Raw genomic sequence first — 144,179 nt, forward strand, 5'->3', positions numbered from 1 at the left:
AAACCACAGCTCTTCTGGTATATTACATTCAACAGTGGTGCCCCCAAGAACAGAAAAAAAGGTTTATTTACAGTGTCCCAGAATTTTGCACTGTTCCTAATAACATCTACAGACAGCAGTTCATTCCAGGCTTCATGTTTGATCTCTGATTTGCGGATACGCAACGCTTGCTTATACTCTTTCCTCAGAGCAGCTATTAGGGTTCTATCTTGAGGTTTTTGTTTTAAAACCGTATAGTAATTTCTGATGGGAAGCTGAACAATTATGATCAAACCACCTCTCGCCGTTATTGATTCATTCCTTATTAGGGTAGGAGAGGGCACTAGCTACCTGCTTACAGATCCTGTCAAACGCTGTAATAATCTCAATTCCCCCTTGGCTAGCCTCTTGGCATATAACTATCTTGTTCCCTACACTATTTAGTAAATAATTTAGAAAAAGCTCTGGTACAAGCATGGCCCATTTAAGTCTACGACCTTGATCCCTGGTTTTTATGGAAGGTGCTGGGGCGATATTCTCCACTTTAGCCGTGTCCTTAAGGCACCCTCATCAAGAGAGGTGGATGGGATTATGGTCACTAAAACGTGACCATTGAGCAGCATAATTCAATACCAGGGGAAGTAAGGTTGTATTAACAAATATGTAATTGATTGTTGAAAACATACCCCTGCCCTTAAAGGAGGGAATACCAGCCCTGTCCTCTGTCAGGTTTGGATGTGTCAATCCAATTTCACCTAAAAAGTCCTCTAAATACCCCCCTTGTTGAGTGTGTTCAAAGTGTGTCTCTAAGTGAAAACCTGGGCCAAGGTCGTCAGAGACCTGACAATTCTTTTATGCACAAATGAATATTAAAATCTCCCAGCAAAACGACCGAGAACTGGGTGACTTGTTTCTCCCTATATAAATCTAAAAAATGTATTTAAACTGCATAGATGTTCATTTATACACAATTTTTCTAAAGAATTATACAAATTAAGGACAAGTACTTTGGGTGCATTCACAGGGATAATCTCGATTGCTAGACAATCAATGGACACAGAATCAAGTTTACTAAGCCTACCCCTGATATTTAAGGATGTTGTGGGTGATAATTTCACCAAACAGGACACTTGTCTTCACTGTGTCAGGAGTGATGCTCCCTCACTACTGTGTCTCATGTGACAGTGGTCCTCTTACATGTGACATAGCTTACATTGCCCTTTGGATGCAGTGACTGAGCAAGATTTCCGTACAGTAACATGAGAATGCAAACATCACTGGTGCCCTCAGTATTAGTGCCTACATGTTGGCATGTGTACCTTTCCCTGTTGTAGTATCATCTGCACTACTGTTTCATATATGATCTATGTGCTGTCATAGGTTGATATCTGATTCCATCACAAATGTGTGTGTAGGCCAACCTGCATTTGACAATGTTTATTTGTCATGGATATACAGTTCATGTGTTACCACAGACAGGACTGTGTAGACATTGGTGGGTGGGTGGTAGATACCATGTGCCACTACTCAATGTCATTGGTCAGGTCCTATAAATGAATCAATGAAGGACATCCTGGGCCCCTCTAGACATGAACTCCATCAAACGGATTTTAGATAGCATTAAATCTGGTTCACCTCGAGATCCTCTTCCAATCTCGGTGCTTCAACAGCTTGAGTTGCCTTCACTCCTGATAATTATGGAACTTCTGAATGCCTCCCTGGAGAAAGCAACAGTTCCTTCAGATTGGAAGCACGCAATGGTACTTCCTCTCCTAAAGAAGGTCAACAGTGATCCGGACCAGCCGTCCAACTACTGGCCTATTTCACTGCTTCCGTCCTTTTAAAAAATTCTAGAAAAGCACATAGCCCTATTTGTTGAATCACAAACATTTTTACAGCCATCTCAGTCAGGCTTTAGAGCCAGCTTTTCGACTGAAATGACACTCCTTGGAGTCACGGAAAGGCTGCGATACCATCTAGATGCAGGAGCTATGGTAGCCCTCATACTGCTGGACTTAAGCACAGCGTTTGACACGGTCTCTCATACCGTGTTAGTGGAGGCTTTACGATCCTTGGGTATAACTGGAACAGCACTAAATTGGCTCATTTCTTTTCTCACGGACCGTACATTCCAGGTCTTCTCTCCTGCCACCTGTTCCAATAAGCATGTCTCCCCCTATGCGGGTACCTCAGGGCTCTATTTGAAGCCCTTTATTGTTCAACGTGTATGTCAGACCTTTAGCCAACATTGCAGAAGAGGCTGGGTTGTCCTTGTTCTCCTATGCAGGTGACACCCAGATTATCTTTTCCCTCTCTGCTGAGAAAGCATCTGTAACATCTGCTTTGCAGCTAGGTCTGCGCAATATTGCATCTGGGACGCAAGCTAATTTTCTTAAACTTAATGGGGAGAAAACTGAGGTCTTGATCCTGGGGAAGCATAAAGATCTTTGGGGCCCCCAACATTGGCCCATTGAAATGGATGCTGTCTTTGAACCCTCTGGCCATATTCACAATCTAGGCTTCATCATAGACGATTCATTATCTATGAAAAACCAAGCAGTAAAGGTGGCTGCAACTTGTTTTACCATACTGAAATGGCTCAAATAGATTGTCTGGATGCTGCCCAGCTCAACCCAGAGAACTGTGGTCCAAGCTCTTGTCACCTCAAGACTGGACTATGGTAACATCTTCTATTTGGGGGCAAAGAAGGTGGTAACCCGCAAGCTGCAGGTAGTCCAGAACTCTGCCGCCAGACTGATTTGTCAGGTTCCCAGAACTGCCTCTATCTCAGGCCCTCTGCGTGACCTTCATTGGCTCAAGGTGGAGAGCAGAATTAAGTTCAAAGCCCTGAGCTACATGTTCAAAATCAAATCTGGAGTGGCCCCACAATACCTGCAGGCTCTGGTTCACCCCTACTTGCCCTCACGCGTGCTCCGCTCTGCCACTCAGGCGAAGTTCTCTGTACCCAGAATTAGACTGTCACGTATGGGCGATCGATCATTTGCCTATTTAGGCCCCACTTTATGGAACTCTCTCCCTGCGCCACTTCGCAATGAAACTGTATATGTGAATTTTCTTAAAAGCCTAAAAACTTGGCTGTTTAATCAATAATTGTCCCCTTCTTCTTGGTCCATCCTAGCTGGCACCGGGAAACCCTTTTTGGGTAGCTGTTGCGCCTTACAAATTAAAAATACAATACAATACAAGGACATGACAGGCAGACTTACAGTAATTTCTCACAATGTGAATTTACATTCAATTGATGTGGGAGTATTCAGTTATGTGAATCTCACAAGTTGATTTGTCAAGGTTCATTTACTGACTGGTGACATGCATCAGTGAGAAATGTTGGGATCATATGTAAGTGTCTCCACTCACTAATACAAAGGCATTTGTATTTGTGGATCAAAAGGTACAGTGATGTGCCTTCCCATTAGGACACAGGTTAAACCTCCTCTTCATATAATGTAGATTCCCTGAGTCTCAACAAACGTCAAAGGTCTATTGGCTTTTAGGTATGCAAGGTAAGAATGGTGTTCCCACCAGTCCCAGTCGGGACTGGGAATGTGCCAAGGCCTTACTGAATCATTATGCTCTGGATATTTGTAGACACATCTCCCAGATATTAGGGCCAGATTGTCTCCAGTCTACTTTTGTGTCCTACATGTGCAACATAGCAAAGCTATTTAAGTACAGCTTTCATGAGACTATCCTGACAGTAGGCATATGAGGAAGTTTCTATTAGGAATTGTCAACAGTGTGAAATGAGCATTTCCATGGCACCTTCTTCCTGCTACTGCACATAGTGCTGCAAAATAGTTGTATTTGTTGAAAATCATTTAATCATGATATGGTATTAGGTACATGACCATTTGCTGATTGCAAGGCCTTGTGTGGAATATGTAGGAATTAATTTGACATTGCCATCCTAATTGGTGACATCAGGTTACTAAAGTATACTACAAGAGCCAAACTATACAAGTTGGTCAGGTATCCTACTGGATACATGAGGATGGAGATCAGACAACTTCACTCCTGCAATTGGAGCGGTCTGTGGTTATGATATCACTGTGAGCAACTGTTTACAGGTCCTGTAGCATGTATACGCTCGTGCTGATGTTAAAGCCACTATAGTGGGACATGTAGCTGGATTCTTCTGTACACTTTATTAATGTTCTGCGATCAAAGCTGTTGGTAAAGTGTTTTCTGGCACATGCAATTGACCAATTTTATATTTCATTTCAGCATCATCCCAGGCAAGTGTTGAAGAAGGGGCCAACGTAGTTGGTGACACACCTGGTCACAGTAGTTCTGGACGTGAGACTACGGACACGTAGGGACCCAGTGACCAGGAAGGCGTGGGCATTGCCTCGGAGGACACAAGCTCAAGTTCTTCATCTACAGAGTCATCCCCCGGTAGACACTCCAGAGTGGTGGCAGACCTCACGGATTGGTTCCTCCTTCATCCTTGTCTGCCACCCCAAGTTCCATGGCCACCCTCCCTGTTGTTCCCCATACAGTTGACCGGGCCCACTTCCCTAACAGGGGAACAGTACCCGTTGCCCCAAGCATCTCAGCCCCTGCCCCTGTCGCCACCACTGCCCTGAGTGAGGAGGCGATTGATATCCTGAGAAACAACTCCGTGGGCCAGACTGCACTCCTGAATGCCATCCAGGCTTTTTTTTAACCAAATGGGACAAATGGTAGCCTACCTGCAAGGCATCCACAGTGCTATATCTGGTCTGCAGAGGTCTTTTCAGGCTCTGGCCTCCTCCCTCCCAGCAGCCTTCCACCCATCCCAAACCTCCACCCCACCTCCTGCCTCTTCCCCATCCAAAATTCCCTATTACCATGCCTGTCCCAAGCACACTCACACCTATGCACACACACACTTCAACAGCCTCAAGCAGCACACGCAAAGAGAAACACCAAAAAAGACATAATCTTATTAACCACTCACCTGACACTCATGCCCCCTCACCACCACCACCCCCCCCAGCATTCTCTCAGACACAACACCAAGCATTCCCCCAGACACAACACCAAGCATTCCCCCAGACACAACACCAAGCATTCCTCCAGACACAACACCGGCACCCGCAGACCCACCCCAGCATACCCCATACACCACACTCGCACCCACAGACCCATCCACCACTCCCAGCATTTCCCCAGACACCACACCACAGACCCATCCACCACACCCAGCATTCCCCCAGAGACCACCCCCACCACCAGAACTATCCAAAACACCCATCATACCCAGCACCTCAACATCACACATTCCCAAAAAACACAAACGTTCACCGTCACCCACACAGCAAACATCTACAAAACACAAACAAGTTACATCAGACACACAAACACCTGAACCAACAAAAGTCACTCACAACAGGCACTTCCACTGCCTCGACCTCCCAACCCCTACTCCCTCCCGAACATTTTGCCCATTTTCCCCGTGAAGGCGTCTGCCCTTGCTCTTACCCCTTTCAAACCCAATCCCCCTCCCAAAGCCAAAATAAGCCCTTCCAAACTCCAACCCATACCTTCCACAACCCAATCTACCCCTGAAAAAACTGTTCCCCACACCTAAACCCAGCCGTACCTCTGTGAAAAAACAACTCCTCCAAAAAGCGAACCCACGTCTCCCAAAAGCAAATCCTCCCCTCCCAAATCTGAGCCCACCCCTCCCAAGTAAATACAATGAGGTGCCTGAACTGTCCACTAGATACCCCTTCCTGAGGAGATTCACGTTGGCAGTAAATTAGGAGGCAAGTTTTGTGCCACCACACAATAGTGCACAGGACTTTTAATAAATATTATGATCTGCCATATGCTTTTGAAGAATATTGAGAGACTTATCTCATTGTTTGGAATAAATCCATAATTTTGATTTTCGCCAAGTTATTTCTGGCATCATTTTTGCTTTACAAACATTTGAATTCTAGAAATGTTTCATTTAAAGATGTGTAGCACATATGTTTATTTAGCATGTTGGCAGGAACTACTGCTTACTTTTTACATGTCTACTATGTTAAGTGCATACACTAGTTAACATGGTATGTAATTGTCATTTGAATGTAGGTGCAGCCATTAATCATAGCAGTGGAGAGTTGATCAAAAAATAGTGGTTGACAATTGCTTGAAGGATTGTTTACTACAGGTTTGATTCAGCTTCTTTACTAATAGGTATGTACATATATGCATTGCACCTTGTTATATGATGTGACCATTGAGATAGAAAACAATACAGGACTTGCTGTAGACAAGGGGAATATGTACATGGATGATGTAGTAGAGTGCGACTAATAATTGGGACAGCTAATCTTTTGAAGGTAATGTATCACTGACTGTCACCCCTTATGCAGAGTAATTTTTACATGATCTTACATTGCACTTAGCCCAATAATGTGTGATGCAAATCTTTGTATTGAGAACATGTTCTGAATTATCTTAAACACACCTATATGGTGAGTCTTTCTTTTTAGATTTGCTGTCCCTCTTTGTGCAAGTTTGCAATGTTTGTTGCCTGATAGCACCAAAGTAATGTTGGGGGTTACAGGTGTATTAGTTTAAATTTGATAAACATCAACATTAGTGACATGTGCATGGTACTGGGTGATGCTATTGGTTACCCTTGATATACCTGAAGCCAGGGAGCCTGTGCACAGAGATGTTTAGAGGCATGTGCAAAGTGGTCTGTGGCCCGGGAGCCAGCTTTTCAGGGTGCCCTCCGATTGAGCCAACCCTGTTCTTCAGACATGCTTGCCATGATGACCTTGAAATACTTCTTCAACAGATTGTTTTTATTTACATTTCCACAAACTACTTTTTCATGTGGGTGATATGTGAGATTCTATTACAGAACATATGCAGAGATGGTGTGTTTCTGTTTCATGAAACATCCATACTTAAGTGTATTTCATATCAGAACAGGACCTCCCATGTGGGCAATGTGAGGGTGACACAAAGCTTATTTAAAAAAAAAAATGTTTTATTGGTTTCATAGTATATAGCATGTCACATTCACTATTCAACAACAAAAGACAAAAAAAGGTCTCATAAGGGAATTAGACCATTGACATTTCTTATATTTTGCTTACCATTAATATGTACCATTGTAATTCTACTTTACACAATTTATCTCCGGCGTTTACTTATCTGCTGATTATATGATCCTGCATACCATCCCATCCTGTGCACATTGCGCTGCGAGGTGGCATGAGTTCAGGCCCATCACCTGAGTATGTGAAGTGTAGATGACCAGTATTTGTGTTGTCTCCACTGTGTGTACCAGAATTGTGTAATCTCATTGAAATGTGGGTGTTTATCTCACATCGTTAGAAGCTGCTGACCCAGTGGAGAGGGGGCCGCTGTCAATTGGGAACATTTGTAAATATTTTCTCAGGGGTTGCCAGATATTTTTTGGCCTGGAGGCAGGGGCTTGGAGTAAGGCATATATGTCCCTGGTAGTATCAGAGTTAACCAGATCCGCATCCATAGCTTGGTTGTGGGGTGAGAGGGTGCCCCCAAGTAGAGAGATAAGTGGCGTTTGGCATATAGTAGCGCAATAGCCGTGTACCGTCGGACTCCCTTCGGCAATGGGAAGACATAGCCCAGTGGGGCTACTAATGAGAAAGGGTCGACATTTGTTTCTCTAATAAATGATAAACTATGGCAGACCTCTTCCCCATAGCGCAGTATGGGTGCACAATTCCAGGCTAAATGTACGAAAACTGCAAGTTCTGCGGTGCATCTGGGACAGATGTGAGGTTCGGTAGGGTCAAGTTTAAATCGAAGCTGTGGAGTGTCCTATGATTGATGTACATATTTGAAGTGTAGTAATTTAGGTCGATGGTTATTTGAGACTAGTTTAGTTTGCTCACAACAGAAGGACCACGATTTATCAGGCAAAGGGAAACCTAAGTCACTTGTCAGGCCGCCCTCGACCCCCGGTCAGAGATGGGTTTCCTGCTAATTGCTGCGTGGTGAAGCCTGGATACCAAGTGAGTGCTAGCGGGAGTTGTCATTGCCTGTGTTAGCAGTGGAAAGTCAGGTGGTTCAAGGGGGGGCAGTGGGGATCGCTGACCGAAGTGCGCTATGTAACCTGTATAGAATAAATGTATCCATCTGTGTGACGTTGCCTCCCTCATGAAGTGATGTGACCGAACGCAAGCCCGCCTCATGGAACATTTCTTCTTGAATTGTTTGCATATGACAGGTGTGAAGCGTTTGTGGTTCAGTGCCTGCGTTGTGACAGATAGCCATGGGCAGTTTAACACTGGGATGTGCAGGGGGGAATAGAGACGCTCGAAACCAGGGTACCGTTGTAGTTTTTTCGACGCCCAGCTTGTTGTTGCAATCGTCTGAATTCCTGAGACATTTCTGGGGAACCCCCGCGGCAGGAGTGTTTCCTGTGGGTAGGGGTGAATTTGCGAGCTCTCTGGCTTAAGGGATTGGAGTTGTGCGTCGGGATGACACCAATGATAAGAGAAGTGCACTTGCGTGACTGAATAGTAAAGACAAAAATCTGGGATTCCGCAACCACCGCGTGCATCTGACAGTGTTAAGGTGCGCCAGCCAATCCTGGGGTGCTTTCCTGCCCATATCAGCTGGATCGGTGTGCTGCGAAGGCTATCAAAGAAGGCATTAGTGAGCATGATGGGGATGATTAGAAACAGTTATAAAAACCGGGGGAGTACCACCATCTTTATTATTGCAATTCTGCTGGATATGGATAAGGGGAGTTTTATCCATCTTTCAACCAAGGTGTTTAGCTTATCTATGGCAGGGCCACAATTTAGCCTCATGATGTCAGAACTTTGCCGGTGTAAGTAGATACCAAGGTATCGAGGGGGTTCTACGCACCACCGTAGAGGGAATTACGAAGGTGTCTGAAATGTAGCATCTGTCAATAGAACTATCTCCGATTTAGACAAAATGATCTTGAGTCCAGAGAGCGCCCCAAAACAGACCACCTCTCAACACCGGTGAGAGGTTGGACACTGGATTTCTGAGGAATAGCATAATATCATCAGCTTATAGCGACATCTGTAACGGGCCACGCTGGAGCCGTAGCCCTCTAGCCAGGTATTCCTATAGATGCCGAACAAGAGGATTGATCGCTACTATTAATAAAGGCGAGAGGGGGCACCCCTGGTGCGTTCCTTGGAACAGGGGAAACTGCTCTGTGATGGTGCCATTTACTCTCAGGCGCTTTGCTGGAGGAGAGTATAATAGGTGGACAAGGTTTCAAAAGCCCTTGGGGCAGCCAAGTTTACTCAGTGTAGCAAATAGGAATGGCCATTCTAGGGAATCAAAAGCTTTTTTAGCATCCAATAGGATTGCTGCTGCTGGTAGGTCAGGATCAATTTGATGAAGGACTGCAAATATAGTACACAAATTTACTGATGTGGAACGATTAGCAACAAACCCGGTTTGCAGTGGGGAAATTATTGTCCGGATTAGGAGAGACAGTCGAGTAGCAAAGACTTTAGCCAGAAATGTATTGTTGTGGTTCAGTAGAGATAATGAGCGGTAGAATGAGCAGTGTTCTGGTGGTCTTCCTGGCTTCAATAAAAGGGTTATGATGGCCTCTCACATTGTCAGTGGGAGAACTCAGCATGACAAGACTTCCGCATACACCTCGAGTAAGTACGGGTTAATTTGTCATTGTTTGATTTGTGAAACGCACCAGTAAAGCCATCCAGTCCCGGAGCGTGATTACCATTTAGGTCGCCGTTGGCTTGTGCAATCTCCTCACAAGTGATCAGTGCAGCTAGGAACTACTACTGTCCTTTCTCCAGGCAAACCATTTGGATTTCAGCAAGATAGAATGTGATGATGTCTATATTGGCATTGGTTTGGAAGAATATAATGTGGTGTAATATTGCAGGAATGTATGTGTTATATCCTTCAGTGATGTTGCTATGGTGCCATGGTCGAGTTGGAGGGAGGGGATCATTGTCACTTGGTACGGGGGTGCAGAGTATTGGCTAACATGCGTCCAGGTCTCTCACCCTCGCCATACATTCTTGCTCTGGCATATTTACTTAGGTACTTGGCCTCACAGTGGGCCAATTCTTGAAATTCCTGAGTAAGTGATGCCCGCCTCCGTAAATACGCAGCATGGTCTGCCGTAGGCACCTCAGAGTCAAATGTTTTTAGGGCTTGTTCCACCTGCGTCAGGTCTCAGCAAATGGAGAGGAGAACTCTAAATTTTTTTGATATACAGACCCCTCTAATAAACGCTTTGAAAGCGTCCCATAGCGTCATAAAATGCTGTACTGAGTCTGCATTGTTTTGAAAGAATTACATTTTTGCCTCTCTGATTTCAGTGCAGAAGACTTCATCAAGTAAAGCATTTGCGGGGAAGCGCCAGGGTGCATGTGGTGGCAAATTGTCTGACAACTCTATAGTAGTAAAATGTAAATGTAAATTGATACTTGTATAGCGCACTACTCACCCGCAAGGGTCTCAAGGGGCTTGTACGAATACCGCTGTGGAACCCATCCTGGCTTTCCCTGTGAGGCGTCCACTCCTGGGCACCCCCAAGGTGGAGGCCAGGCATCCTTAGCGTTGTGGGGGCCGTTGTGGAGATTAAGCAAGCTATTGCCCAGAGTTGCAGAGTGGGACTCCATGACTGGAATGGCACCGAGGCGAGAATTATAAGGTTCGTGGAATTTTTTGAGCCCAAGACCCGCCGAGGCGGGAAATTGAACCCTGGTCCCGGGCTAGACCTCTGCATCAGGGTCTGCCGCTCTAATCATTGAGCCACACTTCTCCACCTAGTACAGGTGAATGGTCGGATAATGTTCTAGGCAAGTGTGAAATCTTAGTGAGTGTATGTGCTAGATCAGGTGTGATGAACCAATAGTCTATTCGGGACCAAGTTCCATGCAGAGCCAAATAGAATGTGTATTCCCTAGTATTTAGATATTTGTGTCGCCATGCATCTACTAAGAGATAGGATTATGTAAGTTCAGTGAGTGTGCTTCATAGGGTAACCTGGGCCAGTGGTATCAACCACTGGATTCATGGAGAGATTAAAGTCTCCACCCATGAGTATAGTGATTTGATTTGATTGATTTGATTTAATTTATCAATTTATAGAGCGCGCGAATGCCCGAAGGTAAGTATGTAAGCGAGTAAGGTGTGCTGATATATCTTCATGGGTCTTGAGGACATCTATATTCAGTGCATGAATATTAACTGATAAATGGGGATGGTGCCCAGTGACCCTGCTACAATCAAATAGCGACCACCAGGATTGACAACCACTTCACTTGTGGCAAATGGTATTGCTTTGTGTGTGAGAATAATTCGCAAAGAAACGGTTCACGCCCCGAGCTGAGGTGTAATGGGGCATTGTACGCAGTGTGTCTCCTGGAGGAAGGCCAGCTGTAAACTGTGTCTGGACAAAAAAGACAGAACCTGTCTGCCCTTTCAAGGGTTGGAAAGACCTTGCACATTCCAGGATAGGACATACATTTTAAAGAAAAATTCTAGCAGTCATGATGGATGAGGGCATGGGCTGCAGGAGTCAGACAAGGCGGGAGACAAGCTAGTGTTGCATTGTTGATTACGAAAAAATGCAGCATTTAGAGAGAGTACAGTGTGTAGCATTCTTATGCCGCGAGATCAATAAAGTAAATTGAACAGTAACCATACCATGAAAGAAACAAGCAATATAGCATCAAACGTCCCATTATCCCCCTCCCACTTCCGGCAGTGTAACAACTACTACCAGAGAAACCCAACATTCATATCCCTTTTAGAGAACAAAAAACATTAAAGGAGTCATCCTAGGGGAGAGACAACGCCCAAGTAGTGCACCTAACTGACCATGGTTATGTATATATTTTATTTACGACCTATTTAGCAATGATAGTCTGGTGTCTGCTACATCAACATTACTATCTGCACGTAGGTGTCAGTGCTATATCCTGGTGAGAAAAAGGAGAAAACAGATAAAGACTAAACTTATTTCATACGATAGTTATCAGCAGGGGGAGGAGACCGCTGTCACCATCAAGGTTGATGGGGCAAAAATCTGGAGCATAGTTCGTTTTAGGTATTCACTAGGAGCACTGCGGCATCACTTAGAGGATCGGTATGCGGGAGACGCTGCGCCAGACGCCGCTGCTGCAGCATTGAGCTCTGTACGGTGGCGCTTACAGAATTGAGCGGCTTCCTCCATTGTTTAAAAAATATGTGTCTTGCCATTAAAGAATGATGAGGACGAATGTGTAACAGCAGGTGAGCGAGAACGCATAATAAGATAGGCTGTTTGGTAACGGGAGAGGGATAATTTTGGAAAATTCCGTTAAGGGAGAGGAAACACAGACAACAAGGTATTTTTCGCGGAGGGTAGTAACTGATTACCTGATTAGGAAGGTTGACTGCTAGAAGAAACACAGCAAGAAAGGGGTGAAGAGATGTGAACGAAGGTTACAAAGGAGGGGGTAGTACGAGACAAGCGAAATACAGACCAGAAGGGTCCTGCACTGAAAAACTGAAAAATTGGAAGTACGTAACGGGGGTTGATTATGATAATGAAGTCATCGGAGGGGTAACATCGATTTAGCGGCTAGGAGAAACACTCTCATGGGAATAACGAAGGAATGCTGATTGATGTTAAGAGTCAGTTGGTTCAGATTAGAGTTGATAACATTATGGAGGTTTTAAGGAGTCGTATTTAGACGAATGTAATTCGTACAACTAGCATAGCATAATGAACTTATAAGCATACATGTTGTAGATTTTTAATATATGTCCTATTGTTATTTTCAGTTTCCCCTGACGAAGGGCCCCCAGAGGCCCGAAATGCATTGGGTTTAATAAACTGCTTTTGATGAACTTCGCTTTTGTACGTGTTTGTGGAGAAGAGGTTCGGATGGCCCACCTAAACATGAGAAACATAGAAAATTTGCATTTCCTTGCATGTGGATTTATAACGGTTTACAGCGTAGAAGAGAAGAAAACATGGAATTAAATGAAGCACAATTGATAAAGATAAGAGAAACATTTGCAAACGCAATATTGGCAGTGCCACTGGTTGGGGCTAAAAGATAGCCCCAAGTCGATGTTGCCATTAAAGTAAACACAAAGCCTTGCTGGGTAGAGCACTGAATACTTAACATTCGGGTCATGCAGGATACGTTTTGCTTCTGTGAATTTCCGGCGCGCGTCTTGTACTGTTGGGGTAAAGTCAGGGTAGAATGTTGAAGCCATGCCCTGGTATTTCAGTGAGCCTTTCTCGCTGGCAGGTCAAAGCACTGTATCCCGGTCTTGGTAGTTTATAAGCTTAGCGATAATCAGTCTGAGTGGTGCTCCCGGGACAGGCCGGGGTCCAAGAGATCTATGGGCCCTCTCAATTGCAAATGAGGCAGTGAAGGCTTCACTGCCAAACAGGTCAGTAAGAAGGCTCTCGATATAGCTGCACATACGATCAGTGTTGGTAGATTCGGGATTCCCTCAATATGTATATTGTTTCTGCGAGACCTCGCTTCCAAGTCATCCATCTTGGCTGCTGTCTGTTGAAGTAGCTTTTCAACCTTGTCAATACGCTGAGTATTGGTAGAACGTGTATCCTTGAAGTCCGAGATATGTTGTTCTGCGGTGGAGATACGCGCCTCCTGATCAAGGCGTTCATGCCTGGCTTTTAATTTGGAGGCTATACCATCAAGGCGAGCCACTACTACATCAAATCCAGATTTTAATTCAGCAAGAACGGTGCCAGACCCTCTGGTGATGCCCGTCTCCCCGGTGTCCCGGGCCCCGTCGTCCCGCAGATCATCTTCGCCACGTCTGGGGATTTTAGTAGGGTCATAGGACAGTGGACGCTGTAGAGGGTTGGTGCGTCCCATCCTGCAAGGCAGGGGGCTGGGGAGGGGAGCAATCACAGTCGCAGACAGTGGCAGAGGTGTAGAGCAGCATGTGATTTTGGGAAGTCTCTTACTATGTCAGCCGCAGTTCCCAATCCACTGGTAATCGTGAGTGCTCTGATGCACAGTATTAGCGCATGTAAGTGGCACCACAGTGCCTCAGTATCTTTCTCAAAGGGCACAGAGCCTTGTCCCCCTCACCAATGGGATTTAAAAAATGTCATGTGAATGCGACGGCGAGATTAGCCATGGCACCAGCAGTGTCTTTCACTATTGCCTCAATGCGGGTCGGTGGGTTGGTGTGAAGTCGCTCGTCCCCAGCAGCTACCTTTCACCGCGCTGTGCGCCTAATATTGTTTCATTCACATGGGGAAGAATTATGTGTTGTTCGCTGCAGGTAGTCTCTCAGAGCTGCTGTATAATGTGCCATAAGTATGCTCAAAAGGAACCTCCTACCGTTAAACCCAGGATCGTGGGAGATTCATCTAGTGACGTGGATGCAGTCCCACCCGCAATGTATCATCTCCACACCGTGAGCCGTGCACGCACAGCGGGGTCCCCGACCATAGGGAGCAGTTTGATGGCACAGGAACACTCAATTTATAGCACAGCTGCTGGCCGCCTTATCTGCACTCTGTACAGCGTCTCAAGGCCCGCTCTCGAGTCTAGAGGATCGCCAGTGGGCCAGGATCAATACCCTCAGCTCTGCCACTTGGATCATGTGGATAGGCAGGGTTTAGGCAGTACGCTGACGTGCATGTCCCGGAGCTTCAGGTCTGAGCGGCCATCTTTGTCCTAGGCCCGGTCACACCCCTTCACAAAGCTTATTTAATGTGATGTTAGTGAGGAGCTGCTGCTGTGTTACAATTTTACAAACACACATCAGTATCCATGATTATTAGATGTAAAAACATTTGGAATTTGGAAGGGTATGCCTGTGCAGTGTCAGTGATCTGGCCACAGAGGGCATCATACAGCTGTAATTGGATCATACATTGAGAACAATTCCAAAAAGGGGCTGTGACGTGGGTGAATGAACAGGACGGAAACCAAGTCGTGGTAAAGAAGGCTTTATTGCACTTAGTACACGTCTCCTCCTAGACTCCAGTCTTCCGGGGTAATACGGGGTCAGGATGGTTTCATGGGCTGGCGTCCGTTCGTTCCCAGGCTTACTCCATTCCTTCTCCCAGAGAGTCTTGCGACAGGTACCTGTGTGCTCCGTGATGCAGGTCGCAGGGAGACAAAGAAAAGAGACTGTCGTGAGGGTTTGGTTGCGTTCCAACCCGAAGGGAGGGGAAGTGAGGGGACACCGTAACATCCGTGACACACTGCAAACGCGGGAGGGAATCGGTGAGGGTGCTCCAGGTGAGGTGAAGAGGGGAGAAGTAATGGAGGGGGAGTTCTCAGTATCTACTCTGTGCACCTGTCCCTCCTCCCAACCCAGCCCGCAAACTTCTCTCGCACCTGTAACAGCCACGCTCCTCCTGGAGCGTGGCTGGGTGAGTAGCGGGGTCGTTGGCCTCCTTGCTCTCCCGGGGCTCCAGATGGTACTGTTGCATGGTCTGCTCTCTCTCCTGATGCTCCGCTTCCTCCGTGACACTCAACGCTCTGCTCACACGCCTCTTCCTCCGCTCCGGTTAAAACACACACCTCCTTCTCGTCCTCCTTCCTCCTTATCGTGCCGAACGTGGTGACGTGGGGTCAGAGTCTCGCGGGGTGCGAATTGCCACTCACAGACATCTCCCTCTTCCTGGAAGTCGACACTGCCGGAGGGGATGCTAGGCCATGCGTTCTGCTGGTGAAAAATGGGGGGGGGAGAGCGGTGTGGCAGTCCACCAGTCCGCATTGTCATAGTCCTTCCCCTTGGCCGATCCCACCTTGCCGCACTGGCCCACAAAATATGTTTATCCCAGGGACCCCAAACCCCTTGACATATCCATGGCGGGGCAACAATTTGCTCAGAAGTTGATAGAAATGCAAATGAATATAGTCTACCATAATGGGTGGGTTTTGCAGGAGAGGCAGGACATGTACGATCGGCTCCATGGCAGCACAGGACGTGTCGACGTGAGTACAGGTGAGTTTCAGCCTAATATCCCTCCCTTTCCACCAGCTCAGATGTGGTGGTTGGACTGCCACAGTCAAGTCGTGGGAATGCATATTGTGATTAGGGGTGGGCGGAGCTCGCAGAGTTCTACTTCGTGGGATCTAAAAACTCTGAAATTCCGCAGAGTTCCGCATGCAGCGGAATGCCGCCTTTCCTAATTAGGAACTGTACCTAGAAAATAACACTTGATGCCTGTCCCAAAGAACGATATGTATTATATGAGAAATAGAACTGAAAGCTTCTGGCAGTCATTGCGGAACAAGTGCGTGGACTCTGTCCAATTCCATTTGGGCACTGGTTGATGCCATTAAAAATCATGATTACAGCTGACCTTATTGTTGCAAATCTCAGGAGCGGGCAGGACAACTAAACTGACCTCCCTGCGGGTAAGTGTATTGTGCTGTTTTGAGAAGGCTGCACTGCATTGAACATCACTTTGGAAATGTTTTAGGTCTCTCTTGCAAAATAGCCGGTTGCTTCCACCTGCGGCGTCGGTGCCAGTTATACGGGTGCAAATCCCATATTAGATATGCAAAAGAGTGTTTCTCCCATGGTGAAGAAGGACTGAACTAAATATGCTTGTTTATTGTGGATGGCAACATTTTACATAACTGCCTTGGTCAAAACCATTACATTTTTCGCCCCTAATCACATTTAAGAACATGGCTAACAGACACTTTATTTAGTGCAGATAACACGGAAAAGAAATATCCAAGTATACAATGTATTACATGGCTCACATGTAAATTAATTGAAGGCAATGACGTAATGCATAGCCATGTGTACAACTATATTGATATCATACAGGTAAAAAAAATTGCTGCTATACGGGAAAGACTAGCATCAAGGAAACTAATATTTTAAGAGGTAGAGAATGGTGTGCCGGAATAATAATGCCTTTGCAATTCTCTTATTATCCTCTAATATATGTAGGCCGTGTAATCCGTTGTAAGGCTCCTGTGAACACACTCGACTCGCAGACAGCGAGGTACAAGATTAACATTTGAGGTACACTCTCAGATCCGGCATTATCGAATCGAATGTGGCTTAATTCAAAAACACTCACCGAAATCTCCACCTGCACCACCCTGGAGATATTCGGGTCTTCACAGCTGGGCTATCTGCACAAGGCTCAGAGTGCCGAGGCCGCCTACATGCAACACGTATTCTCTGCGAGGTGGTCTGTTGCCATGCTGCAGAGGCAGATGCGAGTGGACTGGATTTCTCACAGCAGTGAATGCAGGTGAGGCCTGAATCCGCTTCTGGGAGCTCGCCGCAGTGTACGCCTTCCACACATGCAAGAGTTTTTCCAGGACTTCACTGCACACTCCGATTTACCCCAGCCAGACCCCAATCCTCCAGCACTGAACCAGAGCAGAACGGTGTGCTTCGCTTACACGTCATTAGGAAGCAGCCTGCCGAACTGTTGTCACCGCCTCCCTCCTGGGCTGGGAGTATTAATCCTTCAGCTGACAGCCTCCAGTGTGTCACCGCCCACACCCACACTGGGCATCCATTTTATACACGTCCTGAGTGCTAAAGCAATGAGGATTCCTGCTGGGCAGAGTAGAAGCTTGGGGGTGGGCACCAGTAAACTCTGCTACAGGCGATGGGCAGAGTTTTGCTGAACTCCACGTTCCAAGTGGAGTGCGTAGTGGGCAAAACTCCGCAAAATCTACCGGCGGAGCCGAGTATACCACCCATCCCTAATCATGATTGGGCTAGCAGTAAAACTGGTGGTACACCCTCCAACAGATGCATTAGCCTATCCCGCTGTTGTAGAAATTTCCTGGCAGCAGCGGTCTTTTGTCTATGAAACCGCATGCATCGTAATATGGCGGTCGGACTGCCAACTGTGCGGCGGTGAATCCAATGCCGTTTCGACGACAGGGTCTCTTACCGCCAAAGTTGTTATCAGGCCCTAAGTGTAATGTAGGTGTCCCTTTGGGATAGTACTGCTTTTTCGGGTGAGTTTTCTGTTTTACTTTGTAGATTTTTCTCTAGGAACGTATCCTGTTGGCATTTGGATTTACCTTTTTAAAAAAAATGTTTTTAAAGGAACTCTCTTTTGGTTTCTAATAAACATATATTTATAACTGGGATTTCCTCTGTTTTCGGGTTTCCAGGACCCTTTTCCGGTTTTTAAACACTTTTTCTGGGTTTTTTTTGGATTTCTTAGAGGGATCTCTTTTCGATTGGTTTTATCATTGCATTTTTTGGGGCTTTTAGGCAAATATTTTCCCATTTTTGGTGAATTATACTTTTTGATTACATGGATACAGAAGATGATCTGAAACTACAGAACAGTAAGTCATATTTAAATGATTTGTTTTGGGTGGGTATTGTTATATTTTATTATTTGCATAACTATTATGTGATTGTTATTTGCAAATGTATATTTTAACTTTATGTGTTGTAATTATATTTCATAACTCATTGGATCTGTTTTTCTGAGCTTTTTGGTTAGTGAGGGTTAGATTTCTATTATAAATAATTTATATATTATTTGATTATATCAGTCTTATTTAACTGACAGATGGAATAAAATATTATATTTATTCTTTATATAAAAAATGATGTGTCATATTGGTTAAGATTATATTATAGTTTTTTGGGAGTTTGTTGGTTAGCATTTCTTTAATAATATGCTTTTGGCTATTATTGCTAAGTAATCTACTCCTTTGATGTTTATGAAGAGTTTGACTTTAAATTGTAGCATCTCGTACATTCTTTTAGTTGGTTTGCTAGATTTAAGTGCAAATTGGGTTACAGATTGCTCCATTCATAGTTGTTGGTAGCTTTTCTCTTTTTGTAATGCTTCTTTAAATTTAAACAGTGTAGGTTGGCTTATGCCTGGTGTGGATTGGAAGTCATTGTGTTATTCTTCCACTGCATTGTTTGCTTTGGCTTCCTGTGCCATGGTGCTGTCATACTGTCAACAAAAAAGTACCCCAGGCCATAAATTTGCATACATTTCTTAAATAATAATCTACAAAAGTATTCCTATTATTGTCCATAAATGGAGGATCAAATGCAAAGTTCAGAACGCTCCCATGGTCCAGCACTGCGAAGAAAAGGGACATGGGCCACAAGACATAAAATGGACAGTCTTGAAACATGTAAGAGGACGCTACACAGACACGGTTTGAAGCCAAAATGAATTTAGGATTGGGCACAACCAATAATGGTCCGAAAGAGATGAGTGAAATAATGCACTGTATATGAAAAGCTCAAAACACAATTCACAGCATACCACATACCAACAGGTAATAGGATACGTTCATGTACAATCACCACCATCCAGCTTAGTTTTCTTTCACGAGATATGTCAATATTGATTTCATATAAGTTGTTGCCATATGATTCATCAGCATCCAACAACCTGGTTGTAAATAAAACGGGTATCTAAGGTCCCATATAATAGTTGCAATGCGCATCATATAGGCTTTTAACACACACAATAGGCACTCGATACCAACAGGAAATCGCCAATGAAGAAAACATAATTCTGTTAATACACATCAGTAAGGGCCACCTCCGTATGAACACACTAGAGGAGACAAAAACAAAAGTGTTATCTCCATCCGCATTGGCATCCTATGACTCCACCACAGGTTTGACGAGGTCATCATAAAAACAAATGTAAATAAGGAAGCCAGGCAAATCACATCAACAGGAAGTCAGGCGCAGGCTAGCCAAAGCTCGCTTACGCCCACCGGCCTCCCATATCCGGTTCCACCCAAATCGAAGAAGAAACACCGGGCGGAGCGTAAGAGACTAAACAGCTTAAAGCAGCAGAACGACAGGAGCACTGCCACACAACAAGTGCAAGAGGACAGAGGAAGCACGACTCAATGAAAAAGGAGGAAGCAAAGTAAGTAGGAAACTATGGGGGAACTAGCCACCATATGCACATCATAGGCAGCATGTCACATGCATGATGTATGCTCAGTTTAAGAACGATGCTTCACTAAACATGTAACAGGAGTATAACCTTTTCACTACACGGCGCGCAATGCCACCCGACGGCAGCTCTTGCTCAGATTAAGAACAATGCTAAACTAAATATACAACGTGAGCACGACCTTCTCACTATACAGCGAGCACTGCCATTAGATGGTAGCATAATTTATAACACACAACATCGCAATTAAAACCAAGGTATACCCAGGCACTTATTATGCAATAAGACCAATGACCTTTTCGTCACACGGTGCGCACTGTCACCAGACGGCAGCATAATTTATAGCTCATATCATCGTAATCAAAACCAAGGTCCATTCAGGGACCCGTAAAGAAAACACCTGCCACTGGGGTAGAAATGCATGACATAAATGATAACTAATGGGCACATCAAACTGGCACAAGAACTAATCTGGACTCCCCCAGTTAACCCAATATGAGATAACATTACAAGTCAGCAATGATCACCCTCCCCTTGTACCCCAACACAGGTTAAAGAAGCCGCCTGACAAGGCTCACAGCCCTTTGAACATAGATAGACAGAATCCCATGTAAGGACCAGTCCACAACAAAAGGCTCCAATCCATTTATCAACCTGGAAAACGGTACGTCTTTAGAACAAAATTTCAATATACGTATCAGATCACACCATACATCAAATGCAAATGAATGGAAAAGTAATTTGTACATCCTTTAATAGACCCAAAGTGTCCTACAAGAACATTTGCCCTGAAGAAGACCTTCCCTTTACCAGCAGCCCAGGTCCACCCCAGAAGGTCGAAACGCATTGGTGTAACCATCATTGAGGTCAAGAGTTAGTAATTACTGCTATAGTCAGTGCACAAACAGCACTGCATCACGGGAAGCGTAATTTTGTACGATACCCTGGCACAATACCAAATGGTCTGACCTACATAGGGCCATAGAATAGCATTGACACATAAATAACACAGAAGACCAAAGGGAATTAGGTCCCTACAATAATTACTCTAAGGACACCAGTTATAACACTTGATATTTTGCTACACACAAGATTCATCCTCAAAGGATTTGAGGTGTGAGGAGGTTGTAAATATATGTTGTATATAAGTAATGAAGTATTGTATTGTTGGTCATTTTTATGTTTTTTATGCAACTCAAAGTTTTGGAGTTGCCCAAAATAATGTTGAATATCTATTGTCTTTTGTTGTTACGGTGTAATTTGTAAATAGTCTATGTATGTGTAAAAATGTTTATATAAAAAATATAAACACATAATTGGCGAACAATCGGCAAAAAAAAATCTTTTTTTAAATTAAAATCAAGTACAGGGTATCACTTTTTATTTGGAAACAAATAACGAAAGATTAAAAGTCCATTTATGGACAATAAAAGGAAGACTTTTGTAGATTCTTATTTAATGAAATTTACGCAAATTTATGGTCTGGGAGGTACTTTTTTGTTGATTCCAGTCTCCACAGTCCTTAACCGAATCACTCCCCCAATAGGAGATATACATGGTGCTGTCATAGACATTCCCCCATGCTGTTTGGAATTTGAAATTCCGTCTGTGTCCAGAGCGATGTAGTCTGCCAAACCACATATCTTCCAATGAATAAATTAGGGGGTAAGTTTGTGTTAATTTTGGGCCAGATGACGAAGCATTTTACTGCTCGGAAATGGCCCATCAGGCCAATTGCAACCGGTAAAATGCTTTTTGGCATGTAACAACCCTATATTGCGAGTCAGTGACCTATTACCGGCTAACAAGATATGGTTTGCGATTCACTATTAGGGCATCCCTTCCTAATAGCGAGTCCCACTGGTATGTAGGAATGTTTTGTGACTGGGAATGTGGTCGCAAAACATCAGTTACCACCAACTTCAAGTTGGTGGTAACCCATACCCAAGCAGGGGGACCCCTTCCTCTTTGTGAATGTGGTCACAAACATTTTTTAAGAGCAGGCAGTGGTCCGTGGGACCACTGCCTGCTCTTACAAAATGAAAAGGTAGCTTTTCGTTTTTATTTTTGAAATGCATCCTGTTTTCCTTTTAGGAAAAAGGGCTGTATTACAAAAAGAAATTGAGTTATTTAAAAAGCAATCACAGACATGGCGGTCTGCTGACCCTAGAAGGCTATTATCCCTGTGATTGTAGCCATTCACAATGGGACACAAATTGTGACCTACCTCATGAATATTGATGAGGGAGGTCCATTAGTGACCCACTGCGAATCGTTAACAGTGTCAAACACACTGTTGGACATCACAGTATAAGTTTTTTTAGAGTAAGTTTTGAATTTATGTATGATTGTTGATTTCTATGTTTAACAGCCCGAAGAAGCACTAGTAAGTGCAAAATACGTGTTGGCAATAGTTTTTGGCAGTAATGCTGTATTAACTGACTCATTGAAAGAATAAAAAAGAAAGAAAGATGTGGTGTCCCATGCATTGCTATGTATTGCTGCATATTGTATTTCATGTGTCCTCCTCTTGCATTACTTATGGTATAGAATGTTGGGATTGTTCTGCTCCTCTACTTAGTGTTATGCTGTACTAGAATATATGGGAACAGTGGATGAGAACATCAGCTTCAGTTGGTGCTGATCCTCTGGGCCCGTTAGACTTGTATACCTGTTGTTGGAATAAAGCTTCCTGATCAACTCTCCTTGTGGTGGACTACATCTTTACAAAAGACACAAGGAATCAGGACAATAATCTTTATTGTTTGTTGTTGTTAAACTTCTCAGTAAAGGGGTGTTCATATATATCTATATATATATATATCTCAATATATATAAATTCACTGAAAAAACCATAGGTTTCACACACGTTATAGTTAGGAATTAGCATTTAAAAAACCTTGCAAATTCACTGAAAAAACTATAGGTTGCACACATGTTATAGTTAGCGGAAATTTTACTGATAAAAAACCAATGAAATTCCCCCGTTATAGTTAGTGCAGGCAACTATAACTCACGCGACCGCAATCCTCTGCTGATGCTAATACTGTATTTAGACACTTATTTGCCCATGTCTTCTTCCATAAATTTTTAGCTATACATATATTACAAATATTTTTTTTTCATAAAGACACATATGTCATCAGCAGAAGATTGCGGTCGCGTGAGTTATAGTTGCCTGCACTAACTATAACGGGGGAATTTCATTGGTTTTTTATCAGTAAAATTTCCGCTAACTATAACATGTGTGAAACCTATGGTTTTTTCAGTGAATTTGCAAGGTTTTTTAAATGCTAATTCCTAACTATAACGTGTGTGAAACCTATGGTTTTTTCAGTGAATTTGTACGGTTTTTTAAATGCTAAGTTACTTTACGCCATTCGTGGCGTGCGCGCCCACTTAACGCAGTTCGTTCCGTGCGCGCACGGTGCGCTTCGCGCACCGCGCGCCAACTTTACGCAGTTAGTGCCGTGCACGCACGGTGGGCACGCGGTGCGCTACGCGCACCGCGTGCCCACGTTACGCTAGATGGGCCATGTACGCACGATGCGCTTCGCGCACCGTGCGCACATGGAGGACATATGATGCGCTTCATTGTGAAAGGTAATATTTTAATTTTTCACATCTTTGATATGCCATGCACAAATGGTGCCCTGCACATGGGGTGGGGAGAGTATGGATACTTTTTTAAGCGTAATCGGCAAAATTATCGAAAAAATTAAAATTCCGTTTTTGGCCTTGGGGGATCTTTGGGGACTCCCCCAACATGGCTAGGTGCTTAGGAGCTGTCTCAACAGCCCCTTTACATGTTTTTGTCCTTTGTTTTTTAATCCCCACTCAGAGTGCGAGAGAGAAAATGGCGGCCGCCGCTTCCTGGTTTCGACCGATTCGAATGTTTACTAAGATCTAACAGCCAATCAGAATCGCGCCCGCGCATGTCACCGTACGCGTACGGTAAGCGCACCGTAAGCGCACCGTAAGCTGGCTCAGATATATATATTGATTTAAAGGCTATTTTCTCAGAATCTACTGAACAGATTTACACCAAACCTACAAAAGGCACTTCCTTGACCTGAGGACTACCTCTCTGCCAAATTTCATTTAACTCTGTTCAGCCGTTTGGGCTGTGGCTGTGTCTAAAGGTCCTATGGAAAAATGCATGGGAAAAACGCGTTTTGGGACCCCCCTTTTATCTCAGCCCCCGCTTGACGAATCCCCCCGAGACTTTCAGGGTAGGAGCGGAGCGCAGCGCCCCACCTATTTTGAAAATTTGGCGAGGATTAGTCGACCGGCGCCAAAGTTATTCAAAATAGAATGTTGCGGTTTTCCTATGGTAAGAGGGTCCTAACTATAACTACCTACTGGCGACCGCCAGTAGGTAATGGATATATATATTGAGATAGATAGATAGATAGATAGATAGATAGATAGATAGATAGATAGATAGATAGATAGATAGATAGATAGATAGATAGATAGATAGATAGATAGATAGATAGATAGATAGATAGATAGATAGATAGATAGATAGATAGATAGATAGATAGATAGATAGATAGATAGATAGATAGATAGATAGATAGATAGATAGATAGATAGATAGATAGATAGATAGATAGATAGATAGATAGATAGATAGATAGATAGATATAGATATAAATATATTATTATTTAGATTGTTGTATACATGTTTGTGGTGTATATACTTTTTTTGCCTCTATATTGGTATGTATATAGGTATATATTTTATCAGGCTAAATTATAATTATTTTGGTGATGTAATTTTTTTCTATTCAAGCGTTTGGATATATTGTTTAATATTTATTGCAATTATTTATTTAACATAAAAAGTTGTTTTTTTGTTTATTAATGATGATGTAATTATTTTGACAATATTTTTGTAGTCGCTATTTTGTGAGGTGATATTTTTGAAATATCATATGTTTAAGTAAAGTAACCATATTTTGTTTCCGATATTTGTGTTTTCGATATAAGTAAAAATCTATATTTTTTAAAACAATATTTGTGTTCCTATATGTGTTTTTTTTAGGTATAAGATTGTGATATTTTTGTTAATGATATATATTGTCCAATATTTTTGGGTTCAGCATTGTATGCATCGATATTATGTCAGTGATCCACATTAAGTACATCAAGGTACAACTAATGGGTTCAGTATTCTCAAGTCGATGTGTCTTGTAAATAGGAAATGGATCACGATCCAGACGATTGATCACGTAGATGAAACTCAAAATAAAAACAGAAATTGAATCAATAACTTTAAGAATAGCCATCGAGTTTGTGACGCACATAGATGTTAAGGACATGGCTCCAATTGGATATGTGCTTGATGATGTTGGCCTACGCCAGGGCCCAGTAAGTTCTAATGAAATATTCAGTTTGAGCTGCTGACTAAGTATGGTTATGAGGGGGTGAGTGGATGTCCCATTCCACTCTTTTGAGACTCCAAGCTTATTTTGCCCCGCTTATCGAGTTTAACTCTCGAGTAATTTTATCTTTCCTTGCCTGATTGAATCTTCCTTTTTTTCTGCCTACAGAGGATTTACTGGCTGACAGCGTTAAACTGCTGTTTTATTTTTCCTGTACTCATCTGAATCCCCAGCTTAGGTTTCAGGAAATTCTCTTCAGTGGTAGCAAATTTTATAAAATTAGCATATTACTCTCTTTAAATACCTTCGGGCAAATTTATCATTATTTCATGCAATGCAGTAAGACAAGGCTTTTTCCTCTGTCTATAGTACACTTAGGAAGAGAAAGTACTGAGGAGAAATAAGAATATCTCTCCTTATTGCGCCTCCCCTCGGAAGGCGTACTATGTTTATGCATTTCCAGGTTTACTAGTGTTGGAAAATCTGGGAATGCACCAAAATCCATGGTTGGATGCGTGGGCACACCAACTCTCCACCAATGAAACACCTTCCCAGTGTAGAGTATGCAAGGCAGCTTCTTGCACAGCCTTGTGTTACTTCAGATTTACCAAGAATGGCAAGGTGGCCTTGCGTTGCTTGGTATACATTCATGGTTTGCAGATCTACTCCTCTCTGTCATTCATGTGAAGCCTAATGTTCTTCACTGTTATTAATGTATTGTTAAATAACTGATGCTATGCCTCAATTCAAGATAAAGGTCCATCCACTAGAGTACAGCTTGTACTTAAATTTGCTCCAAGGATTGGCACGATGCAAACCCCATCTCCACTGCTTCAGTTGGTAGCAGAGGTTGACTCTCATTGAGGCTTAGGAAGTTAGAATTTGCCCCAGAGACAGTAAAAATCTGCCCTAGCCCAGCCGTGTCCCTGACGTTGCATGTTCCTATTTAGAGACTGGTAATCTTTCAGTGCTCCTGAAGAGGTTGAAGTGCACTAGTACTGTGAGCATAACAGGTTTAAGCTTCTTTGGTTGTGTATTGTCAAGCATTGTGGTGTTTGCAGGTTTAATGAATTAGTGTATTTCGCAGTGTGGTGTCCATTTGTGTCCAGAAGGACTCTGTATCAAGGTTATGATCTGAAATGCTGCATTGTGTATATTCCTTGTGCTTACGAAGAGAAGCACGCTTGCTGCAAAGGTTGAAGTTTAGTTATCGGACTCATAGAAACCTAAGATCTCAGGATAAACATTGAATTTATTATATTGTAACTTGTGTGTTAAGTTTTGTGGTGTTGCACTGTGAAGTGCTATCGGCCACACAAATATAGGGTCTGAAGATGAGAACAGCAAAAATGACACAGAAGTAAGAGACTACCCACTGATAGAAGTACATTGGGGTGGATATGTTCCTATACCTTGGAATTGTGGTGATCTGTTCACATTCACTAATCAATTTAGGAAACAGAGAGAAAATCCCGACCTCTAGTATACTCAGGTTGACAGGTTTGTGAAAACTTTGACGGTGCTTTGAGAGCATTTGAATACCTTCTTTGGCATTATCATTCTTAGTGATTTGTGGCCTAAATGTAAGGTGGCAGCACAGTGGCTGACTGATGAGCCATAGAGGGTTACTCAAACAAATGTTCCTTCTCCTATCATGAATACATATAATCAGGCAATTACCTTTTGAAAACGAAGGTGCCACATAAAAAAATTGATTGGTTGAAGAGAGCAAGAACTACCCAAGAGTCTAAAGAGTCTATTCATGCTAATTATGATAGACTTATGAAGGCTTTCCGCCAGCATAGTGGCATAGAAATCTCAGCCATTTTGCTTGTTAGTTTGTTCTTGGGTTGTGCCCACAGATTAACTAACATATTCAGCAGAATGTGATTTATTGGCAGTTGAAGCTACTGGATGAGATCCTGTGATACACAAAGTATTGCAGTGATGATTGGGAAGCAAGAGAGAAGATAAACAAGGAGAAATTCAAGTTGGCTCAGACAAAGTTAGCACAAAATGGCCCGTATGTGGTAAATCCAGGTTCTGTTTCTGGTATTGGTCCTGAAATGCAGGGAGTTGGATGCCAAGGTGTTGGTCAGATGATGCAGAATGGGAATGGTGATTTGGGTAAGTTGTAAGTCTTTTATGTCCCTGAGACTTCAATCAGTAGGTAAGCTAGCAAGCCCTAGGAGTCACTCTAGGTTCATATGATGCAGGTCCCGTCTTTCTCACCCAGACAAGGGAACAAGAGTCAGGAGGTTCAGCACAGCAGGGCAGGAGTTCAGCAAAACAGCCACCCAACAGAGTGGCAGTTCTTCAGAAGCACAGCAGTTCTTCTTCCTGGCATAGTCTTCACAAGACAAGAGGTGTACTGAAGTGGTGGTGTCTGAGGTCCAGTACTTATACCAAGTTGGGCCTCTGAAGTTGGGGAGAATTCACAGAGATGCATTTGAAGTGCACAGAGTCCCTGCCCTTCCTGCCCTGCTCCCGACTCACTACAGGGGGGTATGCAGCCCTTTGTGTGGGGCACAACACAGCCTATTCAGATGTAAGTGTGAGGCTGTGTCCAGCTTCTTCCCCCATCCTGCCCAGGATGGCCCATCAGGATGTGGGTGGCCCATCAGGTCACACCTAAGCACCCTTTGTGTGTGGCTGTCTAGAGAGAATGCACAAAGCCCAGCTGTCAGCCAGCCTAGATGTGTAGTCAGAGACAGGCAGCAGGCTCCAAATGACTAAAGTAAGAAAATGCCAACTTTCTAAAAGTGGCATTTTCAAAATTGCAATTTAATATCCAACTTCACCATTAGTTGTGATTTTACATTGTGGTTCCAGAGACGCCAAACTTGGGAGTCCAATCTCTCCCTAATTGGAAATTACACTTATAAAATGCAATAAGGTAATCCCAATGTTATCCTATGGGAGAGATAGGCCTCGCAGTAGTGAAAAACAAATTTGAGTTTTTCACTACCAGGAAATGTAAAACTTGAAAGTACATGTCCAAATTTTGAAATACACTGCACCCTGCCCTTGGGCTGTCCAGTGCCTCCCTTAGTGGTGACTTATATGTATTAAGAAGCAAGGTTTGGGCCTAGCAAGAGGTTTAACTTGCCAGGTCGACATGGCAGTTTAAAACTCCCCACACAGGCTCTGCAGTGGCAAACCTCAGACATGGTTAAGGGGCTACTTAAGTGGGTGGCACAATCCGGGATGCAGGCCCACTAATAGCATTTAATTTACAAGCCCTGGGTACCTGTATTGCACTTTGCTAAGGACTTAAATATGCAAATTGGGAATGTGCCAATTTTGCCATGTTTAGAGGAGAAAGCATAAGCACTTTAGCACTGGTTAGCAGTGGTAAAGTGCTCAGAGTCCTAAAGCCAACACAAACGGGGACAGGAAAAGAAGAGGAGGAAGGCAAAAAGTTTGAAGTGACCCCTCAGATAGGGCCATTTTCCAACATTTATTACATACATCTGTTCTGATCTAGCTACTTTGTTTCACGGTCATGTTACCCCAATCTACCCAGCCTCCTTTCAACTATACAATAGTACCACTTTCATCTTTTGTCTACAAACCTTATAAGATCCCTATTTCATAACTGTTACTTGTAAAGCGCACTAACAACTTTTAGGTATAGCAGCAATCGAGAAACATAAAAATACATCAAAATAAGTAAGAGTAGCGCCAAATTCAGTACTGGGTCATTTGTGTTTATACATGGGAGGTGAACTGTTGGGTGAGCTTGTTTGTTGTAATGGTCCCACATCTATTGTCTCCATGACAGCGGTTATGCCTAATTTTGTTTTCATACAAAAACAACGTGGACAAGTCATTAACAGGTTAAGGTCATGGTTGTCGACCTGCACCTTGGTAGAGGAACGCAGACAACAAGTGGTTGTCTTAGGAATCCCCTCACCCACCTACCTAGTAGCTGGCATGCTTCATCATCGGGGTCCAGCTGGATTGTTGAGTGCAATCCAGCTGTGCTTCAACGCCTGATTTACAGCAGAGCAGGATATTTTGTGGAAAGTGAAGTGCTATGTGAAGTGAAAGTAAATGATATAAATGTCTCTAGCAAATGCCCTTATAAAAGTTATAATTGAAGGGTCCTAGGACATCAGTAAAAACATAGTCGGGATATGTATGAGGTAGGATTGTGCCTCAATATCCCTTGAAAAGTGTAGGTCTACTAGTTTCAGCCTTCTGCGATATTCGTGAGGCTTTCTTCAGGACCAGTGGAGTGAGTGTGGCCAAAAAGGTTTTAGAGGCCACTTTGGTGTGTATATCAGTGCATACCCTAAAGTGCGCTGTGAGTATGGTGGGATCTTGTTACTTACAGATCCTGCGCGATGAGTATCTGAAAAGGAAATGTATATTACGACATGTATATATATAAACAGCCATACGGTAACATGCATGTCTTGTATATCTGCGCTCCTCCATGCGAAGGGTAGTGGAGACATGGCTAAAAGATTGGAATGAAGGCACCATGCATGTGACATCGTGACTGCATGCATGATGGCTATCTGAAAAATAACCATGCGTGGCTACAATGTGCTGTGGGAGCACATAATTATATGCATGCCGTTGTTTTGCACAAACTACTTCTTGTATATTTATGCGTGTGTATGGATTCATGGATCCTGTCACACAGTGGAACTTCCTGTTATGGAGACCCTGCGGGGATGGAAATAACTAAGATAAAGGATGCGGTAAAGAATATTACATGCACCGCGACTCGGACGCTGTGGCAAAGGGCGCATGTACTCACGTTTGGCTCAGGATAGTAACCGCTGTAACAGGAAGTTCCACTGTGTGACAGGATCCATGAATCCATACACACGCTGAGTTAATGTGAGCCTGCATATATGTTGTTTGTCAGTCTGTCCCGTCTGTGCACTCATCCATGTTTAATGTGTTCTCTTTTTAAAGCACGCACAACCAAAATCCCTGGATAACATTTTTTAAACATCACTTAATGTGCCATAACGCGATAAGTTTGACGTAAAATAGTCAACATATATTGATAAACACGCATAAATATACAAGAATTAGTTTGTGAAAAACCACGACACGCATATAATTATGTTCTCCCACGGCACATTGTAGCCACGCATGGTTATTTTTCAGATCGCAATCATGCATGCAGTCACAATGTCACATGCATGGTGCCTTCATTCCAATCTTTTAGCCATGTCTCCACTACCCTATGCATGGAGGAGCGCAGATATGTAAGACATGCATGTTACCAAATGGCTGTTTATATATATACATGTCGTAATGTACTTTTCCTTTTCAGATACTCATCACGCAGCATCTGTAAGTAACAAGATCCCACCACACTCACAGCGCGCTTTAGGGTGTGCGCTGATATAAACACCACAGTGGCCTCTAAAACCTTTTTGGCCACACTCACTCAACTGGTCCTGAAGAAAGCCTCACGAATATTGCAGAAGGCTGAAACTAGTAGACCTACACTTTTCAAGGGATATTGAGGCACAATCCTACCTCATACATATCCAGACTGTTTTTACTCATGTCCTAGGACCCTTCAATTAAAACTTTTATAAAGGCATTTCCTAGAGACATTTTTATCATTTACTTTCACTTCACATAGCACTTTACTTTCCACAAAATATCCTGCTCCGCTGTAAATCAGGCGTTGAAGCACAGCTGGACTGCACTCGTCAATCCAGCTGGACCCCGATGATGAAGCATGCCACCTACTAGGTAGGTGGGTGAGGGGTTTCCAAAGACAACCACTTGTTGTCTGCGTTCCTCTACCAAGGTGCAGGTCGACAACCATGACCTTAACCTGTTAAGGACTTGTCCACGTTGTTTTTGTATATTACTCAGGGAAAGGGGCAAGTACCAGTTCCATTTCCTTACTCTCTTGCTCTTTTGTAATTTTGTTTTTGTTCATTGAAGTTAAAAATGGGGAGGCAATGATAGCACTAAAACACTTTCTGTTCAGTAATAATTAGTTATTTTAGCATTTTTAGACCAATAGAAGGAAAATACAAATAAACACAAATTGATAATCTCTAAGTAAAGACCGAAAAGTAATCCTAAGAAATCACCACAACACTGTCTTGTCCAAACAAACAACCCACAGTTATTTAAAACGATGGCCTCCTGCAAAAAAGTATAAATGTGACCAACAGTGAAAAACACATGTCCACCACTGCACACCACTTTTAGAAACTTAAGCTAACACAAAAACACCAAGATACCAACATACCCCTAAACACTGCAGAAACATGTGACCACCCAACAACATATATGCCCAGCCTACATAAACATATATGGTATACATTCTTGGAAACACACCCAGACAAGCAGCACCTGCACAAAAATATTCACTCAGATGCTGACACTGTGGTGCGCATAACCACATGCACACAATTAAACTTTTTATGTGAGGGGGGCCTGCCTCCACCCATTTATCTCATATTTCCCAGTATTTTGTTTTTTTAGTGTATTTACCAGATTGTTCTAAAGAGGATACTCTCTGAATGGAATGAATCCATTCTTCTTCCGTAGGGGGACAGGGCAAAATCCATTTAATGCAAAGCTCCCTACGAGCTAGTAGTATCAAAGTGAAAAATAGAGCATTGTGGCTTTTTGTTAGTAAACGGCCGTCTACCTCCCTTGGTAATACCCCAAAAATTATAGACAGAGTTGTTCATTTTATATCCAGCCCCATAATATCTGAATTGGTCTTACCCACTTTTTTCCAATAAGAATGTATTACCGGGCAGCTCCAGAACATATGGACATCGTTTGCTCTGTCTTTTCCGCTTTTAGGACACTTCTTTATCTCCCGGTTCCCCATTTTTGATATTTTCTGGGGTGTCCAATAGGCCTTGTGTACTGTAAAAAGGTGGTTCTTTTTTGAAGGTGCAGCATTTACACAAGACCATAGAGAAGACATAGATACTTGCCCAATATTTTCAAGGTCTTCGTCAGGCAGGACCTTCTTCCATATCTCAGTGAACGAGGCCTGCTTCTCTTACCCGTTCTGGACAAGTAGCCAATACCACTCTGCCACTTCTTTTGTTTTTGTTTGGCGGGAGCATATTTTTAGTGCCAAATTCGAGTCCCCTTTTAGCTCTTTTTCTATAGATTTTGTCCAGCTTAGCAATCGACAATACTTGAACTTTGAGACCAAATTCCCACAAATCGCCGACAGGTGGGACCAAGAAATAGGTTCCGCATCAAAGAGCAGTTGCCCCCATGTGGTGATCCCACAGCTCCGCAGGGAAACCGCAAGAGCATCTTCCATACACAGCTGCGTCCCTGGGGAATCCCAGACTGGGGCGATGTCGTTATAGTAAGGGATTTTTAGGAGGCGTCTCACCTGAGACCAAAGCTTTATAGCTGATAACAAAATCTTCAATTGTACCTTTAAAAAAAAATTTGGGTGGCAAAATTTTAAACGAAAGCACCCTGCTTGTTGAGTAAAGTCAGTTGTTAAAGCTTTATAAACAGGAGAAAAGGTTGAACTTTCCATCATTAATTGCCGAAAGTTTTTTAACTGGAAGGCACAAAAATACAAAAATAATTCAGGAGTTACTATTCCTCCATATTCTTTTCTCTTTCTAAGTTTTTTTAAAGCTATTCTTGGGCTTTTGTTTCCCCACATAAAACTTGAAAAGAGCCCTTGCACCTTCTTAAACCAAATTTTTGGGAAATCTAGGGGGATGGTATTAAACAAAAACGTATATTTTGGCAGGATTGACATTTTCAATAGATTAGATTTACCCAAAAAGGAAAGGGAGAGTGCCCCCCATGATTGTAATTGAGAGCTGACTTTCTTTGTTACTTTATCAAAGTTAACTTGGGCTATTTTGTCGATGTTTTGGACTATCTGGATTCCCAGGTATCTTATTTCCTTTTTTGTGTAAATACTTCTAAAATTAGTATTCCATTTCATAAGTTATGTTTTTTGTTGGTTAAGAAGGTATCCAGAGACCTTTCCAAAGTTCTCTAACTCTGACCAAATTTCTGGGTATGATCTTTCCAAATTGCCGGTGTAAATGACGAGGTCGTCCGCATACAAACCGATTTTTTTCTCCCAGCCATTACATCTGAAGGGGATGATATTCTGAAAGGCTCTTAATTTGCAAGCAAGGGGTTCAATATAGATATTAAAAAGTAAAGGGGAAAGGGGACATCCTTGTCTAGTTCCTCTTCCAATTTGCATAGATCTAGTTAATTTCCCATTAATGAGAATTTTTGCTGAGGGGTTTTTGTATATGGCTTTAATTGCTGTCAGACATATTTCACCTAAATTAAAACGCTGTATTACTTTGAACAGGAAGGACCAATTGACTCAATCGAAAGCTTTGGCAGCATCGAATGTCATTACTGCCAAAGGGGTCTTGTAAGTCTGAGCCATATCTATAGCCCCTATGAGATCTTGTGTTAATTCACTAAGCTGCCTCCCTTTCATGAACCATTTTTGGTCTGGGTGTATTAGAGGGCCTATTACTTTATCTAAACGTTTAGTGATAATCTGTGTGTAGATTTTATGATCACAGTTTAAAAGAGAAATAGGCCCTCTGTTACTCACAGAGTCTTGGATTTTATTTTTGGTTTCAAGAGTATTGTGATGATTGCCTCTTCCCATGAAACGGGGGGACTATGACCTTCTATAAAGGATACATTAAATAATTGGAGAAGAATAGGTGCCAATTCTTCTTTTAGTATAATATAGATCTCATTAGGAGTGGAGTCGGGACCGGACGCTTTTCCTTTTTTTAAAGAGCTAATAGTTTGAATAATTTCTTCGATAGATATGGGGCAATTTATTTGCTCTTTTTCGTTTTGTTGGAGCAAGGGAAGAGCTAGCTCTGATAAGAATTCATCCATGTAGTTTTCATCAAGTGTCGTCTCCTCCGTGTATGAGTTTTTTAAAAATTGAACAAAGGCCTCCTCGATTTCGGCATAATCCGTGATTATATTGCCAGTATCTGAACACCGGAGGTCCATTATCCAATTTCTTGTTTGATCAATTTATGTTTTCCATGCGAGGAGCTTACTACACCCCTCCCCGTATTCATGATGAGCTAGTTTGCTAGCATCCCACTTTTTTTAAATTATGACTTCTAGAAAATCGGCGAGATTATGTTTTGCAGTTGTTAGCCTGTTTAAGATATTTGGATTCCCATGCTCCCTTTCAAGGCTTTCTTGGAGTCTGTTTATCTCAGCCTCTAACTTTTTGGTCTCTTCTTGTACTTTCTTAGACTGTGAAATGGAAATAGCTATTAAAGAGCCTCTCAAAAAAGCCTTATAAGTATCCCATACTATTTGGGCTGGAGCTGAGTTAAGATTAACATCAAAGAACTCTTTAGTTTCTACTCTTAGTTTTTCCATTATAGTGCTTTCTAATAGTAATGCTCGATTGATAGTCCACCTCCGAGGTGGGCGGGCACCATTCATAGCTATTTTTTAAATGACTGCGGAGTGATCTGACATATGCTCTGGGACGTGGCTGACTGACATAGTGTTTCTACTTGCCGCTGCGTCCACTAAAAAGAAGTCAATTCTGGACCGGTGTCCACATTTTTTATTGTGAAACGTAAATTTCCCACCATTTGTTTTAGACTTATTGGCCATCTCTCTCCATATATCTACTAGCCCTATATCTGACATTAGTTGTCTTAAGGCCACTCTCACTTTTTGTGTATTAGATGCTACCCTAGGTGAGGTAGAATCTTGACTCGGGTCTAAGACCAGATTAAAATCACCCCTTAATATTATATAATCATTAACTTTAGTTAGATGAAGAAGTAAAGTATATAACGTGGCCGGATCATCCAATTTCGGCCCATAGTAGCTTACAAAAGTCAACCAGGCCCCATTGATTTTTATCCTAGCAATTGCCCACCTCCCCAACTGGTCAACCATGCATTCGCCTAACATCGCTAGAGCAGCTTTTTTGATTAAAATAGCTACTCCTTTCGCACATAATTATATGCGTGTCGTGGTTTTGAACAAACTACTCCTTGTATATTTATGCGTGTTTATCAATATATGTTGACTATTTTACGTCAAACTTATCGCGTTATGGCACATTAAGTGATGTTTAAAACGTTTTATCCAGTGATTTTGGTTGCGCGTGGTTTAAAAAGAGAACACATTAAACATGGATGAGTGCACAGACGGGACAGACTGACAAACAACATATATGCAGGCTCACATTAACTCAGCGTGTGTATGGATTAATGGATCCTGTCACACAGTGGAACTTCCTGTTACAGCGGTTACTATCCTGAGACAAACGTGAGTACATGCGCCCTTTGCCACAGCGCCCGAGTTGCGGTGCGTGTAATATTCTTTACCGCATCCTTTATCATAGTTGTTTTCATCCCCGCAGGGTCCCCATAAAAGGAAGTTCCACTGTGTGACAGGATCCATGAATCCATACACACGCATAAATATACAAGAAGAAGTTTGTGCAAACCAACGACACGCATATAATTATGTGCTCCCACAGCACATTATAGCCACGCACGGTTATTTTTCAGATAGCAATCATCATGCAGTCACGATGTCACATGCATGGTGCCTTCATTCCAATCTTTTAGCCATGTCTCCACTACCCTATGCATGGAGGAGCGCAGATATGTCAGACATGCATGTTACCGAATGGCTGTTTATTATATATACATGTCGTAATGTACTTTTCCTTTTCAGATACTCATCACGCAGGATCTGTAAGTAACAAGATCCCACCACACTCACAGCGCGCTTTAGGGTGTGCGCTGATATACACACCACAGTGACCTCTAAAACCTTTTTGGCCACACTCACTCCACTGGTCCTGAAGAAAGCCTCACGAATATCGCAGAAGGCTGAAACTAGTAGACCTACACTTTTCAAGGGATATTGAGGCACAATCCTACCTCATACATATCCCGACTATGTTTTTACTCATGTCCTAGGACCCTTCAATTAAAACTTTTATAAGGGCATTTGCTAGAGACATTTATATCATTTACTTTCACTTCACATAGCACTTCACTTTCCACAAAATATCCTGCTCCGCTGTAAATCAGGCGTTGAAGCACAGCTGGATTGCACTCAACAATCCAGCTGGACCCCGATGATGAAGCATGCCACCTACTAGGTAGGTGGGTGAGGGGATTCCTAAGACAACCACTTGTTGTCTGCGTTCCTCTACCAAGGTGCAGGTCGACAACCATGACCTTAACCTGTTAAGGACTTGTCCACGTTGTTTTTGTATATTACTCAGGGAAAGGGGCAAGTACTAGTTCCATTTCCTTACTCTCTTGTTCTTTTGTAATTTTGTTTTTGTTCATTGAAGTTAAAAATGGGGAGGCAATGATAGCACTAAAACACTTTCTGTTCAGTAATAATTAGTTATTTTAGCATTTTGTAGACCAATAGAAGGAAAATACAAATAAACATAAAATGATAATCTCGAAGTAAAGACCGAAAAGTAATCCTAAGAAATCACCACAACACTGTCTTGTCCAAACAAATAACCCACAGTTATTTAAAACAATGGCCTCCTGCAAAAAGTATAAATGTGACCAACAGTGAAAAACACAAGCCCACCAATGCACACCACTTTTAGAAACTTAAGCTAACACATAAACACCAAAATCCCAACATACCCCTAACACTGCAGAAACATGTGACCACCCAACAACATATTTGCCCAGCCTACACAAACATATATGGTAAACATTCTTGGAAATACACCCAGACAAGCAGCACCTGCACCAAAATATTCACTCAGATGCTGACACTGTGGTGCGCACAATTACATGCACACGATTACACATTCCTCTAAATATCCTCAATATGAATGCATAATTACCTATAGAAAACATTCTGGTCTTTCTGCGCACAAAAACACACACTCATAAATCTGCATTATATTCTTGTCCCTTATCTATTTCCGTCACCCGGAAAAACTCAAAGCTGTCCACACCTACCTCATTTCCAGTTGGTTTCCCCCAAGGTGCACTCACAGGTCATCTCTTTTTGTCTTTATGTGACTCCCTTGATGACAGTGTCTCTTCGTTTTGTTTCTCATTCCACATAGGTGACAACCAAATCTTTTGGTTTCCAACCTTCTCATTCTTCGTCCTGGCACATGTATGAAATTGCCTCATTGCCCCTACTCACTGCAGGCCTCTGAAGTCCCTCATAGTGAACTCATCCAATGTGCAAGACCTGTACTGTCTTTCTTTACGTGCACCTGCATGAATAACTACTCAATCTACTTCCCGCGGACCCCTGACCTTTGCTTCCTCTGGTAGAAGCTTTGATGTTCTAGTTAGCCCCTGTCTTCAACACACATAAGATATATCCCTGTATCCCTTTCCATAAACCCAAAGCCGAGATCCAATCACTAGAACTCAGTAAACTGAAATACTGAAAACGTTTACTGCTACTAGGCCTCCCTTAGTATTCCTTCTTCCCATTGAACAAGGTCTTATTCTTCATCATTGGAGCCTTGCTTCATCTTCCAGGGCACTCACATCTCATCCTTATTGCCACCAAGCAGGCTGACTCTCTGCTTTATGCAGGCTACTGAAGCTAGTCTCTATTAGGGTCACCGACTCACCCCAGGTGACTAGGACACTGTCTGCAGTCCTGAACTTTTCACCTACGAGTCATTGTAATTAGTTCAATGGAAGCAATGCAAGGCTACAACACCCGGAATGCATTAAGTGATCACACAAAAGTTCAGGACTGGAAACAGTGTCTGTAATGATTTGGAAGGAATTGGTCACCTTGGGTTATATACTGACAATAGCTTGACAAGGGCCCAGTTACCTATGTTTCTCTCAATGATTCCATAGCTCACTATAACATAACGTGTATTTGTAAAAGCGCACATTCACCCATGGGTATCTTGCCGCTGAACAGCAGATGGTCATTGTTACCAAACTCAATGGTACTCATTTTATCAACCTCAGAAGGATGAAGGGCTGAGTGGACCTGTTGGGATTTGAACATGTGACCATAAAGTCGAACACATGCCCCTACAGTGGGCGCATTAGTCCACTAAGCCACCAGAACCAGCACTATACCCGTATACTCCTAATAACCTAAGATGTGCTCGTCAGAACCTTCTACTCTCACCCAACCTGATCTGTGCTGCATCCAGGTTTTCTTCCTTTTACCTTTGGGGGCTCCCCAACGCAGGCCGTCTGTGTGAGCTCCCTACAAATGGAGTTTGAAAGACCCCTGAAATATCATCTGCTACTAGAAGACTAAGAGCCTGTACTGCCTCACCAAGCGCTCAAATATGCATGTATTTATTTATAAATATATACATTAGCTATTGACATGTACTAAAATTGTGGTCTGTCTTTTACCATTAACATTCACAATGATAGTCCATGGCACAAATGCTAACTTTGGTGTATGTAAACCATCCTGTCCCCCTTACTAGCTCTTCTGTTAAACATTGTTTTCCTATTATTAAGGCTGCTAAATAAAATGAAATAAGCAAACATAAAGAAATACAACACACACTAGTGTGATCTGCTCATATACAAGCACACGCGCAGTCTCGCACATGTGCACACACAGCTATCCCATCTATTAATCAATTACCTCTGCATGCACATATGCCTGCCCTTACACTCTTGACACACCCATTTAACAAAACATGCATTTCTAACACACGTTCACCCAGGAGGGTATCTTGGTGCTGAATAACCGATATTTATTGTTACCCAAGTCATTGGTACTCATCTTATCAACCTCAGAAGGATGAAAGGCTGAGTGGACCCGCTGGTCTTCGAACCTGTGATCATCAGGTCAAATACTGGCCCCTACAGTGGGCACATTAGCCCACTAAGCCACCAGGCCACTTGCTTTCGACATTCACTATAGATAATTGCACATTACATACATACTGCTGTATTTTAGAGCAAATTTCCCCCGTGTAAGTTCTGTAATATTTGCTGCTGCACAGAGCCTTGCACATACCCTCCTAAGGTCGGATGTTGAAGAGACTTCAAAAACCAGGGCACAGCCCAGGGGAACACATTGCGCCAAACTGTGATAGATGGGCTGGCAGGGCTGCATAACGAGATGCAGAATGAGCTCAGACAACCTGAAAGCAAATACCACCGAGCTGGGATCGGCTCTTGTATCAATATTCAGCGATATTAAAGCCGCGGGATCCCATGCGAGCAAAATATTAATTTCGCCGCTGGCTCTGCTTTGTGTCTCCACAATTGCTCCTTGCGAGGCACCGCGTGCTGCCGGCAGATGAGGCCTTTACACCGTTTCCCCAGCTGGGAAGTCATCAGCTAGCAGCATTTGCCATGCAGGAGCCCTGAAATTAGTTTTGTAATTACAAGACACAGCGGTCTCCTAAGACACATCCGTCATCTGTATTCACCAGTTATTCCTCTATGCAGGGACTGTCACGCCCTCCCATTCAGCCCCCAGTATCAGCAGTCCCCTGCTCAGATAGGGTCCCAGGGCCTTTTCATCAGAGCTGGGGAACAGTTTTCACAGTCGCAGTGGGAATGGCATTTGCTTGAGGTGGTCTCCTAGGTTACAGAAACTGTATGCAATGGGGTGCTGTAACCAGGTGAGGATGTGCTGTTCTGTAACCTGCACATTAGCACTAGAATGTAGGAGAGGAAACAGCCATTGCAAAGCGGTCATAACCACGCGTGACCGTTACCACAAAGCCATTACCATGCATATGCCTTTATCACGCATGTCTTTAGCACGCATGCCTATCCCACGAATCTCGTGGTAAAGTCAGGAATGATGAAGGCATATGCAAGGTAAATATGAAGTGTTTTAAGGGGTTATTATTTAGGGTTGGTCTTTAGGGTTTAGGGTTGAGTTTTAGGGTTGGTGTTTAGGGTTACAGGTTAGCTTTTAGGGTTTTGGGCTAGTTTTTAGGGGGTTAGGATTGGAGTGCGTTAAGGGTTGGTTTTTAAGGTTCAGGGTTGAGTTTTAGGGTTAGTTTTTAGGGTTACCGGCTAGCTTTTAGGGTTTTGGGCTAAGTTTTAGGGGTTAGGGTTGGTGTGGATTAGGGTTCAAAATGTGGCGACAAGCTTAATCATCCCAGAAATATAAATGGACTCACTTGTGCCGCTGTCGGAGACACATTACGGCACCTCTGAGAAGTCTGTGATCCAGGCGGGGGATCTGTCATTGCGGTTTCCAGGTAATAACATATTAACACTAGGTAAAGGAAGCTGAGGAGTCGCTCGGTTCCTCTTGTATTGGTCGTACAACACCACGTAATTTACTTCACACTGCAATCTCTCAACATGGTTTTCTGTGCTGTCAGTCATTTTGAACAGAGTGAGTGCTTAAAAAAACAAAACACAGGGTCCAACAGGGGCAGACATTCATTGTGAGTACTTTACGGCTGGTTACTTTGCGCAGCGCTGTTGCGCTTTACCCAACCACGATTGCACGGGCAATGCACATTATCTGGAAGACAGTTGTGCAGTTTTGTTACTGTTTGACCCACATAAGGATTTGCCAATGCAATTATTTGTAACTGGAATTCAAACGAACGCGATGACGTACACACCACAAAATAGCAGTTGGTGTCACATTGTTTTACCGTGTGTTGATGTGCAAAACATAAGTCACTATTAAAGTTATTGACGACTTGTTTTATACAAGCGCAGTTTTGTGCACACCACACTTTGATAGAAAAGCAATTAAGTAATTTAATAAGTGCAGTGACACGCACACCAGAAATTGACAGTTGGTTTCACATGCGCAGTGTTGCACACAACAGATTCTACCAGCATAGTCATTCGTTGGCCGACAGAAGCAGGGAACAGGATAAGGCCCAAAAAGGAAGAAAAAAAGGAATTTAAAGGCACTAACAACACCAAAGAGTGAAAATAAATAAATAAAAGGAGATACAAAAGAAATGATTAAAAAAAGGGAAAAAAAGGGAATTAAGCACCGCATAAGGAAGAAGACCTGCACGCCAACAAAATGACCGTTCCCGCAAGTGACAAGAATAGCGCACAGGCTATATTTCGCAGGCCCCTACCATTCAGCTTATCGGAACCACAGATAGGTATTAGGTGGGAAAAATGGATTCAACAGTTCTTACGATATATGCGCGCCACAGATATCGCAGAAGCCAAACACACAGATCTGTTTTTAAATTTTGTAGGGGATGAAGTGGAAAACCTGCTAATAACATTTCCCCAAGATCAAACAGCAACATACAAGGGACTGATAAAGAGCCTCACAGGTAAATTTGACCCGCAAAGAAACATTGATTTCGAAAGGTACATATTCAAAAACGCGTGTCAACGAGCAGAGGAGTCCCTCGACGACTTCGCAACAAGATTCACAACAAGACTGCGGAAACTGGTCACATATTGCGAATTCGACAAGTTTGATCATGAAAAGGCAATACGACTGCGCATCATTGAAGACTGTCAGTCTGTGGAGTTCCGCGCAAGGATTCTAAAAGAGCCAACCTCGCTAGAGAAGATACTGACCATGGCCCGAGCGGAAGCGAAAGCAACTACACATGCAAGACAGATGGAACTGGGAAAAGAAAGAAGAGTGGAGCAAGCGAACCGCATGACTGGAAACAACAGGAAGAAAGAAAATACCGCGCCACTGCCAAGAAAAACTCAAGAAAGAACATGCTATCGATGCAGACTAGAGTTTCCACATGTCGGCCCGTGTCCGGCAATGGGCCAGAAATGCAGGAAATGCAACAGAGACAATCTTTTTGCAAGCGCCTGCATGGGTGCACAGTTTAAAAGTGAGCGAGGCAGACCAGCAAGACCATGGACGATGACAAGCAGGTACGCCAGGCACATGGAAAGGCAAATCGCAGCTCCTCAAATGAATCAGAAGGAACAGCTGCGCAGGAGAACGTGGAACGACTATATCTGATGTCTGATGCCCCTACGGAAGAACAAGGGCCAGAGCACATTCATCTTATGGAGAAACATCAGAGCAAGAAAACAGCAACAGTGGACATCGAAGTAGGAAGACACAACACACGCTTCATGCTAGATAGTGGGGCCACATGCAACATAATGTGCATGTCTGAGTATGAGAAGATGAAAATAAGACCGCCACTATCACCGACCACTGTTGATGTATTCACCTGGGGCTCAAAGAAACCAGTGGTCAACATGGGGAAGTTTACAGAGACACTGACGTACAAAGACAGATCAAGCACAGAAGAAATACATGTGCTACGGGGAGACATTCCAGCACCGTGTCTGCTAAGCAACGTCACAGCGCAGGTGATGGGTCTTCTAGCAATGACATACCACATGTCAGAGAAACGGAACATTTTGCGAGACTATCCGGCCATACTACAAGTCCTAGGCAAACTAAAAGGAAAACAAATAACAATGCATATCAACAAAGCGATCAAACCAGTGGCTCAGCATCACCGACAAGTGCCCATACACCTGCAACCACGGGTAGAAGAGGAAATAAAAAGCCTGCTGGGCCAGAACATAATCGAGCCCGCAGACAGGCTGACCCCATGGGTATATCTTGAATAGTGGCAGTTCCGAAAAAGAACACCTCCAAGATTCGCATATGTGTGGACATGAGGGTACCAAACACAGCGATTGAAAGGGAAAGACACCCTGGGCCACACCTCAATGACATGATCAGCTGTCTCACTGTAGCGTGCTGATTTTCAAAACTGGACCTGTGCAAAGGGTACCATCAACTAGAACTTGACCCACAGTCAAGGTACATTACCACTTTCTCCACACACATGGGCCTGTTTAGCTACAAACAACTGAGTTTTGGCATTTCATCGGCAGCAGAGATATTTTAGGAGACCATAAGGCAGGTAATAAGGCCAGAAAAGAACAGTTTGAACTACAGTGACGACATCCTGGTGTTTGGTCAGTCAGATGAAGAACATGACAGAGCTTTGCGTGAAGTATGCTTGCATCTGGCACAAGCAGGACTAACACTAAATGAAGACAAGTGCGAACTAGGGAGAAATTAACTAGTCTTCTTCGGACACATCTTCTCCAACAAAGGAATGAGGTGGAGACACTGGAAAAGGCGAGTCCTCCAACGGATGTCGCAGAAGTGAGGTCATTCCTTGGGCTTGCCAGCTACTGTGCTTGCTACATAAAATACTTCGCCACAGTGAGCACACCGCTTCGGGACCTAACGAAGCAGGGTCCGAAATTCATTTGACACAAGAATGCAATTGAGAATTTGAGGCCATCAGACATGCTGTCATAGCTGTGGAGCATCTTGCCTATTTCGATCCATTGCTATGCACGGAGCTGATGGTGGACGCCAGCCCGGTCGGACTAGGAGCAATTTAAGCACAACATCTGCCAGGTAGAGACTCTCCAAGAAATAATGTCACATACGCAAGCAAAAGTCTATCTGACATCGAAAGGGCATACTCCCAGCCAGAAAAGGAAAGCCTAGCAGTGGTATGGGCGTGTGAACACTATCACATGTTCATCTACGGGAAGCCGTTCACCATCGTAACTGACCATCAGGCTCTGGTGACAATATATGGCAATCAAAATGCAAAGATACCTCCTAGCATTGAGCGATGGGGCATAAGATTAATGGACTATGATTTCAAGATTGTGCACAAGCTGGGCAAAGAACACAATCTGACTGACTACATGTCACGGCACCCCTTACCGCAGGCACCGGAGAATGCATCAATAGCAGAAGAGTACCTACATTTTGTGCTAAGACAGAAAACTCCAGCGCCAATAACAATAGTGGAACTAGAGCAAGAAACAGCGAGGGATGCCGCAATGCAAGCGGTTAAAGTGGTGACAAGACAGCAGAGATGGAGACACTACAACAACAACAGCACCATGGGAGAAGGAGTCAACAAGGAGGAAATGTTAGCATTCAAAAGGATACATGAAGAACTATCAGAGACTGCAACAGGAATAATAATGAGAGGAACACGGATAGTAGTGCCAAGTGTGCTACGTCGACAGACTGTAAACTTGGCACATGAATCACACAGAGGCATGGTCGCAACAATGAAATTGCTACGGGAGAAAGTATGGTTCCCTGGCCTGGACAGAATGGTAGAGGACACTATCATAAATTGCCACATCTGCCAAACAACAGGACAGCCAGCAAAGCCTGAACCGTTGCAAATGTCGGAACTTCCAGGAGCAGTGTGGACAACGTTGGCCGCAGACTTCTATGGGCCGTTGGACACAGGCAACTACTTGCTCGTGATTATTGATGAATATTCAAGATTTCCCGTAGTGCGACAACTATCATCGACATCAGTGAACGCAACTCTGCCAATATTGAATGACATATTCGCAGAATGGGGCTCCCCACAGACATTAAAAATGGACAACGATCCTCCATTCTCAGGGGAGGAGTTTCGAAAATTCATGGACTACCTAGACATTTATCACAGGAAGATAACGCCTCTGTGGCCACAAGCGAATGGCATGGTGGAGAGGTTCATGGGGAACATAACGAAGGCTGTCCAAAGAGCAAAACTGGTGCAAATTTCAATAGGACAAGCACTCTGTCAAGTACTACGAGACTATCGGAACACCCCCCACAGCTCCACGGGATGATGCCCCGCTTCATTAGTGCTTGGAAGGACAAGCAGGTTGAGGCTACCACAACTAGAAGCAACAACAGCACCAGAGCACAGCAGCATTGCTGTCAGAGACCAGGAGGCCAATGAGAAGATGAAAGCTTACGCCAACGCCAGGCGACATGCCACTCTGTCGCACCTTAAGCAAGGGGACTCAGTGGTGGTGCGTCAGCGGCAACTGAGAAAATCAGACAGTCCATTCTCAAAGGAACCGCTAACAGTGACAAATGTCAAGGGGCCAATGATAACAGCGGCGGCGGGCCCCTACTGAATTACAAGGAACAGTTCTCACTTCAAGGGACTGAAGACTGTGGATGAAGACGGGGAGGACACTGTAAAAGTGAGCAGTGACACACATAAAAGCTATGAAGCCACGGACAACAAAGGAAGAAGACCAGACCACGGTAAGGGACACGAAGAGTGATCATAGAAGGAGAAGGAACCACTTCCGGTCAGGGAGTCGGGAGGAATTCTGGACACGAGGGCACAGGGGACAGATGTGCATGTGGGCACAGCTGCAGCAAAGGAAATAAAGAAACATATATCCACTTACCTGTCTCTGCGTATAGTATTTGGAAGACACGACAGTGACTACATATTACACAAGTGTAGTTACGCACACACCAGATTTTAGCAGTAAGCACATGTGGATTCTTCTCCGATGCGTGTTGTGTGACATGCGTAGTAATGGGGTGACTGGTAGTGTACGCGTTGTAAAGGCATACATGGTGAATGCATTCATTGTTCCATCTTACAACCATGGAGGAGGTGGAATTCGGAGAGGGCAGTTGGTGGAAGCCTCCAACTCTCCCTGGCTGTGGATGGGGTCTCTGTTCCTTTATACTTAAATAAAGGGGTTCAATCTCTATACTTGAAGGTGTCATAGATAATTTACCCAGCTTCACATTGGCGATAAGGGTGGGGTTTTAAAACTTCCCTCTCTTGAAATCTAGACCACCTAGCTGCTTGGACTGGCAAGCCAACCCTGCCTTAGTATTGTCGCACATTAAAAATGGCTACTGCAATGTCCTGCTGAAGCCCTCCATAATGGAGCTTCGCTAGTCCTAGTCCTATGCTAAACATTCTAAAGGATCTGCAGTGCTAAATGACACCCTCCACTATTACGGATTTCTAGAAGGTGGCTATTTTTGCAGACGTTCCTTTGGCTCAATACAAGGCCTCTCATCCATCAAAACAAGGCCTTCCTGCCAGAAAAAGGCCTAGCACTACTCAAGACAAATCTCACAGGCTCAAACAAGGCCTATTGACTAAAACAACAAGGCCTTCTGCCAGAGCTAAACCCACCACCTGTTGGGACAAGACCTGCCTGCTAGAATAAGGACTATTCACTGACTTAATACGAGTTTCCTGCCAGCCCAGAGCAAGGCCCTCTCCACTCTAGAGACAGAGCTGCAACTTAATAGAGGTAGGATAAGAAAGACCCACTACCTAGTCAATCACAACCTTCAGTACCTCGTCGGGATTCATTTTGTTCAAGACTTCCTGATTTCCTTCTCTGGCCCATCCAGATAACCCTCCGCTGGAGAAGAAATACATTTTACTATAAAACCCTCACCCACCAGGGTTTCCCCTTGGTGGCATACTTTATCATTGGTCAATCCCGTCCCACTGCGTCTCTGATTTCTTGGCACTGTACAAGGGACTGGTTAGTCCTGATTATAAAGACAGCTGCCAGATTATCACAAGAACTCAAAACAGAAATCCACGGTATAGAAGTTTGCTTGAAATCATACCTATCGACATCCAGCCTCAAGAAAAGGTTAGATGAGCTGAACCAACCTATGAATGATTTTGAGGCAGAACTAAAACTGACTAAATTCCAGAAATAAAAAAAAGATGCGAACAGCTTTACACACGAATGGGTATACCCATACACAAGAGATGATTATGTCTGGAAGGAACCCGGGATACAACACGGAAACTGATGGCTCAGTCACAGGATCCAACAGTTCAGATGCCAGTACAGGTACAATTGGGAACTGCAGAAGCAGAAAGAACTACAGAAGAACAGGGAAACCAGGATATGGAGATGGGAGGGGATGGGCCCCGTACAACAGCCCCCAGGCATTCCCCATGCCATATTACTATTGCCCCCACACCCTTAAATGCTCCAACAACCACCAGACTGCTGGGGCCCTCCACAAGGCCACTACCTGAATCACATGCACAACCAGCAGAGGTCTTTTTTGGGAGAAGGCCAGGGACGCGCAAGGGGCAGAATGAAGAAGGGATCACAAATCCAGTGGGCTTTGACACCATAACAGGCCAGAATGACCAACAGGAGTATGACCACAGATGGTGGTCAACCAGGCGGGACCAAGCCACCGACCAGCCTAGTGGTGAACCTAACCGATATAACTCTCTCGACTCCACAAATGAGGATACCAGAGAAGGGTTTACGTTTCGTACCCACAGCCAGTCTGGACAAGTTTAATTCAGTTGTGAGGTAAACAAGTTTATAATGAGTATTAAATTGATTACCTTTTTCAAAGATAAAGCACAACAGGATGAGCAAACAGGGTATACAGGGCTATGAGTAAAGGCCACTTTCACTCCACCAGCCTCTACTATCCCAATGGAGGTCCTCACTTTTGAAAAGGCAGTTCTGAAAGACATCGGGGAGATGGACCCCAGAACCATTTGAGTTTTTCTTAACACCACAAAAGAAGAACAATTAGCAATACAAGAACTAACAAAGGACAACACCATAGTGATAAAACCAGCTGATAAAGGTGGAGCTACAGTCATCCAGTCCACCAAGACCTAAAGAAAGGAGTCCCTGTCAATTCTTGGGGATAGGAGAAACTATGCACTATTGACCATGACCCTACAGAATGTTTGAGAATACAGATTACGTGTATGATGGAACAAGCTCTGGCGCATGACTGGATCACACAGAAAGAAGAGGAGTTCCTTAACAATAAGAACCCAACCACCCCTTACTCCTACACTATACCCAAAATCCACAAAAGATTGGACAATCCACCCGGACAACCATTTGTGTCAGGGATAGGCTCCATCCTGGAACCTGTATCCAGGTTTGGGGGCGCTTTCCTTAGACCCATTGTCCAAAAGACGAATAACTTACTTAGAGGAAACCATGGCAGTACTGAATCTGCTATGGTACATAGAGTACAACGGCAGATTCCCATATACTTATGGGTTTGGATATTGAAAGCTTATGTACAAGCCTCCCTCATGCAGAAACTCTGAACATAATTGAGGAAGTACTCTTCGAAGAAGAATGGGCTTTTCAGACACCCAGAAATCTGGTGATGGAATGTTGCACACGGGCTTTAGATTTGAAGACACCTTTTACTTACAACAGCACTGGACCAGCATGGGGAGCTCCTTTGCCCCAAGCATTGCTGACTTGTATGTACATCACTTAGAAACACACAGAATTCTTGAACCCATTTCTGAACCACATCAAAATATGGAAAAGGTACATCGATGGTGTCGTAGTAATTTGGGAGGGTGACGAGTCCACGGCAAGGAACTTTCTGGTTTGGCTAAATACACAGAACACATTTCTGAAGTTTACCAACACCATGAGTAAAAAGGAACTGGTATTCCTTGAGTTAAACATAATAGTGGACCAAGGATGCCTGAAAACCCAGATGCATGTAAAACCCATTGCAAAAAATTGCCTCCTATTGTACGACGGCTTCCCTCTCTGGCATCTGAGAGAAAACTTACCCTTTGGACACTTTCTGTATATAAGGAGGAACTGTTCTGAGCTGAGGGACTACAAAGTACAAGCAGACAATCGTGCTTGTAAACTGGAGGCTAGAAAATATCTAAAGAAAATGTTGTCCTGGGCCAGAAAAAGGGCACAAAATAACAACAGGAAAGCCCTTTTTGGAACACCCGGTACAAAAAGATAAAGAAGAGAGACCCAGATATATCACCACCTTTAATATAGCATCAAATCTAGTGATGAAAATCAATAATAAACACTGGCGGATACTGAATAGTGGGTCTTTATCAATACCACGCCCATGTTCTTGCATAGGAGCGGGTAGAGTCTGAAGGACATGCTTGTCTACACACACCCCCATAACAATCGAAATAGCACATTAGGCTCACAGGGGACATTGACACCAATCGTGGGACACTACCCATTTAGTAATTGTAGTGTCTGCCACTTGACGAAACCAACAAAAATGGGTGTCTTTAACAATCAGATGACTTTTCAGTTAAGGCACTTTACGAACTGCAACACTAACGGTGTGGTATGCCTGTTAACATGTCTCTGTAATCTGAACTACTTAGGGATAACGACCAGAAAGATTAAAAGCAGAATCTGCGAACATTGCAGTAATCTGAGATGTGGCCACGCAACAACAATGATGACTACACACTATATTGAAAAAATGCACACTGCACTTAACTATCAATGGGTTGTGCTAGAAAATATATGACTTGGTGAATTCAGAATCAAGATTATTTGAAATGGAACAAAAATGGGTTTGAAACTCAAAACACATACGGAGTGCCTGAATGATAATATCGCCAATTCGTCAGATAAAACTGAGTAGACAATGTACATGGAAGCTACTGATCCAGAAGAAATACTGAGGGCCCAAAAAAAGGGTATCATATCTCCCATTTATGGACTCACTTACACTGTACACTGAACAATACCTGTATATGTCAACCTCACTTCTCGAATCACCATAAACAGAGAGTAGTTATACACTCCAAAATCACATGATGTATATTAGCTTTTTCAGTACATTTCTACAGGCATATAGACAATTAGACGTGGGAATATTTACCTATTTTTAAGATTGTTCAATCTTCCACCCGTCCAGAACTACCGCAAAATAGAGGTTTGGAAAACTAAGTGATATACCCAATTCCTATTAATGCATGGACATAAACGTGGAGACATATGGAGATGCGACAATATTACACTAATAGAACCCGATCGGTGTTCCTTTCACAACCGCCATTTTTATTCAACAGGCAGTCTAGTCTTACCAAGCACGAATGCGAGGATGCAGCGTCCCCACATTTCTCACTGGGATTTTGTATACCAGTCGGTACCACTTTGACAATATGCGGTCCCCGGCAGCAGACCAAATAGGTGACTGAGTGGAGGAGAAGCCTTGGAGTGGTTAGTGCACCACATGCCACACTCGCTTCTTCTTCTACTTCATCCTTGAACTAGACTATCTATAAGCATTCATTGAGCAGGTATGGCCGCAGACTAAAATTACACAAGGTACTGACCGCGCCTCACACCATTTTTCTTACTGTGTGTATCGGCAAGCTCGGCACTTGCCATACGCGTTTCTCAGGTCGGACTACTTCATAACCACCATTTAGCGATTACTATCAACCATATATTTATATACATAGCTTTAAAACCCGTGTATGATACCGCTGCAATCGCAACTCTTTTGAAATAGACATATGGCCAACTCAGCCTTTACCATAAAACCACAGACGATTTTATAAACCTGACAGGGCAATATACGGAGCCAGCGGAGAAAGCACCGCACAACTAAAATAATGTTTTTTCTTTCTTTTTTTTAATTTCAAATATTTTTTATTAAGGAAACAGAGAGAATACAATAACTCTTCCATGTACCAAGATCAAAATAGTCATGTCATATGTACAAATACGAAAAAATAAATGAGTGACAAGACAATAAATGAAGAATAAAACCCCAATCCAGCTCGCATCAACAAATACAGGTACAATCCCATTACATTGCTTCATGTGTGGCGCGCAGCGCCCCGGGACTCGATGGGTCAGTCACACCTCACCCAACCACAACCCCACGCAGCGGGACAGACAAGGTATACTTCTCAGGGTGGTTCGTAATGAAAGGAGGATGCATCCAATGATCTCCAAAGCTTTTTGTTTGAAGGGCTCCAGGTAGAAGCCTGAAGCGCCGGATTACTAGACCCCCTCAGGAAAGATAACCACTCCCGCCAGATTTTAAAGCTCACTTCAGACGCATTTTTCCATTTGCAAAGAATCACTTTACATGCCATTGTTAGCATTAAGTCCATCAATTGGCGATCCTGGTCAGTTGTTATTTGTGGGTCCAGTGCCCCCAGAATGACGTAAACAAATTCCTGTACAGGTGTTATCTTAAAAACATGGGAAATGCAATCGAATATTCTCCCCCAATAATCCCTTAATGAAGAACAGGAGAAAAGCATATGCGCAAGATCCCCAGTACCTGACTGACAATTCCAGCACACAGGGGAATCTCTTAATTTACATCTGAAAAGCCTGTCGGGTGTCCAATAGGCCCTGTTGAGAAGCATATATTTCGTCTGGAATAGAATGGGTGAGACTTTATGTGTGAGAGCTAACTTATGAATCACCTCCCAGTCAAAGGATATGCCTGATGTATTTGGCTCCGCTTCCCATACGCTTTCCACTCTTTTGTGTTTTTTCATGGGTAGGGGCGACAACAATTTATATACCTTCGACACAAAGTGACCATCATGTATTAATCGTGGAATATGCTGTATTAGCCAAGGGACATAAGGAGAGAAGCTGTTCGCTGTCAGAATCGATTTAAGTTTTAGGAAATCATAAAAATCCATCGGGATAAGATCATGCCTACGCTGTAAGGTCGAGAATGGCAGAGGAACCCCATCCTCATACAAGTCCTTCACCAAGTTAATGCCCTTCTTGGACCATGACTCCCAGAATATACTACTACCCTTAAGTTTAAGATGAGCATTCCTCCACAGGGACATATACAAAGATCTGGCGACTGTCAAGTTTGTTTTATGTGTTTGATCGAGTCTAAGTAAGGCCCTTCTAGTATTAAGCATGATGTACTTAGAGTGAGGAAGGTGTGACAGGTCCATCGTAAGGAGGGCCTCCAAAGGCGCGTGATCCACCAGTGCCTCCTCAATATTTATCCATAGTGGTGTGTATGTAGGGGATTTTAACAGCCACTGAGCGCCCTGTTTGCACAGAAACGCTGTCTGATAGCACCTGAGGGAGGGGAGACCGATACCACCTTTATCTTTTGCTAATTGTAACTTCTTCAGAGAGACTCTGGCCTTCTTGCCCTGCCACAGAAAATTCCCAAACACCTGATCCACCTTAGTAAGAAAAGCATTAGAGAACGTCATAGGGAGCATACTGGCCAGATAATTGACCAACGGAGTCGACATCATCTTAAGCGTCTCTGCTCTACCCCACCAGGAGAGAAACTTTGGTGACCAACCGTCTAGTAATGTAGAAATCTTTTTCAAGGTCAAGTCTTCATTTACCTTCAGCGTGGAGATCAGGTCCTTGTCGAAATCCAGCCCAAGATATTTAAAGCACCGCGGTTGCCATGTAAGCCCAGAGTCTCCAATAATCCCCTTATCCCCAACACTGTTCAAAAGTTTGACCTCCGTTTTATCTTTGTTGAGTTTGTATCCAGATACTCTGGAAAAATCTTCAATGTCAGCCATGAGGGCCGGAATCGCTTCATCCGCTCTCTCCGACATTATCAGCACATCGTCCGCATAAGCCGTTATTTTATAGTGCAATCACCAAACGGTATACCGGCTATATTTGGGTCATGCCTTATATGATATAAGAACGGTTCAATCGCCAACAGAAAGAGTGACGGAGACAGGGGGCAACCCTGTCTCGTGCCTTGTTGTAAGCGGAAAGAAGAGGAAAAGGATCCACCAGCCCTAACACGCGCCGAAGGGCAGCAGTAGAGGGACATTACCAGTTTAGTGAATGACTCTCCTAGATTGAATTTACAGAGAACAGCCCGGAGGAAGGACCAATCCACCTTATCGAATGCTTTTTCAGCATCCAGTGTTATTGCTGCAGTCGGTGTGTCTAAGAGTTTCGCCTTTTCTAGTACATGTGCCAGAATTCTTGTGTTGTCACTGGACAAACGATTCTTAAGGAAACCAGCTTGGGATGGGTGGATCAACTTCGGGAGAACCCCCTGCAGACGGGCGGAAAGTATCATGGCCAGGAGTTTGCAATCAATATTAATCAATGAGATCGGTCTATAATTTTTCGGTAGCGAGGGGTCTTTCCCATCTTTAGGAAGTACAGCAATTATGGCCTCAGCCAAAGTACCTCTAACTTCACCAGATTTATTAATACCTTGGAATAACTGTAGGAGGGGGTCGACCAAAAGGGAGGGGAAAGTTTTATAAAATTTTGCCGTGAATCCGTCAGGGCCAGGGGCTTTCCCAACCTTTAAGCGTTTAATCGCAGCCTCTATTTCTACAGAGCTAATTGGACCATTAAGATTGACCCGTTCCTCTTCCGAAAGCTGTGGGAGATCACACGCATCTAAGTATTCCTTAATTCTAGGTTCCTCCACCGCTTCATTTTTTGCATAGAGGTCCTCATAGAAAACTCTAAACACCTCCGTTATTTTGTCAGGGTCTGAGTGCGAGTGCCCAGAAGCATCCATAATAACACTAATAGAGTTCTTCTGAACCTTGAACTTTAAGTATGAGGCGAGGGACTTACCTGCCTTATTAGACTCACAAAGCTTAAATCGCCTGCCCTTGTCAAGCCAGACTCCCGCCCTCTCACTAACTATTTTATTATAGTCATATTTTTTATTCGCCAACGCAGCAAGAGACATCTCATCCCTATCTTTTAGATGTTTAATCTCTAGATTTCTAATGTCCATCTCCAAAGCCTCCAACTTCTCATTATAAGATTTATTCATCTCTGACCTAATTTTGATGCACACTCCCCTTATAGTACTTTTTAGAGCCTCCCACCTAATGAGATCGGACGTGTCCCCTTGTTTATTAATCTGAAGGTATGATGATATCGCCTCCTGTACAGTGGCCCGGTGCTTGTCACTAGTTAGGATTTCATCATTCAGCCTCCAAGCTGTCTGACGAGAGGATGGTTTAACATTCGTGATCGTTAATGAAATGCACGAATGATCCGATAATACCCGGGGCTCAATGGTTGTAGAGTCTAATCTAGGAACGCCATTCTGTGTGATAAAGAAGAAGTCAATCCGGGAATATGAGTCGTGTGGTGGAGAGTAGAAAGTATAATCCCTCTCCGTGGGATTCTGGAGTCTCCATGTATCTACCAAGTGGAAGCGCTTACACATACTAAGAAAAGCTTTATGAGCTTTCGTTGATTTAAAGATGCATCGGGAATCTCTATCTAAAATTGCATCTATTGGAAGATTGAAATCCCCAGCTACTATGTGCAACGCATTATCCGGGATAGTTTCAAGGTGTTTATTCAGTTTGTCCCAAAAGACCAGATCGCTAGTGTTGGGTGCGTACACGCTAGTGACATAGAACTCTGTATTATCCTTACTCATCTTGGCCGTGACCCATCTACCATCTGCACTAGCTTCCGACGATAAAACCTCCACCTTAGATTTCTTCGCAACAAGTATCAGGACACCATTCTTTTTATTCACAGCCTCTGCACCCACCACCTCATTATAAAATTTATTTCTCAGGTGGTAAAACTGCTTTGCCTCAAGCTTCGTCTCCTGGAGCAAAACGATATCACCCTTCAGCCTTTTAACATAATCTAATATCTTCTGTCTCTTCACAGGCTGGTTCAGGCCCTTAACGTTAAGCGACAGTACCTTCAGTCTGTCCAAACTACATGCTCCCAACGGCGAGCTAAGTGAGTTATTTATCATCAGGAGGTTGCATCATCATCACATCAAACACATACTTCACAGTGTAATCGCAATGAAAGCCGCAGTAAAGCCCAGTACCCCCCACACCCACAAGAAGCAAGAAGATGGAGACCATGCAAGCCGGAACAACCAACAATAAAAGTAAAAAACAAAGAACACATACCTCTATCCCACAAACCCCCAGCCCCCCACCCTTCCCACCCCAACTGAAAGAGTTAGACATGGTGACTGGAAAGAGAATGCGTCGGAAACCCCCCCGTGCATAGCTTGTACTGAGAGATAAGAATCATGGACCAGAGGAACTATCCCCCCCAGATTAAGGCCTGTTACAACCCTTTAGGCATCAACACCCCCCCACCAGCGCATCTTACGGGCACCTCATCAACCATCCTAGACCAGTCGTTTAAGCACCCCGTCAATCGCTACCAACCCACTTAATAAACCTGTAGAACATTATGCATAACCACTAACTCTCTTGGCCCAGTAAACTGAAACTCCTCTATTCAAAAGGTAATAATTCTAAAACATATCACATGGCTAGGTATCCTAAGCATCTGCAACTGCATACTGCCAATAAAATTGTTTTGGAAAGAGCCCGGAGGCAGGGAATATGCCCTAGGCAGCCTGCCCCATCAAGTAGCATTAGACAGTACATAGCTGTGTTCACTTATAACCTGAGGCTGAAGCCTGCGCTGCTGCCCCAAATGAGGCACTTGTATCCATGTCCTGATCGTCCGGACCATCAAGCATGCGTTTCAATTTCAAAGGATCATAGAAGAAATGAGGAGACCCGTGGATCAACACACGGTACTTTGCAGGGCCAGCAAACCCATACTGGAAGCCCCTTTTCTTTAGCATTGGTCGCAGCGCCAAGAACGCTTTCCTAACCTCCACCGTCTCTTTACTGTAGTCCTGTGAGACGTACACCTTGACCGATTTCCATAAAATATGGTTGTTTTTCCTCATGAAGTCAAGAATCTGTTCCACATGTTGATAACGTAATGGCTTGCACACAATCGCTCTGGGCCCTTTCTGGTTTTTACTTATCTTGCCTGGTACTCTATGAGCCCTATCAAACTCCAGTGGATGGTGAAAGGACAGATTAGTAGCCTGGGAGAACCAAGACTCCAGGAACGCCCCGCAGCTAGCATGCTGATCCTCCGACCCCTCCGGAAGGCCAAAAATGCATAGGTTCCCCCGTCTGTTCCTGTCCTCCAATTCCGCCAGTTTCCGCATAGTTTGATCCGATGATATGCATAAGCGATTGATGGCTGCACACGACTTTACTTCTAGATCCTCAAGCCTGCTGATCCTCGACTCTGCCTCCACCAATTTTGCATTGGTTTCACGATTATCCTGCCTGATAGCCGCCACCTCATCTTTAGTAGCCTTAGCTAGCTCCCTAACTTCATCCAGCTTATTAAGTATCAGCTCCATCGGATCGGGATTACTTTTCGCTCCCTTGCTGGGTGAACTAGGATTTGATTGATCAGATTTGAGCCTCTTCATGCTTTTCATCGATTCTTTACTATCAGCCATGGTAGACCGTCGAGTAGATACCTTTGGCAAACAGAAAGTCCCAAAGTACTTCAGCCTACTCCAGTGGAGTATCTCTTGGTAGCCGTTCCCTCTGCCGACTAAAATGGCGCCTTCCCGTCTTCTAGCAATGTGATTGGAGGATCACAGAACATGGCGCTCGTGTTACCCACCAAGCGCAGGGTGCGTGATCAAATCATGGAAACCAGTGTAGACGAACAGGGAATGGCCGCGCCTCCACTCGTCGGGACCATGGTGCAAGGCAAAAGATTGCATGCGAGATCACCCAGTGGCAGGGAAGTCATGCAGGCTCAGAGCAACACAATCTCAGACAAGAAGTGGAACTCCGTGTTCACTCTATAGGCCTAGCTCCACCCTGGAGGGAGCCGTTTAATCCATGCGTTCTGCCACGATGCCATATACACCATCATCATTTTACACAGGCATCACTGAGGGTAATAGAATCAGCCTCACAACTCAACAGCTCACAGCATCAGGGTAGGCACACATCCCTCGCGGAATGCGGATAGCTCGATATGCTCAAGCGCCCCACAGACTCTGCAGCAGAAGCTTGAGGGCTCTCCTTTTATGTCGCGGTAGCCGCCATTTTGTCAATGCGACATCCATCAGCGATTGTTAATCGCGCTGCGCAGCTCCTCCGCCTCACCCTAGATGCGCTCCTGCGCATACACCGGCTGAGTTCCGATAGCCGTCACACTTGGCCTCGATCCATTCCGGCAACCGCTCTGCCTCCGACACCTCTCCCGTCACGCGGTCCCGTAATCTGCCGAAGATCTCACAGGCATCGGACGGATCGCGTAGGGCTGCGACCGAGCCGCTTCCTATCGGCAAAACGGCTCCAAACTTCTCCTCTCAGGCCTCCTCACCTTCCGATCACTTTTTCCGCCATCCGTTGCCGGAGAGGAGCGGTGAGGCCCGTTCCTCTGCCCTCATTCGTTCAACGCACGGGCAGAGAGAATCACCGAGCCGCCATCTCCTTCGGCGTCCAAACCACGCCCCCCCATGTTTTTTCTTTCTAATCGATAAATATCAAGAGGGAGAGAGAGGAACTGAGGTAGCTAGTTCACTTCCCCTTAGGCAATGATCAAGAAGAGCTAGCAATACTGGTGATGCTCATGTAGTGTGTGTCAGAAAAACATATTAGTTTTTCAGAAAAGCATATTAGTTATTATGCAGGCCCTCACCCACCAACCTTGTTGGTGGTATGCGTCATCATCGGGCCCCACCCGAGGCACCGAGTGTGCCTCAGGTGTGCTGCGACAACTATTTACAGCGGAGCGGATGGCGTTTAGTGAGTGTGCAGTGGTGGTGTTAAGAGTGAGGTTTAAAAACTGTCCTGTGGGTCCCCATGTCCCGAGGGTAATTTATTTGTGGGCTTTTGGCAGTATTAAAAGTAAGGCTAGTGGATGTGGTTGGAGAGACCTATGGTCTCCCACATCCGGTGTGGTCAACTAGTTTCTTCAGGACCTATGTGTGAAGTGTGATTTAAAAGGAGCTACATATATTGTATATGTGTTCCTATGTGAAGCACACGCTAAGGTGCTATAACTGTAAGAGGAGGATTTCCTCTAGGTTTGTACCTGTAAAAGAAGGTGGACAAGACAAACAAGTAAACACACACATGTAACTGAGGCATATATACAGTGAATTCATTAAGTTGTGCCTCGGTGATGAGCGTAAAAAAACGGCAGTGCTTGAGCGGTTTGTGTCGGCATGTAGATTTAATTTCCGATTGCTTATTTATCCGGTAATTGTGCTATATCTTAAGGCGTAATAAAATGATTGTGACCAAGGTAATTGCTATGACAACTGTATGGTATAGACTTACTTTCTGTTTCTTGAAAGCAAGCTCCATGAGTCCCTGGAGGGGGTCCGAGTATGAATTGCACTCTGAATGAAAACAATGGGTTTGGTGCAAGAAAGATTAAAGCAAAAGCGAGAACCGCGTGGATTCTCATTTCAATGTGAACGCCCGTTCGGGCGCGCTCAGGGTTGTTCCTAAAAGTAAGAACCCTAGTCTAGCGGCCTCCTGTCTCACTTACTTGGTGCATTCTCGTGACCCGCTTCTTCACCTGTTGCGGCCATACAGGGGCTCCGTGGGTTGATGTGCGGAGTTCCGGTTGGGATTTAAATAGTTTTCCCGTGCCGCAGCTGTAGCTTGTTTCTTGCAAGGCGTGTCTCTGAGCGTGAGTAGCGTCGGCAAGGGAACAGGTGAAAACAACACAAAGGACAGACTATGTGGAGCATTGTGGGTTGATGCTTTTTGGGAAAAAGAGGCGATCTTTAGTCTATGTTTTTCTGACACACACTACATGAGCATCACCAGTATAGCTAGCTCTTCTTGATCATTACCTTTTCTTTCTAATCCCCATTCTCTCTGTACAGAGTGTGACGACGTATCGCTCTTCCCCGGTGAAACCATGATGAAATATCAAAACATTTGACATGTATGTTTTATTGAATCAAATGTATGTGTCCATGTGCCTATACTCTAAGAAGTTTTTTTTTTCATTTGGACCCAGTAGTTGTGCCCACCTACAATGTTTTGTGAAATCACATATTTACCCACTTGAAGGTGCTCACTATGATAACATTGGGGCTGATTAGGATGGGGGTGAGACCGCAACCAACAGCCCGTCGGTGACGGTCTCACCGCCGTCCTAAGCAAGTTTCCCACCGCCACATTAGGCTGCCAGGCGGTTAGTTGGCGGTCGTCAAGACAGACTGCCACGCATCTGACGGGCTCCTTGAGCCCGCAGGTGCTGCTGATTTATAGTAATGCCTACAATGGTGGTGGTGCCTGCCAGGAACCACCTTAGGCATTACGATGCTCCTTTCTGCTGGCCCTTTCATGGCGGTGAACCCATAAAAAGGCAGGCGGAAAGGCTTGTAGTGGGCCCACCTTCCTTCCCTGGGCCTCAGTTTTAGTTTTGGGGGCACACATATCCCTGTACCATGTGGCAGGCATCGCATGGTGCCTGCCACACAGTGCATGGATATGTACAGGACGCATTCTTTGCATTGTGGCGTGTGCTGCATCCAGCAGCACATGCTGCAATGCAAAGAATACACAGTGCGACCGCCTTGCAGGCGGTTGCATCGTAATCCCTATAGTAGGACTTCTGACAGCTAGTCGGTCGGCCCCGTTTCCAATAGGGTGGCGGGCGATCATGTGTCTGACTGCCATCCTAATCGGGCCCATTGCTTTTAATGAACGAAAAAGAGTCACTAGGCTGGTCAGTTTAACTCTACATTTTGACAGTGATCTCAAAACAAGTGGTAACTGTATACACACTTTTCCACTTATTATAAGTATGTGCCCAGTGTGATACAATAGCAGTGGAGCCTATGTCCTGATGAAAAGCCAATAGGGGCACGGCTTGAAACATGTTGACATTTTAAGACACTAGGTACATAACAATTAAGGGGCTTATTTACAAGCCCTTTGCGTCGCTGGTGCGTCCCAAAAAGTGACTCAACCTGCTGCCCCATATTTACAAGGACACGGAATGCCACCAGGCGTGGCTTTTTTGTGTTCTTGTAAATATGGTCCCTTTACACGCAACACTTTGCATGAAAGCGACGTGCCATAGGTGCTGCTGTGGGTGTTCCCACACAACACCCATGGCTTCTGCATCATTTCCAGATTTATGAGAGATCGTAAACCTGGAAATGCGTCAAAATGGTACGCCTGGGTGGCGTGGCTAACTGCCGACGGGAATGGCCGCTCGGTAGTTTAACTCCGTAGCGCCACTCCCGCAATATCCGGATTAATATCTCCTGCACCGGCCTGATCTCAGCCCCAATGCCGGAAAACTACTGCTGGGTGGCCCGTTGATCCCCTGGTAAAATTTGGTGCATATCGGAGTTGGCGCGCTACGTGAGGTCGGGGCTGAGGCCTGGTCCAGTGAAGACTGCGGCGGGGGGAGGTGAGCTCGCACTGCGGGGGAATCTTCCTCCGAGGTACTAGCGGCGGCGGCGAAGGAGTGCCCCCGTCGCCGGGGAGGAACAGAGGCCGGGCTGAAATCAGGAGGGCCCGGGGCCATATAGGGAGAAGAGCCTGCAGGTGGTCGAACACTAGGCCTCATCGGCCTGGGAGGTGGCTGTGAGCAGCGGCTGAAGTGGGGCACAGGAAAGACGGGGGTCTAATGTAGCGCTTAAGAAATACAGACTACGGGCCCCATGAAGGGGAAAACACTTATGGCGGCAATGTAACTTTGGGTCATCAGGCGCTCACTGTGGAAGTATACGGAGCTGGGTTGATCTCCCCAATACTAGACTGCAACTGCAGCTGCAGCGGGACTGCTAAGGAGGGGACCTCATGCTGCAACCTCCTGTAGAGAGCTGTCGGCTGCGAACCTGAAAGGGAACTCCTGTGGGTGGAGGCTCTCAGAACCTGGCCAGTACAGCCCGGCTTGGGCATTAACTCGGACTAATTGGAGGGGGTGGCCCTATTGCTTGTGAGCCCCTGAAGACAGGTGGAGGCCCAGCTGGGGAGTCCGGGGACTGCACTTTGCTGCTGCGGAGGGATCCACATATTGAAGGTGCCGGAGACTGTGGAAAGAGACGAAAGGGCATTAGTCGCTCGGATGGAGTGGTGAGAGAGGCTGGGGCCCCTCGGGTTTCGGGCCTGCTGCCGTGCCTGGTCCCCCCTGTCTGCGGGGTGACCCTTTGTGGCGGAGTGAGAATGGTGCACCTGTTGGGAGAGATAGACCTGATTCCTTAAACAAAGGCCTGCGGTTGGATCGCCTGGACGCATTTGGTGCCTGATCAAACCGGATCTCCCCTCGAGAAAGGTGCCTCCTGCGAAAACCGACAGGCCGAGTGGGGGCTCTCGCTGCTGGCGGCGGTGACTAGCGGGGGCGCCAAGGTCATCGGAGGGTGTACCGGAGACTGAAGAGGATGGCGACCAGCATGGCGAACCGGACTGCGACCCAGTCGAAACTGGATAAATTTGCATGGCAGAAGCAACAGGCGGAGGACAAAACAGAGGCCGCGACACCTCGGAACCCTCAAACAGGGAACTTCTGGAGGCAATCATGGTGGTGAGGACCTCCCTAGATGAGAGAATTGACACGGTGGCCATGGATGTGACGCTGATCCGCGAGAACATGAAGAAATTGACGGAGAGAATGGGTACGTTAGAGAGCACAGCCAAGTAACTAGTCACTGATACCACCCTGCTCAAGGAACAGGTGAAGGTGCTCTGCTCCTACCACGAGGCGATGGCCCTGCAGCAGGACGACTACCGGAACGGGCGAAGGGGCAGGCGGTGGACCTATTTGTAGAGGATCTGGTCCTTAAACATCTACAACCCAGGGGACTCTCCAAATGCTTCACAATTGAGAGAGCTCAACGAGTGCCCGGGGGCAGTCCGAAGCCAGGGGCACCCCCGCGGCCGCTGCTGGCGAGAGTGTTTAATTTCCGTGACCGTGATGTTATACTGCAGACGGCAAGGGCGGCCCTGCCACTCACCCTGGAGAACAGTCGGATCATGCTCTTTCCGGACTTTACATTGAGGGTACATAAGCAACGCTGCTGTTTTCTGGAGGTAAAGTGGGCACTACGAGAGCAGGAAATCAAGTATGCTATGATGTTCCCTGCCAAGTTGCGTGTGGAAGCAAACGGAAAATCTTGGTTTTTTACCCGATCGGAGGAGGCCTGGGAATGGCTGGAGTGCTGGCGCAAGGTTGAGAAAAAAAGTCAGAAGACATCCTCGGTCGCAGATGATGATGTGGACTGGCGCCAACATAGGCGCCCCCGAGTGCATTCTGGCTCGGATTCGCAGGAGCAGACAGGAGGGCGCTAACCCGGCGCCATGGTGAGACACTTTGGTTCGACTATCTAACCCAGGGTGCCAGGTGGATGCTATGGAGTGTGACATTGGTGTAAGAAAGCCCTAGATTCTGGGACCTGTATACATGGGGTCGGAGAGGGGCTGGTCTGGAGCTGATACTGGGGGGATGTCAACGGTTTTGATTCATCGGAACTGTTCCACCGCTTACATAAGGTTACATATGCCATAGATATGCCATAGATGGTAATGCCCATGACTGAACTGCTCATGATTGGACTTGGTCTGCAATGGGGGAAATAGGTTCAGACATGCATACCTGTGATGGCATTACTTGATTTCAAGGAGGGGATTGGGCCTGACCAAAATTGGCCCTACATGATGTCGGGGTGGGGGGCGGGTAGGGGGGGGTGAGACGCTAGTGGTAGACTCATGACCGCATTGGGAGTGGGGTTACTTGCGTTCCCTAGAATTGTTCATGGGTGGGCGACCGACACTCTGCATTTTGGGGGTGGCGGGCAGTTCTGGTCCCGCTATGCAGTGAAGCAGGGAGGGGGGTTTGTTTTTAAGGAAAGGGTTCCCGGGGAGTTTCATTGGTTGGGGGGGCAGCGCGGGGAGTTGTTTGTTGGTGAGATTTTGTGACTGTATATATTGGTACGGATTGATTGGTTGTTATGTTCAGGCGACAGCAGAAAGGATTCGATGCTTAAGTGCTACCATGGAATGGCCAGAAGGTACGCAATTCTCTATACTGAGGGGACCTGGCCATCGCGAGCCCTCGGTACAAGACGACCAGTTACGACCTGGAATTCATGACGATAAGGCAGGGGCTTAGACTTGTCACCTGGAACGTCAATGGGTTAGGAGACAAGATTAAGAGGGGGGTGGTGTTGCAATATGTCCATCGCCAGGAGCTTGACATGGTTCTTCTACAGGAAACCCATCTACATGGGAACTCATGTAAGGCCCTAGATAGGAAGGGGTACCGTATGTTGGCACACTCAGGTTTCACTACTGGATCTAGGGGGGTAGGAATACTCCTGCGGAAAAACTGTCCCTATGTGCTTCACAAGACCTGGACAGATCAGCTGGGGCGATACGTAGCTTGCACAGGTATGTGGGAAGGTAGAGTTCTTAATGTTGTTTCAATATCTGCACCTCCCGGCCTACAACGTACGACGCTGTCGGACGTAGCGACTCTGCTTCTAAACCTACCAATTGGCACACTAGTGATGGGGGGTGACTTTAACTTGACAATGGACGGACTAGTGGATAGATCTCCCCCTAGACGTGACCCAGCACATGGTTCCCATCTACGTTACTTCGTGGAGGCCCTGGAGATGGTGGATGTCTGGAGGTGGGCGCATATCAGGGAGACACACTTCACATTTCAGTCGGGGGTCCACGGGAGTCAATCCAGAATAGATTACCTGTTTACACACGCGCAGCATATCCATGATTTTTCGGACTCATGGTGTCTGGCGCGGGGAATCTCAGACCATTTCCCTGTGTTTACGGTCCTGGGTATGCAGCACCCACCGCAAACCAGGCCCAATACGGATTCCACCCTGGGCACTAAAGGTCCCTCACATCAGAGACACTTTGAGGTCAGATACAGAGTACTATTTTGCAGAAAACACTGATTCAGTCACATCAGCGGTCACACTATGGGGGGCATACGGTGCGGTGATCAAGGGTAGGGCGTTGTCAGTGATTGTTGGCCATAGGGCCGAGCGCCGTGGAAGAGTTCTGGAGTTGGAAACAGACATTCTTCGTCTTGAAGGTGTGAACTCCTGAGATCCGGAGGCAGATACTCAACACTTATTAAACACAAAAAGGCAAGACTATAAACAGCTATTACTAGAGGACGTAAATGGGAGAATGTTGGCCAGCCGACATCGTATTTATGAACAAGGGGAACGTACCAAAAAGTTATTAGCCTGGCTGGAGCGGAAGGAGCAGGCAGCTCGATGGGTGCGTGCACTCAAGGGTGCTGAGGACACCCAGATCACAGACCCACGGGAGATCGCTGAAACGTTCGCTCAGCACTATAAAACAGTATATGGGGCCCCAGAAGCCTCCCAGGCGGCATGGGCGGCAGACCTTCTTGCCACTATCGAGGTGAGGGGTCTAGCTGAGCAAGATGGTATGGCACTAGAGGCTGAGCTGTCCACTGAAGAAGTACATAAGGCCTTACAGGATGTCCACTCCGGAAAAGCGGCGGGCCCCAACGGTCTCCCGATCGAGTTAATTAAGCCTATGGCCTCCATGCTAGCACCTCATCTTCTTAACCTTTACAATGGAAGCTGGGAGCGCGCCCTTCTCCCGGATGACGTCCGAGAGCCGCTATAGTGGTAATCCATAAACCCGGCAAGCCAGTGGACGAGTGTCAGTCGTATAGACCTATCTCTCTGATCGCAATAGAGGCAAAGATATTGGCCAAGCTACTGGCGAATCGGCTCCTCCCCTACTTACCAGATCTGATCCATCCGGACCAATCTGGATTCATGGCGGGACGTAATACGGCGTGTAACCTGCGAAGGGTCAACGGGGTCATAGGGCGGGTGCATACCCTGGAGGAGGAGGCAATACTACTGGCACTCGACGCACAAATGGCGTTTGATAACGTTGCATGGGAGTACCTGTTTGCAGTACTCGACCTAATGGGCTTCGGGCCCAAATTTAAGAGATGGGTCCAGTTGCTATACTCACAACCCAGGGCCCACGTCTTAGTGAATAACCATCGCTCCACCTCCTTCCTTCTTAGCCGAGGCACTAGGCAGGGTTGCCCACTGTCGCCTCTGCTTTTCGCTCTGGTTCTCGAGCCATTGGCGGTTTGGATAAGGGGGGACCCCGGGATTAGAGGCATGAGATGGACGGAAGAACATGAGAACCGAATATCATTATATGCCGATGATATTTTACTATACCTTGCCTCCCCAGCGAGTTCACTACGCCGGGTACTCCACATATTTCATATCTTTGGGGCACACTCTGGGTATTAAATAAACTGGTCTAAATCCCAGATGTATTCCCTTTGGGGAGAACCTCCTCGAAGTCCTCGAGGCTACACTATCCGTGTGGCGAGCCAGGGTTTCCTCTACTTGGGGATATTTATCACCACCAATACCACGTTGTTTTTCGAAAGGAATCTCCAGGGGGTGTTACGGCGGTTTCATACAGATGTCGTATATTGGAAAACTCTTCCACTGACATTGCTGGGCCGTGCGTCTTTATACAAGATGCTAGCTCTGACGCGTTTCCTTAATGCATTACAGAATACGCCCAATCCAGTCGCCAACTCCTATTTTTCGCGGATTGAGGCTGTATTGCGAGATTTATTGTGGGACAATAAACCGCCTGCATAGCTATGGCTAAGCTAACAATGGGATGGTATGATGGGGGCATAGGATTGCCAGACCTGCGCCTTTATTACCAGGCCTCACAACTGACGGCCATTAACAATTGGGTGTTCGGGAGACATGATGATCCGAGCTTCCGCACGGACCATTGGTTGTTGGGGAAGGGGGGCTATAATAGAGCCCTTTACACCAACCATAAGAAATTGGGACTGACCGGCCCGACGGCGCGCACAGTGGAGGTGTGGCATGAAGCGCAGAAACGGATGGGATGGCAGCGACGCCTAACGAAGGCTACCCCTCTATGGGAGCCGGATATTCTGGGGAGATTAAGCACATACGCGGGGTTCGATAAGTGGAAGATGATCGGAATCTCCAAGGTGGGCGATCTTTGGGTTAAGGGCAAAAAGGCATCATTCCCGGAACTTCAGGCCAAATATCAGTTAGCTCCATCTGAGTGATTTCTTTACCTACAGATAAGCCATGCCATAGAATCGGCCCGCCCTAAAAACGCACCCCTTCCGGACTCCTCTCCCCTGGAGGATAGGCTCTTGTCGGACCCTATGAACCGTAAGGCCATATCATTCACATACAGGAAACTAATTAACAACCGGGTGGATCCGATGTCGAAGCTTAGGGCGGCCTGGGAAAAATAACTAGGGGATTTGGCCGATGAGGACTGGCGGGAGGCATTGTCCTCACCCAGAGAGGTGGCTATCCCAAAGCGTCTTCGCCTGGGGCAGCATAAAATCCTGCATCGGGTGAATTTTGATGCTATTCTGCTGCACAGACTTAATAGGCGACCAGATTCACTATGCCTCCGGCATTGTGCTCAGACGGGAACATTCTTGCATATTTTATGGGGCTGCCCCCTCATACAGAGATACTGGGCTAATGTTACCAGGCAATTGGCTAGGACATGTGGTAAGACACTACACCCGACACCCACACTGTGTCTTCTCAATGTCTGGGAAGCGACGGACCTCACGCAGATTGAGCAAGAGTGGGCCACAGTGGGGTGGTGTGTAGCTAAGCGGAACATTGCCCGGCGGTGGGAAGTTGACACCATACCGCTAATGACAGATTGGCCTAAGGACATGGATCATGCCATGCTTGCCGAAAAAACAGTATTTAAAGGGAGGGGGTGCCCGGGCAAATGGGATCACAAGTGGGGAAAATGGAATAAGTATAGAGGAGAAATATGTATCTCTCTGACGATTGAACTCAGGAGGGAGAGACAGCTGGGAAATGTGGGGGGAGCGCAGGATTAGCTGCACACAGGGTGAGGGGTCCTGAAAAGCCAGAGTGACATGACGACTCCTGACCCAGGGACACGCAAATGCTTATTGCAGGGAGCAACTGGCGATGTTTGAATTTAGATACCCTGGACTCCAGTGATGTTGGGGTGCGCTGAGGTTGAGTTGTAATGGTATGTACTGGCATATCTACATTGTCAAGGTAATTGTCACTGCTGCTGTCTTTGTTTCTAATAAAAATTGTTTAAAAAAAAAAATGGTACGCCTGCCCTTGGGAGGTGTAGGGAGGCGCAATGAGGAGAAATGTTTTCATTCATGGGGGTCCGTTTTTGTCACCGGAGGCCAGCAATTTCAGCTCCCTGTAACAAAATCGGCCAAAACGGGCCCTAGCAAACAGCTCGGCCACACCCCCATTATCCCCCAGGGGGGCCGGCCGAGCAGTTTGCTAGGGACGGTTTCGGTTCACAGACCGGCCCTGATTCCCACACTGACTGATTGTAGAAAATTATGTTACTGGTTGGGGGGGTGGGGAGGTAAAACCCTACTCAAGCAGCAACCACAATTCCTATCAGGATGAAACACAAGCAAACCACAAATTAACCTGTGCTTACCCCTCTGGTAACTTGGCACAAAGGCATTCAGGCAATGTGGAAAGTATTTATGCAGCACTTCAAGCAGTAATAAAGGTAAGAAAGAACACAAGAAAAATCCCACGCTGACTTAGAAAAAAATAGTGTAAAATGTAATAACACCAAAATGGCAAAAGTCAGTAGAACTGGATATATGCAATTTCAAAGATTTATAGTATGTATAGCCCCTGAAACCATAAAGCGTCACTCGCTGTTATATGGTGGAGCAAGATCGGGTGTAAGTTCAGCCAGCCGCGATGGAGCATGGGCAGGATGCAGGGACCAGGTTAGTCCAGCTGAAAACGTTACCTTCTAAAGTCCTGCGCAAAGAGTTCTAATCACAGTGGAAGGGGGCGCGAGGAGCAGGTAGAGAGTCCCTGTAGCGTGAAGAGCAGGCCAGGCATTATGAATGGTTGTCGCTCTACTGCGCAGCTCCTGTTGGGTGTTGCGGATGGACAATGCGCGAGATTTGCGTTGGCGGTCAACATGGACTGTTGATGCTGTCGTGCGAAGTACAAATCTCATATTGCCAGGCGTCGCTGGCAGTCACTGTCGCGTGAAGAGTCAGGGTCATTGGAACTTTGCATTGGCGGTAAGTGTGGGTAGCAAGATTTTGGCATGAACAGGTGCTTTCGTGGTCGCGAAGAGCGCAAAACTTCAAGATTTCTTCTTTTCTTGGAGAGGGAGCTCAATTGATGCCACGTTAATGGTCCAGGACTTGAAGGGCACTTTTTGGGGATCAGGACCTCACCTCCGCAGAGGCCAGAAGGGCTCAGGCAGTTCCGGTTGCAGGTCTAGTTACACATTCCGGAAGCAGATCAACTGGTCAGATGGCGGGAAGCCTTTGGAGCTTGTTAAGCTCCTGTAGCTCAGAAAAGTGGGTCAGTCAGCTGACCCTTGGAGTTACTTATGCATGATATGAAGGTTGCAGGTCCAATCTTCCTTCTCAGCCAGAAGGCAAGCAGAATAGCAGGGCAGCAGAGTAGAAGTCTTTCTTGCAGCAGAACAGTACAGTAGTCCTGAGTCTTTCACAGGCCCAGTGGTGCACTGAAGCTTTGGGTCTGAGGGTCCACTATCGACCCTCGGTGCCAGCTTTGAAGTAGGAGAGGTTTCTAGTAAAGGGTTCCACCCTCTCAGAGGTGCTTGGAATTTCTTGCTTCCCTGTCCTGGTCTCAGCTTACCTGGGGGCACAAAAGACTTGTGTCAAACGCTTTGTGAGGGTACTCAGGCAGAGTATTTGTGAGTTGCAAGTGTGGTAGGTGACAGCTCCGCCCCCTACCACTGGCTGGGAGCAATACGCAAAGACAAACTGCCAGCTCCACCCAGTCATGTGACTCAGGATAGAGACTGCAGGTGCTAAATGTTTGGGACAATAAAATCCTAAATTTTTATAAGTGGAATTTTCAGAATTGGGACTTAAAATCCAACTTTACCATTAGAAAGGGTTTGAAATTTCAATTCTTTTGACACCAGAATCGATATTCCTATTTGCTTCTAATTGAAAATTATCACTAGACAAATGGACTAATGTAACCCAATGTTATCCTATGGGAGAGGTAGGCCGTGTAAAACATAAAAGTACATATCCAACCTTTTAAATATGCTGCACCCTGCCCTCTCAATCAATCAATCAACATTGGTAAAGCCGTTTGCTGCTGTAGGGAGATAGGGCTGTTTGTGCATTTGGGGTCCAGGGCTCATAGGTCAGAGGTATTGTACCTTAGTGGGTGGAAGATCCAGGGGTAAAAGCAGGAGAACGCACTCAGAAAAATGGGGGAGAAGGAGAAAGCAGTGAAAACAAGATATGAACGTTAGCATGACTGAGCCCTCCTTATCTCCTACTAATCGTGCAAGCTCAATAAATTTCCTATCAGGATATAAATCTCCCATTGTATTTATCGCCGTGTTTTGATTACCTTTAGTGAGTCTGTCTCACACAGAGAGCGCCGTGTGATGCAACAGTGGCATTGCGTACAATAACAAACGCCGCGCCCTTTTCCCCAGCTCCTGCCATGCGTGAGCTGTACAGCGCACCGTATCAACCTTGTCCTTTTCAAATACAGTGGTGGTGTTAAAAATCATTGCTTTGAGCGGTGTTGGGTGAACAGCGCCAGCCTCCACCGCCACATGTGGCATGTACAATGGTGCATGTTGCCAGTAGTAGGCATATAAGATAGTATAATTGCAGATCAGGTACTGTAAATCCACCCATTTCATACGGTAATGTTAGCATCTCCCATTTCATTCTCGGCTTTTTACCACTCCAAACTAGTGTAATTAGCAAGGCGCGTAGTGTATTAAAGAAATGTTGTGTTAACTTTATGGGAATATTGACAAATAAATATAAAAACTTCGGAAGCATGACCATTTTGATTAATGCTATTCTATCTGCAAACGTTAACAGGAGTTTGGTCCGTGAGTCGTGTGATTGCCGTTCCATAGTTAGTCCGTATAATTACCTGCGGATCTCTATGGATCCAAATACCCAAGTATTTAACTGGATCCGTCCCCCATTCTAGCGGATACCCCAAGTCCACCCGCAACGTGCATTCCGCCAAGGAGAGCACAAGGTATTTATTCCAATTAATGCTAAGTCCAGAGTGCCATTCAAAGCAGATATATTCCCGAATTAGCCGCTCTAGATATACTGCTGGCTCACGCACATAGAGCACCATGTCGCCCGCATACATGGATACTGCCAGCGGTCTCTGGTGGAAGTAATACACAGGCCAACGGCTCCAGTACTACCGCAAACAATAACGGCGATAGTGGGCATCCCTGCCTCGTACCGCGCCGGATCAGGAACGTATCAGACGTTTGCCCATTAACACGCACACGTGCCACTGAATCCGTATACAAAAACTTGATACAGTTTGTATAAATGTAAGGCACCCCCATGTGATGCAACACTGCAAACATATACCTTCAGGTGATAGAATTGAACGCCTTAGCGGCATCAAGTAGGACCGCTGCAGCCGTCAAGGTAGGTTCGAGAAGGTTTAGTACGGCAAATAGCGTACGCAAATAGTGTGCTGTCGATCGCGTAGGGATAAATCCTGACTGATCAGGTAGTAACATATCAGGAAGCAGCTACCACAATCTATTTGCCAATACCTTTGCTAGATTTTTTAGATCCGTGTTCATAAGCGAAAGGGGTCTATAGGACTCACAGTTATCTGGCACCTTCCCTGTCTTTAATAGAGTTATGATCAGCGCTTCACGGAGTGTGTCCGGAAGTCGTTGCTGCTCATATGCCTCTTCATACATCTCGTGCAGATAAGGTACCAACAAGTCAATGTACTCCTTATAAAATTCTGCCAGGAGCCCATCTGTGCCTGTAGCCTTACCATTGGGAAACGCAGTTATAGGTTCCCGAATTTCATCCATCGTCAGCGGGTGCATTAAGAAATCCTGCTGTCGTCGCGATAACCAGACCAGGGCTATGTCCTCTAAGTATTGCGCTATATCGTCTTCTGTTGCTGTGTGCCTACTGTCATACATAGCTTGGTAGTATTGCACAAAGGAATTAAGAATGCCCGGCATATCACAGTGAATAGTGTCATCTACTGCAATAGTTTTCACTATATGGTTTTTAGTCCATGGTGCAGCAATTTTGGTGGACCAGGCTCTCCCAGGTCTGCCCCCCCTCTCCATAGTACCTGGCCACCCATCGACGCAACATGTGCCTCACCTCCTGATCTGCCAGGTTGTTATATTCAGTGACCTTTGATCGGATGCTAGCCAGTGAGGTTCTATCTGATGTGGTTTCATAGCTACGCTTGAGGAGCATCAGTTCCTGTTCCAACCGCTTCATGGACCCCCTTAAAGATTTGAGCACTCCTGTCTGTAACCCTATGCATATTCCACGGATCGTCACTTTAAACGCTTCCCATAGCGTGCCTATACTTTGTACTGATCCAACATTATTAGCAAAATAGTTTTCTATGGCTTCCCGCACCCCCTCACGGAACACTTGGTCTTGCAATGCAGAAGATTGCAATCTCCATTGAAATTGTGGTGGTGTATATGTGGGTATGATCATGGTAAGCAATACTTGAGAGTGATCTGACAGTGTGCGAAGCAAATGCCTAACAGTGATGATCCATGAGTTCACATCACACGTGGTCAGCCAGTAATCAAGGCGCGACCACGACTGATGGATATACAAATGGCATGTTCCCTCCAGCCCCTCTTTCTCAGCCTCCAAGTGTCTAATAAATGCAAATCTTTCATACCATCCTTGACAGCTTGGGTGGCCTTTTTTACTGTGTACTCTGCAGTGGAGCGGCGGTCGAGTGAAGAGTCTAACACAACATTATAGTCGCCTCCGCAAATAATCGCAGCCGGTGGCAAACTATGTACCTTACTCCACAACATTTCATAGAAACCAGGGTTATCTATGTTAGGCCCATATATATTGACAATAGTCATCAATGTACCGCACACCTTCCCCTACACAACTACATAGCGGCCTTGCTTATCTTCATCCGCATGTAAACTTTCAAACGGGATATTTTTCAAGATTAAAATCATAACACACCTCGCATACGAGGAGTAAGAGGACATCAAGTGTACCCCCGCCCATGTAGGGGCCACCGCTGCCACTGTATGCTTAGTAAGGTGAGTCTTCTGCAATAAAGCCACCTGGACATTATGACGGTCCAAGTAGGCTAGTACCTGCCTTGTTTTCTTCGGGTTGTTCAGACCTCTGACATTCCATGTTATCCATGTTATTTTGCCATCTCTATTTTTCACCATTCCTGCCACACAACAACATGTCTATGATATAACCTGCATCACTTATGCTTATATGTTTCTGTTGTACCCTTTGTATTCTGTACTTCACATTGATGGTTTCGGTACATACCCCAACAAATCCCCCCTCCCACTTCAGCATCCCAATTATGCTAAGGATCCCCAAAGTAAGGAACAAAAAATATACAATAAACCATCCGCCCCGTTGTCTGCCCACAGTGTTCACCCTTAACCATAAACTATGTGGGGTGTACCCTCTCGGAAGTCGCTAGCTGCCCACCGACCCCCTTGATGTATTAAGGGGGGGTCAGGGCAATCATAGGGATTTCCCCCAACCTGACAGTATGTCGGAAAAACAGTACCCATTTACGCCCTCCATGTCAGCATTCTCAACAGAGGATTAAAACAGTGAACATTAACTATTGGTATTCTTAATGAGAGCTCCAGCGCCATACCCTGGTGTATAATAGGCATAGCACCTCCAGATCAGCAATTGGGCAATTATATCTTTACATTATGATCTCAGCATCATATCCCAATTCTGCATACCCTATCGATTACTATCAAGTATCGGAGTGTGTGATTCCCAGGGGTCCCACCAGCATCGAACATTAGCTACATCTTACTTTGCAATCTTATTCCGAGATAATCAACAATACCAGTCTGAATTTGGTCCCCGACGCAAATGTTCAATCTTCATTATCCGCATCATCACCAGCTGTTCATGAAGACTCCTGGTGCTCCAACTGTCGCACAAACTGCAGATCATCCTTGGGGGATGTGAAGATCCTGGCTTTGCCCCCATGCTGTATCCAAAGGCGTGCTGGGTACAGCATTGCGTACGGCAGTTTCATTGTTTGCAGATTTTTTTTAACCTGCTGGAACTCACAACTCACCTGCTGTACTGCTGTCATGAAATCAGGGAACAGTACAACTTCCACCCCTTGATACACAGTGGTTCCCTTTTCCCTGGCCAGCCTCAATGCAGTGTACCTGTCTGTATAGTTGAGCAGCCTGGCTATTATAGGGCATCGGGGTGCCCCTGGGATTGGCTTAGGCGCAAGAGAGCGATGTGCCCTTTCCACAATCAGCATGTTCGAGAAATGCTCCACGCCAAACATGTCTTTAAGCATCTCCTCTACATACAGCTCCATTCTACCTGTATTGGTGGACTCCGGCATCCCCGTAATGCGAAGATTATTTCGCCGGGACCTGGCTACCAGGTCTTCGTTCTTGGCCTGAATTACTGCCAAAAGTTTCTTCATTTGAGTACAGGGGTCGTGATGGTTTCAACTTTGTCCTCCGTGTTGGATATGCGCTGTTTTGCCTCCGTGTTCCGCGAGCTGTGCTTATCAAGTTTTTCCATCATATTATCCATGCGTAGATTAAAGTTATCTATTTTACTGTCAATAGAATGGAGACTTTTCTGCATGGCAAGCATCATGCGTTCAAGCTTGTAAGTGCTGCCAGCTTCCAGGTCCATCTCAGTGTCCGAAGCTGCCCGTTGCTGTGATTTCGTGAGATGCTTGGATTCAAAGGATAGCTTGGCCTGCTGCTGTTTTTCTGGTTTACCCAGCTTTGCGCACTCTGAAGTCAACAAGGCTCGACACTGTACCGCAACTCCCCGGCTTTAGAGGTGCGTCCACCGCTGACCAATGTGGTATTTCCTTAGATGACAGTAGCCCAAAAGGATCAGTTACTGGGTTGCCTGGGTCACAGGACCCACGTTTAAATACAGCCGTACCCCTCCACACAGTTTCAGTGCGTTAATGTTACAGGCCAGGCCCATGCTTTTAGGGATTGCAGCTTGTCGTCACACTCTTCAAGCCCTCCGCCGGCCACACCTTGCATCAGGAGGGTCAGGTTTACCGCAACTCTGCCAACAGCCGGCGTCTGTTACTCCCTGTTAGCCAAAGCGCCCTGTCAAGTCACAGTGGGGCCAGTAGTCCCGTACCAGACACAGTCAATTTGCCTGTATACCAGTCACAGTTTCCAAAGGTGGTGGCATCCACAGCAGGGATATCAGCCTTTAATACAAGTTGTCCACAACACAGCTGCCGCACAATGTCTGCGGACCGCTTCACAGTTCCATCGCAGCAGCGTGCCAGTGCCGCAACGGCACCAACCAGAGGGGGTACTGGTGTAGGCTCAAAATGGCGGATAACAGGCATGCCGCCAATAAATCAAATGGCAGCCCAACAGCGTGCCTCCCTCATGTCCAGTGGGCAGTATTTTCTAACCACGCTGCCAGTGACTCTAGTGTTTTCCCCAGCAATGCTTCAGACAACCAATTTCGCCCCCAAGTCAGCCACTGTTAAGCAAATATGGAGGAGGGGCCACCAGCACGTCCTCGCAATCAACGCACCCCGTATCAGGAGCAGCAGATGTGCGCAATCTGTCAATGCCCTCAGCACTCATGTGATGTCTCCTCACCGCATCTATGTCTCCCGCCGGGGGGGGGCGCACGGCTTGCTGCACCCGCTACTCCGTATCTGTGGCAGTCTCGCTGCCGGTCCCGCTATGCCCTCTAGTTCTCACGCATGCAATCCAGCATAGGCATCGGAGTGCTCCCCTTCACTTTATGTCACCAGTGCACCAGCTTGCCTATACCTTCGCCGTACCTATCAGCCCTCAGCAGCCAGTTGCGGACTCCTGGCCCTAGCTCCGCAGCTCATGTCCGTCAGCTATCACCACAGCGAGTCAGCGACCCACGGGCACCGCCATTTTGGAGCCAGCCTGGTAAATCTTGAGAACAATGTTTTAGTCGTCGCCGATCACCACCTCGTTTACATCAGCTCGTGCAGCACAGGTAGGGAGTCCAGAATCGCTGTTTCTTGTCTCTAGTTGATTGGGGGAAATGCAGGATATTACACAGATTGTGGCCCTGACCAGCAGAGCTGCACTAACGTGTGCCCATTTTGCTTCGGGCTCACTAGCGACCCCCTGGGGGCATAACATTAAAGATAAAATTCCTCCCCCACTCCTAAAGTGTCCTTAATTAGTGCAGTGGGAAGGAAGGTTAAAAAATACTATAGTAGGGTGGAAGGATGAGATGGTCCTATGACCCTAAACTAGACACCAACAAGTTTCAGCCCTTGCTATTGGCCTATTGACGGTCCTGGGCTTTCGTCAGGGTGGGATGCGAAGAAGTCACATCCCCCAAAGACGTAAGTACAAAGTGGGCATGCAATCTACATGTATCACACTGCATAATTTTTTAGAACAAGTCTAATACTTGCTGCTGTTGTCTATGAGGAATTACTCCAATTTCACAGGGCACCAGCACCTAACAGGGGGGCTTGAGGGTGAGGCCTTGTAGTCACACGTTTGTCAAAGGTCCATCCCCGTATGAGACCTACTGTGTGCTCTGCTCCCCTGCTTGTCCTGCAAAAACATGCTTTGTCAAACTTAAACTGTGTGCATAACCTGTTGTGAACAACATTTCTGTTGTGGCCGGAATCCTCAGGATCGTACGTTGCTCTAAAGGGGTCCCTCTCTCGACACCACCACGGTCTGATTAAGCATGACAGACTCCATGGAGTGGTCCAGCGGGGGAAGGGAAGGATGGGGACAGCAGGGAGGGAGACCTGTGAAGACAGAAACAGGACAGTAATCAATAACACCCTGCCTCACTCCCTACCCGACTCCACCCTCTCTCTAAGAATGAGAAAAGTACCTGTAAAGAAAGAAAACTCTCAAAATAAGTCCGCAGGTGTGGAGAATTCCACCATTAAACAACAGGCCTTGGCTAGTTGGACACACTTCTGCATTAAGTCATGCACCCTCAGATAAGTTCCAATTAGGTTCCAGGCCAGCGCCTTCTGCCTTGCCGGAAACGGCAAAGTCGGAACCCCCACGACACTGAAACAACGAAAGTTTTGTAGTTCTGCAGCACCCCGTGAGGATAATTCACAGAGCCCCGCTACACCAAGTTCCGTAGAGTGCTTTCCTTCCCCGCACGAACTTCGTACCCCGAGTTCACCAACGAGGGAAGAAAGCACGCAGCACCCCGTGTGGCGTTTCACAGAGCCCCGCTAACAAAGTCACGAATAGTGCCTTTCTTCCCCGCACGAACTTCGTACCACGAGTTCACCAACGAGGGAAGAAAGCACGCAGCACCCCGTGTGGCGTTTCACAGAGCCCCGCTAACAAAGTCACGAATAGTGCCTTCCTTCCCCGCACGAACTTCGTACCACGAGTTCACCAACGAGGGAAGGAAGCACCCAAGGAGAAGTTCCTCAGCGGTTTCCCGATACCAGCCTTGCGCTGTACTACGGGTGATCACCGTGGGAGGAACTAGGGACGAATCAACGGACCCGCCACAAGGAGACTCACGATCCGAGTCCCCGCCAGGAATGGCCACCAGGAATCAAGTTGAGACACAAACTAACAGCGAACGCAGCTTGGTGCACTAGGCACCCTTACCAGCCTTCGCGACGTCCAGCGCAGCTCTCTGCAAAGAGTAAGCGGCGCTCTCTCGATGCCCCGGAACCTCTTTGAGCTCTCCGTACGCGAGCGTCATGACGTCACCACCGTCAGCGAGTGTTCCAAGGCTCATGGGATTAGTAGTTCTTCCCCGTCCCGCGCACTCGAGCGCGATTTGGCAGGGTTCTAGGTTTTCCCGGCAAGTGGGCTGTGACAGGACATCCCCTCCCCGAAGAACCCTGACAAGGACATGGCTTGTTTGGGAAGCGCTGGTGAAACAGTCTGACGAATCTAGGTGCGTGTACCCCTACTGCAGGTTCCCATGAATTCTCCTCCTCCCCATATCCCTTCCAGGCAATCAGATACCACAGTTTTGTGCGGTGGATTTTTGAATCCAGAATCCCCCTGATCTCGTATTCTGCCTCTTCCTGAACTCGTGCCTGGGAAGCAGCCTTCCCTTTCCTTGCAGGTTTTAACAAAGAGACATGAAAGGTAGGATGGATTCGGAGAGAGGATGGGAGGTTTAATCTAACTGCAACAGGGTTGATGAGTTTTAATACTCTGTACGGGCCAATGTATTTGGGATTAAACATGCTATATTTTTTAAACCTGATGTTTCTGGTTTATAGCCATACATAGTCTCCGATCTTATATACCTTTCCCTGTCTTCTGGTTTTATCTGCGTAGTTCTTATACCTCTCTTTGGTTTTCTTTAACGATCTTTGTGCCTGGGACAGGAGGTGTTGGATCTGCCTAACCCTCACCTTGACCTCTGGTATGTGTTCCGTTCCCTTGGGGTGCAAAAAAGGAATGAACCTGGGATGAAACCCGTAAGAACAGTAGAAAGGTGAATGTTTGGTGGAGCTATGTATAGCACTGTTATATGCTATTTCCGCCAACCACAATGTGTCAACCCAGTTTTCTGTAGTGCTATCCACGTAACATCTCAGATATTGTTTTAAACTCTGATTCACCCTCTCCGTCTGCCCATCTGTTTGCGGATGAAAACTGGTGGACAGATCGGGGGAGATCCTCAGAGAAGTACACCACTCCCTCCAAAACTTGGCGGTGAATTGGGACCCTCTGTCCGAAACCACCCTTTGGGGTAACCCGTGCAACCTGACTACGTGCAGCAATAACAACTGGGCTAGTTGGCCTGCTGTAGGTACCTTCTTGCATGCAACAAAATGAGCCATTTTTGTTAGCGAGTCCACCACAACCAATATCACTGTATGCCCTTGGTCTATAGGCATTCCCACCACAAAATCCAACGAGATGTTTTGCCAGGGGTGTTCAGGAGTTGGCATGATTTGCAACAACCCAGCGGGTCGTGCATGGGATGACTTCATTTGTTCGCATACTGTGCACTCCTTGACCCATTGCCGGAGATCCTTTCGTACAGTAGGCCACCAGAATTGTCGGAGTACTCTCTCTGTAGTCTTCTCTACTCCATTGTGACTGGCGCTGGGCAGCGTATGACACCAATGAAACACACGTCGTTGAAGCGCCGGTACGGGGACCAATAGTTGTTTCTGGCGTAAGGGCACTCCATCCTGCACCTTCCACTCCGGATGTTGGGATATCCACCTTTTCCATTTATCAGTCTTGGTGCAACGGATCACACTCTTCAGAAAGGATTCCGTGACCGTGGTACTAAGGATTTTGCTTGGGTCTATAATGGTTTGTGCGATCGGTGCGGAGATATCATTTGAGGTGGACTGGCGGGTTAAAGCGTCGGCTTTTTTATTGTCCTTTCCTGGTCGATAAGTGACAATAAAGTCATACTCCGCGAAGAACAGTGTCCATCGCAATTGTCGTGGAGATAGGTGTCGGGCTGCCTTCATGAATTGCAGATTGCGGTGGTCGGTGTATACAGTGACAATATGACGGGCCCCTTTGAGATAATGGCGCCACTCCTCGAAGGCGTCTTTAATCGCTAGCAGCTCTTTCTCAGCTATGTTATAATTCTGTTCCGCTGGATTTAACTTGCGGGAACGAAAGGCCACTGGGTGTAACTGACCCGTCTCAGGATGTCGCTGGGATAGAACTGCTCCTACAGCATAATCCGACGCATCTGCCTCCACCATGTAGGGCCTTGCAGGGTCCGCGTGCACCAATATCGGCGCCGTCACGAAAGCCTCTTTCAACGCCTCAAACCCCTTTTGCGTCTCTACCGTCCAGTGAAAGGGGACCTTTTTGCGCAGTAATCTGGTCAAGGGGGTTGCCAAACCTGAGAAGTTGCCGATAAACCTTCGGTAAAAATTGGCAAAACCGAGGAAGCACTGGATGTCTCTGTTTTTTTTCGGGATGGGCCAGTTTCTTACGGCGGTGATTTTCCGTTCTGACATCTCCTGGCCTTGTGGTGTTAAGATCACTCCTAGGAACTCCACGGTGGAAACCCCGAATTCACATTTACTTATCTTACAATAGAGATGGTGTTTTTGTAAGGTTTGTAGAATGGTGCGAACATGATGGACGTGGCTCTCCACCGTGGAGGAATAGATGAGCAGGTCGTCGATATACACCACTACTATACGATCCAGGTATTCACGGAGAACGTCATTCAGGAAAAACTGGAAGGCAGCGGGCGCGTTACACAATCCAAATGGCATGACTAGATATTCATACAAGCCGTAACGCGTTTTAAAGGCAGTTTTCCACTCGTCCCCCTGCCTTATGCGTACCAAATGGTACGCCCCTCTCAGATCCAGTCGTGTGTAGATGACGGCCTTCTGTACTTGTTCCAGCATGACGGGGATTAATGGTAGGGGATAGCGGTTTTTTACTGTTATGGCATTCAAAGCCCTAAAGTCAATACATGCTCTCAGCTCCCCGTTGGCTTTGGGGATAAAAAACAGTGGCGATGCCGCAGGAGACTTGGAGTTCCGAATGAATCCCAATGCCAAATATTTGTCCAAATATTCCCGCAGGTATGTATTTTCCGGTTCCGTGAGGGCGTATACTCTGCCTGTGGGCACTACCGCCCCTGGAATTAGGTCAATCTGGCAGTCGTATGGCCTGTGCGGAGGTAGTTTCTCGGCTTCTTCTTCGTTGAACACCGCAGCGTACTCTTGATACTCCTTCGGCAGGGTAACTGCCTGTTCAGCCGCGGTGGCCACACGATGCCCTACGGCCAACAAACGCGCCGGGCTCTGAGGTGGAGGAATACAATTCCTTTGACAATAGTCGGAGGTGTAGTGTATTTCTTCTTCCCTCCAATTCACTTGGGGGTTATGTAACCGTAACCAGGGCAGTCCTAGGATTATCCCATATTGCGGAGCGTGGATGACATTAAACTCGAGTTTTTCCACATGGTCCAACCCATGGCTCACTTCTACCGCCTTGGTGTGGAAACGAATAGGCCCTGCCTCCAGCTGCTTCCCATCCACCGCATAAACTACTTCAGGGATTTCTTTTTCACAAAGAGACAACCCGATTCGAGCGGCCAGTCGGTGGTCTACAAAACACCCCGTCGCTCCTTAGTCCAACATGGCCGTGATAGCACAATGCTCTCCATCCACTAACAGAGAGAGTTCGAGAAGAAGGTGTTGTTTGGCAGTCGGCTGGGTACCACTCAATGAAGGGATATGGATGTGGCTTGAAGAGACCCCTTCTCTGTCCTTCAAGCTTCCTCGTTTCCCGAAGGGCCTTCTGCTGTGGCCGCGAGTTGTCGACGCGTTTCTATCCTTGGGGTTTTGGTCCTCAATACGCATTCCCTTATGAAATGCCCCTTCTTTCCGCAACAAATGCAGAGGCCTTTCTTCCTCCGGTATTCTCTCTCTTCGCTCGTGAGAGCGGAACGCACTGTTCCCACTTCCATGGGTTCGGCTCGTGCTACCTGGGTGTTGTCCGGATTCCGGACGGGTTCCGGACGCCATGTTCCCCTGTCCTTTCTACGGTTTTCCCCTTTTCTCTCGCTAAGGCGGTGATCTAGACGTAGAACGAGGTTTATCAAATCATCACAGGTCCCTGGCTGTGGGTCGATTTGGGCCACAATGTCCTTCATATCTTCTTTTAAGCCTTTATAAAAAACGGCTAACTGTTTAGCTTCTGGCCATTCAGTTTCTGTCACCAGGCGCCGAAAATCATTGAGGTAAGTTATCAGATCTCGATTCCCCTGCTTAAGCTCCATAAGATCCTTGTCGGCTGATAACGTTGCCGCTCTACGATTGAAAGTTTTTTCAAAGTCTTGTATAAATGAATCCCAATCATAGAGTAAGGGATCATCTCGCTTCACTAACGGCACTGCCCATTGAGCGACATCCCCAGCCAGGTAGGATATAAAAAAAGCTACTCTAGAATGGTTAGAGGTAAACGCCTTTGGCTTGCAAGAAAAGTGTAACATTATCTGGGTGAGGAACACCTGGACCTTACTACTTTCCCCGTGAAATCTTTCTGGGGTGGCCAAGGGAACCGGGGTGGGGATCTCCACTACCAAGGGAGCTGAACGTGTTGCGGAGGGGGTCCCTACGCTGAAGGGGTTTCTCTGCATCCCGTCAACTGTAGCCTGTAAAGCCGCCGTTTCTGCCCTAGAAGCGGCTAGTTCGGTGTGGACCATCTGTAACGCGGCCAGGACGTCTTCTAAGGACGTCATGGCTGCCCGAGGGACAACGTACGACCAGGAGGATATAAACCGTGGGCCGCTTACTCTGTTGTGGCCGGAATCCTCAGGATCGTACGTTGCTCTAAAGGGGTCCCTCTCTCGACACCACCACGGTCTGATTAAGCATGACAGACTCCATGGAGTGGTCCAGCGGGGGAAGGGAAGGATGGGGACAGCAGGGAGGGAGACCTGTGAAGACAGAAACAGGACAGTAATCAATAACACCCTGCCTCACTCCCTACCCGACTCCACCCTCTCTCTAAGAATGAGAAAAGTACCTGTAAAGAAAGAAAACTCTCAAAATAAGTCCGCAGGTGTGGAGAATTCCACCATTAAACAACAGGCCTTGGCTAGTTGGACACACTTCTGCATTAAGTCATGCACCCTCAGATAAGTTCCAATTAGGTTCCAGGCCAGCGCCTTCTGCCTTGCCGGAAACGGCAAAGTCGGAACCCCCACGACACTGAAACAACGAAAGTTTTGTAGTTCTGCAGCACCCCGTGAGGATAATTCACAGAGCCCCGCTACACCAAGTTCCGTAGAGTGCTTTCCTTCCCCGCACGAACTTCGTACCCCGAGTTCACCAACGAGGGAAGAAAGCACGCAGCACCCCGTGTGGCGTTTCACAGAGCCCCGCTAACAAAGTCACGAATAGTGCCTTTCTTCCCCGCACGAACTTCGTACCACGAGTTCACCAACGAGGGAAGAAAGCACGCAGCACCCCGTGTGGCGTTTCACAGAGCCCCGCTAACAAAGTCACGAATAGTGCCTTCCTTCCCCGCACGAACTTCGTACCACGAGTTCACCAATGAGGGAAGAAAGCACCCAAGGAGAAGTTCCTCAGCGGTTTCCCGATACCAGCCTTGCGCTGTACTACGGGTGATCACCGTGGGAGGAACTAGGGACGAATCAACGGACCCGCCACAAGGAGACTCACGATCCGAGTCCCCGCCAGGAATGGCCACCAGGAATCAAGTTGAGACACAAACTAACAGCGAACGCAGCTTGGTGCACTAGGCACCCTTACCAGCCTTCGCGACGTCCAGCGCAGCTCTCTGCAAAGAGTAAGCGGCGCTCTCTCGATGCCCCGGAACCTCTTTGAGCTCGCCGTACGCGAGCGTCATGACGTCACCACCGTCAGCGAGTGTTCCAAGGCTCATGGGATTAGTAGTTCTTCCCCGTCCCGCGCACTCGAGCGCGATTTGGCAGGGTTCTAGGTTTTCCCGGCAAGTGGGCTGTGACAATTTCCAATAGGTGAAAAATGATTTTGACATACCTAAACTCTTGTCGAACTTTGCACATACTTTGAATGGCTGATACCTCATCTATATTGTGAATTATCAATTTTAGGGACATCGAACTGACAACATTTTCGTATGAATGCACAGACAGGATAATGAGTAGTTGAGTAAAATGTCCACACTGTCAGCTAAAGTTACTGAGAAAAGCATTATTGACCCGATGATTTAACAAAGTCTCTATTTGTTTTTTTGTTGCTTTTCAGCTGACCTGGTTGGCCAAACAAGAACAAAGCAGGGCCAGGGGCAAGATCAGAGATGCTTGGCTCGGAGGAGAGCACATTGTCTTGATACAACCTTCGTGGAGGAAGAACCCAACACAAGCATTGGTGCTTTACTTAGTCACGTAGAGACACCTGGCGAAGCCTAAACAGTCTCCTATGGGGCAGTAGATGTGGGGACCACCAGCCAGGGGGAAGAAAGATGTAGGTTCTCCTCTTGGCCTTGATCAACAACCGTAAATAGTGTCACTAGAGCAGGCCCAAACACCATCTGGGCTTGCCCACAAAGCCATATTATCTCCTGAGGCTCTCACTTCATCTGGGCCAGCAGCTGCACCTCCTCCATCAACTTCTTCTCCCAGATACTCACCCAGAAGAACAAGAGTCAAGGGACACTTCTGCCTCTAACACCCCATATCCCTCTTGTGATGCCCAATTATTTCCAACTGAGTCACTGTCAGTGGCTGTTGTGGCATGCAGTGGATGAGGGCATTGGTGTTAAAGGGGTCACCATGGTCTGAAGCACTATTAGTGCCACCCTGAGTGACCCAATTAAACTGATGACAGCATAACTGTCATTGCAGCCTGCAGGAGCATTGAAAACTGCTCTAACTCAACGTTTCCCTCACCAAGGGGCATATTTACAAGGGCATTGCGCCCGCGGAGCGTCAACTTTTATGACGCTCAGGTGGCGCAAAGATCTGCTCCATATTTACAATGCAGGGCTAAGCCACTTTGTGTGGCTTAACGCCGCTTTGTAAATATATTGTACCCTTTCACGCAGTTTTCTGCATCACAGGGGCTTGCATTGGGTGTTTCTGTGGGTGTTCCACCGCAACACACATTGCTTTTTGACGCTGCCCTAGATTTATAAGAATCTATAAATCTGAGGCAGCACCAAAAACGCCATTGAAAAGCAGGAGTTAGAGTGGCGCAACGAGGTGAAATACTTTCATTTTCCTTGTTTAATGCTTCTGCTGTGTGTGCTGCATTCAGCAGCACATATAGAAGGAGCAAATCACCTTTAAGGATTGTTTATGAGCAGGAAGGTCTCCCTTCCTGCGCATAATCAAACATCTCTGCAATGAAGGCACCTCTACACCATGGCGCAAAGGTGTTTGCATTGGCGCTAGGCAGCTTTATTAGGACCAGCGCAAGGAAAATCACAGGGGTGCGCCATATTCTTGAGAATACGGCTTATCCCAGTGTTTTTGAAATGAAGCAGTGCAACGCTGAGTCATGTATTTGTAAATTTGCCCCTGGTGTGGCAAAGTCAATGCACTATTTTTAATGTATGTCAGTCACTCATAAGGAAGGCTTTCTGAGTAGAGGAGGCAGGGTATGCTATATTAAAGGTGTGGACATGTAAGTGCAAGCTTATATGTCCCTATAGTGCCCTTTACTATTTAAGGCTACTAAAAGTGATAGACGGTCCCTAGGATAACATGGACTAGCACCCAGGCAAACTTGATGTTGCCAGCTCTATTATGATACCACCACAATATAATATGTCATGTTTGACATCAAATTGCATGTCTTCTCACCACTGATATGAATCTCTTTTTGAGGATGATGCGGCATGCACCCAGATGGTTACCTTGGAGGTTTCCCACCTTGTTGCCCCGGCCCTTCCAGTGCTCTGACTGGCAGCCCACCGATGATGCCACCAACACAGGAATCTAACCCCCTGCCATGAGGTATGAACATTCCTAGGAGTCAGAAACAATAGCCCGGACAGGAAGGAGGTCACATCTCACTCCCTGACTGGACGCCATTGAAGTGGCACAACAAGGCGGTGAGTTTCAAAGTGTACACCACCTCTGATATTCAGCCAGGCTGCCTCCCAAAGGAGTAAGCAGCCCTCCCTCTGCCCCAGGCACATTTGCTTATGGGCACGTGGTAAAATTAGGTATTCAGGATGTGTACACACTACAAAGGCTAGCAACACTTCTAGGGTGGGCTACCTGGTCCGTACAGCTGAGGAAGACTTCTGTCATTTTTTAAAAGTGGTACAATATTGGGTTCTGGGAAGAAAAGGTGATGCACACCCCCTGGTGTGTTCACCTCATTAGCTGCTGGGGCTAGTAGCCCAATGTCTGATTGCACCCGCACAACTAACACCCATAAATCCAGAATCTTGGGGCTTCCCCTGACACCAGAACCTCAGCTCTGCTCTGACTTGCAAGAAGGGCAAAGAAGAGACCAGATTCTGTCACAACAGGATCTTCACAAACCAAAGGCACAATACTCTGCACCTGTGACAACATTCCTGGAACTGCACAACAGCGATAGTCCTAAACCAAAGTTCAGCTCCCCCAGACAGAGGGACCCCTTTGAGAGTCAAAGGCAACTCCAGACTCCCATGGACTAGTGGCACTATTCTGCTACAGTCCACAGGTAAAACAACATCCCAGAAGCAAAGATTCACAGGCCCTCCGGCCCACCAAGGGATCGCCCAAAAGTAGATGGTCCAGTGCATTGTGGGAAATGTAGTCCTGTCCTCCAGAAAGTTTCAGGCACCTATTGTGTACCCCCAGATCTTCATACGTCAAATTAGCTTTCTGATGAGCTTACCACTGCTAAGCCTTGTTGGTCGCTAGTCCAGTAACCAGCCACTTTACTTGATGCTGCACCTCGAAGGAACTCAACAAAGCCTTCATCTAGCATCAACAGTGGCTTCACTGTTGGTTTCGTGCACTCATTTCCTCACCAGCACCATGTAAGCAGTAAAGCCAACTCTTCCACGGCTCCCGTCTAAACACCAAGGACAGCCAGGCCAACTCTGCACCGGCTTCCTGAGCCAAGTAAAATCGAACTGGGTGGTGTGGCTTGGTCCTTGAACCAATATCACCTTTACCCTCCTTTGGTTCCAAGCAACTCGACAGATTGTTGCTGCCATTTTTCCCCATTGATTGCAATGCTAAAGTTCTGCAATAGTGAATTGCTGTGCTGTATGTTTTATTCTAAAATCCATAGCTCCGGGTATACAAATCTGATATTGTTCGCTTTGGTGTCTAAATTAATATAAAAAGTCTGCTGGTACTCTGAAATGCTTAACACATGTTTCTCTAGTAAAGCCTGACTGCTCTTTGCCACTCTAAGTATTTCTTTTTGTGAATCCAAGGACCATCGTTGAGTTACTGTGAGAGTATTGCATGCTGAGGCCTAAGCAGCATCACCACAGAATACACCACCTTCCTACAGATGGTAATTGTAGCGGTTCAAGGACCTTTCGGGACAATCAGCACTTAATGGGAGAGGTCCGGATGTTTCAAGAGATGGGTTCTGGGCAGCTACAAAGTTTAACTGGTACCATTACCTTCTTGACTGCAGTGATTATGTCTCATCTGCCTCCATAACCCTTTCTCCAGTAGTCCCATCTCACACTTCATTTTTCCTCACAGGTTACAGTGCTACTCCTCATGTTCGGTCTTTCCGTGGGGAGTCTGGTCCTGCAACTGCCAGCAAAATGTACACGTGTGTGGGATAAGGATCTCAATATAATTGTCAAAACAGTGTGAGGACGGCCAGTGACTTTTGCCCCCAAGTCAAGAACTTGCGTTGAACCCATGCTTTAGCTGGGGAGTCTGACTTTATTTTATAATTTGCCAGTGGGCTCTTGTTTTTGGACTATTTTAGGACTATGTATTGTATTGTATTGTATTGTATCGCGTATTTATATAGCGCAAAACTGTCACCCGAAGGGTATCCTGGCGCTTTGACATTTTACCAATAGCACGCGATAATACAATAACCAAAAATGTAATCTAACCTAGGAAAAAGATAAGTTTTTAATCCTTTTCTAAATGGACTTTTGTTATGCTTCATTCTATATAGACTGGTTACTGTGACACTTCCTGGTGTTTTTTGCTTGCTTTTGGCCCCTTCCCAAGCACAGTTTTTCTTTAACCTCTACTGTGCCCATGACGAGATAGTCTCGTCATGGAGCACGGTCGCGCTGTGCCCATGACGAGACTATCTCGTCATGAACCTCACCCACTAATGTAACGCCCGGCACAGGAGGGGGAAAGGGCGTGGCACAGAAGGGGTTAACACACAAATACTTTGTTTTGTATATTAATCATATTATTCTGTCAATTTAAATATTTTGAACTCATGCAAAAATCTCTTTATTTTACCCACCATGAAAGGCTGGGGTATGGGGGAGAGGGAGAGTTATTCAAAGCGGTAGGTCTTCAGCTTCTAGCAAAACTCAAGGAGAGAGGAAGTGGCTCTGATGTGCATTTAAAGGTTGTCCCATGCTTTAGGGGCTATGTAATCGAAGGCTCAACCACAGGTTCTGTGCATGCGTGGGATGTCTGCAAAATGGAGTCTGATTGAGCGGAGGTGTCTGGAGGTTTGATGGCAAGAAATGCAGCTTTTCAGGTATGCCCAGCTTGTGTTGTGAAAGGTTTTGAAAGTGTGGGTGGGAGTCTGAACTGTGTGCCCTTGTATATTGGGAGTGAGTGGAGTTCCCTTAGGTGTGGTGTGATGCAAGTTCTGCATGGAAGGCTGAGGGTGAGTTTGGCTGATGCGCTCTGGATGGTTTGTAGTCTTCTGGTTAGTTGCTTGACTCCAGCGCAGAGGACATTTCCATAGTCCAGCCTGTTGGTGATGAGGGTGTGAGTGGCTGTTCTCCTGGTGTTGCTTGGTAGCCACTTGAAGACTTTAGTCAGCATCTTCAGTGAGTGGTGGAAGCATGATGCCTTGACATCACTGACTATTGTGGACATGTCCAGCTTGTCTAGGAGTAGGTCAGAGGTCAGCTAGCCACCTGGTGGAACCCCACGGTGGGTGTTAATTCTGAAAATCACTACTTCTGTCTTGTTGGTGTTGAGTTTAAAACAGTTAGTCTTCATTCAGACAGTGACTTCAGTCATGCAAGCAGTGAACTTGTTCCTAGTTTTGGGGAGTTTTGTCTGAGAGGGACAGTATGAGTTGAATGGCATCAGCGTAGGAGAGTAGGTTGATGTGTTGATGTTGTGGGTGCGGATGACGATGGCCGTTGGGGTGATACAAATGTTTAAGAGGGTGGGGCTGAGGGATGATCCTTGGAGCACTCCGCAGATGAGCTTCTGGATTTTCAATGAGTACGGAGCCAAGCTGACAGTTTGAATTCTTTGCATCAGAACAAGTAGATCCAGCATATGCTAGGTTCTAGAATGCCTATCCTGTGTTGGCATCTAATAAGAATGGGGTGAGATACCATGTCAAAAGCCACAGACAGGTCAGTAAGATCAGAGCTGCTGTCTCTCTGTTGTCCGTGATCATGTCGATATAGTCGGTGGCTACAATGGGAGCGATTTTCTTGCTGGGGTTGAGTCTGAATTCGGATTGTGTGGCATCAAGGTGCTGGTGGTTGACGAGGTGGTGGGCGAGTCATCTGTTCATGACCTTCTCAAGGACTTTGGCCAGGTAAGGTAGGAGGGAGATCAGTCAGTAGTTGTAGAGATTGACTGGGTCCACCAATGATTTCTTCAGTAAGGTGGTGACAAAAGCGTGTTTCCAATGTTCCAGACAATGACAGAGTAGATGGAAAAATTGAGGATGGGGAGAGGACTTTGCTGATAGTGTCTAACCGTTGTTGATGGGGTGGTGGGGGAAGGGGGTACACAGGGCCCTGGAGTGGACAGGCTTCATGATTGTGGCAGTCTCATCTGTGGTGCTGGTGAGCCATTTGGTCACTTGAAGGAGTCAGGTTGAGGGTGGAAATGGTCGTAGATTAATGTGATCTTGTTGCAGAAAAACTCCAAGAGGTTGTTGGAGAGATTTTGAGATCAGATGATGTTGTTGATGATGGCCGCGCGAGCTGTAAAATCTTTGATGATGGTGAAGTTTCTTTGCTGCTATTGCTACCTGCGTTAATGCGATATTTGAAGACTGTCCACTTAGTGTTCCAGATTTGCTAGTGGTAGTGTCTAACAACAGAATTGAAGACTCCTTTGCCCGTAGTGTCCTGGCATGTTCGCCACTTGCACTCACGTTGGTTGCAATGTCTTTTTGTCATCTTTAGTTCTTCCATGTACTAGCTGGCTTGTGTTAGCGTTTTTCAACATTTGAGGGGGGACAGTGTGTCTGCACAGGTGGGGATCCATTCATAGATGTTCTTGATGTGTACCTTTAGGCTGCTGGTTTACTTCGGGCACCATGCAGAAAGGACGCAAGTCCACTCATCCTCTTGGATGTTTTTCCAACTACAACAGTCAGGGGCCACAGTGTTATGCCTTTTGTTGTTTTTGATGGTGATGAAAAGTCTGATTAGGGTGTAGTCTTACCAGGTGATTGGGGATGGTGTGTCAACCCTGAAGTTGCTGACAGAGGAGAATTTATGGTCCAGGAGGTGTCTGATGACATGAATGGGGCTCAAGATGTGCTGAGCGAAGCCGAGGTTCCAGAGGATTTCTAATAGGGCAGCCCAGTTAGGGCCATTGCAATCTTTAAGGTGAAAGTTCATTCTCTAAAGAGGGTGAAGATACTTGAGTCAATGATGAGGGATGTAATGTTGTTGTGTAAATGGCTCGGGGTCCTGGTGGTCTGTACATGAGGGCTTTACTCGGGGTAAAGCTGGCAGTGATCTGTAGCTTGAAGGTGTGGTGCTCCATGTAGTTTGTTGAGGTGTCCATGGTGGTGGTGAGGCTGAATGTGTCTTTGAAATTAATGATAACTCCTTCTCCGGGTTTGTGCTGATGAACTTGTCTGATGATTTTGTAGCTGATGGGGGATGGCTACGATGATGTTCGGTGCCAGAGCTTGGTTCAGCCATGTTTCCACGAGGAAAAGCAGTTGCGGGTGGTTGTGCAGCAGGTCCCATGTTTCTGTTGTGTAATTGTTTTGCGATCAGCTGTTAAGGAGCATGTGAGTGGTATGCTGGTGCAGCTAGTTTGTGTGCATGGCTGTTGGTGGGATGTTGGGTGCTGTAGGTGCAAGTGCTAGTGGTATGTGGTGCAGGAGAATCTAAATGAGGTACAGGTGAAAGTTCCCTCTGTGTTGCATGGTGGGGTGCTGAAGCAGTGAGGTGAGTAGCAGTCAGGGCTGACGGAGAGCAGCAACGCGGTGGGGTTGCGGAGGGTAGGAGGAGAACCAGGGGTCTTAGCACCTGGAACAGATGAGGCACAGAAAGGTAAAACAGGCTTGACTTTGGCGTGCCTTCAGAACGTTAGTGGCGCATCTGCACTGTGGCCACCAGTAAGTAGGTCCTGGGAGGATAGAAAAGTTCGGGGGTCATAGAGGGAGATTTGAGAGAAGGAAAACAATAGAGCATGAGGAGTGGTGGGGAGGGGTGGCATCAGATATAGCAGGGGGAAAAAATACACAAATGTGGGGAAGGCAGCAGAAATGGTGCAATCAAATAAAGTAACAATTGCCAAAGAACAAAACTGGCTGGTAAGAAACAAAACAGTGGCATGGTCAAACAACGAGATGGCACAACAGTGAGGTGGCACAAACAAATAGTTGCAAAGACAAAACATGAGATGGTAAAAGCTGACAAAGATAGAACAATGAGGGGGAACAGAAGAATTAACGATAAAGACAAATGAAGGAAAACTGTAAAAACAGGGAGAGGCAACCATGAGGTGGTACAAACAGTAAAAACAGGCAGAGGCAACAATGACCTTGCACAAAACAGACAATCGCAAGGATAAACAAGGAAAGATCAGCAAACCTGAGTGAGAGCGAGAATAAGAGAGAGGGTGTGAGAGAGAGAGAGAAAACAAGGAAGCAAGAGAGAGAAAGCAACGGGAAGGAGGCAACAAATAGTAATACTTAAGTAACCTCTCCCGTTATACATTTATTATACTTATTTAGAGCCCCTTTATGGTTAGTTTGAGAGGAATGAAGTGGATGGATAAATGGAAAACCAATCTATTTTAAATATTGGTGAAATCAACAAATTTAAGATCATGAATATACACACATTATATGTAAAATGTATTAAATAAAATACAATTTTTGTGATGCAATTTACACAAAACTATCACGTATGCACTATTGGGAAGGAGCTTGTCTCTATGGATTGGAAGTGTGTTTTTAGTAGGTAGTAGAGTACTCTAACCTCAGTTTGACAAAGGTTGGTGGAAATTGAAACGCATCAGTTTTGAATGGTGGAATACACTGAATTTTGTGATGACCTGTGATATAAATATATTAGTTACATTCATTTTTAGCTTATTAAATATCTAATGTTGTTTGGACTTATTTTTTAATGTTAGTTGTATAATTATGTAAATTATTTAATGGATTACATTATTTTTAAAATGCTACTTTTTAAACAAGTACTATTTTTAAAAAAGTATGTGCTTTTTTTTAATATGCATTTACTTTATTTTGTGGGTTGTTGGAATTTTAGGTGAGTAGGGTGGGAAAGGTCTTATTGTACTTTTTGTGTTTTTAATTCAGAAATGTTTAAATTAGTGTTTTTATGTTATTTGTACATTTATTTTTAAAGTAATTTAGTAGAGTTTTGATTGTTTATAGAAATGTTTTTCTTTAAACTTTTTTTAAATATAAAACTTGCTTCTTAATAATCTCTTTACTTTTTGTATATACATTTTTTATGTTGTGGTTTTTTAAAATATATTTTATAGTAATTAATACATATTATTTCAACACTTTATCTACTGTTGCTTAGGATGGAGGGGGGAAAAATATGTTTCACCCTCCAAAGTGCAACACTTAACCATTGTGGTGCTGGTTGGAGTGGGAATAGTAAATCTGACTGACTTAAGTTCCAGCACTTCCCTCACTGTTTTCAGTGGGAATAGTAAACTTGACCCCTTCAATGTCCAATGCTTTCCCTACTGTTGCTTATAATAAAGTAGGAATAGTAAATCTGACAACTCCAAAGTTTTGTACCTTAGTTTAGTGTGGGAAGTGAAAATGTTATCCTTCTAAAATGCAGTGGTTCCCCTATTGTTTTTAAGATTGGAGAGGAGTGGTCAATATCACTTTATTTTTCACAATGTTAATTTTTTTAATATTTTTTCGTGGTGAATTTGACATGCTTATTTTATTTATGCTATACCTTTAATTCTTATTTTGATTGGTTTTTGTTTGATATTTAATTTCAGTTTTTAGGTTTTTGCTTTGAATGCAACATTTAAAATAGATTCCCCTTTTTTTGGAGATATATTTATTTTTATTATTTGTTGTAGTTTTTAAAATTTTGCTTATGTTTTTATTTTAATTGTTGTTTAGTCATTTTTTGGGGTGTTAAAAACATTTTGTGATTTTATTTTACAGTGTTTTCATAGTAATATAATATTTGTATTTAATGTATTAAATGTTATGAGTACTATTGATATCAATAATATGTCAATGTCAAATGTAATTTTAATTATTTAGTAAATATATTGTTTAACTTTATTTCAAAATATTTTTTTTATTGTTTATATTTTCTGTTTTGCATTTAAAAAAAATACTATTAGGGTTTTGTTAGAAATGGGGGTTTCTAGTTGGCAATGGTTTGCACCTTTGTCCAAGTAGGGACACTTGCTTCTTGTCATGGTAAGGGAGTTACGCCCTTAGACAATCCCTGCTCACTCCTTTGGTAGCTTGGCACGAGCAGGTCGACTTATCTCAGAAGTAGTGCGTAAAGCATTTGGGCTCACCTAGAGTAACACCGTGAAAACACTACAAATGGACACCACACCAGTGTAGAAAAATAAGTATTCTTTATCCAAACCAAAGAAGACCAAAACGTCAAAAATCCAACATACAATACTCAAAATATACACTTTGCAAGAATAACCTTAAAAGTGCAGTTCCTTGAAGTCAGTAGCTCTGGCCTGTGCCACCACGGTGCTGAAAACAACCAAATCCAACAGTTTTGGTCGACCACACCAGTGCGGACCAGCCTCAGTGTCAGAAGACTTGTAAACAGTCCCTTTGGTTCTGGCCGACCGCGTCGGTGTGGGCTGGTTGTGTCAACCATCGCGGTTGCAGTGTGAAGTGGAGCGGTGCGGCGTGCGTTGCCCTCAGGTTGCGTTACAGGCAGCAGCTCAGTGACGGTCATCCAGCAGCGTCGGTGAGACCAGGGCGGCGGTGCTCATAGCGGTGCTGACAGGTCACGGTGCAGACAACGTTGCCAGTTGATGGGAGCTAGCGTCAGTGGACTCAGACTGTGGTGTGGGACGGGGCGGTCTGTCGTGTGACTTACAACCGGTGCCCCCAAACACGGTGCAGGCAGTGGGGGCGATGTCAGCTTGCAGCGTCGTCGGTGTGACCAGGGTGGCAGAATGAACCGATATGGTGCAGAGTACGGTGCCCACAGGTTGTGGTGCAAGCAGCGGCTTGCTGGATACAGTCATCATCGTCAGTAAGACCAGGGTTGCGGTGTGAAGTGTGGCGGTGCCCTCTGCGGTGTCTTCGAATCACGGAGCCGTCAGCGGTGTTGATGACGGCGTCGGGCTGCGGTTTCCCTCTGTGGCGATTGAAAAGCACAGTCCCAGAGGCGGTACCTAGAGGAAGGTGAAGTTTTTGCTGTTCCTGAGACTCCATGAACAGGGGGCAAGCTCTATTTCAAGCCCTTGGAGATACTAAGCAGAAAAAGTTACAGAGAGTTCAGTCCAGTACTTTCACTGCCCAAGACAGAAGCAGCTACTGCAGGCCAACATAGCAAAGCACATAGCAAAGTGATAGTCTTTACTCACAGCTTCCCCAGCTCTTCTATGCAGGTTCCTGATCCAAGCGAGTTCTAACGTTCTGGGGTCTGGGTCCCAATATTTATACCACATTTTCCTTTGTTCTCTTGTGGCAAGAGCCTCCCAATTTAGTCCAAACTGGTTCTGTCCACTCTGGTCCAGCTTCATGGCAGGAGGTAGAGACAGCATTGTTCACAGGCGACAGGGCCTATTCAAGTGCAGGAAAAACTACTCCCACTACTCTAAATGTGACCCAGGTCTTTTCAGCCCAGCTCTGAGTCATCCAGGACAGGCAGGACACACCTCAACATGCCTAGTGGCTGTCTACAGTGAATGCACATCCCCAGCTCCTGGCACTCTAAAACCAGACAGTCAATGCATAACCCAGCAGAGGCACACATGATGGCTAAGCAAGAAAATGCCCACATTCTAAAAGTTGCATTTCCAAACACATAATTTAAAAACCATTTTGACTAAAAGATATGTCATTTAATTCTGAGTTCAGAGAAGCTGAACTCTATCTTTCTATCTTGTTCCAATGAGAAGTTATTCTTGTAAGATGTTACAAAGTTTCTCCCATGCTATCCTATGGGGCAGATAGCTTTTCAATTGTGAAAAACTAAATTCACAGTATTTCACTATCAGGACATGAACAACACACCAGTACATGTACCACCTTTCACATACACTGCACCCTGCCCACAGGGGTACCTTGGGCGTACCTGAGGGGTGTCTTACATGTAAGAAAAGGAGAGGTTAGGGCCTGGTAAGTGGGTGCACTTGCCAGATTGACATGAAAGTAAAAACTGCATGCAGACGCTGCAGTGGCAGGTCTGAGACACCTTTGAAAGGCTGCCTGTGTGGGTGGCACAATCAGTGCTGCATGCTCACTAGCAGTATTTGATTTACAGGACTTGGGCTCACACAGTGCACTGTACTAGGGACTTAGGGGCATATGTATCAACCGAATTTTTAATCGCAAACGCTGCGATTCGCAAAAAACAGCGTTTGCGATGAAAAATTCGCAAAACGGGATGTATGAGGTAAATTCTCATCGCAAATTTAAGGAATCGCTAATTTAGCGATTTCTTAATTTTGCGTAAGCATTTAAGAAATCGCAAATTGCGATTTCTTAAATGATATGTACCACGCACCAAAGCATTGCGAATTATCCTTAAGAAATCGCAAATTACCACCAACTTCTAGTTGCACATATGCACACACACGCCCATTTCAGGGGAGCATCAGGGTGTCATCATGACACCCTTGCACCTTTGAAATTATTCTCAAATTGCGATTAGCAAATTGCGAATCGCAATTTGAGAATTACTTCCCATTCATTCCTATGGGTCTCCTGGCCCATAGAAATGAATGGGAAGGTATTCCTTAATTGCGATTTCGCAATTTGCTAATTGCAATTAAGGAATTTTAAGAAATCGCTAAAGTTTTGCGATTTTTTAAATACATCCCGTTTTGCAATTCTCAAATAGCGATTCTTTAAAAATCGCTATTTGAGAATCGCAAATGGAGATGTTGATACATATGCCCCTTAGTAGTAAATCAAAAAGCCAATCATGGAAACAGCAATCCATAAGAACTGGTACAGAGTTCCCCTACGGTCATAAGAAGATAAGAAGGATTACTGTCAAGTGTGTAGGGTTTCAAAGGACCCCACTGGTAGTGCTGTGGAAAGGGGGGGCATTCCCCTTGTCGGAACTAGGGCTCTCACACACCCAGCAAGCTAGGTGTCATGCTTCATCATATGAGCCTGCCCCTCGTCAGGTCGGCTGAGGAAATTCGATTTTCGATCTCGCTTGTATTCAGTTGTGTTCCAACGCCATTTTGTGGTGCCCTCACTCAGGCAGCACAATGAACAAAGTTTTTCTGCTGATCTTACTGCGACGTGTCAAATAACCTTCTGCCTCTGTTTACGAGACTGATGTCAGGGACTGGCTGAATCCACTAATCCTCGTCTGGTTTGACTAAACCCTGTCTCAACTGTCTGTCGGTTCACACCATTCTTTCCTGACTTTATCATATCTTCTGGCCTTCGCTATTCTCTACTTGTATTCTCTCATTTCACAACTGTCCTCCAAAGCATACAAATATGTTCTGCCACCTGCAAGTTGAGTTGTAGACACTACCACTGATTAACTTGTGGGGAGGGGTGACAAAAACAGTTGGAAGAGAGGTTTATTTGGGTTACTTGATATCTTGTTTTCAAACTCTTCTCATTGGATAACCATGTATGCATTGGGAGTGTTCTTGGTGAATCTATGCGCCATAAAAGATTGTGCGCCACGGAGTAAAGTGGCAGTCTCCTAAGAACATACTGAGTGTACTTCTGGGACAACTGTACTTAGCTGCAGCTAATAAACCTGATCTTCTAGACTCAACAGAATGTCCTGTGTCTCTGTTCAACAAAGCAGGTGAACTCAGGAGATTAAGTCGTGCCCTGCGCCGCCAGGCCATAAAGCCCTGGTTCTTCAATTGGTGCCCTCTGTGAGGCGGCTTCAGAGGTAGCGATTTTGCCTGAGGGTCGTGAGGAACCCCGCAACAAAATTCTGGAGGAATCGCGAACCACGTCAAGCGACCCCTGTATGTCGAAGTGGTCCGAAGGTCTTTTTCAGCGCGGCTTCTCCTTCTTGACGGCTACTGACGACTGCTGCCCTGACTGCCGCCTTGCTTTGGCCCCTTTTGGTGATGTATGGTATCGCGAGACGTTAGACGGGCCTCTGTTGGCGTAAGAAGACACTTAGTTAAGTATTGGTGGGTAGCTCCCACTGTTTTTGTTTTGATTTGGGTCTTTGATTCGGCTATTGCAAAAGCTGAAGCCGAGGGGTGAGTACGTTTGTGCTATATTATTTGATTTAACCCCTTGATGTTTGTGAACAGTCCAGTGAAATAACGATGCCTGGTCCGAGTGAGTTTAGAAAGTTTTGTGGTAATAGGGATTCCCGGCTGGAGGACTCTTGTCCAATTCCTCCGGTTGGAACTCCCACTTATGAGCTTTATTCTAAACATGGTGTTGGCCCCATTGTCTTTTTTTTTTTAAACTTTGTTTGAGATTTTATGGTTCAATTTCACATACATACAGAAAGAAAAAACATATGCAGGTTCAAATGGCAATGTGGATTAATCGTCACATGAGCATCATATGTACCTCTTCCCCAGGGGGTGAACGAGTCCCGTTACACAATAGTGCGTATGGCCAGTGGCCTACCCAAATAATGGGGACATCAGGTAGGGGAATAATGTATATTATAGTTATCCAGAATCGGCCTGGGAGCCCCCAAACCAATCGTGTCAGTCTTTTCGATCCCTTCCAAAGCATGGCCCCCTCCCAGAAACCTCGCACCCTCATCACAGAAACAAGAAACAAGCTACATGGAACAGAATATCAGAATCTCATCACTCCCAAGGCCACACACAGGGGAGCAGGAAAAACAAAGCAGGTGCACCTATAGTGCCCTAGCAGTACCCCTCCCTCCCTATGCAGGATGCCAACCTTGGGTATTGGAAGTAGGGTCATCAGCAGCCATAGGGGGGGCGCTTTCCGCCAGAACCTCCGGATACTGCAACAGATAACTCTGCAATGGCCCCCAGATGTCGGCAGGGCGGGACCGGGCGGGAAGCAGCTCAGAGTACATCAGTACTTGTTCTTGACAATATATAAGATCTTTGAGCCACTCCTTGAATTTCAGGGCCCGTCCCCGTCCCCAGCGGCAAGCAATACGCCGTTTCGCTAATAAAAGCGCCATTGTGACAAATCGACGACATGAGCGCGGAATCTGTTTGGTATATCCTAGTAACGCCTGTACCGGCTCAGGCGCAAGAGGAAGTTCTATCATGTGCGCAATAGCAGAGTACACCTGTCCCCAGTAGCTCTGAATAGCAGGGCATGTCCAGGAGAGGTGGAGGAAGTCTGCCTGAGGGGCGTGACATCTCTCGCAATTATCAGAATCCTGCAGTCGAAATTTGTGCTTGGTTACCGGAGTGCAGTAGAGGCGGTTCAGAAATTTAAAATGTATGATCCGATGCCTACTACTCGCCGAGATTTGCTCCGTCTGCAAGCAACAGTAGGCCCACCTGTCTTCACCGAGCTCCAGCCCCAACTCCCGCTCCCGCTCCCACTCCCCACGAGCCCTCGAAACAGAAACAGGCGCATCCGAGCGAACCGCATGGTATAATATCGAGACCAAATGGGAGGGTGAGGTTGCCTGTAGGAGCCTATGTAGGGGAGCGAGAATCTCGGGCTCAGCCGGGAACGTTTGCAGTAGGGCCTTCATGCCATGTCTCAGTCTAAAGTAAGTGAAAAGCTCCAGAGGGGTGGGTGCGTAGCCTACAAAGAGGGTGGTAAGCAATGGGGAGGAGAGGCGAGTACAGAAACGAACTCCCCACTCGCTTTGATATCTCCAACCACGCATCCACCGTACCCTGGAGGGCGTTGTAGTTAGCGTTGGTATGTGGGAGCACACTATGCAATAAGCCAGGCAGGGGCAGAGGTGCCGCAAGCCAGTCCTCAGCAGCAAGTTGGGGCATGAAGGCAATGGGACGGAACCAGTAGTACGCATAATGCGCCTGGGCACAGTAATAGTATAGTTCCAGATCTGGAATATCAAAGCCCCCACGGGAGTAAGGGGAGGTCATCACAGCCCATTTCAATCTAGGTCTCCTCCCCCCCCCACACCAGCCGTATCAATTCTGAACGCAACCGGGAGAAGAAGTGTCTCCCCGGAGGAAAAGGAATATTCAGGAACAAATATAGGAGCTTGGGAAGCACCACCATCTTGATCAGAGCGGCACGTCCAGCCATCGATAATGGGAGCGTAAGCCAGCGGTCAACGCAAGAGGCGACATGCAGCAGCGTCGTACCATAGTTTAATCGCATCAGCTCCTCCCTATCTCGAGAGACCTGAATGCCAAGATACTTGACTTCGGAATCGCTCCATTCTATGGGGTAGTCAAGCGAGAATTTCCGGGAACCGTCTGTCAGATGGAAAATCTGAGACTTAGACCAGTTAATCCGTACGCCCGACACCTCCCCGAAGACTAAAAATTCCCGAAGCAGAGGGTTCAGATTATTCTGAGGGTCCCGAACATATAGGGTAATGTCATCTGCATACAGCGACAGCAAAATCTGTCGCTGCTCGCAGAACAGCGCCCTGTTCTGATGGTGCTGCCGCAGCCTCGAGGCAAGTGGCTCAATCGCCAGTGCGAATAAAAGTGGGGAGAGAGGGCACCCCTGTCTGGTCCCTCTGGCGATCCGGAAGGGCTCCGACACTCTGCCATTGACTAAGACCCTAGCGCACGGGCTACCATAAAGGATAGCTATCCACCCCAGGAACACCAAAGGAAAGCCCATGTGGGACAGCGCAACCACCAGGTAATCCCATTCCAAGGAGTCAAATGCTTTTGTGGCGTCCAAAAAGACCGCCACCATCTGTAAATCGAGATCCACATTCTGTAAAGTGGCGAATAGCGTGCGCAAGTTGTGCGACGTCGCCCTGCCAGGTATAAATCCCGATTGGTCCGGGAGAACCAGTCCCTCCATAAGGAGTGTCAAACGATTAGCCAAAGTTTTAGAAAGGATCTTCGCGTCGCAATTAAGGAGGGACAATGGGCGATAAGAGTCCGGGGAGGTTGCCGGTTTACCCGGCTTTAAGAGGGAGGTGATCAGTGCCTCTCTCATGGAAGGCGGAAGCACTCCCAGCGTATGGGCCTCATCAAACACGACCTTCAATATCGGCGCAAGAATATCAATATAAGTTTTATAGAATTCTATTGGGAAGCCATCAAGGCCGGGGGCCTTTCCCGAGGCCATTTGCATTATAGCCTCCCGGATTTCGTCAAGGCCCAGCGGAGCCATAAGGAACTTTCTCTGCGCGTCAGAGAGCCATCCCAGTGTGATCTCTCCCAAGTAGCGGTCCAGCTCCGGTGGGCGTGTGTGAGCGGAGGAATATAAGTCAGCGTAGTGAGTAACAAACGCATGCATTATGGACCGGGTATCTCTGTGGAGGTCTCCCGAGTGTCCCCGTAGTTCGAGGACGTGATTATTAAAGCGAGGCGGCCGCGTCGCCCAAGCTAAGAATTTGCCCGGCCGTTCACCCTCCCCATACCGTCGGGCCTGAAAGTATTTCCCCCTGAATCGAACCTCTCTGTCAGCAGTTGCCGTGTAGTCAGACAGCAGGTCTCGGAATTTGGCTTGCGCTTCAGCATTACTGGCGAACGTGGGGCGGGATTCCAGATCTCTAAGGTCGGATTCCAATTTACGAAGAGTGTTACGTAGGTCTCTGAGTATGCCCCCCCCCTTGGAAATGCACATCCCCCGAATGGTGACCTTAAAGGCCTCCCAAACTACCGCCACACTATCCACCGTCCCACCATTGCGTTGGAAGAAGCTCTCAATTTCCTGCACTAGTTCAGACCGGAAGACGTCGTCTAGCAGGACATTAGGCTGCAATCTCCACGCCATCGGAGAGCCAACCAGGTCTACTAAGTTCATACCCATCGAGACAGGGGCATGATCGGAGTAAGTGCGAGCTAGGTGTTTTACCCAACAGAGCCTGGGAGCAAGCCCAGGAGAAACCAGGATGTAATCCAATCGTGCCCAAGTGGAATGTGCAGCTGACCAATGTGTACCCTCAAGGGTCGCAGGGTGTCTATGGCGCCACGCGTCTATCAGATGGCGATCAGTGAGGAGGCCATGGACATACGCCTGGGAGCGGGAGTAGTGCTGAGGGCCAGGGTTCGCTCTGTCCTGTGTGGGGTCAGCAACTGTGTTGAAGTCTCCCCCCCACACTAGATACGTGGAGCCAATACTCAGAATCTCAGTCCAAAGCGCCTGGAGGCAATGCGGATCATCCGAGTTGGGGCCATAATAACAAGCTAAAGTTAGCGTATCCATACCCAGACGTCCCCAAATGACACAGTACCTGCCCTCTCTGTCGGTGCGCTCTCCTATGTACGCAAAGGGGGCATGCTTCCGAATAAGGATTGCAACACCTCGTGAGTAGGTGGAATATGAGGAAAAAGCACGATGACCGGCCCAACGCGATGCAAACAGCGAGGGCCTGGAGGGGTCGAGGTGTGTCTCCTGAAGGAACGCTACCCCAATGTGATGTCTATCTAGGTATGCCAGAATTTGCCTACGCTTTCTAGGGTTTCCCAAACCCCTCACATTCCACGTGAGGAAGGTGAGCTGACTAGTACAGTCCCCACCTGTTGGCGGATCACTCATTATAAATCGCCATATTCAAATAGCACAACACAATGCGCCCGCCGCCCCCTGAATGATGCAAAGAGAACAATGCAAACGCCACCTCCTGCCAGTCAGAACCATCAGATACCTTAAATCCCCAACACCCCCCTCCTCCCCCCACCCACAGCAGCATCCCAATCATGCCATCTGGATCAACCCCCTGCCCCCCACCCCCCCCACAAAACTCCCCCATAGCAAGTACCATAAGGGATCAACATATAACCGTGAAAGAACAATGGGGTGATACCCTTGAGGGCGCAATCTAGGTGGAGACACTGTATCCCCCTGAGCCATTAGAGCATACCCAGTAGATAACCGAGTCCTCTCCATGGACAGAGGGTGCCCAGCAAAGCATAATGTCCTGAAAGTCTGGCGCGCCGGGAGTAGGAGCAGGACTCCGATGACTGCCCCCCAATACAGTTCAGGCAGGCTCGCAGGCCATCATATCAAGTTTCGTATCAGCGTTCACTCGCACCAACCTACCAGTCACTGAGCATCCGGTCCCGGCGTTGCACAATGGTGGCTCAGCACCATCAGTCCGAGGTCGGCGTGGAGGGGCGCTCCAGTTCGCGCTTCTTGACACGTTTCAGGAATTCCTCTGCTTGTTGAGGACTCGTGCAGAAGGTTTGTTTCCCCTGATGTGTGATGCGCAAGCGGGCTGGGTATAATAGCGCATAGTCAATTTGTGCAGCCCGCAGTTTTTGCTTGACTACAATGAACTTCTTTCGTTCTTCTTGGACCACGGGGGTGAAGTCCGGGAATATAGTGAAGGAGTTACCATCGTAGGATAGGGTCCTCTGTTCCCTCGCCGTCCGAAGGGCTGCGTCGCGGTCTCGAAAGTTCAGCAGGCGAGCGATGATGGGGCGGCCCCCGGCGGCGGCCTCGAAGCCAGCGATCTATGTGCCCTCTCGACAATGAACTGAGGAGAGAGGGAATCCGTGCCCACCACTGCTCGCAGCAAGCCTTCCACATAAACCTCCATCTTACCCGTGTGGGTTGATTCCGGTACGCCAATGATGCGTATGTTATTTCTGCGACTACGCGCCTCCAACTCCTCGTTCTTGGCTGCTATTACTCGGAGGACTTTATCCATACGTGTCACCGTAGCCGATAATTGTGTCGTTCGGTCTTCTGAATCCGAAATACGCCGCTCCGTCTCTGTGAGGCGTTCACCATGGCTATCCACCTTGTGGACTATGGAGTCCATACGTGACTGCATAGAGTCCATTTTGTCCACGATAGTCGCCAAACTCTGCCTCATGTCCAGTAGGATAGATTTGACATCGTCTACCGGCGGAGCGGCTGATTGGGCCGACCCTCCCGCGTCCTCCCCGGGCTGGGATTTAGTGGACTTTTTTGCCTCAAAGGTGAGGCGAGGCTGGCGGCTGTCCGGCTTCCCCATGTCAGTCCCTACAGGTAGACCACTGCAGGCGCGAAGGCGGAAACACACGACCTAGTGTATCCGGGGCGCAGAAATATGAGGCAGTCCGCCCGCACCCCAATGAGCACCACCACAGGGCAATCGGGTCTTCTCCGTGGTATCGCTAGGGCGACATTCGTCTCCGGTCCCTGCGCCTGGAATCAGCCCCAATCGCTCGGTCAGACCACGCACTTCTTCAGCAGGCCATCCGCCATCAGGATATTGGGAGCGAGTATGACCTCCGCACCCACAACCGCCGGCAGCCAAAGAGGGGGAGGCAGGATCAGGGCGACACAAGTCAGGGCTCCCCAGATCACACGCCAGGCCTCCTACCTCCGCCGCGGTACCGTCCGGGCCCAGCAAGGGAGGAGCGCGACCCTCCGACCAGTGCCCCCAGGCAAGCAGCAACCGCCTCAGTCCAGGCAGGGCGCCCTCGCGGGCGCCGACGCGGGCCCCTCGGACCCAGCACTAACGTCCTCCAGACAGGGGCAGCGCAGCTTCAGCCTCCTCCTTTAGGCACCAGCACTCGGCCTCTGGCCGGACAGGCAGGCCGCCAGGGCCAGCAGGAGACAGCCGGTCACAACGGGGCGGGTCAGGGAGGGCCGCTTCACGCCGTTCTCCGTCCCCGGGCAGGAAACTCGCGTCCTCACCTTCGATGTCTGCAGTGTGTATTCAGCTCGCCCAGTGTCACAACGCCTGTAGTTTCCCCGGGTACAGGCTCCAGGAAGGGTTCCGCGGACCCTCAGCGCCTCCGATGCAGGTCCGATTATCCGGGACCCAGAGGACGCAGCCAGGCCTCTCCGACCACGTGTGCAGCACCGGCCTCGCGTAGCGGTCACCACCCAGCTCCGGCACCAGCGAGGATCTCACGCCAGTCGGCGGCAGCGACAGCAGCCTTACATCTAGCAGACGCCGGGTCGCCTAGATCCACGAGGGTCGTAATCGGTGGCAGAGACAGCAGTGCATCCACCGAGACCCATTATGACAGGATTTGCGACGTTCAGGGAGGATTACTTCAGGATTTCAGCGCTGAGCAGCGGGAGCTTCACCCAGAGGCAGCCATTCCGCCGTGCGCCACCTAGCGCCCTCGGCCCCATTGTCTTTAATGAGGCATGGATCCGATACACAAAGAACGATGGTGTTCTACAATGGCCACAGAATGGTAGCTTTGAGCCTGACATATTAGATAATTTGGAAGCAATTTTGTTTAAAAGAAAAGCCCGGCCGGCAATGTTTGACTCTTTCCGCCTCTGGCGTAAGGAAGCCAAACAGAGAGAAATTAAACAGGCAAAACGAGATAAGAAAACACAAAGTATGACGATTATACAGGCTGCCCAGCAGTTTAAAGATAATGAGATTAATCATGAAATGGAAATTTCAGAGAGACAGCATCGTATGGCGATAGATAAATGCTATCCGGTGTTGCCTATTTCCCCTTCTGATAAAAGTAAGGACCGGAGGAAGACCCTTTAATGTCTCACTTATTAAGATTGCCTCCTCCCTATGTACAAGGTGCTAATGCACCCCCATTATTACAACCAGTTCAGCCATTAGTTGCACCTCCGCCTGCTCTGGCTCTTCCGCATTTGCCCCTTCCGGTAGTGCCACCCCCACCTCTTCCGCCACCGACTTCTTTGCCTCCGTTTCCTGAACATCAATCTCCTTTGCCTTTGGCTCCCCTTATAACTGTTTATTCTTCTGTTAGTTCACCTAATACCTTGTCCCCTGTTTTTATGTCTAATTCTCCTACTGTGCGCAAACGAATCACAGATACTGTCTCTGGGTTTCTGTCTCCATTCTTTGAGACTTTGAATATGTCTCCGGCTTTTTCTCGAAGACAGTCTCGTAGTCAACTCCCAGGTTCCGACGAACGGGTGGTATTGGACTCTCTCGCTCGCAAATGGATCGAGAAGGGTCCCCAGTATAGTGTGAAAGATATCATGACCACCTTTCATCAGTGGGAGGCGCCCACGCAGAGATATGTATTTAATGTTATGTGTGACACTCTCGCTAAAGAATGGGAGGATATGGATTTGGGTTTACTTCCTCAGGGTTTGTTAGATGTTCAGGCTAATTTTGATAAGGGACTCATTGTGGGTTCTAAGGTTGAGGATGCCGTAAGGACACTTGCAAACACAACAGTTGATGGACAGAATGCAGAACAATGTCATACATTCACCCCAGTACGGAGATCTGGGCCTAAATCCATCTTTTTTTTGCTCACCATGCCATTCCAGTTTGAACCCAGCCATATGCAAATCAGTCTTGACCCTGTGCCTCATGGGAACAGTCCAGCCCGAACTGCCAAGCCAGGTCCTCCCTGGACTGGAACCAAGCATCCTAGGACCGGTTTCGGGGTTTCACCACTCTTCAGCCAGGATAGCTTGATTCCAGTGGCATGGAGAGCACGGGACTCACGTCTGAGCATACCCATCCCACTCGGGGTGACAAATGCAAACACAACAGTTGATGGACAGAATGCAGAACAATGTCATACATTCACCCCAGTACAGAGATCTGGGCCTAAATCCATCGTTTTTTTGCTCATCATGCCATTCCAGTTTGAACCCAGCCATATGCAAATCAGTCTTGACCCTGTGCCTCATGGGAACAGTCCAGCCCGAACTGCCAAGCCAGGTCCTCCCTGGACTGGAACCAAGCATCCTAGGACCGGTTTCGGGGTTTCACCCCTCTTCGGCCAAGATAGCTTGATTCCAGTGGCATGGAGAGCACGGGACTCACGTCTGAGCATACCCATCCCACTCGGGGTGACAAATGCAAACACAACAGTTGATGGACAGAATGCAGAACAATGTCATACATTCACCCCAGTACAGAGATCTGGGCCTAAATCCATCGTTTTTTTGCTCACCATGCCATTCCAGTTTGAACCCAGCCATATGCAAATCAGTCTTGACCCTGTGCCTCATGGGAACAGTCCAGCCCGAACTGCCAAGCCAGGTCCTCCCTGGACTGGAACCAAGCATCCTAGGACCGGTTTCGGGGTTTCACCCCTCTTCAGCCAAGATAGCTTGATTCCAGTGGCATGGAGAGCACGGGACTCACGTCTGAGCATACCCATCCCACTCGGGGTGACAAATGCAAACACAAGAGTTGATGGACAGAATGCAGAACAATGTCATACATTCACCCCAGTACAGAGATCTGGGCCTAAATCCATCGTTTTTTTGCTCATCATGCCATTCCAGTTTGAACCCAGCCATATGCAAATCAGTCTTGACCCTGTGCCTCATGGGAACAGTCCAGCCCGAACTGCAAAGCCAGGTCCTCCCTGGACTGGAACCAAGCATCCTAGGACCGGTTTCAGGGTTTCACCCCTCTTCAGCCAGGCTAGCTTGATTCCAGTGGCATGGAGAGCACGGGACTCACGTCTGAGCATACCCATCCCACTCGGGGTGACAAATGCAAACACAACAGTTGATGGACAAAATGCAGAACAATGTCATACATTCACCCCAGTACAGAGATCTGGGCCTAAATCCATCGGTTTTTTGCTCACCATGCCATTCCAGTTTGAACCCAGCCATATGCAAATCAGTCTTGACCCTGTGCCTCATGGGAACAGTCCAGCCCGAGCTGCCAAGCCAGGTCCTCCCTGGACTGGAATCAAGCATCCTAGGACCGGTTTCGGCGTTTCACCCCTCTTCAGCCAGGATAGCTTGATTCCAGTGGCATGGAGAGCACGGGACTCACGTCTGAGCATACCCATCCCACTCGGGGTGACAAATGCAAACACAACAGTTGATGGACAGAATGCAGAACAATGTCATACATTCACCGAAGTACAGAGATCTGGGCCTAAATCCATCTTTTTTTTGCTCACCATGCCATTCCAGTTTGAACCCAGCCATATGCAAATCAGTCTTGACCCTGTGCCTCATGGGATCAGTCCACCCCGAACTGCCAAGCCAGGTCCTCCCTGGACTGGAACCAAGCATCATAGGACCGGTTTCGGGGTTTCACCCCTCTTCAGCCAGGATAGCTTGATTCCAGTGGCATGGAGAGCACGGGACTCACGTCTGAGCATACCCATCCCACTCGGGGTGACAAATGCAAACACAACAGTTGATGGACAGAATGCAGAACAATGTCATACATTCACCCCAGTACAGAGATCTGGGCCTAAATCCATCGTTTTTTGCTCACCATGCCATTCCAGTTTGAACCCAGCCATATGCAAATCAGTCTTGACCCTGTGCCTCATGGGAACAGTCCAGCCCGTACTGCCAAGCCAAGTCCTCCCTGGACTGGAACCAAGCATCCTAGGACCGGTTTCGGGGTTTCACCCCTCTTCAGCCAGGATAGCTTGATTCCAGTGGCATGGAGAGCACGGGACTCACGTCTGAGCATACCCATCCCACTCAGGGTGACAAATGCAAACACAACAGTTGATGGACAGAATGCAGAACAATGTCATACATTCACCCCAGTACAGAGATCTGGGCCTAAATTCATCGTTTTTTTGCTCACCATGCCATTCCAGTTTGAACCCAGCCATATGCAAATCAGTCTTGACCCTGTGCCTCATGGGAACAGTCCAGCCCGAACTGCCAAGCCAGGTCCTCCCTGGACTGGAACCAAGCATCCGAGGACCGGTTTCGGGGTTTCACCCCTCTTCAGCCAGGATAGCTTGATTCCAGTGGCATGGAGAGCACGGGACTCATGTCTGAGCATACCCATCCCACTCGGGGTGACAAATCCAAACACAACAGTTGATGGACAGAATGCAGAACAATGTCATACATTCACCCCAGTACAGAGATCTGGGCCTAAATCCATCGTTTTTTTGCTCACCATGCCATTCCAGTTTGAACCCAGCCATATGCAAATCAGTCTTGACCCTGTGCCTCATGGGAACAGTCCAGCCCGAACTGCCAAGCCAGGTTCTCCCTGGACTGGAACCAAGCATCCTAGGACCGGTTTCAGGGTTTCACCCCTCTTCAGCCAGGATAGCTTGATTCCAGTGGCATGGAGAGCACGGGACTCACGTCTGAGCATACCTATCCCACTCGGGGTGACAAATGCAAACACAAGAGTTGATGGACAGAATGCAGAACAATGTCATACATTCACCCCAGTACAGAGATCTGGGCCTAAATCCATCGTTTTTTTGCTCACCATGCCATTCCAGTTTGAACCCAGCCATATGCAAATCAGTCTTGACCCTGTGCCTCATGGGAACAGTCCAGCCCAAACCGACACTTGTCACTTTTAGGTCCTTATTTTCCTCACAGACTTTTTTTGATTCCGATCCTGCTGTTAGGCTGACATCCAAACATTATCCCATGAGAGAGGTTCCTCCAGTGTGGAGAGAAGCGGTTGCACAAGCAGGAGCTAATCCAGCTGTTCCCGCGCACTTCCAGCGTATATGGGTACATGTCCCCTGGAAGAGATCTGAAGTTTTGGCTCTTAAACAGTCTCTACCGGATCCCCGTAAAAACCCTGCTGGCTATTATAAGGAGTTGTCCCAGACTGTTGATGCCTGTATTATGAATTTAGCCGATATTGATATATTGATGGGAAATGTAGTCCCACAAGCATTATGGGCTCGGATTCGTAGAGAAGATCACGCCCAAGCATTGGGTGGCGATTGGGCTGCTATAACTGCTGCGGATGCAGCCCAAGTGAGTGGTGCTAAGCCTGATGTTTTGATTTCAGAACTCCCTGGTAGGATTATTACTTTAATGAAAACGATGATGCCTGCCTTGCGAGTTAATTGGGTTAAATTAGCTGCGTGTAAGCAGAAGAAAGATGAGAGTGTCTCTGATTTCTTCACTCGTTTTGAGGAGACGTTTATTGATCACAGTGGTCAGGATATGACTACGGAGGGTGGACAGCGATTATTTGTAGATAAATTCGTATTTAATTTGCTTCCCGAACTGTCACATAAGTTGAAAGACTCCGAGAGTTCATGGGCTGTTTCTTCTTCTGCCCAGATATTGGCTACTGCTCAATATTATGAGAACAGGGATAAAGAGGAGAAAGATAAGCAAGAGAAGAAGACGAAAGAATTAAAAACGAAGGTTCTTCTGCAACAAGCTTATCCTCCTCGTTATACTCAGCGTCAGTTTCAACAGCATCCACAGTTTCAGAGGGTGTATCAAAAGCCTGAGCCCTTTATTCCGCGGCCTTTATTAGGTCCTAACCAAAGCCTATTGTAGAGAGGAAGGTCATTTTAAGAATAGCTGCCCGGTTTTACTACAACGTAAGGGAGAACTATCTGCTCCACGAGGCCGTGGTGGTTTCCAGATAATATACAGGGGTAGAGGTCGAGGTGTGATGCCTCAAGAACAGCGTTCCTTACCCCCTCCAAATTCTACGAACTACTTCGATCATCAGAATACTCAGTCTACACCGTATTACAATGATGATTATCATGTTGAAGGTGAAAATGAAAGCCTTCACGCTAACTAGGACAGCCATAGACAAAGGGAGGGAGTTGTATCGATCCCAGTAAATCAGGATGGGCCTTATGTCAATGTCACTACAATGGGTGTTTCAGAGCCATTTCTTTTAGATACTGGTGCGATGAGAAGTTCTATCATTCATTCTAAACTCCCTGGGGCACCTTTGTCTGGCTTAACGAACGTATCCGTAGGATTTTCTTGCGCCCCAGTTCGTAACCCGGTCTCCTGTCCTTTGCTTATTTCAATTGGCCCTTATGATATGGAAGCTCCTCTTCTTTTAACGACTGGTTGCGGCGAGAATCTGTTGGGTTTGGATCTTTTGAAAAGAATGCATGCAACGATATATTGTTCTCCTTCTGGTGTGCATCTTACTTTAGGGCAGAAATTGACTTCTTCAATGTATTTGTCTAAAGATCAATTCCCACCTGAATTGCTCTCTCTTCCTGCAACGCTCTGGGCTACGGGTCCAAATGATGTTGGTTGTCTTGAGATCCCGCCTTATGTTGTTACTCTCAAGCCCAATGCTAAATTGCCACGCATTCCACAATACAGAATTTCCAATGAAGGTGAAAGAGCGCTTTTGGATATCATTTATGATTTGGTTCAGAAGGGTGTGATTGAGGAAACGAGAGGAAATGTATGTAATAGTCCTATTCTTCCTGTTCTTAAACGCACTGATCCTTCTAAGCCTCCTGTTTATCATTTTGTGATTGATCTTCGGGAGGTCAATAAAATTGTTGTACCACAGTTTCCTGTTGTTCCAGATATCACTGCCCTGTTAACTATGATACCTGACTCAGCGGCTTGGTTTTCTGTTATTGATCTGAAAAATGCTTTCTTTAGCATTCCCATTGCCAAAGAGAGTAGGGATATTTTTGGTTTCTCTCTAGGAGGCCGAAGTTTCCGGTTCAAGCGCGCACCCCAGGGCTATTGTGAAAGCCCCTCCATTTATAGTCAAGCTCTGAAATGTCAGCTCGATGTTTTTCCTTTGCCCCCAGGTGCTACTCTTATTCAATATATGGATGATTTGTTGATTGCTGCTGATTCAGAGTATGTCTGCAAGAATGTGACTGTTGCACTGTTACGTCACTTGTCTGATCTTAATCATAAGGTTTCGCCTACTAAACTACAATATGTCTGTAGAGAGGTTACCTATTTGGGTCATCTCTTATCAAAGGAGGGAAGGCGATTAACCCCAGAACGAATTCAAGCAATTGCGCAAATCTCTGTGCCATCTACACAAAGAGAGGTGTGCGCCTTTCTGGGCATCACTTCTTATTGTAGACAATGGATTCCGAATTTTTCTTTATTGGCCAAACCTTTGTTAGCACTCACTTTGAAAGACACTCCCCAACCCCTTCCTTGGACTGACAAATGTCAGAAGAGTTTTTCTGATTTACGTACTGCTCTGTGTTCTGCTCCTGTGTTGGGTACTCCAGATTACAGTAAGCCCTTCACGCTCTATGTCCATGAAAGAGAGGGTTGTGCGTTGTCAGTCTTAACACAACGATTTGGAGACAAACAGCGGCCATGTGCCTATTTTTCATCTACGTTAGACCCAGTAGCTAAGGCATTGCCTAGTTGTCTCAAAGCTACAGCAGCAGCAGCAGCAGCGATTTCTATTCGTCAGTCTGCTGGAGTGGTGCTAGATAATACTCTCATTGTTATGGTACCACATGCAATGGATACCTTGCTAAATAGGACGAAAACACAACATCTTACAAGTGCTCGATTGTCTGGATATGAGCTGACGCTCTTGGCTAGTCATGTGCACATCAAACGATGTAACATTTTAAATCCAGCCACACTGTTACCTCTTCCAGAAGAGAAAGGTATTCAGGAACAACATGATTGTTTTCTCCGTACTGAGGAGGAGACAAAAGGCAGAATTGATTTGAAAGATACGCCGTTAGTGGATCCAGAAGGGATCCTATGGGTGGATGGGTCTTGTTTCAAACTCCCAAATGGTGAGACAACTTCAGCTTATGCTGTTACCACCTTGTATACAATCGTGGAGACAGCACGCATCAGACATAATTCAGCTCAGGCAGCTGAACTGATAGCTCTGACCAGAGCGTGTGTGTTATCTAAAGGAAAGAGAGTGAATGTGTATACCGACAGCCAGAATGCGTTCGGTGTGGCGCATAGCTTCGGTCGTTTGTGGAAGGGAAGAGGATTCCTTACCTCCCACGGTACTAAAATACAGAATGGTCAATTGGTAACTGATCTTCTTGAGTCACTTGTTTTGCCTACCCAGATAGCAATTGTGAAATGTAGTGCGCATAAGAAGATTACTGATGATGTTGTTCGCGGAAATGCTTTTGCGGATGAGGTAGCAAAAAGGACAGCCAGAGATGCTACAAGTCACATGTATGTTGCGGGCCCTGCGAATTGGGTCAGGGAAAGAGGGATGTGTGAGGACACAATAGAAAGTGTGAGATCGATTCAGGGAGATGCTACAGAGAAAGAGTTGAGGAAGTGGAAAGAGAGCACAGGAATGTTAGACGCAACAGGATGTTGGATAGAATTGTCAGAACACCAGCGTTGGCTGTTACCAGACGCCTACGTACTGCCTGTAGTTACTATGGCGCATGGTCCAGCCCACATCAGTGCAAAAGGAATATGTAAACTTCTGGCTCCAGTGTGGCTGAACGAAGGGATTCCAAAATGTGCAGATAATGTGGTGAAGCATTGTATCATTTGCTTGATGTACAATCCGGGAAAGGGAACCCCAACTCCAGCAGGTCATTTTGCTCCCCCAACATATCCTTTTGAGGTGTTACAAATCGACTACATTCACATGGATCGATGTAACAATCTTAAATATGTTCTGGTAGTGGTATGTGCCTTTTCCAGATGGATAGAGGCTTACCCCCTGAAAGACAACACTGCTTTGTGCACTGCCAAGGTTCTTCTAAAAGAGTTCTTCCCTAGGTTTGGTTTGCCGCGCATTGTCTGGAGTGACAATGGAAGTGAATTTGTAGGCCAAATTATGCAAAAGGTGTGTACCGGTCTTGGTATAAGGCAGAAGTTTCATGCGGCAAATCATCCTCAGCCCGCGAGTTTGGTAGAGTGCTATAACGGCACTCTCAAACTTAAGCTTGCAAAAGTACAAGCCAGCACATGTCTTAATTGGCCCGATGCTTTACCTTTGGCTCTCCTGTCCACTAGAACAGCTGTACATTCTCGTTTGGGACTCAGCCCATACGAGATTGTTTTCGGGCGCCCAGCTAATGTATGGGGAGTCCCCCGCCCTAGAAAGTATTCTGATATACAGTATCCAATGCTGATTGACTATTTACATGACCTCACCACTAAATTACGTGTTCTTCACCAACAGGTGCAAAACGCTTTACCAGAAGCCTCCACAGACCCAGGTCATTCTATCCAACCTGGAGACTGGGTCTATGTGAAATATTTTCAGAGGACGAAGAATTTGGAACCTCGCTGGAAGGCGCCTCGACAAGTTCTCCTGACAACTCGCACAGCAGTAAAAGTCGAAGGGAAAAAGAACTGGATCCACGGCTTGCACTGCAAGAAAGTGCCCTTGCCTTTTGATCAGTGGGTTCGTAAGGGTATAGGTGATTCTGAAGGAGAAAAAGTCCCCCGATTCATACCTTTCAGTAGTGCACACCTGGATGGAACTCGATCGGAGAAAGAAGATGACGACATTCTACAAGAAGCCGTACCTTCCCATCTCCGATTAAACACTACAGAGCCACAGACCCTATTTCAAGACTAAACTGTACCAACAAGGACTAGATACAATTTAAGACCTAGATTGGTCAAGGACACCTGAGATTTCCATCTCTTCTGCTACATTTATCATCTGTCCAGGTTGCAGGGTCACGGTAGGAGTCTTGGTTTGTGACCTGTATAATGGCTAGGCCCCCAGGACTTGCAGTGTCATAGGACGGCTAATAATCACAGCCAAGTGAGTAAGGAAGATTGCCGTGAGCAACAATTTTAGAGGATAGATGTTAAATTAGGAAAGAAGGATAATAAGGAAGAGATGAGAAAGAAATATTGTAAAATATTGTAGTTGATGTGGCGTAACATTGTGTGTTTCTATATTTTTGTGTATCTTATTGGCTTGTGTAGGTTGGGTTATTCATGCTATGCAGCAAGAAGTTGTCCCTAATTCTATCTCCTTGACTCTTCATTCTACTATCTCCCCACATCAATTATATACACTTCCCCAACATGAACTAATCAGGAGAACAGAATATTTTAATAATTCATTTATCCAATTGTTGCACCAACACCAATTGGTAGTCAACACAACCGACTGTTGGGTGTGTGGACTTATGCCTCATACCACAGATAAAGGGATGCCATATTTAGTCCTTCCATTTTTTTATGAAGGTTCCGCTTGGGCCTATTTTGTAATATTTTCAAATGCATATCAGAGCCGATTTAGACGTCCAGTTGGTTCCTATGGTAGTAAGCCAGATTTTAGTAATAATTCTCTGATAAAGGGAATGGTGGCTATGACTAAAATTGTGGAGAATAATAAGGTTCCTGTTGACGAGAGACAAACATATACTACTTGGAACGTGACTCGTTACATTACTAGCCTTACAGATAAAACTAAACAGGGAAAATCTCCACAAATTTGGACTGTCCCTAATCAAGGTAATTTCTGTTTACAAATGAATGGCCAGACTACTGACACTGGACAAAGAAAAAGCTTTTGTTCCCATACATACATCTACACGTCTCAGAATTCACCGCCGTTAGTGCCTTCCCAGGGCACATATTTTGTCTGCCACGATAGAGCTTACACGTGGCTACCAAGGGATTTTTCAGGAACATGCTATATAGCATTTCTTCTCCCTCCTACATACACTGCTCCTTCAGGCCATCATAGAAACAGATATGGCAGAGGGATTATTGATTCTAAAGACACGGCAGGACAAGAGGGAAGTGATTTCCCCAAAGGATTTCTTCCTTTTTGGGGCCCAATGGCCAACAGCAGAAACATGAGACAGCTGGTTCGTGTTGTTGAGACTACCATAGATGTCACTGTGGGAGCCTTGAGTAATCTCACAACTGAACTTCAGGCGGATCGTCTCATGACTTTGCAGAACCGGATTGCACTAGATGTTATTCTTGCAGATCGTGGTGGAGTCTGTAAATTGATTGGATCTAGCTGTTGTATTTATATACCTGACGACGCCCCTATGGTATACCAAGCCATCTCCAAATTACACATGATCTCCGAATCGATTCATCAAGACGAAGGAGATTGGTCTTTATTAGGATGGTTTTGGGGATTACTATTTAAATGGGGATGGAAGGTACTAACCTTCCTTGGAGTGGTTTTTGCCATCATTTTTTCCTGTTGTCTCTGTATGCAGTGTGGCCCCGCCATCTGAGGTCTTTGTGCCACTCTATGTGTCCCAAGACCTGAGTCACAGAAAACAGAGAACATTAAAATGATGTTGCAGCAACAGTTTGACGACCTCATGGCTATTGACATTGATTCAGATTAACGTGAATCTATGTGTTTTGCCTGAGTTATGGCAAAAGGAAGGTCTGAGGAAATTCGATTTTCGATCTCGCTTGTATTCAGTTGTGTTCCACTGCCATTTTGTGTTGCCCTCACTCAGGCAGCACAATGAACGAAGTTTTTCTGCTGATCTTACTGCGACGTGTCAAATAACCTTCTGCCTCTGTTTACGAGACTGATGTCAGGGACTGGCTGAATCCACTAATCCTCGTCTGGTTTGACTAAACCCTGTCTAAACTGTCTGTCGGTTCACACCATTCTTTCCTGACTTTATCTTATCTTCTGGCCTTCGCTATTCTCTACTTGTATTCTCTCATTTCACAACTGTCCTCCAAAGCATACAAATATGTTCTGCCACCTGCAAGTTGAGTTGTAGACACTACCACTGATTAACTTGTGGGGAGGGGTGACAAAAACAGTTGGAAGAGAGGTTTATTTGGGTTACTTGATATCTTGTTTTCAAACTCTTCTCATTGGATAACCATGTATGCATTGGGAGTGTTCTTGGTGAATCTATGCGCTATAAAAGATTGTGCGCCACGGAGTAAAGTGTCAGTCTCCTAAGAACATACTGAGTGTACTTCTGGGACAACTGTACTTAGCTGCAGCTAATATACCTGATCTTCTACGCTCAACAGAATGTCCTGTGTCTCTGTTCAACAAAGCAGGTGAACTCAGGAGATTAAGGCGTGCCTTGCGCCGCCAGGCCCATAAGGCCCTGGTTCTTCACGGCGCTGTAATACCTGACGGGCACCCGAACCAGGGCTCTTTGGCGGGGATCTTTTGTTCCTGCCGGTAGGTGCGGTGGGGGTGAGGGTCCTAGTGTGTGTAGATGTGAGTGTAGGTGAAGTGAATCTAAAATAGGTCAGTTAGTCAAAAAATTACTTTTTATTATGATGGTAAACAGCCTAATTAAAACAGGGGGGTTGAGGTGGGTACTAAGGCTAGAAATGATGCATCTAGTTGTGTATACCCTACTCTCAAATGATCTACATGTTTCGTGCCATTTTAGCCATAACGATCTAGGCACTTCCTCAGGATCATTGATTGTACTATCTACACTAGGTGGATATGCGAAAACTCTACATACCACTCAGGCTGGTTAGGTAACCTAAACTAATAGCAAGGAAAGCTTGCAACAGTTTCCGGCGGACATATGGACTCCAATTCGATCCAGCGTCTTAGAACGCGAGCGGGCAAAGACCTACCCTGCCGCCGGAACCGGGATGGTCGACCTGACCATGGCCATGTCTGAACTGGGGTGGTGGAGTGAGCTAAAGAATGATGACGGATTAAACCCAGATCAGTTGACTGGGGGTGAGTGTTTGATTTGCTCAAACGCTCCGTCCATCATCCCCTTTTGTACCTCTTTGTTCGCCCTAAGTTGGCAGGGTATGCCCAGACGTGGGTCCCTTGCTCACTTTCCCACTGGATTCAAGATAGCCTGGCTGATAAGGGTTATGAACCAGAAACCAGTCCCACGATGCTTGTTTCCGGTCCAGGGAAGACATGGCTTGGCAGTTCGGGCTGGACTGTTCCCATGAGGCACAGGGTCAGACTGATTTGCATATGGCCATGTCTGAACTGGGGTGGTGGAGTGAGCTAAAGAATGATGACAGATTAAAGCCAGATTAGTTGACTGGGGGTGAGTGTTTGATTTGCTCAAACGCTCCGTCCATCATCCCCTTTTGTATCGCTTTGTTCACCCTAAGTTGCCAAGGTATGCCCAGACGTGGGTCCCTTGCTCACTTTGCCACTGGATTCAAGATAACCTGGCTGATGAGGGTTATGAACCCGAAACTGGTCCCAGGATGCTTGCTTCCGGTCCAGGGAAGACATGGCTTGGCAGTTCGGGCTGGACTGTTCCCATGAGGCACAGGGTCAGACTGATTAGCATATGGCCATGTCTGAACTGGGTTGGTGGGGTGAGCTAAAGAATGATGACGGATTAAACCCAGATCTGTTAACTGGGGGTGAGTGTTTGATTTGCTCAAACGCTCCGTCCATCATCCCCTTTTGTATCGCTTTGTTCCCCCTTTCCACAGCACTACCAGTGGGGTCCTTTGAAACCCTACACACTTGACAGTAATCCTTCTTATCTTCTTATGACCTTAGAGGAACTTTGTACCAGTTCTTGTGCACAGCCTTGATGGGGTATGTACATTGGACCTCATTAAACTTACCCCTCTGTCCCCTCTTTGTTTGAGATAACACCAATCCATAAACACAATTTACATGGAGAGCATATGCACTTTAGCACTGAATAGCAGTAGTAAAGTGCCCAGAGTCCTAAAACCAACAAAAACAAGGTTGAAAACAGGAGGCCAAAAAGCAAAAAGTCTCAGGGTGAACCCACTGAAAAAGCCAAATCTAACAGGTTCGATTTCATTTTTGTAAATAAATGTATTCATGTATCTATATACTATTTAATAAACATTGAATTCTTTATTTTAATTGTATTTTTAAATATGAATTATTGAAATACTTTTATGGTGTATCAAATCAATGAGACTGACTCATCCTAGGAGTTTACCCCATTTTCTTCAAAATGTGCTGCGAGTGAGCATTTTGTCATGGATGCTCCCGATATATCATAGGTGTCCTATAATGCCAAGAATTACACACAATATGCCATTGCCAGAATGTTGCCATTGACTGCATCCATATAGAATAGGTGACCCATATCTCAAAAATTACCTATAGCATGTCAAATCCAGGATTATGTTCTCTCCTCCCCTATGCCATGGTTGTTCTCTCGTATGCAATGGATTATCTTTAGTATGTTAGTGCCATCATTTTTCAACAGGTGTTCTAAATGCTAAGAATTACCTGTTGTGTGCAGGCATTTTGCCACAGGTGTCCCATATTCCAAGAATTACCTTTAGTGTGCCAATGACAGCATTTTGTCATGGGTACACCTTATGCCATGAATTACCTCGAATATGGCAGCATTTTGCCATGAATGGCTCCGTAAACCACACTGACACTTATCCTCACTTACACTCATTCACACTCTCTCGCTGTCGCTCCTTCACACTCTTTCACCTGCCTCATTCACAGCAAAAGCTAAACCATTTTTTAAAGCTGGTATTGGAATGTAACTGCGGGTGAGCGGCGGGGTGCAAGATCTAGGTCCCCCCCCTTTCCCCCCGCGGAGAAGGGTGAGCCCAGGTGTTATACACTAATAAATGTTCAATGGTCAATCTATTGTTGAGCTGCTGATTACCGTTCTCCCGCATTCATTGCCACGATTAGACCGAGAATCTCTTACCACACTATTGTCTCATTTCGGGATTTCAGGATGCAGTAGTCCGTTATCAGTTTTTGGGAAGAAGTGATGGGCTGAAGCTCGGCTACTCTGAAAGATATGGTTGTGGCTTCCCTGCCCAAGTATGAATTGTTCAAGGGCAGCAAACTGTCAGAGGATCTTACGGAAGTGATGTCCAGTTGGTGCGAGGTTAATTGCAGCAGCCTATTAATGACCTTTTTCCAGCTCGTGTAAGATTTTAGCACTGATGCCTCAATTTGACAAGCATTGGCATAGCCAATAGGTCTCGCCTTTGGGATCTTATATGTGTTTAGCCATGCAACAGTTGCATAACTAAATACTTATAAGGTCCCAAAAGCGAGACCTATTGGCTATGCCAAGCGGCCGTGCGGGCGCGAAAGGGATCGCGATCAAACATCAAAGCGGCCGTGAAAGTGAAAGTAATCGCAGTCAAGCGCGGCGCGCGCGCCCGCGCACATGCACTGTAGTTCTAGGCTGGCCTGGCAGCGCTTTTTGGAGCCCTCTCAATAAGTCTTGCCAGACCAGCGCATGCGCTGGGTCAGGCGAGACCTAAATAAGTGGAAATAGCTTTTTAGGTCTCGCCTGACCCAGCGCATGCGCTGGTCTGGCGAGACATTTTGTGCTCAAAAAAGTGCTACCACTGTAGCCTAGAGCTAGAGTGCATGTACATGGGCGCGTGCGCCTCACTTTCGCGGCCGCTTTGATGTTTGATCGCGATCACTTTCACTTTTGCGGCCGCTTTGATGTTCTCCGTGAGCCTGTTTATTACTTCTATGTAGTAATGGTGGCACCCATTACTACAGACCAGTAATAAACAGAAACAAGCATTGTCATAGCCAATAGGTCTCGCTTTTGGGACCTTATAAGTATTTAGTTATGCAACTGTTGCATGGCTAAACACTTATAAGGTCCCAAAAGCGAGACCTATTGGCTATGCCAATGCTTGTTGTATTTGTCGGTGCCACGGGTTACCCGGGGTCTCGAATGAAACTTTTAGGTGGGCTTTAAGTGAGTTGTCCAGTGCTTTCAGGACCCGGATGTAATATTTCGCAATGTCAGATTCGCAGGCTAAATATTGTCTTGACAGACCGAATTCCAGGCGGAGTCTTGTCCTACAGATACAGCTTGGCAGTTGGAATACTTTTTTGCGGCCTGTGCACTGTGCTTGCTGCACGCTGGGGGTGCAGGCCCTGGGAAAGGCCTGGAAGACATATAACAGTGCAGGAAGAAGGGCCGCCTTCATGACCTTGAGTATTGGTACAGCAGAAGCACTTTTTAAGCTTGTGCTGATGCACTTAAGACTGTATGCGATGGCTGCGCCTTTCTTTTTCAGGGAGACTATTTGGGCCATAGGTTTGGAGGACTCCCAGAACCAAACACCCAGGTAGTTGTACTTCGTTGCCGGTTTGATGGTCTTACTCCCCATGTGCCATCTGAGATAGTTCTTGTAGCGACAAAAGATCAAGATCTTGGGCTTATCATGATTTATTTTGAGGTACCTGTTACAGTTGTATGTGTCCAGGCTGCTCAGGGCTCGGCATATGCCGGATTTGGTATGGTCCATTACAACTATATCTTCAGCGTACTGAGGAATGTGCAGCTTCAACTGGCCTAATCTTGGGGGAGCGTGGCACCCACCCTCAATGGATAACTTAAATTAATAACTTAAAAGGCACAAAATCATAAAATATTATAAAATAATACAGAATTAATAATGTATACAACTATAGTTTAAAAATATATTAATCACCTAAATAAACAATATTCTTACCTGAGGTATTCTGCACCACAATATTCTTGTAACCACAATATTATGTGATGATAACACTGTCATGCACTGATCAAGTATTAGTGGTTCCTTGTGAAGTCAATGCCATCAACGATTAGAACCCCACACTGTGGAGGCACGGGTTGGTAGGGGAGGAAGTGCGTATGTGGGAAGCTTCCTGTTCTCCTTACACCTAAATAGATATTAAATCTTTCAAGAGGTTGAGAGATGTCATGCTGGAAAATTCAGATGTAGTCACTGTAGTACATTCTGGAATGAAGTTTCAAGTTCTAGGCTGTTTTGTGTCAGTGTTGGTTTTCAAGGACCATAAGACTTAGGGTAAATTACATACAGTAATCAGACTTCGCTAGGTTAAGAGGAGCAAAGTTATTTGGAAATCACATTAAACTCTTATCATCCTGAACAGGGATTTGTTATGCAAGGATGCAGGAGATGATAGGGAAGCAAGAGTTTCCGGAAGTATTTTGTAATAAATCAGTATGTTTGAGAAGGTTCACCTGAAAAATGATTAAGTGGGACAGGGCAATCGATAGGGTGAACAAGGCAAGAAATGTATCTTTGGCAGTTAGGCATTCAAAGGAGGAGGAACAGAGGTTGTGCAAAAGAGGGATCCTCAATTCAGTTGAAAAGGTTGGATGAGTCCAGTAGTTCTAGCACAGATGCCAAACAGCAAAGTTAGAATTGTGTAGATTTGAGGGAGTTGAATAAGTGTATTTGGATCAACAGACAGCCTCTCCGCAAGGTAAATGAGATGCTGGCAACATTGGAGAAGGTATCAACTGACACTATGTAGGGGGTAAAGGAGATATAGGGAAAATGTGGAGCACTGCCTATGTTTAGACGAGAACCCTCACTCACCCTAGGCCCTGACTGCAACTGTAACGAGCCGCGGCGAGCGAGGCAGGGGAGGTGGCTGAGGCGTGTGGCTTGCGGCTGAGGCTGGGGCGAGCTGAGACAGTGAGCGGTGGAACAAACAGTGGCGGATCAACGGCTGCAGCCGTGGCTGCGTGTCTATGACTGCGGGACCCGAGGTGCGGGGAACGGCGGTGGCGGTAGTAGTTGCGGTTGCTCTGACCGTATGGCTGAGCAGTGAAAAGAGGTGAGAGGTGGTTGAAGGGAGTGAGCTCCTGCAGGACCCTCTGTCGTGTGCCCCCGCCGCTCCTTCTTCCTTCTGCTTTGCTGTAATGAGCTGGGGACATTTCGCGAAGGGAAAAACTGAGAAATTAAAAAGGCTAGAAGCAAAGCATAACAAAGCATAAAAGCATAACATAAAGTGGTTGACTCTGGAAAAGAGATAGGTGTGGGGGCACGGGCTGGCCATCTGGCTACTGTGGCATCTGGCTTCTGGTGATAGCGGGAACTTCTGTTAACCTGGTTGCTGCTGTTGCTGCTAACCCGGCTGCTGGTGGATCTGCTGGCTCGTGGCAGTCTGGCTGGCTGGCGGGTTGGCTGATGGAGTTGGAGACGCCTTGCCTGCGCCATGCTGCCCCTATCCCTTTCCATCAGCCCCCACATTGTTGCTCTGGGAGACGGCCGGGAGGAGGTTCATGTCAACTACAGCATTGTTGGTCCCACTGACCTTAATTGACCCCCCCAGTGGTAAAGGCAGCCTGGCGTGAGAACCACAGGAGAGATTACAGTGCCCTTCACCAGAATCTGGTCTTGAAACTGAGCTTGGCTTATTCCCATTGTTACTATCGCCCTTACCGGCTCAATAGCAAACAGATGCCCTAAGGTCAAAATTCATATATTAGGAAAGACTCCAGGAAATAAGATATTTCAGTAAATAACCGGCAGGCAATTAAAAGGCAGCTTGGATGGTAATTGCCAACTGGTGTTACACCTAAAAAGTGGAATAGGCGAAATGAGATCAGGACGGGTTAGGCAAGTAGTCCCGCTACAAAAATCACTCAAACATAAAAAGTCGCAAAAGAAATTAACTATAACAGGGGGGACACTTTTAACAGGATCACAAGGAATATTAGAACATTGGAATGTGGAGCAGTCCATTGTAGACAATGGAGTGCTCCATGCTTCTACGGGCCGGTAAAGGCCCGCAGAGCAACATTCCAATGTTTTACAAAAGCCTCGCGAAGCTCGAGGGGATTTAAATCCCCTCGAGCTTCGAGAAGCCTTTGTTTAATTTATTAGAACATTCTGCCCTCTAGTGGCAGAATGTTCTAATAGCCTTATAGCCCTTCGTAGCAGGGCTATACCGCTATTAAAGTCCCGCTGCTTTTGTTAAAGTCCCTCGCCTTCGGCTCGGGCCTTTAACGCTGCAGCGGGCCTTTAATAGCCGGTATAGCCCGCTACGGCGGGCTATAAGGCTATAGTAAGTCACTCTAGCCCAATAATTTCACCACTGGAAACTTATTTCGGAAAAGCGGTAAGATCGGAACCAAAAACAATTTTTTTCTTCTCCTGAAGGACCCGGCGGCAGCAATTTTTTCTGAAACAGGAAATATAAATGGTCTGCTCACTCCTCTTGCGCCACAAAAAACTATGTCTTCAAAAACGCAAGAGGTACAACAATTAACACCTTACGCAACTGTACCAATTACAGAGCCTCTAGACAGTGAAAGCACAGTAAAAACAGATGAAATAACAACAGACTCAATAGATAGGGAAAATCAAGCAAAAATCCATCAGCCAAAAAGCAATACAAAAATCACTGTACAGGCAAAGATACTTTCTGCGAACAATCACACGAATGACTCGGAATTCACCAAGCAAATAGGTATATATTTGACTACTGAATTTAAGGGAAAAAAAACAACAACACAGTGAGCTAGAGATGGCACCAAAGATTAAAACACTGGATCATCTTCACTCAACATCTAACAGAGGTAAACTGGCTGAGCAGAATCAATGCTATGATTTCCCCTTATCCCCCTATGTTACCAAGGGTTTGAAGGAAGATGATTTGCAAGCTTCATGATTGCATTCTACATTAATGACGGATAACGCAGAACTTGCAAAAGCTTTGGAGACAAAAACAATAAATCCGACAAACTTGGCAATCATTCCTGCAATACCACAAGTAGAAACTACAAATCAATCATACAAATCGAATCAAGTTTTTGCAACAAGATCAACTGACACTGCAAAAAATCAGGACCCTTTCTCAATTATAGAAATGCTAAGCTACTCCTCATCCCAAATTCAAATGGATTCAAAGAATAACTCAATATATGGTCCAGTACTTAGCCCAAGGCAGGATCAATTTGATATGCAAATAGGAAAAAGTCCAAATATATCACTGTTACAGCTGGATAACTACCAAATCTAAAAAGTACATCAATCAAATTGATACAGACAACCTATCCTCTCTACATTCGTCATTACTAAGCATCTTACAAACGTTTATTTCTGTATTAAACATGCAATCGGATAAATTAGATCTTCGGATCGATCTCATGAATATTATGGCAGCACATGTTTCAAGCATTTCCACCAAAATAGATATACTTACCAAACAGCTGGTGAAAGTCCAAACATACATCAATGCCATATGATAATGTTAGAGTTATATGGGTTGTCTGAGATTTTTGTACGGATTCTGAAAGTGTTCCAACAGCAAGGTTGCTAGAGTTATACATGCGGGCATACCCGCCCATGTTTCCCAGATGTCCGCACGAGCCGTGTTATGACTTCACTTGGGCGTTTCCTAGTTGCACTGCCGACAGCATATAAATAAGCTTTGGGCAAATGTGCTTCCCATCGAAGTCCCTTGTACCTTGTGGTACAGTGTTTTGTCGTACTCAAAGGAATTTTCCGTAAGAGCTTTTCTGGCACATTCCAAAATAAAGTAAATGGGAGTGATGGTGTTAATATCAGCATTTCTCAGTATGGCTTTAATGACCTGTAGTGTCTGTTCCTGAGGGATACTGGTATACAGTGCCTCTATATTGTCATTAGGAGGCTCGTAGTGTAGCCCAAATGGAGGTCTTCCAAAAGACAGAGGACATCCTTTGTGTCCTTAAGAAATTATGGCATTTCTTTACCAAGGGTCTACGGAACCAATCACAGAATTGAGATAATGGTTCGAGTATGGAGGTAATACCTGAAACTATTAGTCTCTCAGGGGGTGAAAACATATTCTAATGAATTTCTGGAAGGATACAGAACTGGGCAACCCTTGGTTCTTTTGTTATAACAAAAGCAGCCTCATGTTTAGTAATCCAACCCATAGCCTGAACTTCCTCCACCATATTTCCTATGGAGGTCCTTAGGCTAAGGTTGGGGTCCTTATTTAGAATTCTATAGCTGTTCTCATCAAAAACGAGACACCTACACTCACTGTCAGACATTTCATAAGGAAGAATCACTGGTGCTCCTCCTTTATCAGCTGGATTAAAAACCCCATTGTGATTGTTCACAAGATTCTAGAGAGCTGTTCTCTTTTGACTGGACAAATTGTGGTAAGGGTTTCTGTTGGTGATATCAATGGTGCCAATACTGGCCTTAGGAATAGGTCAACCTTTCAACCACCAGCACAAGCCACTCCTGTAGAAATACAAACCTTTGAATTAGCAGTTATCAGGGAAATTGAAGCAGTGTTTAATTTGAGCCGGTGGTTTCCGGTGCTCGGCACCGCCACTTAATTGCCAGAATGTGAATTTGTGACAGCTGCCACATGGTGGTGCTGTTTGTGTAATTTAAAGATGAATAGAAAAACTGTTTTTTGTTAGTTCAATATACATTAAAAACAACTAATGCCGGTCACTCAAGCCATTCTTGAAGTTCTGGCAGCCTCGAACAGTCTGAATTGTCACACTTTTGGCAGTGTGATGGTTAGTAGTTGTGTAAGTACAGTGGCAATGTGTAGTGTAAACTGCGGTGGCCTCCTGACTAGGGCCCCGGCACTTCTATTTTACAAACTAAGCACTAAATTGAAGCTACTGACATCACCAACAGAAACCCTTGTCACAATTTGATAAAAATCCGGACAGTGGTATTTTGTTTAGGTAAATGGCGCCACTAAGAAGAATCGCACAGCAAAATATCAGGATATGATTAGTTCAAGTGATGGTGCTAAAAGGTGAGGAGAACCACCAACCTGCCCAAGATAGAACTGAGAAGAGAGAAAAAAAGAATCTTGTTTATTTTATGTGAATTGCGCTAAGTGCACTGCTTAATTGAAAAGTTTCATTTGAACTCGACGTGTGCTGGGGAGTGTTAGTTCCTTGTCACAATTTGTCCAATTAAGAGAGAACAGCTCTCTAGAATCTTGAGAACAATCACAATGGGGTTTTTTATATCAGCTGATAAAGGAGGAGCTTTTTATTATGGGGTTGGTATTTTATTTTTTATTATAGTCTGAATCCCAGGAGCATTTAAACTAATGTGAGAATTTGCAATTCAGGTTTCTATCTTTGTGTAGGACACTGCCATAGCTCATTGGCAGTTATGTTTATTCATGGCTAAATAAATCTAATTTTCAAGATCACTGGAGGTCTCTCCAAGAAACTGGAGGGCATATTAGCAAGGGCAGTATCGCTGCTTTAGCGGCACTTTTTGCCGATAAAGCGGCGATATTTTTATCACTCTATTAGCAAGCTGTCGCTAACAGCTGTTAGCGACAGCTTAATGGCGATAGCGGCTGTTTTTTTACCGCTTTGCATGTCAGCGACATTTATCGCTAATGACATGCAAAGTAGGCATTCCTCACTAACAGTAATAGGTAGAAGTCGCTAACACAACTTCTCCCTATTAGCAATGCCCGCGAAGCAATAAAAAAACTTGCGCTAACCGCGATTATCGCTGGATTTTAACACCTGCTAAAATCCTGACTTAGCCATTGTTTTCTATGGGAGGTGGATTCTACGGCTCAATCCTGACCTGCCTATTAGCGACCTTTTCCTTAGCGATGGGAATTCATCGCTGGAATTCCCGCGTTATTGCTGGAGAATCTCCGCTATCGCTGGTTTATTATCGCCTTGGAGATAAACGTTGATATTAACGCGTTATCTCTGTGATGTAACCAGCGATAGCCGGCGATGAAAAATACAGCACTAAGCGCGCTTAGCGATAATTTTCGCTCAGCCATGCTAATATGCCCCAGGATTTGTAAGGGTGACTACCCACCTCAAGGAACTATCATATCCCTTTCTTAGGTTGAACCCTCAAAATTACCAAATTAACCTCAGCTCAACCCCCCTGGTAGCTATGGCAAAGAGCAAGCAGGCTTAACATAGGGTAATGTGTAAAGTATCTATGCAGTACAGAACAGTAATAAAGCCAAAATGCAATACAGTACACGCCACCCCAGTTCAGACATGGCCATATGCAAATCAGTCTTCACCCTGTGCCTCATGGGAACAGTCCAGCCCGAACTGCCAAGCCATGTCTTCCCTGGACCGGAATCAAGCATCTTAGGCCCGGTTTTGGGGTTTCACCCCTCTTCAGCCAGAATAGCTTGACTCCAGTGGCGTAGTGAGCACGGGACCCACGTCTGGGCATACCCTTCCCACATAGGGCGAACAGCAAAACACACAAGATGATGGACGGAATGTTGCACATTGGCAAAACATTCACCCCCAGTCACAGATCTGGGTTTAATCCATCGTTATTTTGCTCACCACGCCACCCCAGTTCAGACATGGCCATATGCAAATCAGTCTTGACCCTGTGCCTCATGGGCACAGGCCCCCTCTGCCTTCAGAGGACAAAGGAGTTGCTAGTATAAATATTGGGGCCCAGACCCCAAGACTTTAGATCACTTCTGGGAATCAAGATGGACCTTTGCCAAGGAGAAGTACCGGAGAAGCTGAAGGAGTTGACTGCCCCTGTGCCAGTGTGTTATTTTCTGGGGTTGGCCTGCAGTGGTTTCTTTATTGCCAAGGAAAGGGGGAAAACTTTTATTGAAACTTTCAACATCTTTAACTGTGCTTGCCTCCTACTTAAGTCTCAGGGATATAAGACTTCGCCACCAGCTCCCCCCTGAATTCCCTTGCTGGGGATTCTGTCTGCAGAAGCCTGCGTATTGTTGGGAGCTGGAAGCGTGACTCAGCGAGAAGAAGCTTGTCGCATCCGCAGCTGTAGCCATCGCATCATCGGAGAAGCATGTCGCCACCGCAAGGGTCGCCGCCACATCACTGGAGAAGCGTCGTCACCGCAAGGGTCACCGTAGCATCACCGGAGAAGCGTGTCGCAGGGCCAGTCGCGGCTCAGATGTTCCAGAGTGGCCGCACTGCCATCGGGCCTGCACGCATTCCCTTCACGTCATCGGATCGCATCAAAGACTCCATCTTGTCGCATCACACCGGATCGTCGCAGCGGGCCCCATTTTGTCCCATCGCAACCGGAACGCAAGACGAGATCGACGCATCACCTCCTCTCCGGTAAGGAACAGACGCATCGCCTACTTTGCGCAAGCACTGAGGAACAGGAGCATCGCCTGCCCCGAAGCAAAGAACTGACGCATCGTTCACCCTGCGATCCTTTTGTTTAACTTGCGTGATGCATCCAAAGGTACTTTGTGTGAAACATGTCGCATTTACCATCATCTTTGAACTAAGCTATTTATATCATCTAAAAGTCATTTTTCTTAATACTGTATTGTGGATTTTTGTCGTTTTGGGTCTTATGTTAAATCTATATAAAGAATACTTATTTTTTTATAAAAACTGTGTGGTGTCCATCTGTAGTGTTTTCACTGTATTATTGTATGTGTTCACAAATGCTTTACACACTGCCTCTGAGATAAGCCTTCCTGCTCGTGGCAAGCTACCATAGGGTTGAGCAGGGGTTATTTTGGGAGTGTAGCCCCCTTATCCTGACAAGAAGCAAGGGTCCCTATTTGGACAAAAGTGCAATCCATTGCCAACTAGAGAACCCCAGTTCTAACATATACAGACCCCCAAAGAACAGTACCTTGGAATATGATAAAAGCAAAGACTGTGCACGGCATCGGGAAGTGATGCTTCGTTGGTGCCAGGTGATGCGTCGGTTCCTTATGACCCCAGGGGCAATGTGTAGTGTAAACTGCGGTGGCCTCCTGACTAGGGCCCCGGCACTTCTATTTTACAAACTAAGCACTAAATTGAAGCTACTGACATCACCAACAGAAACCCTTGTCACAATTTGATAAAAATCCGGACAGTGGTATTTTGTTTAGGTAAATGGCGCCACTAAGAAGAATCGCACAGCAAAATATCAGGATATGATTAGTTCAAGTGATGGTGCTAAAAGGTGAGGAGAACCACCAACCTGCCCAAGATAGAACTGAGAAGAGAGAAAAAAAGAATCTTGTTTATTTTATGTGAATTGTGCTAAGTGCACTGCTTAATTGAAAAGTTTCATTTGAACTCGACGTGTGCTGGGGAGTGTTAGTTCCTTGTCACAATTTGTCCAATTAAGAGAGAACAGCTCTCTAGAATCTTGAGAACAATCACAATGGGGTTTTTTATATCAGCTGATAAAGGAGGAGCTTTTTATTATGGGGTTGGTATTTTATTTTTTATTATAGTCTGAATCCCAGGAGCATTTAAACTAATGTGAGAATTAGCAATTCAGGTTTCTATCTTTGTGTAGGACACTGCCATAGCTCATTGGCAGTTATGTTTATTCATGGCTAAATAAATCTAATTTTCAAGATCACTGGAGGTCTCTCCAAGAAACTGGAGGGCATATTAGCAAGGGCAGTATCGCTGCTTTAGCGGCACTTTTTGCCGATAAAGCGGCGATATTTTTATCACTCTATTAGCAAGCTGTCGCTAACAGCTGTTAGCGACAGCTTAATGGCGATAGCGGCTGTTTTTTTACCGCTTTGCATATCAGCGACATTTATCGCTAATGACATGCAAAGTAGGCATTCCTCACTAACAGTAATAGGAAGAAGTCGCTAACACAACTTCTCCCTATTAGCAATGCCCGCGAAGCAATAAAAAAACTTGCGCTAACCGCGATTATCGCTGGATTTTAACACCTGCTAAAATCCTGACTTAGCCATTGTTTTCTATGGGAGGTGGATTCTACGGCTCAATCCTGACCTGCCTATTAGCGACCTTTTCCTTAGCGATGGGAATTCATCGCTGGAATTCCCGCGTTATTGCTGGAGAATCTCCGCTATCGCTGGTTTATTATCGCCTTGGAGATAAACGTTGATAATAACGCGTTATCTCTGTGATGTAACCAGCGATAGCCGGCGATGAAAAATACAGCACTAAGCGCGCTTAGCGATAATTTTCGCTCAGCCTTGCTAATATGCCCCAGGATTTGTAAGGGTGACTACCCACCTCAAGGAACTATCATATCCCTTTCTTAGGTTGAACCCTCAAAATTACCAAATTAACCTCAGCTCAACCCCCCTGGTAGCTATGGCAAAGAGCAAGCAGGCTTAACATAGGGTAATGTGTAAAGTATCTATGCAGTTCAGAACAGTAATAAAGCCAAAATGCAATACAGTACACGCCACCCCAGTTCAGACATGGCCATATGCAAATCAGTCTTCACCCTGTGCCTCATGGGAACAGTCCAGCCCGAACTGCCAAGCCATGTCTTCCCTGGACCGGAATCAAGCATCTTAGGCCCGGTTTTGGGGTTTCACCCCTCTTCAGCCAGAATAGCTTGACTCCAGTGGCGTAGTGAGCACGGGACCCACGTCTGGGCATACCCTTCCCACATAGGGCGAACAGCAAAACACACAAGATGATGGACGGAATGTTGCACATTGGCAAAACATTCACCCCCAGTCACAGATCTGGGTTTAATCCATCGTTATTTTGCTCACCACGCCACCCCAGTTCAGACATGGCCATATGCAAATCAGTCTTGACCCTGTGCCTCATGGGCACAGGCCCCCTCTGCCTTCAGAGGACAAAGGAGTTGCTAGTATAAATATTGGGGCCCAGACCCCAAGACTTTAGATCACTTCTGGGAATCAAGATGGACCTTTGCCAAGGAGAAGTACCGGAGAAGCTGAAGGAGTTGACTGCCCCTGTGCCAGTGTGTTATTTTCTGGGGTTGGCCTGCAGTGGTTTCTTTATTGCCAAGGAAAGGGGGAAAACTTTTATTGAAACTTTCAACATCTTTAACTGTGCTTGCCTCCTACTTAAGTCTCAGGGATATAAGACTTCGCCACCAGCTCCCCCCTGAATTCCCTTGCTGGGGATTCTGTCTGCAGAAGCCTGCGTATTGTTGGGAGCTGGAAGCGTGACTCAGCGAGAAGAAGCTTGTCGCATCCGCAGCTGTAGCCATCGCATCATCGGAGAAGCATGTCGCCACCGCAAGGGTCGCCGCCACATCACTGGAGAAGCGTCGTCACCGCAAGGGTCACCGTAGCATCACCGGAGAAGCGTGTCGCAGGGCCAGTCGCGGCTCAGAAGTTCCAGAGTGGCCGCACTGCCATCGGGCCTGCACGCATTCCCTTCACGTCATCGGATCGCATCAAAGACTCCATCTTGTCGCATCACACCGGATCGTCGCAGCGGGCCCCATTTTGTCACATCGCAACCGGAACGCAAGAGGAGATCGACGCATCACCTCCTCTCCGGTAAGGAACAGACGCATCGCCTACTTTGCGCAAGCACTGAGGAACAGGAGCATCGCCTGCCCCGAAGCAAAGAACTGACGCATCGTTCACCCTGCGATCCTTTTGTTTAACTTGCGTGATGCATCCAAAGGTACTTTGTGTGAAACATGTCGCATTTACCATCATCTTTGAACTAAGCTATTTATATCATCTAAAAGTCATTTTTCTTAATACTGTATTGTGGATTTTTGTCGTTTTGGGTCTTATGTTAAATCTATATAAAGAATACTTATTTTTTTATAAAAACTGTGTGGTGTCCATCTGTAGTGTTTTCACTGTATTATTGTATGTGTTCACAAATGCTTTACACACTGACTCTGAGATAAGCCTTCCTGCTCGTGGCAAGCTACCATAGGGTTGAGCAGGGGTTATTTTGGGAGTGTAGCCCCCTTATCCTGACAAGAAGCAAGGGTCCCTATTTGGACAAAAGTGCAATCCATTGCCAACTAGAGAACCCCAGTTCTAACATATACAGACCCCCAAAGAACAGTACCTTGGAATATGATAAAAGCAAAGACTGTGCACGGCATCGGGAAGTGATGCTTCGTTGGTGCCAGGTGATGCGTCGGTTCCTTATGACCCCAGGGGAGGTGACACCTTGGTTCCTTACTGCGATGACGGGGAGGTGAGGCGTCGGTTCCCTACTGTTGTCGGGGAGGTGAGGAGTTGGTTTCTTACTGTTGTCGGGGAGGTGACATTGTGGTGGCGGCGAGATGTTGGTTCCTTACAACGGTGCGGTGTCGATGGATTCAAAAGGTCACCCACATCAGGTATGGGCTCCACGATGATGAAGCACCAGCATCAGTGAGGTCGAGATCGCGCTGCGTGTCGGGGCGGTGCGTCTTGAGCATCACGAGCGGTGCCCTTGGCTCTGGTGCACGTAGTGGCCTCGATGACAGCATCGGAGTCGGTACGGTGCAGCATCTGCAGGCACCGGGGCTGCGGTGCAAGTTAGGGCGGTGCATCGTGCACTTCAAGAGCGGTGCCCAAGGCTGAGTTGCAGGTTGCTGCATCAGCTCTTCTCCTTGGCAGAGGTTCATCTTGAGTCCAAACGTAATCTAAAGTTCTGGGGTCTGGGCCCCAATATTTATACAGAATTTTTCTTTGGTCTCTGGTGGCAGAGAGGCTCTGTGCTCTGTCAAAACGACTTTTATCCTCTCTGGTCCAGCTTCCCGGCAGGAGGTGGAGACAGCATTGTCCAAGGCAGACCAGACCAGACCCATTCAGGTGCAAGGAAATCTCCTCCCTCTACTTTAAATGCAGCCCTGGTCTATTCAGCCCAGCCCTGACTCATCCAGGAAAGGCAGGACACACCTCGAGCCCCCAGTGGCTGTCTACAGTGAATGCACATCCCCATCCCCTGTCACTCCAAAGCCAGGCAGAAAATCCACAAACCAGCAGAGGCCTACAGGATGGCTAAGCAAGAAAATCATTACTAAAATATGCATTTTTATATTCTGAGTTCAGGCATACTAAACTCCATCTTTCTATCTTGTCCCAATGGGAAGCTATATTTATAAGATGTTATAAATAAATTGTTATTCTATCCTATGGGAGAGGTAGCCTTTCAATAGTGAAAAACGAAATACACTGTATTTCACTATCAGGACATGTCACACAAATCAGTACATGTCCTACCTTTCACCTACATTGTACCCTGCCCACAGGGGTACCTTGGGCCTACTTAGGGGTGACTCACATGTAATAAAAGGGAAGGTTAGGGCCTGGAAAGTGGGTGTACTTGCCAGGCCGACATAGCAGTAGAGACTGCAAGCAGACACTGCAGTGGCAGCTCTGAGAACCCTTTGAAAGGCTGCTTATGTGGGTGGCACAATCAGTGCTACAGGCCCAGTAGCAGCATTTGATTTACAGGCCCTGGGCACACACAGTGAACTGTACTAGGGACCTAGTAGTAAATCAAATAAGCTAATCATGTAAACATCAATCCATAATAAAAAATGTATACAGAGAGCATATGCACTTTAGCACCGATCAGCAGTGGTAAAGTTCCCAGAGTCTTGAAACCAACAAAAACAGGAGGTCAAAGAGCAAAGAGTCTGGGGATAACCTCGCTGGAACAGCTAGGTTTAACAGGATGTTAACAGTATTTCGGCTACGGGAAACTGATATGAGAAGCAGAGGAAGAAGAAGCATTGGTAAATGCATTAAAACATGCTACAGACAATAGAAATGGAGGAAAGTAAGTGAGAAGCACAGGAACCAATGAAAAGCCAGGGAGTGGGATGTAAGCCCCTGTTAAGATTTATATGAAAAATAATAGATTTCACAAGCACAGTGCCAGCGCTTAGCAGGTGAAATCTAACAAGCACAGAGGAAGCGCTGTGCAGGCGAACCCTAAAAACACCTAACTGCAAGCCAGCTGTGATTCACAAACTTACACCCACATAGACTCAAGAAGAACTAGAGCCCAGACAGGCTCTAGCTAAGCTTTACAGTTAGTCACACACACCACACATGGACACTCACATGTACTGCAAGGACATCAAATTGAAGGCAGGCAGTGAATAATACTACAAAACAATGCCAAACCTCAAAATTAAATAAAGAAAAAATGAAATATCTTTAGATGTTGCCAACACCCATAGAAATCACATTGCAAAAAATTAAATATTACAAATGCACATACGTAGAAAATTCTACCTATGTAATTAGTTGATGAACTATAAAAATACATGAATCATATCACATCTAATATTACGCTACACATAATCAAAGGCAAGTCATTATATTCTGCATGTTCAAAATACACACACACACACATCGACACACAAAACACAACACAACTGAAGCTGGTATCCTGCTCCACAACGCATCGCAGCACAAGGAGTAGAGGACATAGCCCTGGGTGTATCCTGTATTTTTCCGCTTCCACTTGTGATAATTGTAGGTGTGTGATTTGGTTTTGCAAGTTTTGGCAGGAGATGCCTGGTCCCTTCTACTTTTCAATTTATAATTCTACATCACGTCAGCAGAGACCTTCACTTAATCTATGTAAAACTTCAGCTGGCTCATTTTTGTTTAAAACATGCCTGTAAAGTTACTACTAAAACATGAAGGCGAGTTGTGTTTTGGGTTGTGTATTTTGATAGTATTACTTTCCCTCCCACCTCATCTAAGGGGATGGGGGCACGTATGTCTTCTACGAGGCATGAATCTCCCTCCACAATTTTGTGATGGGTCCCTAGCACTTTTGTTGGCCCCAAAATGCACCCGTATGACGGGGCCGCGACAGTTAGAAAACCTCACCCGAGGGAAATCCCAGTGTGAACAGATGTAGTCTGTACTCTCAGAGAGAGCCCATTCTGCCACTACGGCAACAAATATTTTCTACCTGATACGTGCCGTATATTGTCTATATGGTCATAGTAATTGTCTGTTTTTGTCTGCTGTTAAGAAGGTATCTAAGTCAGATGTATTAACTTGAGGTATATCCTCTCTGATTTTTATTAACACCCCCTTGCCTTCACTTTTCGATGGGGTATGAGTAGTTTATACCCCTGATGAATGCCCAATGCCTGTTAGGCTGTTAGGAAGGGAAGAAACATGTTGGTTAAAACTATGGAGAGGCGAGGATCATAACATCCGTGGCCATACCCCTTTATTACCTAACAGTAATCTGTTTTATTTATACACAGGGTACCACACTATTAAAGGGATAGTTAGTGGCATACCCTGAGGTATTTTTTTTTTTTTTAAAAAACAATTTTTATTAATACAACGAACAAAAGTACACCTTTTGTCATTACATGGTATATCTGTGCGGTACAATGTGCTGTCATATCACTCAATTTCTGACATTGATTGCGATTGTCATACAGGTACATCCAAGCCCTTATTTCCGCCACCCGCCACCCCCCTGAGGTATTTTTAGTTAGTGAAAAGACCCATGTCATCCAGAAAAGAAAGACTATCTAAGAACTCCCTTGAGACAGCCGAAACTGGGGTTCAGTCCGCCCAGGGTGGGATGAGGTGACCTATGATGAAGCATGTCACATTATGTGAGTGAGACTACCTTGTCCAATTCTTGGAATTGCCATTCTCAGTAGGAGTCATACAAACATAATAGTATTCTGTACATAAGAAAAGTATTTCACCCATATATCTGGGCTTCTGATGTAAGGTTACCACACTATTTTTGTGTTATATAGTTTTGTGAAGCGAAACACAGTCGTTTGCCAGACTCCAATCTCCCTCATCTCCCTCCCTCTCCCTGCTTAGCTAACTTATACTTGTGTTAATGTCTAAGCAGAGGATGATTGCACAGCATGATCAGCACAGAAGGGTCATCTGAAGTCATCTGAGCTCCTTGACTTTATTATATGCCTGTGAAAACTAGAGAAAGTAGCTAGTCTGTTTCCTCTGTCCAAATATATATTCAAAACCTGATACAGTACCTATCCATCCATCCATGGTTTATAGGCATGCTGTTGTTTCTTGAAATTCTTCATAAAACAGCTGCTGTCTCTCTGAAAGGATTCTAAATTGCATATGCATCATTTAAAGTGAGCGTGTTCCTAGTTCTTCAAACACTATACATTTAAATAGGTTTCTGTTTATCCTTGATTCAAAATGGGGGGCACTGTTTGCATTCCTTCGTAGGTGATCTTTGTGCTTTTCAAAGGAGTTGAAATCTTCACTAAGACCTGACTGAAGACGCCATGTTTGGTAATAATAATATTAATGCAGGCCAGCAACTCATTTTCTATCTCCAGAAATGCTTCACAGGTGTTATGTTTTAGCCAGTTTAACTACTCAGTGTTATTTGATAAGTAGCGTAGAATGCATGGTTGATCTCTGTGTGTGCAAGATTCTGATCAGGTCGCAGTTATCCAAAGAAAATTCATGCTGAGTGCCTTGAGACACAGGTAGCTAGAGTAAAGATGAATCGAACTGGTCATGTTCTTTTAGATCTGGTGTATGGTCAGGCACACCTCAATCGTCCAATAATATTCACATGACTCTCAATTACAAGTCATTCTCTTTATTGAGAACTTTGATGTGGTTGAGTCAACAATAAGATAAGGTGTGGTAAGATAAGATCATATTATACCATAATAAAACATAGCATAATATAATAAAAAGTAATACTGGGGAAATTGGAAGCTGGAAGCCCCAACTGGGATAATTAGAAATATGTAATTATGTGCTCGCTGGAGTTCCGCATAATTATAGATTTGTCACACTTGCCACACAATTTACCATCGTCTACCTAATTTGCCAATTTTAAGGAAATAAATTATGCTAGCTTGTACAGATCAAAGGTTACTAAAAACTCTGCCACGCATGCTGCCACGAAGTGCCAGGCTCCTTACGGCAGAGAGATAGGTCCCCTTTATTTTGCTGATTGCTGTATTTAGGTGTTAAAGTGATACTATATAGGAGCAACCATGCCCAGACAGTGTTAACATTGTAATGTGCTTTTTCTTGCCACTAAATGTAGTTAACCCTTCCCCTCAATTTGTTCCTCCTGATTGAAGAATTCCAGTGGCACTGACCCCCCAACCCAGCAGGGTCGGATGACCAATGCGAGCACTCTGGCATGGGCCAATGGGACGGTGCTTAAGTGCCAGCAGAGGCTGCTTTTTTGGGGGGTGGGGGTGATCTGTCAACTGCCCACACTGTGCGAAGAGGCCAGGTGTTGTTGTGGCCTTTGGGCCATTCTCACCTAGCTGTCGGTTCTCACCACCGCCCCCATGGGCACAGCCCGTCCCAGAAGTGAAGCTATGTCATTCACCTTTCACCTGACCCCTCCTCCACTAGAACTTCACATTTAGGTCTTATTGGGAGGGGGTGGGGGAGTGCACAAAGGCTGAAAGACCTTGCTGGAAGGCTAGGTCAGGTGTTGTGGCCATTTTCACCTCGACCTGGCCGGTTCAAATTTCATTAAGTAATCTTGCCCAGTTTATTTTGTGTACTTGTAGCATGTACTTGCTGGAGAAATCCGTGTTTTGTCTAGTAAGGTTTAACTCATCAATAACTTAGCAAAGAGGGTTTATGTGCCTGCTGCAAACACAATGTGTAGCTTGCAGATCAAAGATTTGTATTTTATGAAGATAGGTTAATGGATTACTGCTTAGATGTCCTTTTGTCACTTGAAGCTTATAAATTATAATACCTGCCATTGGAATTATGCGGTGGCGTAGTTGATTGAATTTTGGGACAAGAAAATACAAATGTTGCAACTTTTGTGATTTTTTTTTTCTTTAAATATCTTTATTGCATTTTTCCCCCAAACTTTTTCCAGAGTGCATACATAAACACGTTAAAGGATAATACTCTTAATTTCCAACAGTTGTCTCACCCAGTTTGGTATCTTTCTGTATTGTTGTGTCCAATTTAGGGTATTTACAGCTACCTTCCGCCTTACTCGTCAACAGATTGACAAGATATAATATTTAAATAAACATATTACCAATGCCATCAACTACTTGACACTCCTATGCAATATACATGTCTCAGTCCACATTCCTTTCCTATAGATTCAGCACGCCCTCCGCACTGCGGTAGACTTTTCTTGGAAAGCCGACCAATACTGCCTGTACAGACTAATGTGTTTCATTACTCGCTAATAGTCTTGTATCGTAGCCTATGCGGAGTGTCTTGTGTATCTAGTTTACCGTAGCATCGCCTCCTGCTTTGCCGTGATGAAATGTCTCTTTCCTCTCTGTCCATGCTTGTTAACTCCGTGAGTATAGTGTCCCAGTACTGTGCTATTGGATATTTGCGCTGTCTAGCTATTTCCTCTCTGTGTAGTGATGTACTTCCTGCCTGGGCCCACACTAAGAGCGATTTTCTCCAGCTAACAATTACAGGGGGTTCAGCATGCTTCCATCTCTTAGTTATTAGACGTTTTGCGGCTATAAATCCTAAAAATATGCATCTAGACGTGACCTGGGGTAGAGGCCCAGTATGCATGTTTCCCACGTATGTGCTATCTGTCGGTCGGTGCAGGCCATAAGCGCCTCCGTGACCGCTCGTCAGTATGTGCTTGAGGCATTACAGAACCACAGCATTTGCAGGAGATCTGCATCAACTTGCAGCAGCAGGACATGCGGAATTAGTGGTGTGGAAATATTTGTTGAGCTTGTCCGGGGAAAGGTACGCCCTCTGTGTTATGTAGGTTTGTATAAGTTTACATTTTGAGCTTCGTGGTATGTTTGTGGGGGTGGCTAGCAGTGTGCTCCATTCTCAGTCTGTCCATTGATGGCCTCCATAGGCTTCCCACCAAGTCCGTAGGGCCGTCATGGGTTTCATTGTGTGTATAAGTAATGCCTCAACCAACCAGTGTACAATGTGTGAGAATCTGCCCATTACATGTAGGTATTGCATCAGGAGATTTGTTTCTGGTTCAGTTGTCATGTCCCCCCATGCCGCTGCTAGTGACCTCGTAATTGAGGTGTGCAGTATGAACTGACTTGAGGTTAGGCCGTAGTCCGCCGCTAGCGCTTCAAACGATATCAAAGCGCCATCTGCATAGCGATCACCCAGTGTGTCCAACCCTGCAGCATGCCAGCTGACAAGCTCCTCGTTGGTGGTGCCTGTTCTGCCTCTGGGTGTCTCTATCAGTGGCATCGACGGAGCATTGGGGGTTACAGTCTTGGTTAGGTATAAGCTCCTCTTGTAGCACTGGTATGCCAGGGCAACGCAGCTCTGTGTTGAGTGCGACAGGGTGGAACAATTGAAATATTTGTGATTGCGACCAGGGGGGGTCGTTCGGTGGTTGTGTCTTCCAACACCTTGCCTGCCTGCCATCTCGTTATCCACTGTAACTGCGCCGCCAAGTAGTACAACTCCATATTAGAGACTGCTAGGCCCCCTTTACACACAGGGGCATAGAGTTTTTATAATGCAATGCGAGGCCGACCCTTATTTCAAATAATGTCCCGGAGTAGCTGTTCAAAGTCACTAAATAATTTGGCAGGGACATATACCGGGAGATTCGAGAAATAATAAAATAGCTTGGGTATTATTGTCACCTTTGTCAATGTAATTCTGCCCATCACGCTCAATAGAAGTGACTTCCAGAACTGGGTCTGGGCGCTGATAGCGGATATGGCTCTAATTAAGTTGCCCTCCAGCACATCCGTGGGGTTTCGATAGATGAAAATGCCTAAATACCAGAAAATTACCGGATACCAACGGAGGGTATAATTATTCATACATACATTTATTTCCATGGTCTGGTCACCGAATGGGTATAGCCCTGATTTAGTCCAGTTCACTCGGAGACCCGATATAATTTCAAAATCTTGGAGCATGTCTGCAATCGAATTGGGGATGTAATGCAGGTCTTGCAGGAACAATAGCAGATCGTGCCGCTAACGGTTCCATGGCTAGAGAAAAGAGGAGCGGGGACAGTGGGCACCCCTGCCAGGTGCCTCTGTTGACTGGTATAATTTCCAATATAAGCCGGCCTGTGCGGACCCTAAAAGAAGGGCGCCTATAGAGCAACTGGACCATCTGTATATAGTCATCGCCCAGCTCATATTTCCGTAGCACTTCGGAGAGATATGGCCATTCTAGAGAATAAACGGCCTTCTCTAGATCTAAGACCAAGCAGCCTGAACGCGGCAATCTCTCTGTCGCATAACGTTGCACCCTAAAATGTCTACGTATATTGAGCGACGTGTTCCTTGTGGGGATGAACCCATTCTGGTCCACATGTACCAAGTTTCGTACTAGTGGAGCTAGGCGCGCTGCCAAGATGGATGTGAGGACCTTATAATCTGTATTGAGCAGTGCCAGTGGCCTATATGAGCCCAGATATTCCGGATCCCTGCCAAGCTTAGGGAGAGAAATCAATAATGCTTCATTCTGCGTGTCTGAGAGGGTGGAGTCAGTTATTGCGGCATCATAAATTTTCTTGAGTTGAGGTGCCAGCTCAGCCATGTAAGCTTTATAAAACTCCCCCGGTAGGCCATCCTTGCCTGCGTTCCTCCCATTGGCTAGCAAACCTGTACTTGCCCTAATTTCCTCTAGGAGAATGGGATTGTTCAGTTCAGGTTGTTGCTCGCACGTGATTTGTGGCAGGGCAATGTCTTCTAAATAGCTGCAAATATCTGGCGAGGTAGCCAAGGTATGAGATTTAAATAGTGTGGCTGTAACGCCCTGAACGTCTCAGGATCGTTTAACAGACACGATAATGAGGACGCAACCACTTGTGAAGGGTTAGTTATTTTAATGAAGGCAAAAACAATACAACGAATAAACAAAAGTTATAGTCACTGGAATCCTCCAGGCTAAGTACGTTACCAGCCCACAGCACGGATGGTCCTAACCGTCCTCTGCATATACGCCGATCCCGGCGTATGCCAACAGAGGGCAGAAATGAAATGGCCGACAATGCCAATCGGTAGGCTGTGAGGGGCACGACGAGTGTTGGGGAGAATCGAGGAGTCAGGGAAACACCCAGCCGGGGTCTCTACCTGAAGGGAGCAGCCGCTCAACCTCTTCCTCAGACTGCACCGGGACGCGGAGTCACCTCCTGGTGATGCGTCACCGATACCCCAATCAAAAGCAAGAAGACTGAACCGAGAGCAGCCGCTCGATCGATCCTGTGGACTTCCGAGTCTGTAACGCGGCAAACACCTCCTGGTGTGCGTTACAGCTGGCAGTCCCTGTATCTCTGGTCGGGCTGGGAGTTACGACTCCAACCAGCAAAAGCGCCACTGCGCTTTGACTCAGCCGAGTCAAAAAGCGAAGCTCAATGGTTGACCGGTAGAGCTTCCGGGTCCTTCACAGGTGATGATGGGGCAAGACACGGCCCAGGGAGTAATGACTCGACCTACCTCCGTTCTTGCCTTACTGGAGCACCACTCCGGAACACTGCTCTTCACGAAGCAGGTACGTCGGTGTAAACACAATATCCGACAGCCTTGTACCTCCCGGTTCCTCCCTTTATAGGGCGTGTTTTCCTTGAGTTATGTAACAGCTCTCCTGTTTACATAAGGGCGTGTTTTCCCTTGAGTTATGTAACAGCTCTCCTGTTTACATAAGGGCGTGTTTTCCCTTGAGTTATGTAACAGCTCTCCTGTTTACATAAGGGCGTGTTTTCCTTGAGTTATGTAACAGCTCTCCTGTTTACATAACCTCTCAACCGCTAAGCATCCTGGGAGATGTAGTCCGTTTACGCTGGTTACCGTTTTCCTCCCCTCGCATGACAGGAATTCTTGACAGTGGCATAGTGATTCATGAACTCCTTGTGGATATCCTGGTGCGAATATACTAGAGCACTCTGTGTAGAATGTATAGATGAGACGGGGATGTTGTCACATCTTGACATATCAGCCATGTTAGTAGCCTACCAGCTTTGTCTCCCTTGTGGTGTGTACGCGCAGAGTGTGCTGCAAAATTAAGACAGCATAGTCGCTCTTGCAGGTGGGTGTGCTCTTCCCTGTTTTGAGTCAATCTCCTACCAGAGCCTTCTATCGCCTCTTGCTCGTTAGATGCTAGCCTTCTCTCTATAACACCGATATCTGTTTCTATTTGTTTACGCATGCCAGCTTGCATGCCCAGACAATTCCCTCTAGTGACCACCTTAAAGGCGTCCCATTCTATTAATGGGGATGAGGCTGTGTCCGCATTCTCTTCAAAATATTGTGTCACACCTGTTGCCAGAGATTCCCGTAATGTTGCATCTAGTAGTGTGTCAGGCTGTAACTGCCATCTAGGTACAGGGGGTGCGGTAGTTGTCAACTCTATGTTCATTGTGTGCAGGTTGTGGTCCAAGTGCATCTCTCCGGGGTATTGTGTGTCGGTAATGGCTGTCAAGAGGGCATCTGATACCATTATACAGTCAAGTTGGACATGTAATCCGTGTGCCCCTGAATTGTACGAGTATAGTCTGTCATGTGGGATTCTGTTTCTCCATATATCTGTTAAGTGCCATTGTGCAGCCCATTTGTTCAATGCCTTCATAGCAGCGTAAGTTGGCGCTCTCGGGAGAGGGGGAAAGGAACGATCAAGTGAGACATCGAGACCTCAGTTGTAATCTCCCCCCACTGTCATTGGGATATCATGCAATATGGCTAATTTGCACGACAGTGCCTCCAGGAAACCAGCCTGATCCGTGTTTGGTGCATATATGGATGCAATAAGGACAGGTCGGCCATCTAGCTCACCCTTTAATATTACATAACGGCCTTCTGAATCAATAAGTGAATCTTCTACGCTAAACAGGGTCCCCGGCCTACCCAAATTAGGGTTCCACTAGAATATGCTTAGTAGCCAGTAGCGTACTACTGAGCCCTCCATCGCCTCTGTAAATGTGCCACCTCAGATTGCATTAGGTGAGTCTCCTGAAGTAGAGCAATTTGAACATGGTGTCTCCTAAGATATGAATAAATGAGGTATCTGCGTGATGGGCTGTGAATGCCTCTCACATTCCATGTGCCTAATTTAATCGAGGCCATAGTGTTAAGTTAGGTATTGGCATAAGGTCTATTAGTGGTCTGGCAATTGATCTGATTAGGAAGATATCTGTCAGGAATGAGAACTTGTGTCACGTGAGTGCGTAGCTAGTATTCAATGTAATTCAGCCCATTGCGTGTGTGACGCGAGTCTACAACTAACTAAAACTAAGAATACCAAAAGGGGGAAAATGCAACAAGCAATCGTCCAAACAAAGAACAACAAGCATTGGCATAGCCAATAGGTCTCGCCTTTGGGATCTTATAAGTGTTTAGCCAGAGATTCGGTTTTTAGATGAATGTCTCCACCCTCCTCATTTTCACCTTAGCGCATTAACGATTTCCCTGTCTGAAAATACAGTACTATCAATGAACGTTTTTTTACCGCTACCCTGCCCGACAAAAAGAAAGTCTTTCATTTACATTTAACATTTACAGTTCCAAAGACTAGTATGACGAGAGGAACTCGTTTCTAATTTTGATAACCACGAGACGCGGACACGAGGGAAGGAGCAAGGATCACTACTCTAACGTGCACCAAGCTGCCTTTCACTAGCACTGGGTTTCCAGAGGCAGATTTGCACGGGGTCCGAGTCAGCTAAGTACAGACATACATTTCTTTTAGCGGCACGTATGGTAATACAAGTCACAAATTCAAATGGCTGCATCAACATGAAATATGCCGGACAAAGCAGAGCGCCGTAGCGTGCGGAAAGTACCGATACCGACCGGCTGTGTACCAGACGGACAATTCATTTTATACCTAATCTTTTATTATTTTTATTAAGTGTTTTGAAAGTAAATAGGGAGAGGCTAAGATGCATGACTAAAAGCTTTAAGCCCGCTGAAAGCTGGTAACTGGTTATCAAAAGCTACCAAGATTTTGCCCTTCCTCTGCATTGAGACAATCGGTAATGAGGAAGTTCTCGAGCAGCCAATTCTCCAGCCTCAAGGACACCCAGGATACAGAATCCTCAGGGGAAGGTGTCCGGTTCTAGGTCCAGCGACAGAGAGTCCGAGATCCACGGGAGCGAAGAGCAAGTCTCTACTCCCTCCTAGAGTCCAGTCTCCCCTAGGTATAAATACACTATAGGAAGATCTGACCCCCAGAGGGCGAAGAGACCAGAAAGGACCACCAGGTCTTTGACTGGGATGGCAGGTATGGGAGGCAGGGTTCCTGCAGGGAGACAAAAGAGACAACATACACTGTGTAAGACCTAATCTATTGCATTCCCCTCCCTCTTCACTGTAATCATTACGTTATATGCCTTCTCATAATCACACCAATAGACCTGGGAATGGGGACTGAAGGTCTCTTCTTGAAAAGATGAAACGAAGGAGGATTCAAAACCAGAAGATCCTGCGCCTCTCGGTGGCTATCGGGGAAGGAGGGCAGGTTCTAAACTCATAGGATAACGGATCCATACAGCGACTTAACCTGCGCTGTGTTGTATGTTCATGGATTGTCTATTCCACTGAGACGCTCACGTGTGTCCGCTTACCGGTTATGTCGTCACCGGGAGTTCCAAAGCGTTTCTCTAGTCCTGGAGGGCAAAGGACAAGGCAGCGCGTAGCCAGCGCTAATGTCTCCAACAATCAAGGGCAAAGGGCAATGCTGCGTGAGAAGAGGACAGTGTGAATCAGCGCGTTCGCGCATCAGAGTCCAAAGGGCACGGCAGAGCGTCAAAGTTCAAAGGGCAAGGGAGCGCATAGCAAGCGCTAATGTCTTAAATCAGGAAGACGGCAATGTAAGGAATAGCGCGACCTCGCGCTAACGAAAAGAATCTTAGGAACAGCGCTTCCTCGCGCTAGAGGGAGAATGACAATTCGGCGTGTTGTCAGCTCACGCAGGCATCCCAGGCGTCGAGCAGACTGGAGCTGAAATATCGAGGTAAACGGAGGCAGACGAAGACTAGGTTCAGGAGGAATCCAAACGAGAAAACAGGGGCGTGGTCCAAATACAGGAAGTGAGGCCAAGCACTTGTGGGAGTATTCAGGCAGCCTATATGCCGGCAGCAGTCACATGATCTGGTGATGCAGCAGTCACATGATCTGGTGATGCATCATGAGAAGGCATACAAGGTACTCCCTCTGGCTAGGCATTCTGGGACTTGGAGTTTCCCTGCGTTTTACTAAGAATTAGAGTACATGAAGCACGACCTCTAACAGTTCTCCCCCCTAACGGTCTAATAACAGGTCTGGGTTTGTTGGGATGTAAGGCGTGAAATCTCCTGACTAAAACTGGGGCGTGTACATTCTCTGCGGGTTCCCATGTTCTATCTTCGGGAGAATACCCCACCCAATCTACTAGGTATTGTAACCTTCCTCGAAGTCTACGAGAATCCACAATGCGTCTGACTTCAAATTCTTGTTCACCGTTCACGGTGATGGGAGGAGGTGGAGGCTCTGGACTAGAGGGAGGGAGGAAGGGTTTGAGAAGGGAAGTGTGAAAAACGGGGTGTATGTGCATATCTGTAGGGAGTTCTAGTTTCATGGCTACCGGATTGATTATGCTAGATATAGGAAAAGGTCCTATGTACCTGGGCCAGAATTTACGTGGACCTGCTAGTCTGAGGTTCTTCGTGGATAACCAAACTTTATCCCCTTCAGAGTAGTCTGGCGCCGGGCGCCTATGTTTGTCTGCCTGTTCTTTCATGTGTTGTTTGGCTTCCCGTAATTCTCTAGTGGCTTGTTCCCAGATAGATCTAAGTATCTTGTGGTGTTCGTGTACTGCAGGAATGTTTAACATTTCAGGGGGTAGATGTAAAGGGAGGTATCTTGGGTGTTGTCCTGTTACAAAGAAAAAAGGAGAAATCTTGGAAGCGGAATGTGTGGAATTATTGTAGGCGAATTCCGCTAAGGGAAGAGCTTGACTCCATTCACTGGTTATAGTACTCAATAAACATCTTAAATATTGTTCCAGGGTTTGATTTGTCCTCTCTGTTTGTCCATTAGTCTGAGGATGATATGCGGACGAGAGTCGATGATCTATGTGTAGTGTTTTACAGAGACCTTGCCAAAATTTAGAGATGAATTGTGGGCCTCTGTCTGACACTATGACCGAGGGCAACCCATGTAATTTCACTACGTGATTTATGAAGATGTCAATGAGTTCAGTGGCTCGAGGCAGTCTTTTAAGAGGAATAAAATGTGCCATTTTGGACAGCAGATCCACTACCACCAGGATCGTGGTGTAACCTTTACTTGTGGGCAAATCAGTGATGAAATCCATGCTGAGAGTGGACCAAGGACACTCAGGTACGGGTAAAGGTCGTAATAGACCAGCAGGAGCACAATGCATGGATTTCTGTCGTGCACAGGTGGAACAGGCCTTGCAAAATTCAGAGATGTCATGATACATATCTTTCCACCAGAACCATCGCTGACACATTTGACGGGTCTTGTCATTTCCAGGATGTGCCGCCAGGGGTGACGTGTGACACCATTTCAGTATTAGAGACCGAGTT

The 144,179-nt window shown here is 46.0% G+C and overlaps 1 long non-coding RNA gene across 1 annotated transcript; it reads left to right on the forward strand.

The window, feature by feature from the left end:
* Window positions 1-19,734: 19,734 nt before the first annotated feature.
* LOC146829582 (uncharacterized) lies at window positions 19,735-86,513 on the forward strand. The gene is made up of 3 exons (XR_014962270.1): window positions 19,735-19,846; window positions 20,427-20,540; window positions 82,396-86,513. It is a non-coding gene; the product is annotated as an uncharacterized LOC146829582 (long non-coding RNA).
* The last annotated feature ends 57,666 nt before the right edge of the window (window positions 86,514-144,179 follow it).

The sequence above is a fragment of the Triturus cristatus genome, chromosome 5_2 (assembly GCF_964204655.1).
Source record: "Triturus cristatus chromosome 5_2, aTriCri1.1, whole genome shotgun sequence".
Lineage (NCBI taxonomy): Eukaryota > Metazoa > Chordata > Amphibia > Caudata > Salamandridae > Triturus > Triturus cristatus.